This window comes from Cryptomeria japonica, chromosome 10 (genome assembly GCF_030272615.1).
Source record: "Cryptomeria japonica chromosome 10, Sugi_1.0, whole genome shotgun sequence".
Classification (NCBI taxonomy): domain Eukaryota; kingdom Viridiplantae; phylum Streptophyta; class Pinopsida; order Cupressales; family Cupressaceae; genus Cryptomeria; species Cryptomeria japonica.
Window position 1 is genome coordinate 369,131,131 of NC_081414.1, and position 144,179 is coordinate 369,275,309.

The following is a 144,179-nucleotide window of genomic DNA, read 5'->3' on the forward strand; positions in this document are numbered from 1 at the left end:
TTGTCAAACTTTGGAGCTAGAAAAGTTCGTGGAGGCAAGGAGGACAAGGAAGAGCTACTTGCAATGGGAGATTCATGAGTATATTTATGTTTTATTTTGTTTTAATGATGCTCTTGTTCAAATCTTTCTTGATATCTCATTTAAATGGTTTTTGTGTTTATTGAATACTAATCATGCACTAACCATCTTATTGTGAGACAAAACTTATGTCCAAAAATATCAAAAATTACTAAACACCTTTAAGTAGTAGCCCACCTATTCTATTGATTGAGGATATTTGTGAGAAGTTCAATGCAAGAGCATAGATGGTTTTGCTCCCAAGATACTCACCATACATATTTCCTAGAGTAGAAACATAGCTTTTTGAAAGGTTACTTGTAGCCCGATAAAAGTGGTGACTCCCCCATCATAGGGATCATCTATTTGTTATGCTCGAGCAAGACTTAGTATATCACATCCTTACCTGCCACAACGGGATTCATAAGGTATGTAGTACCAAAGTCAAAGAAATATCAAGATGTGGGCTGAAATTATCGCAACTGGCCATTTGACCTTAGGGATAAAAAAGTGTTTGAAGTGTTTTCATTTTTGAGTCAAGACCAGTGCAAATTGAGCCAACTTCAGGCTTTGGAAACACCTAAAATACATTTGAAGGAAAGGGTCATAAAAAGTTCAAGGGATTGGGTTGATCTAGACCCACACCTATTTGTGCCTTTTGAGGCAACATTCTTGTGTTTGTGTGCTTGCTTTGTTTTCTTGTCAAAGAAACATCATAAACCCAAATCAAAACAAGTATTCATCCAACACAAACATTTTCAAAAATCAAAAATCAAAAACAAAGAGCAACAATCAAAAGAATCAAACTATATGACCATTCTTCACATCTTGAGAAAGAAGAATCTTCATCAACACATCAACTTGAAGAAAAGACCATTAAGCTCAAAGGTTTTTATCAAAAGGAGGAAATTCTTCTATCTTAATAGACAAATCTTTGTCTCTCATAGAACCTTCTTGCATCACATGTGTCTTTACCTTCAAGGGAAATCAAACGAGTTTGATCAAGAGCCATTAAACCGCAGAGCTTTTATACAATATCAAGCTTTGAGTTATCACAAGAACAAAGGAGGCAAAATCAATCCTGTCTTCTTTCCAGATATTTGTATCACATATAACTCAGCTAGGGAAGAACCACCAACCCCTGAACAAGAAGAGGAAGAGTTTGTTCCTTTTGTAACACAAAGTTTCTATTGAAGTTAACATTTCATCCATTTCCCCACATTCACATCTCATCAAATCCATTCCAACTCTCAAAACATCAAGAGGTTTTTGCCCTAAGTTCTATTTCGATATTGCTTGAATCAAACACAAAACACATCACTTTTTAGAGTGTCTCTACATCTAGGATAAACTCATCCTAAGAGACATTTCTACGTAGGTTAAAACTAGTCTATGAATGAATCCTCTCATTATTAGGTAGTTGAGTCTGCAACACATCTCAAATCTCTCTAAACCTTATCACATCAAACATTGTCAATCAAACACAACAAGTAATTCAAGAAAGAACTTTGGTAACATCTACCTTTAGTGCTAGGGATCTATATGAAAAGCACTTCACCAAATATCAATCTTTCATTTCATCACCAACTCGTCATCATTTTCATCAAACTTCAACAAAAACTTGTAAACAAAATGGCTCATACCAGATCCAAGTCTAGACAACAAGAAATTGAAGAGGAAGAGGAGGAAAATCTTAATGAATTCCAAGAAGCCCTTGGAGGAAATGCAAATGATGAAAATCCAAGTACTCCTACTCCTATAGCAATAGAAAGGGCACAACACAACCCTCTCTTTAATAGAATTTTTTATGAAATACTCAGGAGCAATGTTGATGCTCACTTTTTAAGACTTGCTCAAGAGGGGGCTAAACTACCCTCTAACTTTGATGTTGCACAACTAAGACAAGCATCAGAACGCCAAAGTCGTAATGAGGATGAAAGAGGTCGAGATCACATCAGATACAACTTTCATCAAGGTAATCCCCCACCTCCTCCTCCTCCAAATGAAATAGACATGTTGCGTCAACAAGTCAAAAATATCGCCCAACAACTTCATAGTGGTGTAAAAACCAATCAATTTTCACTCAATGACATTTGTCCCTATCCCTTTGATAGGAATCTTCATATGCCACCTTTTCCACGAGGGTTTGAAACACCCAAGTTCGAAAAGTATAGAGGAAAAGGAGATCCTCATGATCATGTTAGAGAATTCCATTCAACTTGCTTCGAAGTGGCATACGAGGACACATACCTAATGCGACTTTTTTCCCAAAGCTTGGGAGGAACAACCACATCATAGTTTTCCCGATTACCCGGTGGCATTAGGACATTTGAAGAACTCATCCAAAATTTCCTGGCACATTACTCACACAACATTGAACGTGATATCACCATGGTTGATCTATGTAACACTAAGCAAAAACCAGGTGAGCTATTTTCAGTCTTTCTGCAACGATGGCGTCAAATGTCTAGCAGACGTTCTCTTCAGTTACCTGAACAAGAACTAGTGGAAATATTTATTTCCAACTTAAATGACGAAATGGAATTTCACCTCGACGTAAAAGACACACTCTTTCAATGACATGATCACAAAAGGCTTAAAATGTGAGCGGGCTCTCATCAAAAAAGGGCTTATCAATATATATAATGAGCCAAAGGATAGCCCTCACCCATGCTTCAATAGTGACAAACCTAACTTCTAGAACAAAAACAAAAACGTCGTCAACGATGGGGTTGTGGATGCAAGAACTATCAAAAGTGCACAACCTGTGGTTCGATTTGCGGGATAGAACCCCCCACCCAATAATAACATAGTTGCTCCTCCAAATCAAGGACGCAATACATCTCAAGAGGAACCCAGACAATGTCAACAAAATTTTAAACCAAAATGAACATACACTCCCTAAGGGGAACCCATTGAAATAGTGTTACGTCAGTTGGTTTCTGAAAATCTAGTTACCTAACCCAAAACATCAAATTATGAACCTCAAGTCAAACCTTCATGGTGGAGGGATATTGAACATTGTGATTTCCATCAAGTGAAAGGGCATAAGACAAGCAATTGTCACAGATTGAAAGATCTTATTCAGAATCTTGTTGACCGAGGTGAAATCAAAATCGAAGGACATGACCCAAAGACAACAAACAATGATCATCTCATGTTTAAAAATCCACTTCCATCACACGATCAAAGTGGTCCTTCCACTTCAGGGAGAAACACAGATACCACTGATTATACACAAGCCACGTATAATTACATTGTGAATCACCTATATGATGCCAATGAACAGATTGCAACTATTACCATCAAAAATCCCAGCTCCACTTGCAATGTTGTTACACGTCGCGGCAAGATTACCATAAAAGCAGCTCCACAAGGCACCCCATCTATCCCAAAGCAGTATAACCTTGTGGAACAGTTAGACAAAATGCCCGCACTGATATCTATCTCAGAGCTATTGCACCTATCTCCATCTCATAAAACAATCTTGGATCAAGCTCTCCAAGAGGCGTCAGTCCCTGCAAACCTAAATACAGATCAGTTCCAAGCTATGGTTGGAAATCTAAGGTCCTCACCTTGTCTCACTTTCTCTGAAAGTGACAACTCATCCTTCCAGCAACCTCATAATGCCTCACTCCACATTGAAGGGTTCATCAACCAACATAGGATCAAGAGAGTCTTGATCGACAATGGAGCAGGCTTGAATATCTGTACACTATAATTGGTCACAACATTGGGATATGCAATTGAATCAGTGGATCCCCATAAGAAGATCACAATCAAAGCCTATGATGATGCAGAGCGTTCATCCAAAGGAGTTGTGGTGCTACCAATCCAAGTGGGCCCTGTGGTGAAACACATCATCTGTCAAGTTCTGGACCTTCCTCTGCCATAGAATTTATTATTAGGAAGACCTTGGATACACGCCATGCAAGTTGTTCCATCCACCTACCACATCAGTGTATCAAGTTCCCACATAATGGTGTAGAAATCACAATCCTGGGAGATGCAAACCCCTTTGCATATTCTCATAATATAAGTCATCAACCAGAGATTACCATTCCCAATAATAGAGAAGCCATCTCATCCACATCATACGTAAGTCTAGCCTCTCTTTCCAGTTCAAACACCACTATACCCAAGCAAGACAAGCTCAAGATGAAAATAGCAGAGGAAGGTCCTGGGGAATACAATCTTATCCAACTCTTTTGTGTTGGACAAATGCCCACTTCTCCTAGAACACATGGAAAACCTCAACGGTTACTTCAAACGCCACTGGTCAAGCCAACATGTGCTTTAACACCTTTCATTCTTGGAAAGAGTTAAGAAGAAGAGACCAGAGATGAGGACTTAGCAGAATGGATCTATAAAGATCCCATCGCCACCGACATTCTACAAGCTAAGATTCCCATAGATCAGTATGGCAAAGGTCTTCTCATTATGCAAAGAATGGGTTATGATGGTCAGAGTGCTTTGGGATCTTGCAAGCAAGGACGACATGAACCGCTGCAATCAGAATTAAAGCCCAAAGATAACACTGACCTAGGCTTTCAAAAGGAAATCCTTCCTAAGCTCAGATTCAAAGGGAAACCCAGCAAACCACTATATCAGCCTATTACAAAGAGGTCACCTTTGATTATAAAAGCAGCATCAAACACCACAACAACAGCCCCATTGAGGCTAAAAATCCCAGCAAAACCATCCACAACACCCATCATCCCACCAATCAAATCAGTGATCCCATCAATGGCAGCAATAACATCAATAGCACCGTTAGCAGCAGCAACGGTATCAGAACCCATAGCAATATCGACAACACCGGAAATTCCAGCAGAAGCAGTAGATTCAACACTCCCAATACTCCCCGTATCGGATTCATTGATCCCCATAATCCTTCCAACAGCACCAATCATTTCATCTACAAAACCGATCACACCTGCAGTGTTTAACTCAAAGGACATCCCAGTATGGTATACTAATTGGATACTGGAAAGTGACTCAGAGATTGACTCACATGAATCAGAATTTGATTCCATCCAGGTTAATACTTCACATAAGGAAGACACATCACTACCTCCACCCCACAAAGACATCCTTGTTTATGGAGAAGCACAGATAAAGACCTCTTGGGTTCCTGAGCTGGAAACTTCTTCCACAGACCCTATGTCACATCCTACTCTTGATTCTGACGAGGAGAGTACCATCAACGACCTTCACCACAACATCTTAACCCTCACTGACACATCTAATGAACTTAACCTAATCAATGAGGTAATGCCCATTATCCATCTTAAACTCATCGAATGGAACCAACCTAATCCCCCATGTCTTGACCATTTCCAAAACGATGAGGCAATCATTGAATTTTTGGAACTACGGGATAACATACCAAGCGGGGATCACAAAGATGGTTTCGCCATAGAACTTAATAGCACAACATACTTTGGGGTGGATGCCAAACCTTTCAGCTGCAAAAATATAACAATAAAACATGGATCCTCCAGTGAAAACCACGTTGTGGCACTGTTTGATCCCACAAAAGTAAAAAGAAAGAGTGTATCCAATGGTGAAAACCTCTCTGAGGCGCCAGAGGATGAAAGGTTTGACATTCTCCCTTCTAGTACACAGTAGGAACGATCAACAATTCTCATTGAGGAAACAAAAGAATACAATGTGGGGACTCCTAAAACTCCTCACCACATACATCCGGCATCTCTTTTAACTCTAGAGGAACAGCCTAAGTTTGTAGAATTCTTCCAAAAGTGCCAGATTAACTTTGCATGGTCATATGCAGACATGTCTGGGCTTGATCCTGATTTAGTCATGCATCACCTCATCGTAGCAGAAGGAGCCAAACCTGTCAAGTAGAAGCTTCGCAAGATGCATCCTCAGATTGCGGTGCTAGTCAAAGCAGAACTTAAGAAACTCCTGGATGTTGGTTTTATTAGACCAACTGATTATGCAGATTGGATATCCAATATTGTGCCTATCGGCAAACCAAATGGGGGCATTTGTATCTGTACTGACTTCAGAGATCTGAACAAAGCATGTCCTAAAGATGACTTCCCCCTACCAAACATCGACATAATAGTGGACCTAACAATAGGACATGTCATGCTTTCACTCATGGATGGCTTTTCAGGGTACAATCAGATAAAGATCGCACCAGAAGATCAACATAAGATGGCCTTCACATGTCCATGGGGAACATACTGCTAGAATGTAATGCCTTTTGGTTTAAAGAATGCAGGAATGACCTATCAAAGAGAAATGACCACCATCTTTCATGACATGATGCATACCATAATGGAAGATTATGTTGATGACTTATTGGCGAAATCACTAACAAGAGAAGGCCATCTAGAAATATTAGAGAAAATATTTGATAGAATTGAACAATATCATGTTCGACTCAACCCAAAGAAATGTGTCTTTGGAGTAACCTCTGGGAAGCTTCTAGGATACATTGTCTCAAGCAAAGGTATTGAGGTCGATCCTGCAAAAGCCAAAGAAATCATGGACATGCCACCTTTGAAGAACATCAATCAACTAAAGACATTACAAAGGCGGCTCCAATCAATTTGGAGATTCATTGCACAACTAGTAGATAAGTGTCACCCCTTTACCCACTTATTACACAAGAACATCCACTTTCAATGGGATACCAAATGCCAACAAGCATTCCATATGCTTAAAGACTATCTCATAAATACACCATTGTTGATCCCACCAGATCCGAGTAGACCTCTATTGCTCTATATTTCAACAACAAATACAGCATTGGGTGTACTATTGGCACAACACAATGCAGAAGGGAAAGAGTGTGTTGTTTACTACATCTCTCGCACACTGGTTGGCTATGAACTCAATTACACCCCTATTGAGCGAGCTTGCCTATCAATAATCTTGGCAGCTACTAAACTAAGGCACTATCTGTTGACACATAAAGTACAGCTAATTGCAAAAATTGATCCACTCAAATACTTACTCAGCAAAGCAACATTGATAGGTCGCTTAGCCAAATGGGTGATGATTCTAAGTGAATTTAACATCGAGTATGTGGATCGTAAGGCTATCAAGGGTCAAGTTATTGCATATCAGTTGGTCAATACACCACTCATAAGCGATCATCCTCTCATTTCCAATTTTCCTGATGAAGAGATATTCATGATCACAGTAGCACAACCATGGAAACTATACTTTGATGGTTCATACACTAGGCATGGCTCAGGGGCAGGCATTTTTTTATCACACCTCAAGGTGACAGCATCCCGAAGTCTTACAGGCTCACATTTCCATGCACAAACAACATAGCTGAATATGAGGCCTTAATCACAGGACTTGGGCTAGCTGTACAATGGAAGTTACAAGAACTACAAGTATATGGCGACTCCCAACTGGTCATTCGACAAGCAACAGATGAATATCAAACCAAGGATGATAAATTCATGTCGTACAAACAAATGGTGGACAAATTAAAAGCATCATTTACTACTATCACCTTTAAACAGATACCTAGATATCAGAATCAAGTTGTTGACGCTATGGCTACCATTGCATCTCTCCTAGATCTTCCACGGAATTCAACACGCTACGAGTTCTTGGTAGAACAGCTTTGGATTCCCGCTTATGATATCCCTGAATCCGAGATGATATGTCACCTTGTCGGTTCTGAATCCCCATGGTATGGTGAGTTCTATACCTACCTCCGTGATCACACCCTTCCTCCTAACCAATCGAATAACCAATGTAAAACCTTCATTCGCCAAACCGCTCGATATACCATTATTGTTGAAACCCTATATCGACGCAGTCTTGATGGTACTCTCCTTTGATGTCTAGAGTAGGATGAGATAACAAAGGCCTTGCAAGAGGTACATGAAGGAATTTGTGGAACTCATGCAAGCGGTCCGTCACTAGCAAAGAAACTCATGCACACTGGATACTATTGGCCATCCATGGAAAAAGACTCCTACTATTTTGTCAGAAAATGCAAGAAATGCCAAGTTCATGGAGATCTTATACATGCACCAGCACAGGAATTGCAACCAATCACAACACCATGGCCTTTTTTCAATGGGGACTTGATCTTGTGGGTAAAATCCATCCATCTTCATCCAACGGCCACAAATTCATTATTACCGCCACCAAATACTTCACAAAGTGGATCGAAGTTATTCCACTTACCCAAGTCACTAGCAAGCAGATCGCCTCATTCATCCTTAATTACATCATCTTCCGGTATGGTGTACCCATGTCCATCATCACAGATAATGGTCTTCCTTTCAAAAATCAAGATGTCCATGAGCTCTGTGAGCAGTTTCATATCCAACACCGCTTTTCCACTCCATGTTACCCACAAGGAAATGGTCAGGCTGAAGCATCAAACAAGAACATATTGAGAATCCTCAAGAAGACAGTCAATGATGTCAGTTGTGATTGACATGTTCAATTGAATCCAACACTATGGGCATACCGAACTAGCATTCGAACCCCTACAGGCGCAACTCCCTACTCATTGGTCTATGGAGCAGAGGCTATTTTACCTATTAAGGTCGATATACCATCGCTACGGGTTTCCTTGCATAATCTTATAGATGACAAAGCCTACAGAGTATCACGTCTTTAGGACTTAGAGCTACTTGATGAGAAATGACAAGCTACATACAATCACCTCAAAGCTTATCAGCAGCGCATGAGTAGAAGCTATAATCATCGAGTTAGACCTCGTACATTTGAGGTAGGTGATCTTGTCCTTTGAGAGAATCCTCGTAACCAACCAAACAGAGAACATCAAGGAAATTTTGCATCAAAATGGTTGGGTCCATATGTTATCACTGTTGTATTTGGGTCCGGGGCATATCAATTGGCTACTTTAGAAGGAGAACCGCTAGCAAATCCAATCAACAGCATGCACCTCAAAAGGTTTTATACATAAGCTGCACAGAGCATCAGACTCCCCTACATACCAGAAAAACACCAAAAACATTCAGATAAATGTCCTGAAGAAAATGCAAAAACATCAAAAGAGTAAAGAAAAATCATGCATCCAAACGTTGAACAACCACTCTGGTGGCACCTTGGGTAAGTACAATAGTGAAAACCTGGCAAACAGGCACCACTCGTAAAGGCTATGGCTCCATTGTCTTTCAGACTTGTTGTGATCACATTCATTTCATCCATTCATCCATCGGTCCAAACCATGGCTTGTTATTGATTTGCAATCCAGGATAGTACTTCACGCATCTTGCATCCCGCTTTTTCATAGTCATGTCTAAACTGGGGGTAATGCCCTTAATCTAGTTTGATGGAAGTGGATACTACATTGTTTTGTGATTCACAGAGTTCTTAATTCAAAACTATCACACAAAATACCAAAAACATTCAAAACAATCATCAAAATACCAAAAACATTGGAAAACTATCTCACAAAAACTCAAAAAAAAAAAAACATTTCAAAAATATCAAAATCCATCAAAACCATGGCAACGCTTTGTACATACGAATTCAAGCAGATACCAAGCAAACATTGTGAAATACTCAAACGATGACCACTTATCTGATCAACCAAACAATCAACATCGACACACCAACTATCTTAACAAGGATGCATCCTTCCTTACCAAAACAAAGACAAGATGATTAGAGTGGTCGGGATGGTTCCTAAGCTATCAAGTACTTGGTTAGATTTGTGAGTTATTTATTCATTTATATCAGGTTCCTACGCTACTCCGGGATATCCACAAGTGATTAGAGTGGTCGGGATGGTTCCTAAGCATTGTTTGTATGTCTTCTGCGAATTATTCCGATGAAGTTCTGGGGCATGTACTAATGGTGTCTACGTGGAAAGTTCACTAAGCTACGTGATCATAGGCAAAATACAGTCATAGATCACTACGGCTTGCAGACTACAACGTATACCTCGATCATATGAGCATGAACCATTATCGAGGGTCCATATTCTTTATTCTTTATATATGTTGTTTGCTTACAGGTACAATGTTCCATCTTTGGTTCCTACTGCCTCATCCAAACTCGATAATGGTTTATCTCTTACTACGGTATGAACTTGTCTCAGGATATGATCGGCAAAAGATCAAGGAGGACGTTCCAAGTCATGCATGAAAGGAGATAATCCTTGTCTGTTCTACAAGCACTACTCAGGTCAACTTGATCCATTATATCAAGTTGCTTGTATTAACTTGCTATATCAAAATCCATGTAAAGAATACTCAGGTCATCTTGGATCATTATGTCAAGTTGCTTGTATTTTCTTACAACATTTTAAAGCTCAATGGTGAAAATAAAGCAACTATGGATCGTCATTTCACCTCATCTGTATATATTGCATTTTGTTGCATTCCATACATCCATACATTCATAAATAGCTACATATCATTCATACATAGTAATGGCAATGGGTGCATACTCTATTTTCCTCTTCTTCCATAGGAATGAGTCATAGGTCCTCCATTTCTTCTATCTAACATCGAATCCCCCTCACCCTCCCCATCTCGATAAACATCATCATAATCCCTTCATCGTTTCCCATCAACTCAATCAAGCTACGTCCATCACCATCCATCTTTAACATGAGGGGTTGCGCTTCCCATCCTCAGTCATACACACAATCAAGCCAGTTACTCTATCTGCATAGGCACATTGACTCCCACACACCTAGACTCTAAACAGATACTCTGATCAAGTCTCTTCGGGTCTCAACTGGTAATCGATCATGGCAAACCTAGACTACAACAGGCATTTATCATAATGACCTAGTCTCAATGGGGTTGCCATGATTCCCCACAACCATCCATCACACGCACACACTATCAATTGATCAACCAATCCAACACAATCCAACGGACAATTACATCAATTGTCTAAAGTCTCAACGAGTACTTTTTCATATACCTTGACTTCAACGGACAATTACATCAATTGTCTAAGTCACATCAGGTCACTTTGATTCACTTACTCAGACTTTATCTTGTCCAAGCGACCAACTGACATCAACTGTCATGCTTTGACTCGATCGGGGCAATTAAACCAATTGCACCAGATTGTTCAACCAATTTTGATCAATTATATAGCATCACTTGAAAGCACAACCACCACATTTTCACTGTATCTCCTGCATGACCTAAGGGTACTCACTGGCTTGATGTTTCTCTATTTTAACTCCGATTTCTTCTATTTTTCACCAATATTGCTAACTTCTTCTCTTCTACCACCCTACCAATTTTCATTCATTTTGAAGAGACCGCCCAATTTTTTAAAAAAATTTGGCCCATATCTCGAGGGGGCATACCACCCACTAAATTAAAATTTTATGGGGCATATTTCTTCACACTTATTTCTCTTTCTTTGAAACGACACGATAAACCGCACCGTTTCAAAGAGGGGCAAATGTAGTCACATAAATCTGTCCATTTTAATTAAATGAATATTTTCTATTTATTTAATCAAAAATCCACTAGCCATCAGTTAATTAAATTAATATTTAATTAATTCATCTTCAAACATTCTCCTATTAATTAAATAAATTATTCAATTTATTTTAATTTATTTATTAAACCAAATTCACAATCAATTAAATGAATAAATTTTATTTATTTAATTTAATCCCCTTTCCTCTTTTAAATAAATAATTAAGAACATTTATTTTAATCATTCCCCCCCCCCAACTTGCATTTTCCTACAAATGCAAGTTGCAACCACAAATTGAAATAAATTAATTTTATTTTAATTAAAATCCTATTTTCTCTCACCCACCAAACCCACTTGCAATCCTAACCCCCTTCTAGATTCTTCTAAACCCTTCCTAATTAACCTAATCCATCCCCTAATTATTGTCACATTCTTAAGCAACTTGGAGTCGCTTCTCAAAGACTTCAAAGTCTTTGAAAAGCATTTAATGCTTTGTGTGTTCAGCAATTTAACCTCTAAAGTCTTCCAAACCACTTATGGCTCTTACATGACCATTTATGGTTAACCCCTAACTCAACCCTCATGTGACTCATGTGTCTCCTCAAGCATTTATTGTTTTGACCATGGTTATCCCTTTAACCTTTGCACAAGAGTTTATCCATTGGATAAAAGCATTATTTTTTGAATAATGAATTTATTCACTCAACCCAACCTTAACCTTAACTTCCAAGTTAACTCTCAGGTTATGTCAAGCATTTAATGCTTCTTCCCTCTCCTCTCAACCCCTCTCATGTTGACACTTATCATCCTGGGATTGGGTTGAAAGTCCTCATATGGATTGAATATCATTCAATCCTGGCCCTTGTTGAGATTACTCGATCTCAACCATCCATTGCTCTATTTTTCCTATAAATAGAGCTCATTTCTTCATAATCCAGATCCTAAAAACTTGTATGCATTTAATCTATAGTCAATTTTAGAGAGCATTTTAGCATAAAATCACTAATATATTGTCATTTTGGACTAAAATAAATCTTAGTTCATTTCATAGCATCTCATATTTAGCTTATTTTACACTTGCATAGCATAAGTTTATAAGCATTTTCAATCTTGAATCTCCATAAGACATCCATAGTGTAAAAAGATATTAAGAGCTACACTAATTTGGAACTTAGAGAGGAGAGGAACAAGGGAAAAGGAGCTAAGAGCATGGTAGAAGGCATTTGGAGATGCCTTGTTGCATTTATATTCATAGTTAAATGCTTTACTTTATTTTTAGTGTCTCTTTTGGTATGCTTGCTTAGACTTGTTTTTGGTTGATTAACACTAATGTTTGTCTTGGTTTCTTGTGTTTTTGTGTGTTATACGACCACAGGCTTTTGTCTAACGTTGTCCATTTTGCAGAGCATCAGTAACTACTGTTGTTCAAGGCCAAGGAACTTCTTCCCAAACATTGGCTACAGGTACTGATGATGATTCCATTCTACCACCTTGGTTGCTTTCTAACACTCCCAAGAGGAAGAAGCAAGCTATATCTCTTGATGATTTTGATTTCGGTCAACTAGTGCCTGTCAAGCCAAAGACTGTAAAGAAAGACAAGACCATATCAAGGGTTAAGGTAGATAGTGCCAAGAACAAGTATGCAAAAGTTTTAGAGCCTCTTCCTAATAAAAATATAAGTGAAGTCCAAGTAGAGGACTATGTGATAAGAAGGGTTGAGCTTGGGAAGAAAACCCATGAAGGTATAGTGGAATATGCTCAATCAACTTTTGATGCTCTTGTGGCAAGATATAATGAAGAAAAGGTCAAGAAAGATAAGCTTAAGGCACAAGTGGAGTAACTCACCACTGTGTTAATTAATATCACAAATTCTTCAGAGTTGATTAAGCTAGTGACTTCATTGATTGATGAACAAATTATTAAGCAAGTTGAGTGGTTTACCTCATGAGGAAGAGCAACAGGGGATTGGATGGACAGGATGTTCAATCAAGGAACCTACCTTTTGAGTTCCGCCACCAAATTGATCAACAATATGCAGAGTGTTCAATTGGAATTGGAATTGACACTAAAAGCTTTCTTGGAGTGAATGACTACCTGTGAGAATGATTTTGATGCTTGGACAAAGCTCAAGGACTTCTCCCAAGATCTTTTGGTTGATCACAATATAATTCCTTCCAAGAAAATGTATGTCTAGTACAAAATGTTGCTAAAACATCGTAGGGAATTTCTAGAGCAGCTCACTGAAGATCTAGAGGAGGCAAAGGGTTTGGGTGAGAAGACAGTGAAAAGGATCACTGATAAAATTGATAAGCTTCCTTGTAACTTAATTAATCAAGATCATAAGTTATTGCCCCTTGATTCAAGTATACATGAGTTCAGTTTGCTTGTTCAAGCTGGAGCCGGGAGAGTTGATTTCACTCTCTCATCAATTTATATATTAATAGAAATCCAAGTTATCTTGGATAGTCTAGGAACTATCTTGAAGAAATCCAAAGAGAACTATTCTAGCTTGACGGACTCAATTGCATGAGCTCAAGTCATTTCAATTCATGTTGATGAACTAGAAGATTCAAAAGTACAAACTTCTCTTTAGAAGTTTGAGGATTCCTTGAAGAAAAATGGAGATGATGATGCTCAAGATGGAGATCAAGACACTTAGTCATTTTTCATGCTTTCTAGCTATAGGTGGATTTTTGTAATTCCAATTGACACTTCAAGTGTCATTTTGTATACACAATTTTGCATGTAGAGTGCACAAGTCCTAAGCCAAATTGAACTCTACTTTTGACTTAGTCATAGTTAGTTGAATTTTTCCTATTTTTTCTCATAGCCTCTCTCTCTCTCTCTCTCTCTCTCTCTCTCTCTCTCTCTCTCTCTCTCTCTCTCTATCTCTCTCTCTATATATATATATATATGAGGGTGCTCATTGTAATGATCTATATTTTATCTATATGCAACTAGACTCTATCGAAGTGAAGAGCAAAGTGAAACTTTGAGTTCATTTATGATTTTGCTAATTCAATCAATAAAGAAAGCATCTTTGGCACTCAAACTTTGTGTTTAGTTCATTGTGTTCTATGGTGAGAGTTTTCTTATGGCATTCTTGTTATGGTAATTGAATCGATTGAGTAAAAGCAGTTTATAGGGATATTGTGAAAGAGTAGAATAAATTTGGTTGTGTAGACTTTGTGCTACATTTCGAAATTGAGAGAGGAGAACTTATTGGAGGATAATATCATAAAGACTTTGAGATTTATCTTGTGATCTTGTAGTAAGTATATCTTGTGATTTTGTATAAAAATACCGTCATAAAGACTTTCGTCTTTATTTTGATATTTAAAGAAAGTTGCTTTGGGTTATAGAAGCTATTATAAAACGGTAGATAGGATAATAGTGAGTTGAAGACTTGGAGCTTCACCATTATTTTCTCATCCCGGGAAGCAATGAAAAAATTCATGCTTTTATAGAAACTTTTATTTTTACTTGTAAATCTCTTATTTATGCTCCTAAGTTGTTTCTTAGGAATTTTAAAGTTGTTTAAATAAATATTGCTCTAAATTGTAATATCCTTTTTAAAAAGAGAGAAAACGATAAGCATCTATTCTAAAGAAAGAGAATGAGATGGTGTAACACCCAAGATTAGAATAGGTTTAGTAGTTAGAATAATAAGTAAAGGCGGAGCCTTCCCTTATAATTAGGAGAGAGTTTAATCTCACACTATAGCTGAAACCACAATTTTGTGAACTTTCCCGATTTACAAAATTTTCAACCAAGATATTTAAATAGAGAGTTATTTAATTAATAGAAAGCTTATGAAAATATAATTAATAGGATAGGACAATTTTAGGTGTCTACAATATCCCTACACAATTTCATTTGCACCTAGGCCTCACTTTTGCATTCCAACCTCTTGTGGCCCGATTTTGATTTGACTCTACTCACACCTACCTAAACCATGCATCCTTTATACCTATATGGGACCCTATTCAAATTTGAGTCTTGATTGGCAAGACTAAGGCGCCCTAGGAACCATGGTCCCAAGACCATGACGCCCTAAGTGCCATGGTCCTCCCAATAGGGGCCAAAATTTGGATCCCATAACCTTCACATTTTGGAGGTGGGAAAAAAAATTGTGTTGCCCTGCCTTAGAATTTTAAACATATTAGGTGTAGTTGGGTATAAAATCAAGCCTAGACCCTTCATTTGCGATCTCTTTACAAGTTTTTTATTGCACTTTTTCAAAATTAAGTGGGCAATTAATCAAAAATCTTCAAGGTAGTTAAGGAGAGGTCAAAGTTCAGATTTCAAGCATTCATGATGGCATCCATGATCAACACTTTATAAAGACATCCTACATGGCATTATCAACCTTGGCATGAAGACTTCAATGCAATATTAATCAAGGTATCAAGTTCCAATTCAAGCATTTCAAATTTAGATCTAGCCTTTCCCTTAAAAGGAAAGTTTGTCAATTTAGTAAATTTTAATTTCAATTCAATTTAAGGGATACTTGAAATTTGACCTAAGGCAAACCCCCATCAACAACACCATTTCCTTATTTCTATGTGCAAGTGACAAATCTAGGAGCCACATGCGAAGATTCTATCAGAGGAGATGACGACAATCAGTTTTGACTTTTACAGAGACAAAAAGTAGAGGACCAGGTTACTAATTGCCAGACGGCCCTGAGAATTCTTGATGATCTTCTATGAATAGATTTTGAGAGACATGTAGATTCAGAAGATTCTTGTTTATTTACATTTAATATCAGGGACCAAGTCGCTAATTACTACATGGTCCTGCACTTTTAGGCCATGCTTACTATCACAAGTTTCTTCTTCTTAGAATTAGCTTTGTGTTTGTATTTCGTGTGTGTAACTTTTTCTTCTTGTTGTTTTATGTCAATTCTCTATCATTTACCCTAGATATAGCTTCCAAATTACACTCTCTCAATTACATCTTCAACTAAACAAAAATGAAATAGAAAATCTACATTCAACCCTCTTATCAACATAATTGAGGTTGGATATATTGAGTTCAATCTCCTTTCAATGTTTTGTATGTAAATAAGTGGGTTTCCTAGTTTACATTTGCTTAGCTTGTGAATGCCCATACTCCATTTCCATACATTATATTTTGGTGATACCAATGTTGTGCTTGCATTAATTTTTATTTTTATTTTTTGTTCTGATTTGTATGCATTTAATCAAAACATATTTGCACTCATATAATGTATGCACTTAACTTACATAAATTTAGAGGTTCAATTCACAAAAACCCTAATTTATTGCTGAAAATAGTGTAAAGGTTCTTCACATCCTCCCTGATATACTCTTGAGTTATTTCTTCAATGTAAGACGTATCCTCCAAGTCATCCACGGGGATTCTCACAATTTGACTAGCATCAGTAAATGATATTTCTTATTTCTGAGAGTCTACAATCCTATTTGCATTTACAAACCACCTAAGCCCAAGTAGAGTTTGAAATGTATTGAAAGGTTCCTTCATATGGACTACTTCAAATTCAACATATTGTTTGATCCCCTTTACATTAACTTTTGAGTTTTTCCAACTACCCAAGGTATTCATTTCAGACCTATCTGCTAGACATATGTTCATAGGGGGTCTTCACTAACTAAGATCTACCCAATTTCTCCCATGTGGTAGATGGTATGATGTTAAAGTCTACCCTTAAATCCACCATTACATAATTTACTTTATGTTTGTTTAATTGAACATCAATAAGTAATGGTCCATTCTTCTAGTTCCGATGTTTGGATAGATGGTTCAATTGAGGCCTCGTATTCCAGTATTTCCATAGTTGTTTTAATTTTACCACTAAATCATTGTTTCTCAATGTTGTTATTAATTTTTTTAAGGTTCATATTGATAATATGATGAAACTATAAAGATCTGGTCAACTACTGAGAGGGGGGGTGAATCAGTAGATAGAAAATAAACTAAACTTTCACCAAACAAAATTTCAAGTCTGAATCAACTCAAAAAGTATACTGGTTTAAACACTCAGACAAATCTGCAACAGCACTGTTAAACTTTACCAGTTGTCCTAATACTCAGTGACATAATGCAACAGATCTTGAAACTTAAATACCATTTGACAAAACCATAAACCACTTCACTCATACCAGTAATAACACATTTCAAATCATTTCCAGTCATTCAAATATATCTATGCAGATTTACCAGTCATTCAAATCAACCATATCAAAAACACATCCACAAAATCATTCACCACTTGACACAATGATTTTTCACGTGGAAACCCAAATGGGAAAAACCACGGTGGGGATGAATACCCACAAGTATTTTGAACTCTTCTGAAGTTCGCCCTATTAGGAGCCAAGCCTTGTTAGAAGTTTTAACAATAATGTCATGTTAGGAACAGATCCGGTTAAGGACCACCCAGTTAAGGGATTGACTACAAATACCCTCTTAAAGGCAATACCCTGTTAAAGGTAAACTCAGTGGAGGATTTCAAATCTAAGCTAATGGATCACCTGGTTAGAGGATTTCAACAATAAGCTTGTTAAAGCTTACCCGGTTAAGGGATTTAACTATTGTAATGGTTAGAGAACAACAAGTTCTTGACTGATCTGGAAATAGCACTTCCTTGTTGAAACATATCCTTTATCACTCATATCTGCCTTCACAACATTCTGCAAACACACCTCCTGGTTCGGCAACAATCACTTCCACACCTAACCAAATTGCCAACACTTCATTGAAACAAATCATCGACCTTATAAGCAAATACATTAGGTCGGTAACACAACACAAACCCTACAAATCTCATAGAGATTACAAACATATCAGTTCAATCTTGACCGTTAGATTACATGCAACAACATTACATTCTTCTAGGCATCTACAACCATTCCTGGATCACCGCACTTTGAATCTGTAACTCATCACGTGTTTGTCACTTCATACTATGCATTTGTTCATTCCCAAGATAAACGGTTCTCTCTTACGCGCCAAATCCATTTCAAAACTCATCACGTGCAACATGCTTACGTGGCATCTTCATCACCGATCATCATTCGGTCATAGATCATCACAATCGTTCTCCAAACTTCATCGGTTAGGTTTTTGTATCTCAATTGGTTAGGGTTACCGGTCGAGGGTTAGCGGTTGATCTTCACTGCATCAACAGCAATTGCTTTACTGCATCATTACCAATAGCAATACTTGATTCATTACCGGTTGCAATTGACATCAATGACAACACTGTACTTCTCCAATGCAATCTTCATGCAATGCCAACACATACATCCTATTCAGTTAAATAGGCCACTTCCTCTTGTAATTGTTGTTTAATTCTCTTGCTTGCCTCTTTTATCAAGATGTTGTATTATCCTTTATCTAGTTTAAAAAGGGCAAGTTCTTCCTCTTCTCCTTCGTGTGCCAAGCTATAACATTCCTCCAAGCCTTCTTCTACCATTGAGCTACTATCTCTCTCAGTGCTTGTCCCTTGTCTAGTTACTATGTTTGCTTTCTTCTCATTTACATTTGTCTTCTTTCTTATCACCAATTCTCTGAAATTGTCTTCCTATGAGGTATAGGAGGTTCACACGTCCATCCTGTGGTAGTTTCGAATTCCTTGAGGTGGTACTCTCCAAATTACATTGGCTCCCTTTTGAAATTCATCACTCTGGTAAGGCTTCTCTACATCTCTATAGAATTCCTTATATTTTTCAAAGTTGAACATAGTGTGGTTTTCACCTCCACAAAAAGTACATTTAAGCCTTTTCTCAGCCCAACATACTACAACATAGTATCCTATTTTCCCACAATTGAAACATGTGCCATCACTTCTTTTGTTTCCTCGACCTCATCTATAATTAGAATTTTTGTCATCCTGGTAACCTCAATTGCCTTGTGTTACGTATATATCATAGTTATCATGTCATGCAAGGATTCGGTAGCTAACATCGTCCATGTCTTCCTAACTACACTCCAGTTTGAACAGCATCTAGTTCCTCCATTCAAAGTTGCAAGTCTATATCTTGGTCTATATGTTAGAGGTTCCTTCAATTATCTAGATACCTCAGTGAACCTCCTATCATATTCTTTGATAGGTGATGACCCTTGTGTTAAGCTCCTCAATCTCATGACACTTTGGTGTCCCAAAGTTTATTAGAAACTATGATTTCTCTTTGTCCCATGTTCTAGAATGTTTTGGGTAGTTCTTTACATACAATTAAAGTTCATAATCCCTTACTGATCCAACAAAGTCCAGTAGTCTATCTTTATCTAGGAATTTCCCAATCTTTTCCCAAATTGATTATAAAATAAAGCAATATTGCTCAACATGAGTGGTATCTACTTCGAACATTAGGATCTTGAATTTAGTATTCATATTGATAGGGTTTGTCTCGAGATTGTTTGACAACTACAAATGAACTACTGGATTCCTTGTTGGTTTCTTCTTTGGTGTTTATTACCCCTTCTTGGTCTAATTACTCCAAGGCTTGTTTCTCTGTCCTTGTCTCTCTAAATGTCATGGTATCCTTCTCCTGGGATCTCATTCCAATGTAACTCTTGCTCACTATCCACTTTTGCTTCCTGCTGCTCCTCTTCTCTCTTTTCTTGTTTTGGTGTTTCCTCTAACTCAATTCTCCGACTTTTATGCTAGCTAGGGATAGGTTTTAGTTTGGGGTAATGTCGCCTCAAGGCTTCTCTTTATTCTTGTATTTGTAAAAGACATTCCTTCTGGTTGCGCCTCTTCATTAACTCCTTGATTATTTACACATTTATCTTGCTTATCTTCTCTTAATATCCTCATGCTTAGATTAACTAGTCGTTCTAAATTTTCATCAATCCAGACTGGGGCTCTTCCTGGAATTTGTAACAGCACCTTAAACTTGTCATCTAGTCGGATTGTGATATCACAAATCTTTTAAGGAGTTTGGCATGGTAGGAGCCATGTTGCTACTACTAGATCCAGTTAACATCTTTTTATCAAATCCTTCGATTGTTTTTTTCATCACGATCGCCATTTATTGCATTTCATCAAATTATGAATCCAAATCTTTTGGAATCCTTTCTTCCGATCTTTGTCTATTTTCCCTCTTTCTTCGTATTTCAATTACATCCACCTAAAGGCGCCCAGCAACACCCTTATTGGTGTGCTCCTCTCTTTTCTTCTATCTCTATTCTCTTTCCACTATTTGTTGGCCATGATGTCTACTCTATTTCTCTTTGTTTGCTCCTTGATTTCTCTTGAATTCTTAGTGTCTCTTTTTGTCGTGAGAGTTCATGATTTGGTCTTCCATTATGCATATATTACATCCCATGGTGGTTATTCAATTGGTTTTCCTAAATAGTCACGCCCCTTCATTCAATTTCAAAATCTTTCCCACTTTCCATCCCCCATCCCCCATCCCCTTGGCACCTAAACACCTCTCACAGGGTAGATGTCAAGGATAGAGTTTTATTAGTTTATTACATTCTTTGTTCTTTTCCAGGTGTTGACTGAATAAAAAATTTGTTCCTGGCAATAATCCCAACATAACCTAACCAAGGTCCCGACAACGGAACCAATGTAAGCAATAAATTTGAAGGAGACAGACCGGAGTTCTATTTCCATGGGATTTTTGCTAGTTGTTGTCTTTAACCTCAAAGGTGGTCCTATTGAGGTGATCAATTAAATGAATTCCAGATCTAGTTTAACTACTTAATCTAAAAGAAATAGCATACACAATACTAGAGCAAAAATATCTCAATATGCAATGTACATTCCTTATATCCCCTTTATCAAGTATACCTTTCTACCTATTGCCTTTGTCTTATAGCCTTCTTAATCCTAGTCACCTTAGTGACCATCTATCTCTACTTATATCTCCCTTTAGGGTTGCATCCCTTTGCTAATAGCTTCCTAACTAATCTCATTCCCAATATGTTTATTCTGGAACCATATTTACTGAATTACCTTGTGGCATTTTCAGACCGGTGTCTATAGCCTATTTTCTGGTTAACATGAATTAACCAAAGGGATACATTGCACCCATTCAAGAGGAAAAAGTGTGTAGACATGTGAAACCTCTCTACAATCTAAAACAAAGTCCCAAAGCCTAGTGTGTCAAGATTGATGAGCATGTCCTAAGTCATGCATTCACCTAGAATCCATTTGATCCCAACATCCACCTCAAATAGCAAGGAGGAAGATTGTGATTTTGATTTTTACATCAACAATATAGTCATTAATCAAAGTTCTCTAAGGGTGCTTGAAGCAACAATTATCTAAAACAATCATTTGACATAACTAATCTCAAGCTTTTACATTACTATTTTGAACTATAAGTGTGGCAAAAGATATATCAAATATTTGTAACTCAAATGAAGTATGCCAAGATAGCACTTGAGAAATTCAAAATGATAGACTACAAACAAATGTTGAATTGAATGAAATCAAATTTCAAACTATCAAAACATAATTTAGATGGTATTCGTTTCCCACAATCCATGAATTCAATTCCAAGTTTTTTGGATTAAACTGTGTATATTTTTCAAACTCGATGTTTCGAAGCACTCTCTATGATTCATCATCAAGGAAGAACAAAGCATTAATGGATTGCAAAAGAGGCCTTATAAAGGGAAAGGGGAGAAAAAAAGGTAATAAATATTAATAATAAAGAGTGAAAAAAGAAGTAAAAACAAACAAAAGAAAATAATAATAATAAAAGAGGAAAGAAAAAAAATTATTTTGTTTGTTTTTACTTTTTTCTTTCCTTTTTTTTAGTATTATTTTTATTACATTTTTCTCTCCTCTTTTGCTCTACAAGGCCTCTTATGCAATTCATTAATACTTTGTCCCTCTTCATGCTGAATCACAAGGAATGATCCGAAACGTAAAATTTGAAAAATATACACAGTTTAATCCAAAAAACTTGCATTTGAAGACATGATATGTCAAGTTAGGTGAATGTAACTCCATATTGTTAATTGATTATCTTATTTACCTAACCCTGCTCGAGGTCAACTATTAGCTAGTTGTCAATTATCTTTTGAGATTCAAGAAGGAACCAAAGGTATGTTACTAGAAAGCAACAAAATGAGTGTCGAAAGTGGCATATGGGAACATGGCTTAAAATATAAATAGAATGAACAATTTGTCTTGATCAAATACATGGGCACAAGCTATGCATGATCTTTGGATAAAAAAAACGCTTCGAAATTTTTATTCTTTTGGAATCTAGATTGATATTGTGGGGGAATATAAAATAAACCATTATTGCTTGCTCTTTCAAAAAAGTAGCCTATTTGCAAGTGGAGTATTGACAAAATTAGTTTTACCTTAAAAAGCAACTCAAAATTATATTTTTCAATAATCATGATGTTATAACTAGTTTACAATCCAATGTTTCATGAGTACACAAAATACATTGATGGTCAATGCAACTACATTCAGGAAAATGCTCAACAACAACTCCAATCTTGTTCAAGTCAAAATCAATGTACTTAATTTTTTACCGTATCACTGAGAGCGATGAAATTCAAAACTTTTTGATACTTCTTGGCTTGTGCTGTTGAGAAAATTATGTGATAAATGCAGAATTCATGAGTAATATTTACATCATAGGGATATAAGATATTATCAAAAAATAATATGTTACTATTGTTAAGTAGACTAGTTGATTATATGCTCGGAAAATTTTTTAACTGACAACCTTTTGTAATAACCGATATTCCTTGTATATTTATGACCTACAAGCATTAATAAATAATGCTCTTTATGCTCTAACATCTGCGATAATTTTTCCTAAAGAAAGCCTCTTACCATAACTTTATTAGTTTGTAATAATTTTGGACTTGTGCCATTATTATTGTGAATCTGTATTGTTCTTCTAGGGCAAATATACAGATAGACCACTGTTAGTTCAATTTCCATATATAACTCCAAGCATGATTCCAAATACACAAAGTTATTGTGAACTTTCCTTCACAAACGTAAATTCTTTTAAAGCAATTTAATTTCAAGAAACAGATGAGAACTAATTTTTTTATGTTTTTGGTATGCTGTACCAAGGTTCTTGAAACAGAAGGATTTGAATCGCTCATTGTTGAGCACAAGTTTCACCTGGTCAGCATAAAGTAATAACAGATTTAAATCCTCCTGTTTCAAGAATAATGGATATCAAAAGAGCCTTGAAAAGGTGAAGACTAATAAAAGAAAAAATAAGAGATTCACTAATTTTATTTTATTTTTAAAGCCTTTGCTTTCAGGCATCTCCCCTGGGAAGGGTATAGTTCAAAATCAGGATATGATAATCACAATTAGATCAATGGACCAAAAAAAATTCTACCGACCAATAATTACAACACCTGTTTACTGAAACTAGTCCATATTGATTGTGCATAATATAAAAATAGTACCTCATAGATTGAAGGAATTAGAGACTGCAGCACTCATCTCTGTTCAAAAATATACCCATCAACTCTGACCTTTCTGAGTTGCGGAAAAGTAGTCCACACTAGTCAATTATCTGGTCCTGTTCATCAAGAAATCTGAACATTTTACCGCTTAATGCCTTCTACATGCATGGTGCCAGGGATGCGATCTTGGAGCACTCTTACTTTAGATGAAGAAGATCTTAATATCAATAAGAAATATTACATTCATCTTATTGACTTGTAGAAGATGCCAAAGCTATCTAGAAGTCCAGTAACAAATTATTTGACACAAGTGACTAAGGGACCATCCTTCCTTTCATCTGTCATGGCTTTCTGACCCCTGCAGTTAGTCTTTGACTCATGCAGACATGTTTTCCAATATGGTCAATGTGAAACTGTAAACATGATTCTCCAGAACATATTCGATCATTTATACAGGAACCTGAAAGCTCAAAATATCTAAACGTTAAGCCTTCAAGTCACGAGGCAGTAACTATGAGATTATATTTTATATTTTCTTGGGGCTTTGCAAAGCTAGTATTATGTAAACATTTCTGTATCTCATAAATATAAGGGACCGGGCATTTTCAACCAATCGCTGTAAAGCAAAGCTGAGCCCCTCACTACAAATAAATTGCTTGAAGCTGTACTGCGATGTTACTACACAAATTAAGTCAGTGATAAATCATAATAGTGAGATAAAGTACGAATGTTATACTACTTGAGGTGTCCAAAGTATCAGGAAGTTGATGGGAAAAAAAATCTCTCGAAATTTTTTATTTTGTTTTCTGAAACAGGAAACTTCAACAGCTTGATCTCGATTGAGAGACACCTTGGTGTTCTGATTCTAACAGCCCAGTTTGAAGAAAAGACTGACAGAAAAAGCTTAAGGCTGTGAACAGTACTCTCACCAGAGAGTACAAATATATTGCATGCAGCGAAGTTGGGATTGTTTCTCTGTGATAAGTAACTCACTGGCTTCAAGATGCTATTTAAAATGGAGAGGCATCATCAAAAGTGTAAACAGGAATTTGCCACTCCTTCATATTCTTTTTTGGATCATCTGTGAGACTTAGGTCTGTGGGCTCTTCTTTAAATGTCTTGATTAATGTCCTGGCACCAACCAAGACTAAACGTTCCAGCATGAAAAGGTGATAGTTATTTTGCACAACAGGCTCCAAAATATTAGTAAAATTTGAAGAATATGCAAGTCTGTACCTGAAACAAGAAAGAAAATAAGAGACCTTCAGTTCGGTTTCACTTCATATGCCTGGCGAGAGAACTGAACTCATCAAATAAATACAGTAGCCTACAGATCAAGCATTTAGTGCATGCTGGCTTTAGATAACCTACTTCACGGAAAGTGATGAGAAAAACCCAGGGGTTCTCTCATTTGATGCAATAAAAATAGTACGCCCTTCAGGAATCCATTTTTCAATTCGACGAAGGATTGCTTCTGGATGAGTATCCCTGTCAAGATGAGGATGAAGTGTCCTATTCACACCAAGCCTGTCTTTCCTAATTTTAATCTTATCACCTCTCCGTACATGCATGGCATCATAATCTCCAAGGATATTTCTTATCTGCAATCATAAACACAGCTTTGATAATCCAGATAATCACATGATAGACTCAGTCATCTATGTCTGGGCTGTGAAGGTAGTGAGCCTAAATCTGGTCAGTATCTCATTGACATATATATATTTGGTGCAAATTTTTTTGAGGAAATTCTTTGAAATCTCATTATATGCACAAACTAACGAAAGAGAAATAATATTGGAAGAAGCCATCTCCTGCAAAACCATCCAATTTGAAGAACCCAATGATAAAACCCAATCTGCATTTGCAATAAGATGAATATGTAACAATTAAAACTGTAACATTAATGATTTTATTATTGAATATATTTTATAAATTAATTTTCTTCAACATCATTGTAAAGGTTCCAAAACAACATCACTATGTATATTCAATATAAATAAAAATATATTTGAACAAAAATCAATTCTCAATTTTTTAACCGAGTTCTACAATATCTGTTGGTGCAAGTATTGTTTAAGTGTAAACTGAAAGATTCCCAAATAGAGATAATAGTGTTGTGACATTTTCACACATCGCCCCAATTGCAAATGGGGACCCCCTCTTTTCGCTGAATAAACCAAGTCTTTTGCAGTCTGTGTCATCTCCCGACCATAAGGAATGAGTTGTAAGGTCTTGTCAGTCTAGTTTTGATCTTTGAAAATAATGAAATGACTAAGTAGGGAATGAATTCTTGAGGAATATATAGCCTAGACAGGATATAGTCTTAATATTGTCATCAAATTAAGAATTAGGGTTTTGATGTATTGAGAAATGCATTGTGCTTATTGCTCTATCCTTCAAACTTTGCATTTTGCTAACTATGAACTTGATTGATACTTGTAATTCACACAACGTTTTCTTGTCCTTTTTAGGTACATTGCCAGGAGCAAGACTTTGGATGCTGAGAAGAGGACATCGTTGAGTGGATGATATCATTGTCCAAGGAAGAGATTGCAATGATAAAACAAAGAATGCACAGGCAGAGGAATGGAATGATGGATATTTGGCTAAGTGTCCAGATAACCCTGAGAGCTGATATGAATAAATGAACGAGAAATAGCCAAAATTTGGCTAATTCTAGAAAAGTTCCTCCCTGGGGGTGAAAATGAGCTCCAGATCAAGGAATTTGGTGTTTGATGATATAATGACTTGGAATGATGAAAAATGATAAAAGGGGAGCATGGACAAAGTCTATCCAAAGGGAGTCAGCATGGAAGACTTCAGTGTCGCAACGAAAAATATTTCCAAGTCAGAAATTGCTAGTGGCAAAGGATAAATCAAAATGAAAAGGCAAATTTTGGCAAAGGCAAGGAAAATTCCTCCTTACCCATTAATTTGCACTCAAGAGTAGGAATCCCTCACCATGGAGGATTTGCGCCATCACCATGAAATTCCTCCACCCCTAACTTGCGCCCAAGGAGGCAATTCAATACATCAACACGATTTTGTCCCCAAGGACAAAATTCTCCTGAGGGTCTTGTTGTGACCTAATCACACATCACCCCATCCCAGATAGGGACCCCCCACCTTTTAGGCCCTTTTGGTCGTTTGGTCTTGGTTTTTGGTGGGTTTTGTTGGCAGTCTCATCAGTCTCTCGGTTTTGTGAGTGTTTGGGGATCATTTTGATTTTGTCTGCTTTTCATTTGAGCAAATTTGGTTAAGTCTAGGACTCGTTTCGTCAATTTTAGGGTTTCTACCTTTAGTCCTAGATTTTAGGGGTTTATGTTAGGGTTTTGAAGAAACTAAACATACAACTGGAATCAAGACCCTTCAAGGAACCTCCAAGTAAAATTTGAGCCAAAACAGAGCAACTTTCTATTTTTATAAAGTTCCTATTTTTTAGGGATTTTACTAAGTCCCGGAATGTCGTCATTTTGCCAAAAATCAAACTTTCTATTTTTAGTAAGTTTCTATTTATAGTAAGTCATTCATGTGTCCTATCTAGGGATCTAACGTTGACGTTTTAAAGGTTTCTATTTTTGGAAAGTTTGTTCTAACAAGACCGTTCAAGCAAGGTGACAAAGATCAAGCATTCGCGACTACTTCTAATTCTGGAAAGTCAGAAAGCAGACAAGGAGTCAGAAAATGGTTAAGTGCTGGAAGCCCATTCCTGAAGTGGAAAGCTCAAGAAATTCATCTAAGTCTGGGAAATCACCCCAAATTCTTATATGGTGGCTTGATCCGGAGGAGGCTCAAAATCCATCCAAGTCCGGAAGAAGCATGAAATGTTGGATTCCTCCTTCACAGTAAAATCCACCCCAAGCCAAGGACTGGCGCCAAAATGAAGCATGCAAGGAGAGATTGAAAATTGCAAGAATCCATACCCAGGGTGAAATAGCGCCATGAAATGGAATTGGGTGCTAAAGTCGATATGCCTTGGAATTCACAAAAACTCATAAATTCCTCCTCTAAGGAGGAATTCTGCCCAAACACTCAGTCGGGCGCCAAAATGGAAATGTCATGGAGGAAGGATAAAATTAGAAATTCCTCCTTCGATGCAAATTAGTGCCCAAGATGAATAGAAGGTGCCAAATTGGAGGGTGCTTGGAAGGAAAGAAAAAATGTTGAATTCCATGACTTAGGTGAGATTGCGCCCTAGGAGAAAAGAGGGCGCTAAAGGGAGGTGATGAAGGAAAGCTAGAGAAGTGCATGAATCCTCCACCAATGCCAAACACTGCCCAGCACTTAGGTAGGGCACTAAAAGTGAAGTATCATGGATAAGGGAGAAAGTTGTGAATTCCCTCTCCTAGGTGAAATAGTGCCCAAGATGAATGGAAGGTGCCAAAATGAAATGTGCAAGGAGAATTGAAAAATTTGTGAACTCCTTGCCTTAGGTAAAAAAGCGCCTAAGGCATGAAGAAGGCGCCAGGCTTAGGTAGTCATGGAAAATGTGAAACGCATGAAATTTTCTTCCCAAGTGGAATCCACGCCTATGCACAGAGATGTGCTCCTAAATGATTAAGACATGGAAAATGATCAAATTCCAAGACATAGAGAATTCCATGTTTAAAGATTGAAAGTCTAGGGTTCAAGGAGGAATGAAAAGTTAAAAATCCCCTCGGGGAATTTTTTGAATTTTCTATTTTTAGACACTGAATCTTATCAAAATGTGGAAAATTTTATAGATTCGGAATTTCTCTATCCAATGAACCTGGCTCCTAAGTTTTAGGAGGATCCCTAAAAAATAGGGGATGTTGAGAAGGGCGTGAAAATTCCTTCAAAAGCAAAAGACGACAAGTTAGAATGAAAATCAAGCGAATCTTAAAGAATCTTTCAATTTCCCTCCGAAATTTGAAAGAGTGGAAGTTAATGAGTTGGCGAAGGGAATCTTCCAAGTATGACGCATAACTTAGTGCATTAAATGAAACTTCTAAATTCGACCTCACTCACAAGGGAAGTTTCTTTTGCATGGCGTAGTGATTGGGAAAGTATGACGCATCATAAATTCAATTGCTAAATTGATGCCTCCTAACTTAGTAGTATGATTTGAAGGATTCTATATAAGCATGGAGAGGCATTTCATTTCTCACGTGCAGGATTCAAGAGAAGTGAAGAGAGATCATACTTGGTCTTTTTTTCATCATTTCCAGGGTGCTTTTCAGGATGGCGGAATCAAGCAAGGCAGCTACCCTCTCCGGGCAAGTATTGATCAAGGCAAAGATGAAAGGTTTCCTTCCTCGTTCCCAGATGAATTCCAGATGGGAGGAAATCAGCGATACAAATTTGGGCAGATTCAATCTGGCTGCATTCAAGATCAGAATGTTCGGGACAACAGGGCATAGTCCATCACCAACAGCTGTCAAAATTGTCAAGAGCGGAATTGTTGTGGCAGCTAGTTTTCCTCCTACTATTCAGTGTCCAGACTTGATTCTGTAGTGTGTAGAGCATTATAATCCGGAGCGGAAGACAATTTCAACATCAGATGGCAAGCTACTGGCGACATTGACCCCAGAGTCAATTGGTGAGGCTTTCGGAATTCTTTCACACTATTCCATGACGTACAGGACCAGCAACGGAGCTAAAGCAATATATGAAGCAAGTCCTGCCAGGTGTGCTGACTTGATTAATAAACAGTGGTTGTTGAAGCCTAGGATGCATGCCTCCAAGATGCCAAAGACTCTATCTTTAAGTTCAAGCAGGAGTATGTGGACCTGATAAAGATGCTGAGCAGAGTAATGGGGTGTTCACATTCTGTGAACTTTGAAACATGGATGTTCTTCTACATAGACAAGATCATGAATGCAAGTGGGTTAGTTGACTGGGCCAGATTGATTAGTCATTACTTGCACGAACAGCTGAAAAACTTAAAAGAAAGAAAGTCTCAGTCCTTCTTCATGAGCTCCTATCTAATCTATATGCTTGCACGAAGGGGAGGATTTGATGGTCTGCCAGCAAGTGGAATCATGGGTTGCGGACCAGCATAGCTGAAAGTGCATGAGTGTTATCCCCAGCTGCATCTTCACAATGTTAGTTCTTACAGGTTGGCGAATGACACCTTCACTATGTACTTGACACGGCTTATGCAGAAGAAGTTGCACGTAAGGGTGTCTCCGCAAGCAAGTGCCTTGGTCCAAAAGTATGGAGCCACATTCTTACAATTTCCTAAATTCACCTATATCAGGACGCAAGGATTTTCATTCCAATCATACAAGTTGCCGAGGTATCCATCAGACAAGCTCAAATTGTTGGAGCTCATGAGAGAGTTAACAGCTTACGATCAATTACAGAAGAAGAAGATGCAATCAATTGAGTTCTCAATTGTCCTAGGTGACTTCATGGAAATATGCCCAGGTTTGGAGTCCACTGAGAGTGCAGCAGGGGAGTTGGCATTCTATCACCTACCATTTTATACATCCAGGGCCCAGTATGATCCTTACCGCCAAATCAAGAAGGTTGCTGGCGTGAAATTCATACACAAATTTCACTTAGAAGATTATTGGGCAGGTGTCGAGGATGACCTTGAGGTCCGGAAGAAATGCATTCCAAATTGCCCCTTGACACCATTGGGATAAGTGAAATTTACCAGGTGTCGGATCAGGTGAAGGAGGATGCAGATTTAGTGCAACTTGAATTTGAGAAAGTAAAAGATCAGCCCATTCAGTTGCCAGATTGGGCAAAGCTCGAAATTGATGATTTGAATGTCCTGGCTAGACCAGTGCTGAAATTCACTAGGCACTAGATTGACCGGCAGATAAGGAAGTTGGCGGAAGGAAATGTTCATTTGGCATATCAGCTAATGGGAAGTCTAGATTCCCACAGTGAAACAGCCGAAGGCTCTTCACAGGCCCAGGCAGGAGGGGAAGTCTAGATTGATAAAGGGAAAAATGCCCCGAAGAGACCAAGGACGACAAGGAAGAAGGATATTCACCAGGAAGTTCCACAGGAGGTTCAACAAAAAGTCCAACAGGAAGAACCTCCACAAAAGAGAGCAAGGATAGAGAGGAAGCATTCATCGACGAGTTCCTCAAGTGTACAGGAAGTTGAGATGTTTGCACATCCAGCAAGTCCACCTCCAGAAAACACTTCGGCACCAGATATACTCAACATTAACGCTTCGCATGGACACAATCAGCCAAGAAGTCGGAGACAAGAAAGTCCCCCACACCAAGAAGAGACTCGTCACGATAGCTTCATGGAAGTCATCCTTGGCGAAATGGAAGAAGAATCACAGGAGCAGGAACACGTGGAAGTTCATAGTCACTTCATTCCCGCTCCAAATTGGTTGATAGGAAAACTGAGGAGGGAACCAGAAAAAGAAATTGATCCAGCCCAAGAATTAGAAGAATTGTTGAAAAAGATGGAGCAGCCAGCAGAAAGGAAGGCTCCTCGGAAATTTTCCAATGTTGTTAGGGATGAGTCTGGATCCTGGACCCTGCACATTGCTGAACCTGCAGTGGATAAAGACAGGAACGAAATCAAGCAAGAAGATTATGTTATCAAACCGACTGATCTTGGTCATGCTTCCACAAGTCAAGTAATGGGAGACTTTGAAGAATCCTCCTTAGCCGTAAAGGAAAAGATGTTGAAATCAAAGGCAAAGTGTAAGAGGCTAAGGTTAGATAATAGAGCCCTATGCGAGTACATTAGAAGTTTTAAAAGGCCAAACGGGGAGGTAGGGCCTTCATCCATTCCTCCTTCCCTTCCTAAGGAAGTTGTTGATGATACGGAAGTAATTAGAGCAATGGCACAAAATTCAAGGGAATGGATAGAAGATGTTTACAAGCTTCATTCAAAGTTTGTGGCCCTTCTGAGCAGATTGGAGATAGCAGAAGGATTGTGGGAAGATGTGCATGTATACCAGGACTTAATCATTCTGTGGCTCTGACAAAGATTCCAAGGCAAATTCTAATTGATGGGAAAGTAATTCAGGAGAATGAAGCTTATGACTTTCCCCAATGGTTCTACGTCGTTTGCTCAGGAAAGAACACCTTCGATAAATTCAGCATAGAGTCCTTAACTTTGAAAGATTCAATCAGAGGGGTGCAGGAGGAAATCATCGGTGCAATTGAGGCACTATCTGTAAGGAAACTCAATGACAGTGGAATAACAGTGAACTCCCTGAAATCTCAGTTGCACAAGTTCTTTTTCATGGGTTCATTCCCCAAGGAAAATTTTGCAAATGTTTCTTCATTTTCCAGTATAATGAAGAAGACACAGGAAATCATGATGGAATGGGAAAGCTTCTTTCCCAAGAGCAAGGAAGAAATTGCCTTGATGGAGTTCGATATTGAAAATGTGCCAAGTGTCTTCATCGGAGAGCTAGAAGCAGTCGTCAACAAATTCATTGCATATGCCACAAATGAACGAGATAATGGTCGTCCATTCTTGGACAGGAATCTTTTAGTTGAATAGTGGTGGCATGTTTATTGCTGGGGTATTTTTTTGACTAAGTGGTGGTCCGGTCAATGCATGTTGAATCCATGAAGAGTCTTCTTGCATGCGGCTGCCTTATTTATGATTCTATGATAGATTCTTCGTGCATGCCGTCGTCGCATGAAGAATGATGGGCATTTATTTCTTGCATGGGGATGTTTTGGGCATGTTCAATGTAATGGGGTCCATTTAATGCACTAGTGGGCGCCATTTTGGGCTCGTGGAATAATTGTATATGGGCTTTATGGAGTATTTATTGCCAATTCCCACCTTATTGCATCTTGAGTGGGGAATCTTCTAGGGTGAAACCCTAATTAGGGTTTGCATGGCCTGAGGCCTATATAAAGGGGTGACCCCCCTCATTTGCAAAGAGAGGAGAGATTGTTATCTGAGATTGTTGCATCAGGATTGTTGAAGTAGCCAACTTAATACATTGTTTGATTTTGATGGTGTATTCTTGTTCTATTTTAGCAATCTGCATGGTCTTGCTCTCTTCATAGATTAGATTTGCTTACATGTTAGGAGAACAGGATTTGATAGGATTACTTGTTGCAGAATCCGAGCTCATACTTTTGGTGTGCAGTTGATTGTTGCATACTATGCAAAGTTAGCTTGAGCCTTTTGTTATGTGTGTACGCTTAACTTCGATTATCAATGAAGATTGTTCGATTCGATGGTCCACATTGGTGATTTGAAAAACCTCTACACACCCTTTGATTTTGCATGAGTGATCTCATCTCTTGTTCTTAGGATTAGATTAGCTTTAGCATAGTTCTCTCTACCCTACTCTCATTTACTTTCAGCATATTTCGAAAAATCCAAAAAATACAAAATTAGGGCTTTCATTGCAAATCATTCATATAGAAATCCTTGAACTTGCATGAGTTTATTATCCTCTTCAATTGAACATACGTAAGGCCCCTTGGGTTAACAGAAAACCCATCAATCAACTGAGTCATGTCCACGCACTGGAGGAACCTTGGAGTTAGCCATTTGAACTTTTTGTGCAATCTTAGCATACGGACTAATTTTGATCAAGAGAGAGTAAGGTGACCGTTGGTAACTTTATTCTGTGTTCGACATTGTCATAAAAAACATGTCAACGGGTCTTATTTGCACTCAAGGAGGCAGTTTGTGGCAGTGTCAAGTTTCTCTCCCAGTGACAACATTCTTCCCCAGCCTCTAATTTGCACTCTGAAAGTCAGTACAAGGTAGGAAGCAAGAATTTCTTCCAAGGCGAGGAAATCTTTTAAGGGGCCTACTAGTGAAGTTTGAGTGTTTTTTCATGAACCTACTATTTTTAGTAAGTTTCATTGTGGCCCCGATTGGCCTAATCTTGAGTTTGAAAAAACTTACTATTTTTAGCAATGTCTATTTTTAGTTTCACTATGTCCTCGTTTGCCCTAATTTTGTATTTGGAAGAACTTACTATTTTCAGTAAGTCTATTTTCAAGTCTATCCTTGGCGATAGGTAAGCACTGACTGTAGAAAGATCTAGAGCATTCCAAATGTGAAAAGTGAATGAAGCAACCTGATGGTCGAATTTTGGCTAAGTAAAAGAATTCTCCTTCAAAATCAAAATCACCAAGGAACTATTCTTGGGCGCAAATCCCAAGAGGAGGATTAATCCTTTTATCCAAAAATCCTCCTCTGGGTCTCAAATGTGCCAGGAATCTATCCCTAGGCACAAATCACATGAAGAGGAGGAATTGTCCTTTAATCCAAAAATCCTCCTTCAGATCTCAAATGCGCCAGGAATGACTCCTTGGGTGCAAATCACATGAAGAGGAATTGTCCTTTTACCCAAAAATCCTCCTCCAGATCTCAAATGCACCAAGAATGACTCCTTGGGTGCAAATCACATGAAGAGGAGGAATTGTCCTTTTATCCAAAAACCCTCCTCCAGGTCTAAAATGCGCTCAAGTCTTAGCAGGGCATGAAAAATGGTTGAGTATTAAAAAATAACCCTTTCCCCCTCCAAGTGCGCTCAACCATCTGGAAAGGCATGAAAACCTCAAAATTTGGCTAAGGCATTAAAAATTCCTTCCCCAAGCTCCAAATGCGCCCATCTCCGGAAAGGGAGGAAATGATGAAATTTGATCAAGTGTTGGAAAATTCCTCCTCTCCCTCTAGAATGCGCCCACCTCTCAAAGGACATGGAATGTTGGAAATTTGGCTAAGGCATACAAAAATCCTTCCACCTATCTCATATGCACCCAAGGTGGAGAAATGACATGAAGCATGGAATTTAATCTAGGTTTTTGGTTCAAGTTTGGGCACCAGTTCTGGTTCGAAGAACCGGTACGTCCAGTACGGCAAAATTTTAAAAAGGGGTTTGGGTTCGTTAGTACAAAAACATATATATATATATATATGCAGCTTATAAGCATGAATTAAGATTAGATGTCAGAAAGCATCATATAAACAACAAAACCAACATAAACTTGTAATCATAGCATCATGATCAACCATAATAGCATCATATACATCAAGTTTAGTATCAAAATGACAAAATATATAAGTATCATTGTTTCAACTTTCAACAATTTAAAGTTTAATCATCAAATGGATTCTCTAATTCATCATCCTCATTCTCCTCCTCATCATTGACATTGACATTAGATGAACCAATGCCACTTGCACTTGCGAGTACTCGCACTATAAGTTTGCTCGCTATCCGAGTCATCAAATGCAACAAGCTAAGAAACGGAAGCATCCAAATCAGTATGCTCTAGCTCTGTATCCCACATCTTTATTTCCCCTTGCTTGTAGTCATGTTGCTTGTGTGAAAGAAGACGTAGGTTGGAATGCACATATACTACATTCTCCGCTCTTTTTGATAGCAACCTATTGTGCTTTACTGAGTGGATGAAAGAGTATGCGCTCCAATTTCTTTCTGAAGCAGATGAACTAGCAACCTATGAAGGCAAAGTAAACAATTAAAGTTACACATTTATAAAAATTAAAATTAAAAATTACTAGCAACCTATGAAGACAAAGTAAAGTATAAATAAACTTGTGATAAATTTTAATTAATTAAACTTGTGATAAAACTTTGACAGCGAGGGGTTGTAGGTTTTGGAAGCATGTGCCATGGAAGTACCACCAACTATGAGCATCCTTTTTGGATCTATGACGAAGAGCATCAACACTTAGACCATTTCCATTTGCAAATTCTATGAACTCATTTGTAACAATATCTTGCAAATCATCATCAAGATAGAGTCTAAGGAATGTTGCTAGTTCTAGATCTCTCCATGGTGGAATCCTTCCTGGTTTATCAAGAAATTGATTGCTATAGGTACTTTGGTGTCAAGGCATAGGCAAGAAGATGCAAAGGAGTGGTCATCTTATTCCACCTTTCTACAACAATTGCTTCCACTTGTTTGAAGAATTTCTCCTCGAGGTCATTCTCTCTTGCATTTATAATGCACTTCATTTTTTCAAACATTGAGTCAATGCCATCATAAATCTCACCAATGCAAGGCCTATCCATGTCGGTATAGCGAATCATGCTCATAACGGGCTCAATGAAACTAAGGAGATATGTCACAAGATCCCACCATGACTCATTCAATATCCATTCCCTAATTTTTGCTGCCCTCTAACTGCTACTCTACTTCCATATAGTCTAATTTGTGTTGATTACCATATTGCAAAGTGCCACTTTCACAAGTCGTCTCAAGACGATTGTGTTTGATGCCAAACAGGTCTCAACAACCTATAACACAAATTAATGCCAAAATGATTAAAACATAAAGCCAAACTTTAAAGAAGAATACACAATATAGCTTACACAATGATATTATGAACATTGAAAATTAAAAAAATCAGAAAATGTAAAATTAAATTACTATTTCACTTACCTTCAATAGCTCCAAATTCGAAAAGGATCTAAAAATCCCTTGAGACATGTGGTGGTTTGTGATGAACATCTGGATGTCCTCAGCCTCTGCATACACATCTTTGATCCATTTATTTTTATTCCCAATCTTTTGTAGCATAAGATTGAGTGAATGGACCACACAAGGTGTCCAAAAGATGTGATCATAGCGTTCCTCAACCAACAAACCAGCAGCTCTACAATTTTTTGTGTTGTCTGTTATGACTTGGACAACATTGTGGGGTCCCAATAACTCCATGGCGGAGATGAGAATATCTGCTATAAATTGGCCATCTTTTACTTGGCCCTCACAATCCACAACTTTCAAAAACATTGCCCCTTTAGGGGACACCGCTATGGCATTGATCAAAGGACGATTTTTAGAACCTTTCCACCCTTCTGAACAATTGATACACTTGTCTCAGCCCATGAATCCCTTATAGGTTTCAATGCATCTTCAACCCCCTTCACCTCTTTTTCCAATAAGGTTCCACGTACCTTCTCATAACCTAGGCCCTTATACCCTCTTGGAGCTTCATTAACACTTCTCAACATTTGCTTCCAATATGATAAGCGAACAACATTGAAAGCCAACCCATTTGCATATATGCACCTTGCTACATCTTGGTTGGCAATGTCTCGACACTCATTTTGAAATGTGGTTTCTAAAGGCCCCTTTATTCTTTCGCGTGTCAAGGATGCCTCACTTTGAGGTTTAGCTGTGGAAAAGAAGGGGTGGTTTTCTACTACAACATTGGGATTAGATGGGGGTTGCATTACCCCCCTTTTTTGGGGGTGTGGTTTGATTCAATCTGCGGGCTTCCCTCTCTTTTGCTGCCTCATGCACCCTAATATATTTCATCACAATCTCATTTGGTATAGGTTTACCCTCTTTTCCAAGGCATTTTTTGATGCCTCTTCCTAGTATTCCACACAAATGGCCTGCCACCCGAAAATATGAACTATTACGTTCAACACCACATCCTTGGCATCTCCAATGGAATCCCCCACCTCCTAGAAGCGGTTTATAATGTCAACATACTTCCATAGGGGAGAATTTGGATCATTTCTTTGTTTTGAGATTGATTGTTCATTTGTGCCAATGGAGGAAGAGGTAGATGCCATTCTAGTTCCTATGGCAAGAAATAATATGAACAAATTCAAAACAAAAACAAAATAATGAAAAACAATTAATGTTTCATGTTTGACAATTTGTGAAACAAAAATAGTTGAAAAAATTGTTCAAAAACCTACCTCTTTCGGCCAATGGGAGCTTGCAAATGTGTGGAAATGATGCTGCAACACTTGTTGAAGTTTCAAAAATCATTCTTCAACTCCTATTTGGTTTTGGAAGCAAAACTTTGTTCACCCTTTCTTCAACCTACTAGCAAAAACTTTTGTTTGCAACACAAATGAGGAGAAATGAGCAAAGATTATATTTTAAAACTCACTTTTAGGGTTTTATTTTCATTTTTTAAGTGGCACAATTAAACAAATAAATAAATTTTGCAAATAAAATGGCATTTTTTGGCCGAGGCCGCCCAGGTTTGACCTAGGTCCGCCCAAATCTGTCCTGGCATGAACCACGCCTGTGGAACACGAACCCTATCCGGACCAAGATCAGGGGGCCAGGAGGGCGAACCCGATAACTTAGAATTTAATGCTTAAGATAATGTCTTTGATAAAGTATGCCATTTGGCAAGTCAAAGGGTGAAAAGGGAACATCAAAGATTCATCTCCCCAATTCAAGGGCATCATTACAAGGAAGTTTGAAAAGCATAAAGGAATTCCAATTCCAAAGAATGCCAATTCAAAGACCTCAAGATTCAAGCAAGTACAGATGAGAAGAATTTAAAACCATCTTGAATTTCCTTCAAAAGTCCAAGATCCTAGTCAGGAAAGAACAAGGAGGAAGAATTCTAGTTCTCGACGTTCAAGGAAGACATTCAAAGTTACTGAGATCCAATTCAAGTATGAAAGACTTCAAGAATGACAGAGTCGTCAACAAGGAAAGATATTCCAAGAAGGTGAATTCCCAAGCAAGTACAAGAAAGGAAGAAAATGATCAAGGAAGGATAATTTCAAAAGAGTTGATCAAAGTTCGAACCTTGGTCTAGATGATGCAATTTGGGAATATACTCCATCACAATTATTCAAAATGAAATATTCTTCACAATGAGTTATCGGATCCATATGGCGTCCAACATATTGAGGTGGCACTCGTCACCTTCTCTAGCCAATCAAATGTCTCCCAACCGTCACGACCAGATTCATTACATTTTCCACCAAGGAAAGGGATGGTGGGCACCCTATTTTGGGCAATGGGCTATTAAATGCTTAGTGGGCATGCTATTAATTGCCAAACCCACTACCTTGCACCAAAAAGGTTATTTTTGGTCAAACCCTAATTAGAGTTTGCATGGTGTAATCTTGGCCCTTGATTTCAAATCAATCTTAGCCATTCATTTGTGGGAGGAGCTCTATAAAAGGCCCTAACTTCTCATTTGTAACTCATTAGAAGCAGAGAGCTCTTGCTCCTTAGAGTAGAAGAAGAAGACAGTGTTCTAAGACTTGGACAAATAAAATTTGATTTCATTGAAGATATGGTGGATCCATGTTTATTTCAACTTGTTGCATGGTGTTCTTCCAATTTCTCAATTGTTAGATTAAGTACTTTGGCTTTAATGGAGAATGTGATGGTGTTTGATAAATTTTCATGGCTCATACTTTTTGCATCTTATTGATTATAAGTTCCAGTGTAAAGTTAGTCTACGCCTTTTAAGTTTTATATGGATGCTTAACTTCAATCATTGAATGTGCATTGTTCATTATGATGGTGTTCATTATGATGGTGTTCATTATTTGCATAACCCTTGGAAGATTGCACCTGTTCTTGAGGAGTTGTAGTTGATCTTGGTGAAGCATAACTTGGTTTATTTGGAATTCGTCCATTAGAGCACTATCCATTGATATCATTGTCCTTAGGAGTAGAATAGATTCTCTAAACCTTTCCCCTTTTTACTTTCAGTATGTTTCTAGTTCATTCGAACAGAGAGGCATCACGAAATTGCAATATCTGATGATCAAGTTCCAGCCACAACAAAGAAGTGAAAGAATGATCCAAACGTAAGTCCCTTTGTGTTACTAGCATATTACATCACGCCAAACGAGCTCATATCCAACATAATGTCATATGTTCGCATTAGGAACCTTGGAGTCGCCTCTATGATCTTCGTAATCTTAGCATATGAGGGGTCGTTGCTCAAGAGAGGATAGAGTGTCCTTTGGAAACATTATTTTGTGTTGGTGTGGCCACAAAACACCCATCAACAAATAGGAAAAACAATAATATCTCCCCAATTACTCCTTTTGAATTTCACATTTGACAACATTCAATTCCTAATTATTTGAAAATCCCATACCACTGCTATGCATATACAAATAAACCGAGAATTAATATATACTAAAAATTACTTTAGAACAATATGCATTCGCCCTCTTATTTATCAACAATAATACACATGCACGAATGATAATAGATATATGCGATAAAGATAGTATTAATGTTCAACATTTGTAATTTAGCTAACATTAATATATTCATCATCCAATTACTATACCCAAACTTGTTCAATCAGCTTTATGAGAGATTAGGAAAAATGAATGGTACCACTCCAGAAGATGATGGCACTTCACCAACCCCAAACACTATTCAAGAAACACCCACGAAACTCAAAACTGAACGGCAGCCACAACAATCTTCCAATCCCCTGGCTTTGTAATGATCTCCTTAACATTAATCCAGCCTGTCTCCTGTATATTGATTTGCCAATGTAAACCAAGCTCCCGTCACACAAGCCTTTTCTTATGACTTACAATAATATTTGCAATATTAATCAAAGACATCACATATGGTATCGATGTGTGCCAATCTTTATATAGTTTCGGCCCCAAATAGGGATTCACCGTGATCTCAAACTTTAGGAATAATACCCTTCCTCAAACATTATCGAGCCCGCAGTATCAACCAAGGTATTGACCATAGTAATAATCACCAATTGAAGACTTTATTATACCCAAAGGGACCCACCAATATTATACCGCTGTGGTATAGTTCTAAGAATTAAGCCTTCTTTATGTAAATCGGCTATATTCACTAATCTCCGCATTACTCATCAAGTCACAGGCTTAGAATATCAAGCCGCCACTATTTTACAACAACAATTGCAATGCTCAGAATGTAATGTCTTTATTTTCAGATTGATATAGATTACCTCAAGTCACACACCTTTAGTGATGATTGAAAATATAATCACCTTCCTTTCATATATTTCTGCAAATAACAACCAAACTCTATATCTACAAATATCCTTATTACTATAACTTATCTAGAAATTTGTCTCTAACAGAGACTTCACAAATTTGCCCAACTGTGAAATCTGTCATGAATCCACCTCTCAGAAGAACCACGTTTTCATCCAGCCCTTCTCTCGAACTCCTGAAGGTTTTCGTCTCCAAAAATCACAAGTCGTTTATCAAATTCAAGCATGCTTTCCTTCCTTCATCCATCCTCCTTATAAAGAACTTGTTGACGTGTCTAAAGTTGCATTGCGGCAAACTCTATCCTCTCTTGAAATAAGGAAATCCCTAATGTTGATTCTCACGTTTGATCAAAGGGGACAACCTCAAGGTTTTGTTTGTCAAGTCTTGACTGCGGGATTACCCAGTGGTTTGATGTGTTTTGCTGGAAACACAAGGGGACTTACGGTGATATGAATAATTGTTGGATGAGTTCCCTAGGACTTTAATAGTCTTGCTTATCGAATGGTTTAAGTTGGGTTGATACTGTTTTCAGCAAGACTGCGGATTCTCTTGGTAAAAAAAAGGAAAAAGAGGGATAGAGAGAGAGAGGTATAGAAAATATAAAGTTTAACTAAGATAGCAGATTCAATAAACAGACAAACACCTCCAAATAACTAGATTAAGCATTACCAACCATTTAAGCACAATATTTGCATCAATCTAGTGCGATCTTCAAGGGAAAATTGAATTTTCATGCTATTAAATACAACATCAGAACTTTGACATTCATTCAATGAGCATTCAATAACCGAACTAAGCATATGAAAGGTTCAGATTAACCATGTAGAAGGAAAGACAATCAGCCATTCCCTAACGGTATGAACAGCAAAGACTCTATCAGATGTTTACTTAGAAAATGCTATACAAAGGAAAGAAACATAACTGAAAATTCTAAATTAATGAAGAAGGAGACCATGCACTCACAGGGAAACTTGAAACAGTCTTAACTTTGCATTAAATCCTGTAAATTTCGCCAGAGCTTCAACAACAATCCATGAACTTCTTACAAAATGAGGGAAAACCAGTCCCTTAAATAGGCTTCAAAAATGGATGAATAGCCAAGATCTAATCTAAACAAGAGGCCCAGATTCATCCTTACAAAAGAGTACCCATACCCATAAATGGAAGGTAAATATCAGCAACTACCCCAAAGGGAGTAATAACTACCCAAAAAGGTAATTAAAACTTATCCAAAATAAATCAAAAAGGCACATACATAAAGTTTACATTTAGTTGACTTGGAAGTCAAATATGACCCTTTGGCCAAAAAGTGCACTTATCAAAATAAAAAGGAAAAAAGCACTTTAGGAGAGCACTTTTTCCTTTTCAGCTTCACATCCTTTTTCCAGGAATTCATCCTCGCCGTGCAAATATTCTTGCCAAAGGTCCCAACCTGCGGTACATTCCTCACGAACATATTCCTGGAACCTGAGGCACAATTGGAATAACAAACTGAATGGAGGCATAGGAGGATGACGAATTTTATACTGCATGCCTTCAAGGTATTGGTCTACGTGCTTCAAACCATCTTTCCAGCTAGAACGATTACGCTCGAAGCACAACATGTCTGAATGGAATTGACCAACAAAACTCAAGTCCCTAGCGGAATAGGTGATCCAATCCGTCCCTAGTCTTTCCTCCCAGTCCGGCTGTATCACTTCATCGGACAGGTCATTTTACCATCCCGAGACCATTGATTGGAGGATCGTCTTGCCGAGTTCTTGCATGGTGTTCAGAATTGTCTCACATGCATCGTGTTCTTTATCAATGATTTCTCTTGTGTCATTCTTCATGGTGATAGTCTAGTACCATTCTTTGAAAATGTCGATATCATGGGGGTGCAGGATGTCGGAGAGTGTGGGGATCTGTGCCTAGGTCCAAAAGAGAGCTCGTACGAGGGGAAGAGTTGTGGCAGCCACTTCATGAATTCTGAGGGATTCCCTTTTTACCTCCAATAGTCTGACCAGGGTGGTCTCTCGATGGTGGGCCATTTCTTTTACTTCTTCAAGGATTCGTTCTCCCCTCCCTTTGATGCCTTGTATCCATTCTCTGACGGCCCTTGCAGTATCTTGTACTCCTTCAAATTCTGTCATGGTCCTCTGTGACAGTGTCGTGGGGGGAATGTGGGATTCGAAAGCATTGTGTAATGGTCTCAGGAGTTGATCGATGTATCCCTTGGCCTGCTCAGCATGAGCTCGATACATGTTCTTTTCAGTTGTTATTTCTTCAAGTTGCTTGAGTATGTTCTGCACTGAATCTTTGAATTCCTCCTTTTCCTGCTCCTTAGTGGCTCGTCCGATGGGGACAGTCGTGATGATGTAATCTACCAGTGTAATTTGATATGTTGGCTTGTCTATAGGCGGGGTGGCAATGTGAAGAGTACGGTTCCTTTGCTCATCTTTGGTTATTCTGGAATATGCCTTGGGCTTTTTCTTCCCCTTGGCTTTAACTTGATCTATACGTGAGAAGATGTCCTCCAAATCAATGGGTGGCTTTGTGGCGGCCTTGCGCTGGGCTCGGGCAATTAACCATTCTTGAGGTACAGTCTGGGTTGATGCTATGGTTGAGTTTGCACTCTGTTCTTTGATGTTTTCTGTCGTCTCACCACAAATTTGCAACTGCTTCGTTATAGGAGGAGTAGAGGAGGTGCCGAGTTCTTTGCTTGCAGCCGAGTTTTCCCCCACTTCACTGAACAATTGCCCGGTGCCTTTGTGTGATGGTTGCTCTTCAGTATTTTCGAGCTCGCGGGTCTCCTCTGCCTTTTGCTCTCCTTCAACAATGGAGTCATCCTTGGTAGTGTTATGGAGCAGCAATTCATGGCGGCTCTGTTGGGTGGGTTCATGTACTTCGATCCCCTGATTGGATGGAATCTCTCCTTCCTCAATTTGGTTACCCGGCTCGGCTGACTCAATTACTCTTAGCTCAGCGTCCAGCATGTCGGGTGCGGGAGGACCATCAGCTCCAAATGCACGATGTCACTCTGGGAAGGCGGAGCAGGTATATAATCCAATTCTACTACATCATCGGACGAACTAGGGTCCTTTGATGATGAAGTGACCTCTGGTCTCCTAATGGGAATCTTTTCCCTTCTTGTTCTTTTAGATGTCCGAGTTCCTCTGCTAGCCTTAGCCTTCTTTCTTTTCTCAGGTTTTTCAATTTCTTCCTTAGGTGCACTGGAAGTTCCCTCATCTCCGGAGGACTGAGAATCAAGGTTACCCATTAAGTGGTAGGTGAACTAGACTCCTTCATGAATTAGCCGCTCAATCTACTAATGCAACCATTGGTCAGTATATCTTCCTGGGGCTGCCATGACTGCCTCAAAATCAGTGATCGGGTCCTGTGACCAATCAACGCCTGGCAAAAGATGCCTTACTGCCTCAAATTCTCGAACTTGCAGGCAATTTGCTGAATCTGTGAGTTGATCTGGGACCCGGTGATATTCATAGAGTCGTATTTGCTACACACTCAGCCTTGAATATTCACACCTTCGGACCTCATAGTCATCAGAGCAGTTTTTCCAATAATCTTCAACTGATTCTTTTGCTCTGTACCGCCTGCCATAGGCTCTCTTCGCCAGATTGTCGTGATCGAAGCATTTCCTTGGAAAATGCTCCTATAGGCCATAGGAGGCTAGCTCCGCAAAGGATTCCTCTGCCTGAGATGGGGTCTTTAGATGGACATCCTGGTTGCCTATAATCATGGGGAATGCAAATCCAGCTAGATTCTTGTCCCTGAGTAAGCTGCCTGCCGGACCTAACTGCCTTGCGACCTCCATGAGAACTATCTTGTCGGTTGGGTACCGTGGAAGCCGGAGAAGGGCACCGTCAAAGCCAGCTATCCGGATGTAGGAGAACCTTGGGAACTGGACGAACCAGGCCCTGTATCTCTGTACTAGAGTAGTAGCTTGCTCTAAGAGCCTTATGTATAATCCTCCCTACATTAGCCTGACCAGGCGCATTGTGAAGGCGTCATTGACACGCTCATATTGACCAACTGCATAGGTTGGGCTGTTCTTTTCTCTTTGGGCTATATCCTGATAATGCAGCTATGGGTAACAATCATACACTTTTACCTGACCAGGCCCATTCCCAATTTCACCTTCATTATTAAACCTGGCAGTGGCTAGTTCTTGGCGAACATGTAGACCAAATAGGAGGTCATAGTGAAGTATTTCTTTGTCTCAAGTTCTATCAGCTGAGTGTGGATGTTGTCGCTTATGATCTGGGCCTAGTCAAACTTGGATTTCCCAGCGAAGACCTGCTCTGCGAAGTAAAACATCCATTCTTCAAAGTAATTGGATTGGGGAAGTCCCATGATCCTACTGAGCAATGTGACCATGTCCCCATGCTCATTGTGAAAGTCGCTTCTAGGGGTCTTTTTCCCAATCCTGACGCTGGGGGATCTCCTTTCCTTGTACCACTCTTCATTCATTAGTGTTTTGCACTGGCGGGATTCATATCATACACCCCCTGTGCTTCGTCCATAGTTGTTGCTATAGGGTTGTTTGGGAAGGGAATGTCAAATGCGTCGCCAATGGCCTCAGGAGTGAAGTTAGCGAGGGTCATGTTCTCGAGGAGCACCAATCTGGAACCTGGCTGGTAATGTCGGGCAGCTTCTACTACTAACTCATAGTTTTGCACTGCTAGAGGAAATCCCGCCGCTTGGGCGATGCCACTTTCCATCATCTGTCTACGTCTGTCATAGGCATTAGGGGAGAAGACTCGATTTCTGAAATCTTGGATATCAATATGGCCCAGGTCAGTATCACCGACACTGCTCCAGACACTCTGAACTTTTGACTCCCTCAGTCCCCCCCTTTGATACTAATACTTCATCCTTTCGACTTTGCAATGGATATCTAATTTGGATGCTCACGATGTCTCGGCTGTAGCAGGCGTCTTTGATGATTCTACCGCCAATTTAGGCATTTATCCTGCATAGCCGGACGCAGATTACGAGGCGATAAAAAGGAAGTAGAGCAGGTTAGATAAAGGATATGCCAGCATTCAAGGATCAATTCAGAAATCGAATTGAAAGAACAGCATGATTTTGTTAGCTAAAAGCTTGATTGATTTAAACATAAGTATTTATGAAGCTTTTCGATTGCGAATTTATACTTAGGCATTAATTTCAAAATGGACAAAGCCTGAGAAATTTTCCTAAGTCTGAAAATGCATTTTCTGGTTAATTCCGAGACTCTGTTTTCAGTTGCCTTGCATGACGTCTTACAAACGGAAAAAGATGCGATTTGAAGACTTTAAGCATTTTAATCAATTTTTGCACAGACATCCATCCAATTTGAAAATATTTCAGACGATTGAGAGAGGTAAAGCACACTTACCTGGTGAAAATGAATGGCGAGAAATTGCACGATTTGCCTTGCAAGAACGAATTCCCAATTTTGAATGGGAGAGTCTGCAATTTTTGAATTTTAACGGTTAACTTCTTTATTCAATTTTTTTTTTTTTTTTTGCGCCTATGGTTTGAAAAGGACCTGCAGTTTTACTTTTTGAATTTGAATTTGAGACTTAGCGATTTTAATTACCTTGGCAATATGAGCGAATTGCTTTGGCGACTCTTTACTACTCTCTACAAAGTATAAGAACCTCTTGACTTTCAATGCTTCAAAGAAGAGTTACGGTAGCACCTTTAAATGGCGAATTTGGGAGAATGAAGCGCCTTTGCAAGTTTATAATCTCTAGAAATTGCAGTCTCAACCCCACGCAAGGCTTCGGCGATGGAGAATGGGGTCGGCGGCACACACTTACTGCGCGACAGGCTTATTAGCGCGGACCTTGGCAAACTTCGGGGTTTTCTTTTACCTTCAAGCTTTGCCCTTCATGTGATTTACCACGCACTTCGCGATTTTCGACGGTCGAAGCAGCTCTGCAAGGGTTTTGCGAGCCCCTTCTTCACGCGATTTACCACGCACTTACCCTCGAATGGCGAATTTCAGAATTTAGAAGGGTTTTGAAAACTTCATTATCCGCATTTTCTCCTTTGACGTGATTTTCGGAGGAATGGGGATTTTTAGAATTTTAAACACTTCACATTTTACCCTTAGTCATGCGAAGTTTGGCGCTTAGGTGTGGTTTGCTAAACTTCGGCATTTTCTTTTATAACGCAATGGGAATTTTGAAAACTGCGGCACTTTGACCCCCTTTGTCAACTTCGCAACCTCTGAAGAAATCGCGATTTTCGGGAGTTGGGCGTGGTTTGCTAAACTTTGGACCTTTCGACAATTTTGTCAACTTCAGTGACTTCTAGTGTTTTGCCAATTTTCGAACCTTTTTATCGTTTTGCCAACTTTCAAATTTTTCTGGCATTTTGGCTTTAAGGTCCGAAATTCACCCCTTTTGGGCATTTTGGCAACTTTTTAATTTTCTGGCATTTTGGCCCAAAGGTCCGAAATTTGCCCCTTTTGGGCATTTTGAAAATTTTCTAATTTTTAACACTTCGGCTTGAAGGTCCGAATTTCGCCCCTCTTGGGCATTTTGGCAAGTTTGGCACCTTGAGGCACTTTAAAGATTTCACCCTTCTTTTGCCTTTCAGCTGGCAAGAATCGCCATTCATACAAATCTCGCAAACTTGTAAAACCAAACGTCATGTAATCTCTCTCATTATTCTTATGCTAAAATCGGCGACTTTGGGTCCTCATGCGACCTTCAAACGCGCTGTCCCTTGCTTGGCGAGCTTCGCCAGCCTCTATCATCACACGCCCATTCAAGGCGATTTTACAAGCTTGAACAATCTCTTGGAATTCGTGCCCGAGGGCTTGACTAAGCTAATGGAATCGCCAGCTCCTTCATCCAACATCATCATCTCACGAACTGATCGCGGGCTCACTCGAAAGGACGCGAGACACTCTGCGCGGAACTCAACAGGGCGAAGACGAAAAAGGGCCCTCAAAGAAGGGGGATCCTGTCAGCGACAAGTAGCATGTACAACGCACAACAGAACTCCAAGAAGCTTTTAGAACATTAAGCCAACTTGGCCGACTAAAATATTAATCATATTTTGGAGAACTTTATTTAATTAAATTAATTAATATTAAGTCAACATTGGATATTTTATTTATTTATTGACAACCTAATAAAAATCAATTTAATTTATTGTCACCTTTCAAATTGGGGACATGACATAAACTTGGTTTATCATGCCCCATTGAAATGCCAGTTTTTTGTAATCCATGGGAAAATTGCTTCTGAACCCAATGAGTTACTCTGTTGTGGTATCCATCGGATCCATGTTAATATATAGGCCCATGTTGAGGTGCCATTGGTATATGAGATTTGAGACCAACCTCTACTTTTGTTTGAGGCCAGCAAATATCATCTATATGCCCTGAGAGGTATAGCCCTCATTTTATATAAAATTTGTAATACAGATTTGACTCGTTATTTTCATCCTTATGGGAGGTAGTTTTGGTACCATACATATTGTGTGTTATATTGTGTCCTGTTGCTTGAATCTTCTTTAGCTTATTCAATCCTACACTATAATTCTACATGGTATCATACCCTGGGACAGATACCTAAGATATTGATACTTGTTCTTGCAAGGTGCATGGTGGTTTGGTGATCACTTTAAAGTTGTCTCAGATATGTTGCCTCTAAGTCTATGTTGTAACTTTTATTTCTTGCTTGGGCTTGCATCTGGGCTTTTGAAGGAGTTCAGGGGGAATCCAATTTTCTTCCCCTTTTGAAATCAGCCAGTATGTTTGAAGCTGGTTATTGAAGCTTATGTGAAGACCTTAAGATGCTAACAACAAACCTCAACTCTTTAATTTGAGATACAACCAAATTAAATCCTTTCAACAGAACCATCAGATTTTGAACATATGGCAAACCTCTTTTGACTTTATTTTACTTCTTGTTCCCTCAAAAACACTGGTTAGGATATATTTTTAACAACTTGAAAAATTCTTCCTGTTGGCCTCAAAAGATCCATCAAAGTTTTCTCTCTTTTCTGAATTTAGAATTTCAGCTTTGGAGGGAATACATGTCTGGGAAATCTCTCCGGCAAAGCAGGACCAGTGTGACAGTAGTAGAGTGCCACTAGCGCAGGAGCAACAGAGTACAGTAAGTGGAATGGCACCAACACACATGTAATGCTGCTAGAATAAGCAATGCTCTGATGGTGGATCAGTGGCAGCAGGCCATTTAACACAGATGTGGACCACCTTGGTGGTATTTCTGCCAATAGTGCAATGGTTGGATGTAGGCAATTTAAAACAATAGTTAGGATCTATTTTTAACAACTTGAAAAATTCTTCCCTTTGGCCCCAAAAGTCTCTTTTCTGAATTTAGAATTTCAACTTTGGAGAGAGTACATGTCATAGGAAATCTCTGTGGTAGAGCAGGAACAGTTTGACAGTAGTAGAGTGCCACTAGCACAGTAAGTGGAATGGCACCAACCTACATGTAATGCTGCTGGAATAAGCAATACTCTAATGGTGGATCAGTGGCAACAGGCCATTCAACAGAGTTGTGCACCACTTTGATGGTATTGCTGCCAGTAGTGCAATGGTTGGATGCTTGTCTTAAAGTGGGAGGCTTCTGCCTCATTTTCATATGGAGAACCCACTCTACTTTGTGACATTGGCACTGAGGTGGCATTTGGCCAGTGTATGGCAGATTTGTGTGCCGTAAGGTTGATTTGCAACTGGTACATGGCAGAATCTGTTTGGCCTAAAAACGTTAAACAATTTTTGCAATAGGGCGATGTGTGAACACCTCACAACAGGTCCATTGCAGATTATGGCAGATTTGTGTGCAGTAAGGTTGATTTGCAAACGGTACATGGCAGAATCTGTTTGGCCTAAAAACTTTAAATTTTTCGCTTTCTAGGATTAGCCCTTTTTGCTCAGTTCTAGGTTGTCTTAGAATCCTTGCTATTAATCTTTGCATTGAAAGGATAAAATTTCTTTAGTAGCCAGAGAATTCATCAATTCAGGTGGAAAGGGATTGAATGAGGAGTCTTCCCTAGGGTCATGTCCCTTGCTGGAGCAAACTTGCCTTAAACACGTCCTTGGCCTCAAGATTAGAGCGAATTCCGTCCTTGAGCCTTCTTGAAGGGTAAAAGTTAACATGTTTCGTGAAGATATGTGATCATGATCTAGTTGAGTGAAGGGAAGTGAAGGATTGAGTATGAGGTTGTTTGAGATAATGTACCTTTCTAAGGACTTGGGGCAAAATTTTACATTTAGCTCCCATACCTTGCCAAGGGTCGGGAGCTAATTTGGAGAGTCTTGTCCTTCCTAAGGGTCAAGAGCGAACTTGTTTCATGTCCCCATCAGGGTCCTAGAGCGAGACTTTGTCTTAGGTCTCGTCCTTCCGAAGGTCATAGAGCGAATTTCCTCTATAGATGTTCTTAAGGGCCGAATTGATGATGCTTTCATATGGAGAGGTTTGATAACTTAAGATGAGGTCAAAGGGAGTGATGAGTTTCATGTCCTTGTAAAAGTCATAAGGTGAACCGCCAAATCTTGTCATATAGGTCATGTCCTTAGGAAGGTCATAGAGCGGATTTTACCTATTTTGAACTTGTCCTTCCAAAGGACGATGAGCAAGTTTCTCTTGATCTTGTCCTTACCAAGGACAGAGAGCGAAATTCCATCAAGGGCATTGAGCAAGCTTCTTCACTTAATCATGTATCTTCCATCAGCTTAGACCTTGTCTTTGGAGAGATCATGAAGCGAGATTTGATAGGGCCTGTCCTCCTTAAGGTCATAGAGCAAATTTTCAATTATAGGGCATGTCCTTCCAAGGGATAGAGCGAATTCCATATTTGAAGCTTGTCCTTAGGGAGGTCTTAGAGTGAAAATGTCATATAGGTCTTGTCCTTCCAAAGGACATGGAGCGATTTGCATGTCTTGTCCTTGCTGATGGTTGAGCAAACTAAAATATGTCTTAATCCGAGCTTTGTTAGAATCAACTGCTTACTTGTTGATGGTAGAGCGAACTTGAATATGAAGAGCGAACTTTATTTAGAATCATGCCTTGTCCTTAGAAGGGTCAGAGAGCGAACTTCATTTGAAGCTTGTCCTTAGGGAGGTCTTATAGCGAAATTTACAATTTAGGTCTTGTCCTCACCAAGGACACAGAGCGAACTGCATTGAAAGTCTTGTCCTTAGGCCGGTCATAGAGCGAATTTGATCATTATAGGGCTTGTCCCTAGCAAGGACATGGAGCGAAACTACTTATCTTGACCTTGACCGCCGAAAAGACATGAAGCAAATTGATGAGAACATACCTTGCAAAGGTCAGCCAACGAATTTTGATATAGGTCTTGTCCTTGGGAATGACAGAGAGCGAACTGCATCATAGGTCATGTCCCTCCCAAGGACAAAGGGTGAATTTCATCTTATGAGTCTTGTCCTCTCAAAGGACGATGAGCGAGTTTCATTTAGGTCCTATTCTTGGGAAGGACAGAGAGCAAACTTGATCATTATAGGTCCTGTTCCTAGCAAGGACATAGAGTGAAGTCACTACATCAAGCGAATTACATGTACCTTGCACGAAGCAAAAATTCCACAAGGCAAACATTTTAGTGCCCAAAACAAATTCAAAATCAATCTAGAGGTAAGTCGGCCAAGGTAAGTTTTCATTTAATCTAATTTATGACAAGTCGGCCTCATCCTAAAAGGAAACATCTCCTCATTAAGACACCTATATAAGGGGACTTGAAGCAATCATTTAGTCACCGATTCAAAGCGATCCTTTTTCTTAGAGTGAACTTGATCAGCAGATCAGGAGTCCCCATCATCTCTACTAGCTAATTCAATCAGCAGGGCAAGGAATCCAATCAATATCAACAACAGATCTGATTCAGGAAACATATCATCAGCGAATTTGATTACATCCACAGTGAGTTCAATAAGCATCAACATCAAATCTGATTCACAAGCAGCAACTCCAATCATTGGTGACAGCAAAAGTCACAAAAGAAGAAGCGAATTCGTCAAGAAGACAACAAATTTGCTTCAATCAAGGAGTGACCCCTTCTATAGATGCTCTTGTTAAACCTGCAAATTACATCAAACTAGGAGGTTATAATATAAGGGATATCATATGTATTTGATGCTTGCTTATTTGTTTTGCAGGAAATGAAGAAACAAATCAAGGAGATCGTATTGGAGGAAGATAGGAGTAAAGACCTCAAGGAGAAAGTTTCAACATCAAGAACAAGATACAAGGAAGATGCCTTCAAGAAGCTTCATCGGCAAATACAAAGACATCAAGGAGGAGAAGATCTCAAGATATTCAAAGATTCCTACCACACCCTGGAGGCATGAAGAGATCAGAGGAGTGTTAAGGAGAAGTCATACAATCACTCCAAGGTAAGCAAGCAAAGGTGGAAGGACTCAGCTACATCAATAATTCCCATCACCACTACTTTGAGCGAGCTAGAGAATGTTGAAGAGATCAATCAAATCAAGACTATGAAGTGCAAGTTAAAGGTAGCGTCCTAGTCATCATCCCAGTCACCATGTGCCAATCAGAGAAATCCACATCGGCATGTCTTGATTCAGCGAACCTGACTCCCCCATGATGGCACAAACTTCGAGACACCTACCCTTGACATCTATTGGTCCACGCTCATTGAATGTAATTTTCTCATTGGCTAAGAAAAGTTTGTTGTAACAAACCCTAATTACGGTTTCCATTGTAAAATCTTGGTCATTGATGGAGAATCAATCCTGGCCATTCATTGTAAATGAGCTCTCTATATAAAGCTCAAGCTCTTCATTTGTAAAGGTTAATAGCGAGTAGAATAGCTAATAGTCAATAGATAGTCTTAAGAGAATAGAATAGTGAGTAGAGTATGAGGAGAAGACAGAAATTGTTGCCTAAGTTGTACATGAACTCCATTTTCATTGAAGTTATGGTGAAGTGTGTTGTTTCTTTATAACGTGCATGGTTTCTTGTTGGATCTTCATGTTAGATGATAAATAATTAGATTGAATGGAAGAATTTGGTGAATGCATTTGTGTGGAATCCGCCCAGTCCATACCACTAACCTCTTACTAATTGTAAGTGCGCCTTGTGTGGTCAACTGGAATGAAATGAGCTTGACTTTGAATCGTTCTACACTCATTGCTTATGCATTAACTTGAATGGTGATCAATGTTTGATGGTATTGATTCGAACATCTTTGAAACGTCCTTAGAAGATTGCACTGAGCTTGTGTCAAATTGTTCAAGTTGATGGTGAGACCTCGCTCGGTAGGGTTCCATATAGTCATTCATCTATGTTCTTACCTTCTAGGTCTTAGAATAGGCTTCTCAACCCTTTACCTTTTGCCATTTTTTTAAAATCAAGCTAGTTTAGGACAAAGAGCATCACCAAATTGTAACATCAGATGATATAAGTTCCAGCAAATCAAGCATTCAGGCATTCGAATGTAAGTCCCCTTGTGATTCCAGCATAATCACATCAAACCAATGAGCTTATCCACACGTCGTGACCCGACATTCATGAACCTTGGAGTCTTCTCGAGTGATCCTTAAGCTAATCTTCAGCATCCAAGAGATTTTGTTCAAGAGAGGATAAGATACTTATGGTATTTTATTCTGTATTCGCATGTGCCTTAAAAAAAATTCTTTTGTCCTGGAGGGGAAAAAAAATATTTTGTACACCTGATCTGATCCCATTTTTTATATTTGAAACAGTGGAAATGTCTCTTCAAGCTTGCATATTCTTCAAGATTTCTCAATGGACCTAGTCAAGATTTCTGTAAGAGATTTTGCTTTATTATTTCTTGTTTTCAGCACATCTTTCAAGATGTCTCTTCAAACTTGCATAGTGCAGCATGGACATCTTGCAAAGGTATGCTCAAAACAAGAAATAGCCAAGCAAAACTTGCCAAAACAAGAAAACAGAAAAGAGTCGAATGAGAAACCAACAAATCCTCCCCAAAAAGAATCAAGCACAAATGCCATAACTTCAAAACCATATCAAAATCTACAGAAACATACAGAGAAAGCCGAAGAGCAATAGAAAATCGACATTAGGAAGAACAGAAAAATGTCTTCTCAAGCAACTCAGGCAACAACTTCTAATCTTTTTGAAATTCTTATGGACAAGGAAGAACACAAGGAAAAAAATTAAGGTAATGGAAGAAGCACAGAAAGAGAGCTCAAACACTATAGTTACTTTCTGAGCACAAGCATCAACCTCACAGTCCAAACCATAGGACCACAAACAACCCATACATCAAAAGAGAAAAGATTGGCAATGACACCATAGGACCCTCATAGCATGGAAAAAAGGTTATAAATATCAACAAACAGAAGAACCATGATCTAGACATGACAAAACAATAACTGGAAAACAGTAGATTTGGACACATCAATCTCAGGAAGAGTTGAGAAATAAGGAGCAGCTTAAAAGAGAGAACATCTAATAATGCACTAACTCTCTTGAAATATAAGGGGGATCGGAGCTCCCACTAAACCCCAACTGCGCAGAAACCTTTTCATCTCAAATAATATTGATCTATACTGCTGTAAGAATCAACAAGAGCCCGAAATAATAGACAGGCTAAAATTTGTAGGAATATCAGGCAGCAAGCAAGCCCACTTTTGTGCCCACAAAAAGGTGTCAATACACTGAATAACCGACTAAGGTATATACCTATGTACCTATTTCCTTTCTATCATATGAACTTGGCCACCATTCAATAATAGTCAATATATGCTTTCCCCCAGAGGAATCTTAAGAATGCCATATAAAAAATTGTAAAAGATTGGGTCTTTGCTCCACCAAGCAAACATCTCATTTTCATGAGAGATTTCCAACAAAATAGGTCAGACGACAAAAAGAAAGGAAGGAAAGGCCTCAGAATAAGAACAGTTGAAGCACTAATGAAAATTCTCACAGCAGCTATCACGATTGACATCGATTGTATAGATGGACTATATACCTGCACCACTAGAAGTAAAGGCAGCAGCTTCAGAGTTGAAAAGCTGAATTGAATCCTCATCTTTGAGATGGATATGGCCCAAACTAGATTTACAGACAAAGGTCTTTACAACCAATCCCTCAGACCACTTGTTCATTTTCTCTCTATACAGTTAAAGCATCAAGCCTTCAAATCAACCTTTAGATTCCGAAGAATGTGGCTCACAGGCCTGTCCTTCCATAGCCCTGTTGAAAGATGGTGTTCAGTCTCAATCATCATGGGACACGTAATGTACAAATTTGCCTAAGTTGAAAAATATTCAGGAGTGGAGCAAGAAAGAATTTGGAAACATCTTCGAGAAGTCCAAAATTGCACAAGATACAAGAACAGATTTTATAAAGAAGTTTCATTGAGGTGCTGTTAAAAGATGAACAAGAAGCTAAATTTGCAGTTAGCAGTAGCCAGAAACAGGTAAAGTCATTTTGGAGGCAAAGAGAAAATACTCCATGATCATAAAAGGAGACTCAAATACGGATTTTCTTCAACAAATCAGTCATGAAAAGAAACAGTAAATCATATGTTTTGGACATGTCCAACAAAGAGAAGTTTCTTGGGATGGCTGCAGGATGAGTTTAATTTCCTTCCTATTACTCCTCTCTCTTGGAAAAGACCACTTTTAGGGGATTCTTGGATGATCCCGGACAGCTGCAAGGTTTATAGCATACAACTCAGTTGGCAGCAATCAGTTTTATTTAGAGGTCAAGCTGCCATGTCATCTTTCAGGAGGATACCTCCACTCTCAGTATGGAGAAGTTCGGGCTTTTCGGACAAAGGTTGACTTTGATTGTACAAGCTAAGTTTGAGTGGTTTCCAAGAGAGATGAACTCTTTGCCCTTTAGGGTGCAGGCTCAAGTGCTTTCCTTCCTTGCCCATATAAGGAGAGAATCTCCTCTTGTTAAGCATTATGCTCAGATGATGTAACTTTCTATTCCACGGAAGTTTTATGTGAAGCACTTTTTTCAAACAAAACAGAAATTAATCATGAATAACAACATATCAATGTTAAGTAGAGATGGTGCTAGGAGATGAAAGAAAAGTAACTCACGGGAAATAACCAACATATAATGAAATATTTCAAATTCAAACTCTTGGCAGATGATGATCATGAGGAGGAAACAAAAACCCAAGAAAATTCCCTAAAAGTTAAAACTCTATTTTCCACACAGTCTTGAGATGAGGGGATAGGGAGACGCAGAGAATGGGTTTCAAGGATGGGGGAGTAAAAGGCCCTATATTGGAGAGGGCAGGTAAGAGGGCAGCAGGGTGGTGGTGGGATGGTGATAAGTGGAATTTTGGGGATGGAGCTACCAGCAAGGTGAAGGAGCAGCACTCCTTGTGGGGTCCAAGGGCAGCACAAAATAAAGCCTTCAAAACCACACAAACCTTCATGGTGCATGCCATTTTCACAATTTTATCGATTTGTTTTTTTCCTATACCAAGTCCTTGCTATTTCTGAAACTAGAGGCAGATTTCGAATGAGGTTTAGATACCTATTCATAACTTTTTTGTGAGCACTTAGAGTTTGGGTGCTGCCCATAGAACATATGGTTAGGTTTTGTGGCACACAGATCAATAACACTTTAAGGCCAACCAAGGAATAACAAATGAAAAGTTACATCCCTTGCAAGTATAGAGTTGTGACTCCATGGGAGGATATATATAGCAGGGCAACTCATTCAATCGAGAGGCAGAGGAGAAAAACTAAAAGCAGAAAATAGGGTATCACAAAGCAGAATTCTGAGTATAAACAGCAGATGCATAAATATATTATAAGCAGATTTGGGAAGAGGAGTATATGCAGAAACTGTGAAGAACAATGTATGTATGAGCAGATTATTGAATAAGATCAGAAGTTCATAAATATATATAATCTGTATGTAGCAATAAAGAAACCCAGCAAGTGGATCAAATAACAAGGAATCGGCATCGAACCAGAATTACATCTGTAGCAAGAAAATCAATTCAATTAGCATTGGTGCTCTTAACGAGCAGATCAGTTCATAACATACCAGCAATCAGGGACTTAGATCAGATCAAAAATTACTATTAATTGCAGGCAATAGCATTCTTGTTCATTTGTGGTATGCATGAGACATATGCTTAGTGTATGCATGATGAAGATATTATCTAACATATAATCTCTTATGTGAAATGCTAATCATTCTAGACTCTTAATTTATTTATTTATTCCCCCAAGGAAACAATCATGTGTGGGTGAGGAAGTGTAATGTCCCCTACTGAGACTCAACCCCATCTGCCCTAAAATTCTTCAAATGCTTGGAAATGGAAATTGTTATCTCAGTATCTTGAGATAGGGCCTGCATGAGATATGCTAGCATCTGAAATTCGATTAATAACAGATTTTCCAAGAAAACACGCCTTTGAATGCAATGAAAACTCAGAACTATAATCCGTGACTCAGAGCAGTCAAAACACTTCCCATAATGGGTTTATGTATTAAATCAGAATATATAATAGCAGTTATATGACAACTGTGATCACCACTACATTCAGAAAACAATATCCATAGTTCCAGGTATTACAGACAGAATATTATTATCTGACATTATTTGACACAGGAAAGAAGACTCTGAATAGCAGATTGAATGAAGTACCCATTTGACTTGCACTCTCAACAAAACTGAGTATGGAGGCAGTGATCCTTATTTTGGTTCCTTATTGGCAGGTGTCGACAGACACACTGTCAATAAGAACAATCCTTATTGTGCCTGCCTGTGCGCAGAACGCTACCTACTGGGCAGCTCAAGTTACAGAAGGGAGACACTTGGCAATGTTGTCAAGGAAGTCACCACAGCTCTGACCAGACCTCTTTGAATTCACTCCAGCCTTTTAAGAGATACCACAGGCTGTCCACATGTCTACTCTGTCCTACCTTTAGTCCTTCACGAAGTGCTGCTCCCTGTATACATGCGTGGGTCCACAAATCAGCAATGGTAGGCGCCCTTGCAGTGGCACCCAATTCGTTTCACACCCACACAGCTTTGAAGACGGACGTCTATGGCTGATTTTCCCTGCAATGGATATTGAAACAGAGTTAATACTGTAAGCTTGAAGCTAAAGTCAACTCTGTCAGGGTAGGGGTATCGTCCTGCCTCATTGGCTTGCTGGAGTTTTCGTTCCAGACCTGCCTACGTGCACAAAGGCTTCAGTCAACTAAATTAGCATGACTCGACTAGGCAAAGCACTCCCTAATATAGGAAGGCTGTGCAGTTATGAGACCACCGACCCAAGGTCAGCCCAAAAACATTTATTTAAAAACTACTAATTTAAACAAAACAAAAGCACCTACGTCAACCCAACCGAAATAGGAAATTTAAACGCTTTCAGTTGTTTAAAATTTACAATTTATTAAAAGCAAATAAAGTCAAAAGAATGGAATAGGGTGTTGTAAAACACCACTGGGGTCCCATAGGCCACCCCTCAAATTGGGGTCATCACAGCCCTCCCATTATCTAATTGCTTGACCTCAAGCAATTTCTGACTGGGATGATCAAAAATTTCTATCCCTTTCCAAGTCGCATCTTCTGGTGGCAATCCCTTCCATTTCACCAAATACTCTGGAATCAATTTATTTCTCAACCTCTTCTCTCTTACATTCAACACTGTCTCAGGTTCCAGAATTAATTTTCCCTCATAATCAAGTGGTGGTAATTCCATTGAGGGAACAATATGCTGCCCAAGGGCCTTCTTGAGGCATGACACATGGAAAGTATTGTGAATTCTGCTACTGGGAGGTAATTCCAGCTCATATGCTACCTGCCCCGCCTTCCTTATGACTTTGTAAGGACCATAAAAGCAAGGTTTCAATTTTCTTGCTCCACTCCCTTTGATTGAATATTTTCAATAGGGCTGCAATCTTAAAAACACCATGTCCCCAACCTCAAATGTACATTCAGTTCGATGCTTATCAGCATAAAGTTTTTGCTGATTCTTAAGCTTGTTGGAGGCTTTTCTTGAGGGCTTCCATAATGTGCTTACTCTGTCGGACCATATATTTAGCACTGGGAACTCTACTATCAGTCAAGATCAGATCCACAAAGGAAACAGCATCATAACCATAGGGTACCTTGAATGGGGACATACCAATTGACATATGATAAGTGGTGTTGTAGCAATACTCCCCCAAATGCAACCCCACTTGATCCAAGCTGTTTGCTGTCCTATCACATAATTTCTCAAGTAGTCCTCAATCTATTTATTCACTATTTCAGTCTACCCATCTGTTTATGGGTGATAGCTAGTAATAAGTGTTAATTCTGCCCCTGTCAATGGAAACAACTCCTACCAAAACATACTAAGGAACCTGTTGTCCCCATCACTTAGGATTGTTCTTAGCAAACCATGAAGCCTTAAAATCTCTCTAAAAAACAGATTTGCACCTTGTGGAGCTTTGAAATCTGATGATATAGCATGGAAATGAACAAACTTTGTAAGTCTATCTACCACCACATACAAACAATCCTTACCTTGTACCTTTGGTAACCCCATGATAAAATCCATTGAAATGCTTTCCCATTTCTAATGTGGAATGGGCAAAGGTTGCAATAACCCTTCTGGAAACACATGCTCTACCTTGTTTTGTTGACATTCCTTACACTCGCACACATATTGTATCACATCCTTTTACAATCCCTTCCATGAGAAACGTTCCCTCACTTGTATGTCTTGTAGAACCCTAGGTGACCAGCAAGTGGTGAGTTATGGTAGGCTTGTAAAATTCTTCCTTTCATCTTAGATTCAGGTGTAACACACTCACACCCCTTGTAGAAGATTAATTCATTAATCACCTTAAACCTGTCATCCTGCACTTTATCTTCTAATACATCATTTGTAAATGAATTCTTAACATATTCAGCTGTGATCAAAGACCTCCAATCAGCAAATAAATCAGTAATAGAATGCAGATGAGGCTTCCTAGATTATGCATCAGCCACCACATTGTTATTTCCTTTAACATATTAAATGTCAAAATCATACGCCTGAATTTTGCTCACCCATTTCTGTTGTCTATCATTTGGTTCCCTTTGGTTAAGGAAGTATCTCAGACTGTTATGATCAGTCTTAACCACAAACTTGTTACAGACCAAATATTGCCTAAATTTAGTCAAAGCATGCATAATAGCCAGCATTTATTTATCATAGATTGAGAACTTATGCTCAGCAGCTTTTAACTTTCCTACTTTCAAATGCTATGGGATGTCTGTTTTGCATCAAGACAGCCCCTATACCTTCACAAGGATCACATTCCAGCACAAAAGGCAGTGAGAAATCTAGGGTTGCTAAAGACCGAGCAAGAACTCATTACCTTTTTGAGTTTGTCAAAAGCTTGCTGATCTGTACGATTCCATGTAAAGACTCCTTTCTTTGTTAGATTAGTTAAGGGGGCAGCAAGTTGTGGAAACCTTTAATAAATCTTCTATAGTAGCTACATAGCCCAAAAAACCCTCTTAGCTGTGTTAGATTGCTTGGTCTGGCCACTCTTGAATAGCTTCAATCTTCTCCTCATCTACACTAACTCCGTGCTCACTGATTTAAATCCCAAATACAAAATTTCTTGCATTCCAAACTCACATTTAGAGGCTTTGGCATAAAAATATTGCTGCTCTAGAATTTTCAGAACCTCATCCAAATGATTCAAATGATCCTCCCAAGTTTTTCTATAAACCAAGATATCATCAAAGAAGACAAAAACAAACTTCCTTAACGAGAGAATAAATACCTGGTTCATACATGATTTGAAAGTTGCTGGCGCATTCGTTAGTCCAAAGGGCATTACCAAAAATTCATAGTGCCCATAGTGACACCTAAAAGTTGTTTTGTGCACATCCTCATCTCTAACCTTGATTTGATAGTACTCCGGACACAAATCAATCTTGGAGTACTTTGCCCCATGTAGCTCATCAATTCATGGGATTGGATACTGATTCTTTATAGTTCTCTTATTGAGAGCACGGTAGTCAATGCAGATCCTCATTGTCCCATCCTTTTTCTTGACTAATACTACCAATGATGCAAAAGGGCTGGAAATAGGCCTTATATGCCCCATATCCAGCAATTCTTTGATTGCCTTCTCAATCTCCTCCTTGTACACCTTGGGATGGCAATAGGGTGTGATCATTACGGGTTTTGCTCCCTCTTCAAGTTCAATGATATGCTGGAAACCTTTATTAGGGGGCAGTCCAGGAGGAATATCTTTAAACACCTTACCATGTTTATCCAAAATAGACTGAATTTGCACATTATTGACTCCTCTTTTAGAGTGTGTATCAGTGATGAGACATTCAGCTAGTCTCATACTTATCAATTGCATACAGCCATTGGCACCCTAACATAACCTCCATATCCATGCTGATCACATAAAAGTCATCCTTCAGTTTGTATTCCCCCATTGCCAGCTCCATTTGTGGTACCTTTCTAGTGCAGGAGAGGATTGTTCCACTCACTACCTTCACATCAAACCCTTCAATTGGTTGCATGTTTAACCCAAGCCTTTACACCACTTCTTCATCAATGTAATTGTAGGTAGCTCCACTATCAAATAATATGGTTACCTTTTGCCCTTTCAGAACTTCTCTTAAACAGAAGGCATTATAACGTGGTTCTACCGTGAGTGCTGCAGGAGTACCTCCTGAGGGTCCTTCTCCTTCATATGGTGGTTCTATCTCCTTATCAGATACAATGTTTTCACTTTCTGGATCTTCATCTGAGATTACCTTAATGTAATGAATATGCCCTTTCCTTAAACAGCAGTGTCCAAGCTTCCAAGGCTCTTGGCATTGAAAACATAGCTTCTTCCTCTGAAGCTCATTTTGTGTGGCATCAATTTGCTTGGTCCTAACCATAGGTATTGTGTTCCTTAGGAAAGGCTTTTTGGTTTTCATAGGGGGAGCTATTCTCTTATTGCTGAAACTATCCTTTGCAACTGAGTCTTCTAAGTTGAGCGTTGTTGTGATGGCCTCTTGGAATGTTGTAGGCTTTAGAGCCTTGATTAATCCTCTTATGGGCTCAACTAATCCTTCAATGAAAAGCACTATGAATCTCCTATCCATCACGTCAAACACCATGACAGCAAGTTTTTGAAACTCAGCTACATAATCCTCCACCTTGCCTTCTTTGCTTCAATTGTGCTAGATTTCTGAAATGAACTTTTGGGTCGGTCCTATCAAATCTCTTGATCAATCTATGGCTGAATTCTTCAATGGAGGAAATTGCATCATGCCCTTGAGTCACTAACCCATGGTACCACCATTTGTTGGCAAACTTGATGACCTCTTCCTTCGTCATTGGATTCAATGAATAATAGGTATCAAGTTTTTGTAACTGTGATCTTGTTGTTGTACTACTTGTCCCATCAAAATTGGCAATTGTAATCTTTCCCAAACGATGCTAGAATCCTTCCTTTCCTCATACCCTTTCCTCCTATGCCCATTTTTTATTTTAATCTACAATATTCTAAGTAGGTCAACTTATTCTTGACTGCTTCACTCAAGTGTTGTACTCAACTAGGAGGTGATCCATTTCATTGGCCTGATCTGGTTGAGCTTCATTAACTTCTTCATTTGTCAAGAATTTGGCCTTGAATGATTTGTTATTAACAGACACTCTTTCTTCCTCATCATTGGACTTCTTTTTGCCAAAGCTGCTATGTTCGCCTTTTTCGTTAGCAAACCTATCAGTGTTATGGCCCTGATTGAGGCCCCTCAATAGTTGCACCATTTCCCTCGTGGTTTCTGAGATGCTGACATGAAATTCTTCTGTTCTTTTGAAGAAAGCTTCTGTAGCATCATCTTTATCTCCCATGGGGACCCCTTTCTTTCTCTCGTGTTGCTGGTACCGGATCTCCCTCACTCATTCACTTTCCACAGGCTGGCGGGATCACAGGCTTTGATACCACTAAGACATGCTAGCGTCTGAAATTCAATTAATAACAGATTTTCCAAGAAAGAACGCCTTTCAATGCAATGAAAACTCAGAACTATAATTGGTAACTTGGAGCAGTCAAAACACTTCCCAGAATGGGTTTATGTATTAAACCAAATATATGATAGCAGTTATATGACAATTGTAATCACCACTACATTCAGAAAACCATATCCATAGTTCCAGGTATTACAGACAGAATAATATTATCTCACTTTATTTGACAGAGGAAATAAGACTGAGTAGCAGAGGTACCTGTTAGACTTGCATTCTCAACGAAACTGAGTATGGAGGTCGCGATCCTTATTTCAGTTCCTTATTGATAGGTGTCGACAGACACACTATCAATAAGAACAATCATTATTGTGCATGCCTGTGTGCAGAAAGCTACCTACTGGGCAGCTCATGTTATAGAAAGGAGACACTAGGCAATGTCGTCAAGGAAGTCGCCACAGCTCTACCCAGACCTCTTTGAATTCGCTCCAACCTATTAAAAGATACCACGAGCTGTCCACCTGTCTACTCCGTCCCACCTTTTGTAATTCACAAAGTGCTGCTCCCTGTATACATGCGTGGGTGCACAAATCAGCAATGGTAGGCGCCCTTGCAGTGGCGTCCAATTCATTCCATGCCCACATAGCTTTGAAGACGGACGTCTATGGCTGATTTGCCCTGCAACGAATATTGAAACAGAGTTAATATTGTAAGCTTAAAGCTAAAGTTGACTGTGTAAGGGTAGGGGTATCGTCCTACCTCACTGGCTTGCTGGAGTTTTCGTTCCAGACCTGCCTGCGTGCACAAAGGCTTCAATCGACTAAATTAGCAGGACTCAACTAGGCAAAGCACTCCCTAATATAGGAAGCATGTGTCGCGGTATGAGACCACCGACCCAAGGTCAGCCCAAAAGCATTTATTTAAAAACTATTAATTTGAACAAAACAAAAGCACCTACGTCGGCCCAACTGAAATAGGAAATTTAAACGCTCAGAGTTATTTAAAACTTCAAATTTATTAAAAGCAAATAAAGTCAAAAGAAATCGGGGGTTGTGAAACACCACTGGGGCCCAATAGGCCACCCCTCAAATCGGGATCATCACATGCAACTAGGTTAGTATCACAAGATAAATAAATATAAACCAATATTAAACAAATAGATTTTAGATTTACTATTATAACATCCAAGATGTACATATGGAATTCCCTTTGAAGTTCTATCCAACCAACTCATCATCACTAGGGAGCACCAGTTGGGAGACCATATAAGGCGCCTCGAGCCGTTCCACCCAGCCCTGGAGCACGGAATGACAACCTCCATTCTTGTCTCCCAGCCCCACTAGGGGTGTCTCTACTGGCATGGCTTACTAGCTACTTGCAATCCTTCATATGTACCATGTCTCCCCTCCAAAGTGGGATGATTAATTGGACGAGAAATTTAAGGGAATCTTAATAACCATTCTATTATGCAGAATCATAGCAAAAACAATAATATACTAGAAATATTAATATGTTATTTAATTTTATGGATTATTCTACATCTTATCAAAAGAAAGATCAATAATATATCAGCCATATCATTATGCATTATACTTCATACCACACTGTTAGATAATTATAAATGATGTTGGTTAATATATGTTTTCTGAGTTCTGCAAACTGTTCTCAGATCGAATGCTTGATGATTGCTTCTTCCATGCCTTTCTCCAAATGAGAGTCTCCCTTATATTGCCCTCGAGAGGGGACAAATAGTCACAACCTTTGCCAGGGATAACCCTTCTCAAAAGAGACGTCTCCTCTACAGAACTTTTGCCTCTTCAACCACTGATGTTGACTAAACAAAATAATTATATTTATATTCCAATTGATATTGTAATGCTAATCGGTATCAATTAATTATCCTTGTTTAGGAATAACCACCCACTAGTCTTTTGTTAATATTGATAGATCCTTTTAATGGATCGCTGGCCTTTTATTTCCTTCGTCCAAGATAATGGGCAGCCATTCAGTTTAGTATTCTGATTTGCTGAAGACTGCAATTACATATGAGGCATGACATACAGCTTTTCTCCAGGCAACTTGTGCATGAGTCCCTTCTTACTATTCTTATTGTGGCCTTCTGGCAGGATTTGATCATCTTCCTCGAGTATTTTAATTCTTGTTTGATATGCAGGTTCAATAAATGTTTCTCACAAAATTGTTATGCCATTATTCAAGGCTTGCTGACTAAACCGCACATGTTACCTTAAATGAGATTACTCCTTGACACCCATACTCTTCAGTCTTCACTAACAATTGGCTGTTGTTTTGGGTGTAATCGCACCTTAACATTAGTTAATAATATACGCTTCCATTCCTCTTATTGCTATATTCAGTAAGTTGATGCCTCGATGTAAAATGCTAGCCCCTGGAGTCATTGTCTTTCCATGGTTGTTTATGTATAAAATCATCAAATCTTATGAATAAGACGATTTTCTTAGTGATGAAGTTCTCTTTCCATTACCAGGCATGACAGAAAGAAGATACATTTGGGAGAACTGATATAGGGTCCCCTCTAAGTACACCACCCCAAAGGATGGAATTGTCTTAGTTGAATGTTCCTGCCACTTGTGGTCCAACGGGTCGAGTTGTCTTGGTTGCATGCTCCACACCCTTGGGCTTGTTATGGATGGCCTCGAGCACCTTTGCATTATCCTCCCTAATCCCCATTATGGTTGGTCGTGGGAAGTGAAATATTTAGATTTCCTAGTCTATTCATCAAATTGCTACAATCAATCATGAGGAGGTTAGTGAGGGAATACACAAAGGGAGAAACAGTGAGGTCCTCTTCTAAGTACACCACCTCATGGTGGATGGCTAGCGACCTACCACATGAGGCCAAGGGGGGCAAGGTGTATCTTGCCCTTGGGCTTAGATGGGAAGGACACTCCAAACACCCTATTGTGAATTCCCCACCAACCTCCACAATGATTGATTATTGGAATAGATTCAAAGGAGTCTCAATCATAGGAGGGTGAATAAGGTGGCATGAATAGGGAGGGCAGGTACAAGCTTCCTCACTAGATACACCACCTCATGAAGGATGGATGGCAAAAGGCAACATGAGGCCAAGAGGGATGGTATATCCGCTTTTGGGCCTAGCGTGAGGATCCCTTCGGGCACCCTATTATGTCCCCTTATCCAAACCTGTTACAGTTGAACCCCAAATAATGAATTATAGATATTGTACGATTAAGATGATTGTGAATATAGGTTCTTTAACCCTAGTAGTAATTAATTTTATGAATTGTATCTTCAATAATTATCTAACATGATTGCAGGGTCTCAACCATTATCTATCTTACTTTTACATTTTTTGGATAAAATTATATTTCAACAATATTATGTTACTTGTCTTTATTAAACTCGTGATTCTAGGGCATAATTTACAATCATCCCAAAGGGAGACATTACAATCATTTCAACCCTTACGCACCTGTGCGCCCGAAAAGGATTTCATCCTTCTAATTTGTAAATACTACCTAGAATTCAAAATCGATATCTTGATATATTTGCTAGACTATTGCTGATTAATATTTCTTGATGGATTGAGAATGTGAATCCTGAATAGTACTTGAATGCTTGATAAATGATTGCTTCTTGGATTGATTTTCTGAATTAAATTTATTGCTGAGTGTGTATTTCTGAATTTCTGCTCTGAATTTATATTCTAGATTGTTTGTGAATTGATATTCTAATTTTTTTCTCCAAATGAAATATTCTTCCCTCTTATATCTTTACATTTGAGGGAGACACAACTCTTCAACATTGCTGTCCTTTGCAAGAGTTGCACCTTTTCCTAATTGATTGCTGCATTAACTTTTGATTAATTTTATTTGTACGCTATTTGGGAATCGCTGCCACCAAAGACTTCTAAAATGTTTTTAATCGGCACCTTATTAAATCACTGCCTTGTTCAATTTCCTTTGCCTAGGTTATATGCAGTGATCATAAGGCTATGATCTTTCTAACACAGTGGAGGCATGACATCCCAGAGTCCCCAAGCCATCCCCAAATTACGGGGACATATAGAAACATCCTTGGGTTAGCGATAGAGGTGATGAGACAACAGGAAGACATTTCCCCCAAGTACCCACATCCCAAAAAATAGAGATTATGGGTTGGATGCATCCCAATTGAACATTGTTAAAACTTCTACCCAACACCATAAACCAAAAAGATAATGATCATCTAATGGAACTCCTATTCGAGAAAAACTCAAAGCAATTATCTTCTCCTTTGCCCTGAATAAAGCTTCTAGGCATCATGGTATTTTAGCTAGGTTCTACCAAACATTTTGGACCTCATAAAATTGATATCAATCAAGGAAACTAACGTTGACCCAAACAGATATTGACACATATCAAGGCAACTAATTTTATTGTTAATCCCAAACATAGCAAAGGTTTCAAAGTTAGAAGTTAGAACATTATAGACCAACAATACCATGCAACATGATCTACAAAATCATCTCCAAGCTAATTGCCTCAAGACTTGAGCTACAACTACATAAATCATATCACAAGTACAGTCAACCTTTGTACCAATAAAACAAATTACAGATTAGGTCATTGCCATCCAAGAGCTAATACACTTACCAAAACAACTTGCCCAATGCCTCCCTGAAATTGGATACAAGACCCTTGATTTATACATAAAAATCTAAGGAAGGTGACACAACAACAAGAGGCATTACTACTGAAGTTGCAAGCTCAAACACACCCCAGGAACCAACAGTACAAAACTGCCTATTCCGTCATGGAGTTTCGAAACTACCAATTCTCTTAAGTAATTACAAAACCACAATTTTGTTATAAGGGGTGGTTTCATCTCACCAAATAGAATCAATAATATGAAGCAAATAGTTCAACATTTGATCTTCTAATTTCAATAATAGAGTCTTCCTATGCACAAGGAGGATCCACAAAAATTGATTTCAGAAAATTAAGAGGTCAAATTGAATCATCAAAGACATTCCATAAAGTGTGTATCTTCTCAATGGAGGCATGCAAAAGTAAGAATGCACACAGAGTGAGAGTGCAGCCCAAATGAAAAGGATTCCAGGCAGATTTTACAGCTCGTGTGGCTAGAGTTATTTGAATGCTACAGAGCACCAAGAAGATAGGAAATGCATGAAGTGAGTCTTTCATACTCAGAATTGTTTCAAGCTTACAAGGAATCTTGGAAGATGTGCAATTGCCACCTCTAACTAGCTTTCCTAGCCTTAATATTCCTAGGATAAATCTGTCTCTCTATTGTCTGATTTATTTATGCTCATGCTTGATAAATCACTTATTACACAAGGACACATCCCCACCCCTTGTGATGTGCCCTTGGTGTCTCCAGGATTGTTGAGAGACAAGGGACCTCCTCTATCTATCCCCTATCTCTAGGCAAAGCAAGGATGCATTCTCAGACTATTGTCCACAGGGGTGGACAATCCTCAACCAGCCCAAGGATGACCAGATGACCCCAATATTAATAATCGCCTCCTCCCTCCGCCCTCTCCCTAAAAAAAAAGAATATTTTTTAAGAAAAAATAAATTACACGGGTATGGAGAGTCCACAAGCCCTTACACCTCTTTTACAAGCTAAAGCAAATAAACAACTAAAACAACTGCCTTAAAACATATCTTGCTACCGAATTTCTATTTTTGCAGCTGAGAACAAGAAGAAAAGAGGAAAGGAGGAAGGAAGATCAAAAGAAGATTTACAGTCACTTTTCAGCATTTGGGATTCATTGAAAAGTAAGCCACACTCACACTTTTTAGTTTGTTTTCAAATAAATTTGGTTCTGTCAAACATCTTAGGAATTTTTTTATGTTGTTTTTTCCAATATGCTGTCATAAATTTCACTTTTTCTTGAAGTTTAAACAAAATAAGTAGAAATGATGAGCATGAAATGGGGAGTGAGGAAATAAATCACGATGTGAATGAAAATGAACCAAGTGCTGGAGATTCTTCAAAAAATGCAAGCACTGTTGCACCAAATCCTTCTTCATGCCCTTCAGCAACTGTGAGTATATATGCAAAAAGCCATTTCAATCCATTGAAACCCTTGCTAATATAAGTCTCTGTTTTGGAATTAAGTAAATCCGAAAATTCATGGGAGAGTAAACATTGACTATCATATATGCAAAACAGATTTACAGGGAGTTATAACAAGGTTGGGCTCCATTTATTAGGTGAGCTTAAAAATGGGGTCAGGAATTTAAAGACATGATTTTGGAAAAGCGGGTAGAAATGGCTAGATTGGTTAGGAAGAGTTTGGTAAAATCAAAAGGTGTACCTAGTTGCACCTATAGAATATGTTCTAAAGTATGCCAATGTATCATCTATTGCTAGTAGGGATTGCAAGAAAGGATTCTAATAGAGAGGACAAGAAGGCCACCACTACTAATGGACTAAATACAATGGCAAGGTTATTGAGTTTGTATGCATGAGAGAATGTCAGCAATTTTGTAACCAAATTACTACTACTAATGAACTAAATACAAAGACAAAGTAGAGAAACAATGCAATTGAATCCTCTTATGCCCCCAAGTGAACATAGATTGTGTACCTCAATTAACAATATTCCTAGATGAACTTATTGATAGAGGACATGAGACAAACATGGATTAAAACAAGTGTCTCCATTGTCAAGGATTGGTGGATTGTTATTCAAAATCAGCCATTCATTACTATTGTTGTTACAAATTCAATTAACTCCTACTTTCTTAAGGATGGAGATTTCTAGTTTCAGATCTTTAAGGAGACCACTAAGGAGGTTGGACCTTCTAGTACTATGCAACTTATGACTAATTCAATTTTCATTAGATCAATGAAGAGGAAGATGTAAAATGTTGTAATTATGCAATTTATGAATTATAATGATGATTTTCAAAGGTAACCATCCTAAATTTATAATAGTTTCCAGATAACTATTGTATGAAGATTTTCCATGATGATGTGATTTTGTACTTGTTGACGTGTATTTTGTACACAATCATACACAGAATAAACTACCCAAGGTTACCTTATCCTCTCTTGAATAAAGTCTCTGATTGTTGAAGATGTCGCAAAAAAGGATCAATCAGGGTGACTCCAATGTTCTTTTATGTAGGGTCTCTACGTGTGGATAAGCACCAGTGGTCGTTGTGATTGCTGTTTCATCAAGGGGCCTTACATATCCGAATTGCAGGAACAAGATTTCCTAATACTAATGAATTCCAAAAAAAAGATCAAAAGAGTAAGGCTTGCAAGAGATAAATTCTAATCTAATCCTAAGAATGACCCAACGTGGGCTAAACTTGGCAAGATTCTACCAACTTCAGTATCGCCAAGGAATTACAACTTTACTGAAACTGATGCGATCTTCTAAGGTGAATAATGATTTCTCAAATCATCAAGAATCATAGGTACTACCATGAAGATACATATCAATGACTCAATAATGAATGAAGGTTTATGCAATCCCAATATTTCCAGTCGACCACACAAGGCGTCCTTACAATCAATAAGAAGCTAGTGGTTTGGAGTATGAATCTCACCAAAGATCTAGCCCAACACTCGGTCCTTCAAATTTAAATACTACTTTGACTGAGAATGATTCAAGAAAGTAAACAACCATGAAGATAACCACAAGAATTGCAATAAAACATCATAACTTCAATATTTTATTGATCTCAAAGCCATCATAAACAACAATTGTTTGAAATTCCTTCTTCAAAGCTCAATCTTGCTACAAAATAACTTGCTTCTCAAAAAACTCTAACTATTTCTTATTGCTCTCTCTTAACTCTATCTCTATATCTATCTATATATATATCAAAATGAAAATGAATGAGGGTATAAATAGCATCCTCAATTACAATGAACGATCCAGATCAAAAGAAGATCAATGGCCAAGATTATGACACCTAAACCCTAATTAGGGTTTATTACAAATAGCCCCCTTTTTATTGAACAATATTAAATGCATAGCCAAATATTAAATTTGGCACAAAAACCTAGGAGACATAGACCAATGAAAATTAAGGTGCCACATCATCTATAACAACTTTTCTTCTAGAATCTTATTCCCTTTCCAATGCTCTTTCTTAGCATATGCAATGAATCTAGACACGATTCCTTCGATCTCAGCAATTGGAATCTCGGGAAGATTCCTCATTCGTTCCTCCAAGTGGATGACCTGATCGAAAGCCTTGAGAAGAGCAGTGTCCCATCCAGGTTCAAGTTCTTTGATTTTCTCAATTAGGAGCATGGTACCAAACATCTGATCCCGTTGCTCATCTATAATAACATTCTCATCTTTGCAAAAGATGACCTTGACTCTATCTTCTAATTCTTGCAAATCCACATCTATCTCAACTGCAATCCTCCTGCCAAGAATAGTACATAATACTTCAAACACTTTGTCCTGGATCGGATGGATAATCTCTTCAACTTGATTGCATTTGTTACTGATGTCCTCAAAAAGAACTTCCTTCATCTGGAGTAAAGTTGACCATTGAAGTAAACTATGAGGTCCTCCATCCATTATCTTTTCTTGTGCTAGGACCTTCCTTGATGTTTGCCTGATTATTTGCAGGACAGGAATGATAACATCCTTAGTATGAGCAAAAGCAGCTACAGTTATCACAAGGTTGTGGATGATCTCAAGAACCTGAATAGCCCAATGAATAGTCTGCATCATTCTTGTTGCAAATTCAATAGCAACTGTATGGGATTTGTCAATCCAAGAGCTCATAAGCTGGACCAAACTCCTGACTCTCTCTGCCTCACCAACTGATTCAAAGGGAAGTGCTTGCGCAGGAGATACTGTTGGATCCTGACGCCTCAAAGGCTGATTGAGATGGCTAAAGTAGCCTCTCCAAGCACTGACCTCTCGCTCAAGCTTTCTATTCTTTTCCATTTCTTCTCTAAGCTTGTCCTTAAGTGCCTCAAATGAATCAGTGGCATCATCCAACGTCTGCTCGGCTGTGAGTGGACCAAGCTCAAATGTCTCTACATCATATTCCTCTGCAAGGATCTCACCTTCATACTTGTCCACTGCTGGTGTAGCTATCTGCAATTTCCTGGATCCTGTCTCATCTCTGATCATCTTGGACATCTTAGTAGCTTTCCTCTTTTCTGTCACTTCCTGAGAATTTCCAACAAGGCTCTCTAAATCAATCACATTATCTTCATCCTCGATTACAATCACCCTTGTTAGTCTCTCCTTTAACCAATCTGGAATGGCAGATCTTGTTTCTCTAACCTGTATCTCCTTAGGCAATGTTTCTTCTTCTCTAAGAGGAGATGTCACTTCGTCATTATTCTTGTCTTCATGTAGCTCATTGACTTGGAGAGATCGGCTTGATGAACGTTGAGGTGCCTGTCCTTCTTCATGTTTATCATTCTATACCATTGATTCCATAGATTCCTCCATTTCAAGTGTCCTCTTCTCTTGTCGAGAAGATGTGCCGGATGAACGATCTCTATTGGCCTCTTGCTTCTTCTTGGAGGATTCTCTTTTTTCAGGTCTCTCTTTCCTCTTTGAACCTCTAGGATGGGGAGTACCTTCACTTGCGCTTCGAAGATTGCCCTCACTTGTGTTTCTGGGATTAGGATTACCTTCACTTACACTTGCTCCTCCTTCGCCTGGCCTTTCTTCTAAAGTAAAAGTCATAGATATGCCCTGCTCTCTCAACTTTTGATGTTGCACATCAACCCATCTGCGAGTACAAGACAAAACTGGAGCCATCAAGGCATCTAGATCCAAAATTTCAGGTTCATTCCAATCTAGCCTTACTGTTTTGCTTTCTCGGTCATAAGATGATTGGAGATGTTTGCCACTGTCCTGAGCTTGATCGGCCACTCTGTAAATTTTGCATTTCCTGATGAAGTCTAAAGGCAATCTGGAATGTATCTTTCTTTTCACTTCAAGATCATCTGAGAGATTCATCACAAAGTCCTCTATCTGAGGTTCATGTCTGTATTTCCTTCCGACTGTCTCTTCTATATACCCATAAGGATCAAAACTCTCTCTCAAGGCAAAGAATGAAAATGAATATAAAGCTAACTCCTTTTCTGCATCATCCATGGCTAGAGCATTAGGACATACCTCAACTGAATTTCCTAGTATGATAGGAACAAGAACTCCATTTCCATGCCTGTGTCTGAATGCCTTCGCATAAGCTGCCAACTGTCTAGTTACCTCAAGTAACACTATTCTGTCTGTCGGATATCTCGGCAACATATAGGGAGGTGAAGGACATCCATGAACTCTAATATATGTAAACTTCTGAAATTGGATGAACCAAGCACCGTACCTCTTTACAAGCTCTTGTGCATCTTGAGATAGCCGATTGTGAATCCCGCCTTGCAATGTCCTGGTGATGTTCATCGTGAAGGTATCATTGACTAACTTGTAGTTGCTTCCTGGAGGATGATGCAAATGAACATAGGAATCACAAACTCTGACTTCTCCGGGCCCTCTTCCGATCACTCCTCTGTGAGGTAATCCTGCATATTCAAAACTCCTGATCAAGGCATACATGATGTATGAACTCATGTGGAAGGACTTGGTAGCCTTCAGTCTTCTTAACTGCACGTCCAAGCAATGGCTAATCATTCTAGCCCAATGAATTGTTCCTTTTTCTTGAACTATCACTTGGATGAAGTAGAACATCCACTTCTCAAAATAGAAGGCTTGAGGAGCTCCTGTGACTCGGTTGAGTAATGTTATCAAATCTCTGTACTCCCCCTGGAAGTCGATCCTATGTGGTGTGTTCGGAATCTTGCTCAGGCGAGGACGACTCTTGAGTAACCAATTCTTGTTGATGATGCTCAAGCAAGTGTCTGGATCATCTTCGTACATGGACCTGGCTCCTTCTAAGCTTTTTATAAATCATATCTTTGTGCTCCGGAAGATGGAAAGCCTCACTTATAGCCTCTTCTGAAAGGTAAGCCAAAGTGTTTCCTTCCTTGGACACGATCGATCTGGACTGTGGATCATAATGGCGAGCACACTCGATCATCAACTCATGGCACTGGATTGCTGGAGGGAAGCCGGCTGCCTTGATAATGCCACTTTCAATTATTCTCCTTGCGACAGGTGATGGCTTGCCAATGTAAGGGACCTCTCGAAACTTCTTCACACTGAAGTTTCCCAAGTTGGTATCTCCAATGTTGCTCCACTTAGACACGATCTTGGTCTCCAATTCTTCGTTCTTTTGATCTTCCTTCATGAGGGCTGGACGACTGGTAGATGCTCCCGCCTTCGGGGTCGCCATCGTGACACCTACACAACATTTCATAATAAGTAATGGATTTTGCAATATAGAAATATAGATTAGATTAAAGATTGATTTTTAGAAAACTTCATGATAAATCCTTGAATTATCATTTCCTAAATATAACGACGCAATTTTGGAATTCAAGATTCAAATTCAAAATTCAAGATTGAGGCTAGGACGATTCAAAATTCAAAATTTGGACGAGGGAGATCTTGCCATACCTTTCTTGAGAACTAACTCTAAAAAGATGCAAAATTAGGAAGTTCGCCTAGGCAAAATGGAGATTGGAGTCTTCAACGTGAGCTTCTCCTAGCAAATGCGCCTCCTTTATCAACTTCACCACCTTTGGGGTCTTCAACGTCTTGAAGAGAAAATTCGCTCCAACTCTAACCACAAACAAAGTTCGCACTCCACCTTGGATGGAAATTTCGCTCCTTTCCTTGGATCAAAATTCGCTCCCTCTATTACTCTTCCAAATTCGCATGCAACAATGATTGAATGATGGTTTAAAATGCTTGAAAGTACCCCTCTTATATAGGCGCTCACCTCCTTAATTGCACATAGGCCGACTTTTTGGAAATAAGGCAAATAATAAATAAAATTTAAATAAAATGGAGGCCGACTTTTATAAAAATATGGAAATATAACCCCAAGCGCTCTCCCTTTTATTTAATTTTAAAAATTAATTAATTTAAATGCCTTTGTAATTAATAATTTCGATTTTTTAAAAAGGCCAAATTAATTATTAAATGCCCTATGCGCTATTTTAAATGCCAATTTAATTAAATAATTCAAAGTTTATCGAATTTTAGCATTTAATGTATTTCAAAATTTATTGGCGCCAAAACATGAGAGATATAAGGGATACTAACCACATCGCTCTGGTCCTTGGGAGAGGGACAGGAGCGCCTTAGCCAACTTGGATTGATTTTCATGTTCAAAGTCGCTTCCTTTACGTCCAAACTGGGATCTTCATTCGTAACTTGGAGTTTGATCTATTCAATTTTTGAAATGAATGCCTCTTAGACCATTTTCGCCCTAGTCCCTTGGTGAGGGACAAGAGCGATTTTTGCTTTTACTCCATGGTCCTTGTCTTTTGAATCGCCAAATCAACTTGCGAGATAGGCAATGATCATCCTTGTTTGTTCTACGCATGCCAATCTTGTCCTTTGCAAAGCAAACTTGATTTTTGGAGATTTTTGCCCTGGTCCCTGACTGAGGGACAGGAGCGAACTTTACATTTTAGTCAAAATTTGCCGAGCCTTGGGGTCAATTCCTTGTTTATCATCTTCGAAAGGCACTCCTTACTTTGCACAATTCTTGCCTTGGCGTGATTCTGGAGGGAGATGTTTGATTTGATAGAAATCGCTCTGGTCCTTGACTGAAGGACAAGAGCGCCATTTTGTTCTTTGTGCGAACCCTTGATCATATCAACTTCAAATTGTCTTCAAAGCGAAAAACGTTGTTTCTTATTCCTTCTTAAGTCTTGCAAACGATAGTAGTACTCCAAAATTAGGCACACTTGAAGAGTTCGCTCTGGTCCCTTGGAGAGGGACAGGAGCGCCTTAGGCAATTTGAGCAAGTTTTGTGGTCCTTTGCAACTTCGTTCCTCTTAGAGACATCCCAAACATCATTTTAACTTTGTATCTTGGCTTGGACTCAACCAAATTCGGAAGGGAATGCTAGATAATGCATATTTCGCCCTGGTCCCTTGGAGAGGGACAGGAGCAAACTTTCATTTGTAAGCTCATTTGTGTTTTGCCAACCTTCAAGATTATCTTCAACGGATTGGTTGGGTCGCCTTTCCTTCATCTCAAACTTGAAATTCGCTTTTCCTTGGTCCAAAACTTGTCCTTTCAGAAAATCGCTCTAGTCCCTTGGAGAGGGACAGGAGCTATCTTTAAAATTCGCCTTGGTCCCTGACAGAGGGACAGGAGCGAACTTGACTTCTTGGGTAGATTTTCTCTTTCGGGGTCCATTCAAGTTATATTCAATAGGCAAAACGTACCTTCCTTGCTCTCTTCCAAATCGCGAAATCATTTAATCCTGCAAGAATAAGGCAAACTTGGTGTTCAAGCTCCGGTCCTTCAGTGAGGGACAGGAGCGATTTTGTCATTTTAGCATATTTCCTTGCTTGCAAATTACTTCAAATTATATTCAATAGACAAAACGTGCCCTCCTTGATCTCTTCTAGTCAAAAAATTGTCTTGGCTCTGCAAGGATAGTGCAACTTTGAGAAACAAGCTCCGGTCCTTCAGTGAGGGACAGGAGCGATTTTTGTCCTTGAGGTCAAAACTCAACTTTTCATTGCAAACGACTAAGTCTTGGTGCTCCACCATGTTGATTTCATCCCTTATTGCGTCCTTGACACTTCAATTTGATCAAGTAAGGCCAAAAAATGCCCCAAGTAAACCATTTCGCCCTGGTCCCTGGGAGAGGGACAGGAGCGATTTGCTTCTATAGGCCATAATATCAAGAATTTAGGCTTTCAGTCACTTCACAAGGCATTATTAGGTCATCTCCAAGGCCAGGGGTCAATTATCAAACTTTCCAAAATTTGGTCAAAATTCACCCAGACAAAATTGCACAATTCCATCATTAACACTTAGGGAAAATTTGAACTTGCTTTCAAAATCTTGACTGGACCTAGACAGACACACCTGACATCCTGACAGACTCGTCCTATTTCAAAATTGCAATTCACCCGAGGATGCTCAATAATCTTTCAAAAATTGACTGGACTTTGGCTTGAAAATATCAAAAAGGAAACCCTAAGGCTTAGCCCTAGTCCAGACGACTCACTCACTTACCCAAAACCCTAAAAGCAGAGAGAGAAACAGGCAAAACCGAGCAAAAAAGAGGGGGTCCCCATTTCAATGGGGCGATGTGTGAAATGGTCACAACAGTACTCAATTTGTATTCAAATAAATCAAATTTAAGAAAACACTTCTTTACTCATTTATGGACTCATTGAATACATTTTGACATTTGTCATTGAATTTTGTGAAAAAATGTGTTTTCAAAGAAATTTAAGCAATTTTTAAGTTGCCAAGTTTTTTATTAAGTTTTTGTCGAACCTTTGCCAAGTCAAAATTTTGGGTCTAATGAATTTTCGCTGAATGAAAGTCTACCAACTATGCCAGATATAATGCATTTTTAGTTTGCACTTTGGTGGCTACTAAGACTTCATTACTTCACCCTTCCATATCAATCATGTTAATAGTTGCCTTTTGTTTAGGGCAAACAGCATCTTCATGGTCTCCTAGTCCACACCATTTGCAAAGAAGTACAATCTTGTTTTGGTTACCTAGAGAATCCCAGGCAAAATGCCCCCACTTGTTGCATTGTTTGCATTGTATGATTGGATGCCCTTTGGAGTCATATTGTGTTATATATTTCCTTCCACTTTTGTTGTTATTCAACCTATTAATGTTAGATTTTCTATTTTGATATCCACCCGAGGTGTAATGTCCCCTTTTGGAATTAGTTAATTTTGTCCAAAAATAATAATTTCAACAAATGCAATTCATCTACAAATAGAATTTCTATAATAAAATTGCATAATTGTAATGACAGTTTAGAGAAAATCCTAATTTAGGTCTTATAAACAATATTAACTAACACCAAAGCATTTATATCAAGAACTATGTATACAAATAATCTCTATTAAAATCAAGTATCCTAAAATCATTCATATCTGTTTCAAATCTTATAGTCCATAGCCAACCATATTAAGAAACTAATGGGAAAGCTTGATAGGACGCTGGGAGACTGTCTTCCTTAACAAAGCCTAAAGGCACAGAATGAGCCTCCAAGTCATTCAGCCCCTTGGCCCACAAGTATGGCAGGACATTCAATCCGTCCATCTCGGGGTGGCATGCTTGATGAGGGAAGACTGGTATTGCTGGGTCTTCCTATAAAACATTTCACATTGATTCCACACATGATTTCTGATGGAAATCGAGTAATTAATTATTTATCCTATATTTCCTGATGGATTGGCAATTTATTCATATTTCCATTAATATTATAGACTGCTGTTCTTAAATTCTAACTCAGGTTTATTCCTGATTTCTTTTCCAATTCATACTTTATTATTCCATTCTGCTGAATTCATTCATTCCTTGATGTTCAGATTTCTTATTCTCCATTTCCACTTCATGGATCCTTGTCCAATCGATTTGTCCTTCCTCTTATCTCTTTAAGTGAGAAGAAGTCACACCCTTTTAAGTCTATTGCCCTTGCAAAGGATACACCCCCTTTATAATTAATCAGTAATCACTGCCCTGCTGTATTGCAATCCATTGATTAATTGTCTTTTGCTTATTTTATGGAACCACTACCTAAAACATCCCTTAAATAATCTTAATCGACCCTCTTGAGAATTGCTACACTTTTTGTCAAGGATAGAGGCAGCAACTATAGTTGAATATGCTATAATTATTCCTATCATGGCGAGGGCATGACACAAGGACGGATTAGTGTTTTGTGGTTTCAATGGCATACTTGGTGGGGTAGATTCTTCTCCCTATGTGAAGAGTACTTGTGTACTCCTGGATTTTAAATCGTGCGGGCACTCTTTAATGGAGTGCTCCATGACCTGATAGATGTCACAAAGTAACTTCTTTGAGCCATTAGTTTTAGCATATCCTTCACACTTACACTCTATGCATCAGAGTTCTTTGCTCTCCTTATTGCTCTCTTTTTTGCCTTCAACTCTTTCATCATTTGTCGCATGTCTTTGCGGAGTGCTTGTACTGTCCCAGATTCACTCTTGCCACTATCATCCAAACTATCATCATTTTCCATTTTTCTTTTTCTACATGACATTTGGCCTCACTCTCTATGTCAATCGCTCCATTATATGCTTCAATATAAGAAGATGGAGGCACTACTTTCATTTTCTTTAGGCAGTCTATTGGCTCCTCATCTAGTTTCCCCAATAATTCTTTAAGTCTTTGATCGTAAGCCCTTACGTTCTCAAACTTACCCTGCTTTGTATTGTAGATCTCTGCTACAATCTCATTGTCATCTCCAAGCAAATTAAATTCTTCCTCAAAGATTTTCTTTAATCCCTCCCAAGTCATTTTGGATGTTGGGTCCACTTTTGTGTACCAATTGATGGCAATTACTCTTAAAGTTGTTGGAAAGGATCATAGCAAATAAGTTCTATCTTCCTAGCCATTCACTGTTCAAATTGTTTCTGTTAATGCATGATAGCTTCGGTAAGATAAATGATTGAATGAGAGATAAATGAAGTCTCGCATTCAAACATTTATCATATCGATTATTCAATTGATAAACATTCCCTTTATACTAATCATAGTATCCAAATCTGATAATCTATTCATATTCACTGATTGACAAATCAGGTTAATTCTTGCAAATAAGACTTAACGATTATCGGTTAAACTATCGTTTAGATTAGTCTATGTTCACACCGATTATATCGGATGTTAAGGATACACCGCTTGGCATACACCGATTATATCGGGTGTAAAAGATAATGCCAACATTACCATGCGCCACCGATAATTATATCGGGTGTTAATATAAACCATGCTCCACCGATAATTATATCGGGTGGTAAGATAACTATACACCACCGATAATTATTGGGTGTCTTAATATATGCACCGGTTGGTACGTAATATGCCTTGCATTATTATTGTGAGGGGGCACGATCAAGTGATGTCTTGATCAGCCATGTCCAAAAGACATGGCCGGTCAAGGCATCGCTTGACCGTACCCAGCCCACTGCATATACCAAATGAAATGTGTGAGAATGTACATTGAAATTAATAAATGCTCCTCTTCTCCTGCAACATAAAAGAAGACAATCAGATTTATACAACAATTCAGTGATAGATAATACATAGAACAAGATAAATTTTAATTCTGATCCATAAATTTAACAGTTTCATAGGTCCTACAATCTTAATTCATTGCCTGTAAATTGAGGCAACTTTGCCTTTCAATGCTCGGACTTGATGGAGGAGTCACCATCATTTTTTGATGCAATATCAATGCTTGGAACCTACTTATCAAAGGGTTTTGATTTACACACTCCAATGTTTCACTTGCACTCTCAACCACATATTCTCAACTCCTCCTACCTAAGTGTTTTGTATAGTGTTGCCTTCAATTTTGTATGTTTTTGGTCCAAGAGTTTTAGGGTGACACCTTTCCACTACCTTTTCTTCAATCAAAGCTTGTTCATTGCTTAGATGTTATTCTCGGGTGCAAAGTTATTAGATTCTACATCACATTCATCTTCATTTGTTGGGTAGATGTCTTGCTATCTCTTGCCACTTCTTATTCATATGGTTTCTTATAGAAGAACTTTTCTTTATTTTTTGAGTTGTGGTTTCAATTTCAGCTTTCACTTTGACTTTAGCTTATGCTCTAACTCCAACTTTGTTCTTAAGGAGGACTTGACTTGGGAATCATAAGGTAGTGCTTTCCTTGAGTGCTTCTCGTAGTTTTCTCCTCCATTATCTTGTTCTAAGATCCTTTGGGATCATTTTATATGTTGTTTTGTTTGACCCCTTTTTGATAACTTACAATTTGTGTTTAGGTATAAAGGCATTAATTTCTAGGGATTTGGCATCGCTCTATGTTCCTCTCTTCTTCTCTTTTGTTTCTGTACACAAAGTTGCCTCATCTGCTGTCTTTGAATTTCACAATCACATTCCTCCAAAAGGTCTTGAAGAATTATCTAGTGTCTTCAAGAAATCGTGGCATATGGCAAAGAAAAATATCAACCTGCTTGCTTACCTTGAGGTTATCACAAATGACCTCTTGTGGGATTTGCCTTCACTCAACTTATGCTCGTACATGCTCTTTAAAGTGCCAAATGTTTACTTGTCTTGTGCTAAAGCAATTAACAATGTACAATAAACAGATTTATTCATGAATTGATCTAGAACAACATATGAATTGAGAGAGCCAACAAGTATATTTTATTCATCAATACACTCCATACGAAACTTGGGATCAAGAACTCTTCTCACAATGTCATCCCTTGTCCCGATTACAAGGAGATATTTAAACTTGCCTATGGTTGCTAAGGACTTTCCAACTATCGGCAACTACCCAACAAACACATCTTAACTAGTCTCGTCAAGTGTACAACATAACAAAAGTAACTAATATCTAAGGGTTTGCAATGAGTGTGTCCAACAAATCCCCCAAATAATACACACACACACATGCCTATCAGAACCCCCTACATACACATACAGGGGGTGCTGACAATTGTGAACTTGAATGTAATGCATTAATTTATACATACATGCGTGTGTGTGTGTGTGTGTGTATCACAAATTAATGAGTAAATGCAATACAATTCATAAGGCATCAAATGCAAAAGAAATTGCTTTCATAAAACTGAGGATTCTGGAGTCAAACCTGCTTAGCAGCATTTCGTAGAGGTTTTGAAGCCATTGAAGGCAAAAACGAGTATGGCAATGTTACTGCACTATGGTTGTTGCGATCCTTACACTCTACAAACCTAACCAAATATGTCATAATAACAAACGTCAGTACATTTGAAAATTGGCATGATAAACAAAAAATTATACAGCTGAAAATTTTAATAAAATGGAACAATAACAAATCCGTATATGTTCAAAATAAAATAAATGGAATTCAGACTAAAACTGAAACCTTGGTCAGCTTATTGAGTACACTAGTTTGTACCATGAAAGGGGGCTTGCAGTCCGATTGATGATTAAAGCATCTCTGTAGAAACTGCTATCTCTGACTTGGCTACGGTCAATGCCCTGCACATGAACCAATCCTGCATCTCCTGATTTACTAGCAAGAGAAATTGCCTGATTCCATTCTTTTGAATTGTCAAGAATGGTGGGAACTGTCTTGGATATCAAATCAAGATCATACAATGAATCCATTGCACAGGAGTTGGAGGCCCATCTAGAAACCAATATATATGAGTTCAGTTATGAAATGCAAAGAAAAATGACTTCATAGCATACTTTTTTAATTGAAACATTCTTAATGTTTTACAAGGACAGAATGCATGAATTAAAATCAAACAACACCAAAACCAGCAAGGGTTAACTAATCCTAAAATAAGCACATCTTTATTTCCTATGAATTTAGAAGATGACAGTTAAATATATTAACCTTGAGATAAAAATTCAGAGACTTCACTCTACCATTTGAGTTTCTTTACAAACCTTTCTTCAATGCTCACATTTGTGTGGTGAAGAATCCCTTTGTCATTGTGTATGCGATTAATACACATTCTAGAGGGCATCACAAAGGTCCTGAAAAATAAAAAACCATAAATTGAAATTTATAAAGTCCATAAAAGAAACAAATAGAAGAGATGATACTTCTTATTGGATAAAGAACAATTCATTCTAAAGTATAAATCACAGGCCCTTGCCACAACTCTCACATGTCATTAAACCTCACATCACCAGAATATTTGAAGACATTGTAAAAATCCTATCATCAAAACAACATCATCACTCCGACCTACCATATATTCACAAAGGACAATCTCTTTTGCCAAGCGCATAGATTAGACCTTTGGTTTTTACTGTTTGCAGCACTGTGATGGCTGCCCCTACAATTAATTGTAATCCCCACGTTGCTAGTATTATTGAATCCTAAGGACAAACACCTGCTCCCTGCTGCAGTATTTCAAAATGGTGTAGCTTTGAACTCAAGTGTTGACCTAAAAAAGTATGAATTGCTGCTTCATCCCAAAGCCTCAACAGCAATTGAAATTCACAGAGGATGATAAAACTTTGACTAACAGAAATAGTGAGTGACTTGCCAATTGAGATCTATAACGTAACCTTACTGTTTCCCACCAAACCATGCAACCCTAAAACAACACTTGAGAAACTATAAAATCCTATCCAGGCAAAGAAGTTGAAATATTGTTAAGGAATTTAGATCAGAGATAGAGAATACAATAGTCTGGTAATATGTAGTGAGGATAGACTTTAATAAGATCACTGCAATGAATATGTTTTACCTCCAATGTGTATATATATATATAACTCTAACTATTAATCTTCTATGATAATATCGACAGCTTGCTGGTTCGTGAAACTGCCACAGTTGTTGGTTTCAGTTCACAGCAAGTGTCGATGCCTATAAATAAAAGGATGAAGAGTCATGTCCACATAGGGGCATGACTTCTACATGGCTTATGGCACATAGAGTCATGACCCGACAGGGACATGACCCTTCATTCAATGTTGTTATATATTACTTGCTTCAATCCGAATGAAGCTATATCATTAACACTCCCTCTTAGCAAAAGAGGATTGAATTTCATAATTAAGTTTTAAGGAACAACATTCTAGATCTACACATTTATTTGACATGATCATTCACTTAGTAACACTTACTAGTGAAATACTTCATATCTCAGAGAGATATGGATTATCTGATATCCAGCACTCTAGGACAACAACTACTTGAAGTCTTATCAGATTACAACCTTGATTCTAGTGACAACTGTAACATTGTCATTATCACAGATGAAATAATTTTAGTATCATGATATCCGGCACATTCTGGGACAGCAAATTAATGTAGTCAATCATGATATGATTGTTATCATTATTTCCGACATATTTCGGAACAATCATTTAATGATAACAATTCAATAACTCATCATAGCAAATTTAGTATCAAGATTTCCGGGACAGCAACTTAATGTAGTCAATCTTGATAATAGATCAGGCTATTGTGAAAGTCATCACCTTACAATAGCGATCTTGCACTTACATCACATGAAAGATCGTCACCTTCCATGAAATAACACATACATGCAATATTGCATTCAAGATATTCATGAATATATCAATTACATATGATTAAGATTAATATCAGAAATTTCCATTATAATTTAGTCATACCAAGTTTACCTCTAAAGTACTCCACTTTCAACTTTGCAAGAGGTTTGGTGAATATGTCGGCACTTTGCTCTTTAGTGCTGATGTAGGTCAATTTGATGACATCTCTGTCTACCATATCTCTTACGTAATGGTATGGGATTTCTATATGCTTGGATCGAGTATGAAAAACTGGATTTGCAGACAGTTTGATGCAGCTTTGATTATCACAGTGAATCACAGTGGGGTTTAGGGGCTTCCCAAATAGTCCAACTAGCAATTTCCTTAACCATACTGCCTCACGTGCTCCCGTGGAGGCAGCCATATATTCGACTTCAATGGAACTCTGAGCAACTGCTGACTGTTTTCTGTTAAACTAGGATATCATAGTTGATCCAAGACTAAAGCAACACCCCGTTGTACTTTTACGATCAATGGAACTTCCTGCCTAGTCAGAATCAGAATACCCTTGGAGTTGTATCTCAACATTTTTATACTTCAAGCCAAGTCCAATAGTGCCACGCAAGTATCTCAGAATATGCTTAGCAGCCATTAGGTGAATCTTCTTAGGTTCGCACATGAAATGACTTAACACATTGGTAGCGTAACAAATATCAGGGCGAGTGTTTACCAGGTACATAAGAGATCCAATAATTTGTCTGTGGTATGTAGGATCTGTAGGTTCTGAATCTACTGCTTCACTTTTGAGCTTATGAAGATTTGTTTCCATTGGAATGGATAGAGGCTTACAATCTATCATACCAAATCTGGTCAGGATATCAGTGGTGTATTTTCCTTGATTTAGGAAAATATAATTCTCTTTTTGCCATACTTCTAAGCCCAGAAAATAGTGTAGTAGACCTAGATCCTTCATATCGAATTCAGCCACAAGATCTTGTTTGCATTTTGCAATGAGGTGATCTTCTCCTGTTATCAACAAGTCATCAACATAGAGAACAAGTATTAACATGTCACCATCCGATATTTTGAAGTATATGTTAGAGTCTGCTTCATTTTTGGAATATCCTAGTTTGGAGAGATAATTATCTATCCTTCCGTACCATGCCCTGGGAGCTTGCTTAAGGCCGTAGAGAGCTTTTTTTAGTCTACACACATAGAGATTTCTATCATGTGTAGCAAAGCCTTTAGGTTGTTCTATATATACTTCTTCCTCAATAACACCATTCAAAAATGCGGTCTTCACGTCCATTTGGTGTATCTTCCACCCTTTGGAAGTTGCAATGGCAATGATGGTTCTTACAGAAGTATATCGGGCAACTGGAGCAAACGTCTCTTCGTAATCAATTCCAGCCTTTTGAGAGAACCCCCTAGCAATGAATCTGGCTTTGTGTTTTTCAATACTACCATCTGGTGCATATTTGATTTTGAATAACCACTTTGATGAGACAACTGATTTGTCTTTTGGTCTAGGTACAATGTCCCAAACATCATTTTTTAAGATAGATTGGTATTCCTCAATCATTGCATCTTTCCAAGCTTGACATGTTGAAGCCTCTTCAACATTTGATGGTTCAGATTTTGTAAGTTCGGTCATGAGGGCAACATAGCATGATTGACTTCTTGTTTTCTTATTCTCTTTGAAGATTTCATCGGGTTCCACATTATTTTCTTCAATCATCTTTCTTGCCCACAGTGGTCTTTTCTTGTTGTTAGGATTTTCAGCATTCTCGAAATTAGGTGATTGAAGTTCATGATTTTCTATGCTATTCTCCCTCTGATTTTCAATTGTAGGATTTTCATCTGATCCTGCAGTTAGATCATCTTCTGCACTTAGAAATAGTTTATAAGCAGCATCTTCTTCAAATTTGACATCTCTACTGATTTCAATGGATCTTTGTCCTGGAATATAGACTTTGTATCCTTTAGTGGTTTCACTGTAGCCAACAAATATGCCTTTCTTCCCAAAGGGTTCTAGTTTGGTTCTCTTTTCTTTAGGAACGTGAATATACACGTGGCAACCAAAGATTCTTAGATGGCTTAAATCTGGTTTATTTCCTGTAAAGGCTTCTTCAGGTGTTATATTCTCTAGGATTGAATGAGGGCATCTGTTTTGAATGTACACAGTTGTATTTGAGGCTTCAGCCCAAAATGAGATATGTAGATTTTGATCATGCATCATGGCTTTAGCAGCTTCGATGATGGTTCTGTTTTTTCTTTCTGCAACTCCATTTTGTTGAGGATTATAAGGTATAGTACACTCCCTCTTAATCCCAACAGAAATGTAGAATTCTTTAAAATTTTCAGAGATATATTCACCCCCATTATCTGATCTTAGAGTCTTTATTTTCTTCCCAGTTTGATTTTCCACTAGACCTTAAATTCTTTAAATTTCAGTAACACTTCATTTGATTCTTTGAGTTTTATGAAATAGATCCAAGTTTTCATAAAGTAATCATCAACAAATATCACGTAATACAAGAATCCCCCTAGTGATGGTAATGACATTGGACCACACAAATCAATGTGTACAAGTTCTAGTACAACTTTTGATTTGTGTTCACTTGAGGGAAAGGACCCTTTTGAGTTCTTCCCTAGAGCACATCCTTTACAAGTTCCAACATGATCAGATTTTAGATTGGGTAATCCTGTGGTAATTTTTCCTATAGAAGGTAGGGCACTAAATCGAAGATGTCCTAATCTTCTATGCCAAATTTCATTAGAGTTTGATACCTCATGATTTAGTGCTTGTTTTTGAGTATTACATAATTTGTATAAACTACCATCTCTAGATCCTATAGGAATAGCATTCTTTATGTTAGAGTTTTTAGGCCAGAGTAGACCTTTATCTTCATGGAAGGTGACACGATATCCTTGATCAACTAGTCCTGAAATAGAGACCAAATTCCTTTTGATACCTGGTACAAAGAGAACATCTTTCAATTGTAATGTAACTCCTATTCTTAATTGAATTGAGCAGGTCCCAATTCCTTTCATTGGATAGGTAGAATTGTCTCCTATTGTAACTTCTTCAATTGAGTGACCTTCAAAGGTTTTGAATTGATCTCTAAAACCGGTTATGTGTCGAGATGCTCCACTGTCGATTATCCACATATGTTTGTTTGAGTTTAGTCCACTTGATAAGGCTAAGAAAAATAGAGGATTCTCTACTTCCTTGACTTCAGCTATGGTTGCTTGAGCTTTCTTTCTTTCTAGGTAGAACCTGTGAGTGTGTCCAAATTTATCACACTTGTAGCATTGAATCTTGGAGAAGTCTTTGCTTTTCTGATTATTTCCTCTCTTCCGTTTGAACTTCCTTTTCTTCCCTTTGTTGCTTGTGTTAGCATGTAGTGCTTGGTTTTCTCCCCCTTTGTTTGGACCCAATTCTCTTGTGATTAGTCAAGATTTTTATTGAGTACAATCATTCTTGAGTTGATCGAATTTTGGTAGTGTCGAACGAGCACTAATGCTTTGAATAAAGGATTCCCAACTGGATGGTAATCCCTTAAGTGCTATTAGAGATAGCTCCATATCATCTATATTATTCCCAATAGTTGACAATTGGTCTTTTAATTCTGAAATCCTCATGAAATAGGATGTGATTGTTTCTCCTTTGTTCATGTAGATATGCATTAATTGCTGCTTTAAAGTGAGCAATCTGCTTGCATTATTTATTTCATATGAGTTTTGAATGGTCTTGAACATATCATAAGCTGTAGTTAGTTTTGAGATGGTTGGGAGAATGTGATCTTTAACAGCATCAATTATGATTTTCTTAGCCTTGTTGTTGTGTCTTTTCCAGGTTGTTTTCTCTGGCTCATCTTCGGGCATTTTAGTATCTTCTTCTATGTATGCATCTAGTTCGAGTTCTTGAAGAATTGTTGTTATTCGAATTCTCCATGAGACAAAGTTGGATGCGCCTTCGAGTCTATCCTCCACTCTAACATTGTTCACCATGATTGATTTTCCTTTGATTCTGAGTGCAAGTCTGAATTTCTTTTAGAAAAGAGGTGTCACTATTATTATTTCTCTACCAACGTGGCTCTGATACCATGTTAAGGAATTTAGATCAAAGATAGAGAATACAATAGTCTGGTGATATGTAGTGAGGATAGACTTTAATAAGATCACTGCAATGAATATGTTTTACCTCCGATGTGTATATATATATATATAACTCTAACTATTAATCTTCTATGATAATATCGACAGCTTGCTGGTTTGTGAAACTGCCACAGTTGTTGGTTTCAGTTCACAGCAAGTGTCGATGCCTATAAATAAAAGGATGAAGAGTCATGTCCACGTAGGGGCATGACTTCTATGTGGCATAAGCCACGTAGAGTCATGACCCTACGGGGACATGACCCTTCATTCAATGTTGTTATATATTACTTGCTTCAATCCGAATGAAGCTATATCCTTAACAAATATTACAAGAAAAACACACAAACATGATGCCAGACTCCATGCTAGAAAATGGGATGTAATGAATTTTTCACTGCATTCAGATTAATTATTAAAATTCATTCGAGTACATAACATGTTAAGATTATTATTTGTAGTGATCTCTATTAAATTTCACGTAATACTTCCCCGCCACACTTCTCCCTTCCGCCCCACTCCCCATATGAGGTGTGAGGTAAGTAATTTAACGAGGCCTATTTTTGGTTAGCATGCTCTTTACTGTTTCCATCAAATTTCCCTATTGGATCAAAGGTTAAGATTGCCTCTCTCCTTTTACCAATCCATATAATTAAGATTTTCCTTTTTTATAATAATCTTTGGGTTTGTCACCAGTCTTGCTGTTTAGTTTATGATAGCTGCCTGCTTATGGCCCTCAAGCGAAAGTGGGTTGAACCAGCTTCAACAGAAATCATTATATTTAAGATACTAGATGGTTGAGTGTTGAGATGCAATTGGTCTGTTCTTTTGGTGCATAGCCTCCTTTTATTTGTGTTTTTCTACAACCCTTTTCCTCTTTCTATCCCTTTCCCTGCAATTTTTTAGCTTAGATAGGAACCGGCCTTCTCTAGAGGTTGTCCACAAAATTGAGGTATGCATGTGGCCATTCGACGCTGTTGCCAGAATTGGCATATCCAAACCCCACTTGCCTCTGTCATTTTTGAGCACAACATGATCTAATCATTTGAATTGAATATAATAGAGTTGACAGTAACCATTCACTGAGGCAACTACTTCAAACCGTAGTTTTATAAGAATCTTTATACAGAGATCTTAAATCTTTAGTTTTTGGAATGCTTCTTAATCATAGTAGCTACATTTCTTTGCCTTTCGGTGGTTAGCCATAGATGGTGAAAGACATTGTTAATAGTAGAGACCACGGGAAGTTGAAAACTTAAGCTATCAGTTCCAGCAGCCTTTTTTCGGCGGAGGTGAGTGTGGGGGGAGGGTATTCAAAGATCAGTAGGTTTCCCTTTTGAGCTACCTGACTCTCTCTTGTTTTGAAAGCCAGTGGATCGGCTAGATTGATCCTTACTACTATTATTAGGTCTTACGTTATCGACAAGAATCATACAATGTAGCAACCACTGCCAATAATTGAAACAGCAAATTGAGGCACAGAGACAGTAATCAGAAACTAACATTGTCTTGAAAGACTAATGCAATTCTACCTGATGGACTAGCAGGGTCTAAACGGACAACAAAGTAAAAACTCAAAAAGGTAAAAACAATTACAGTAAAACAGAATAGCAAATACGTTTACCTTTTCAATAACATTGCTTCTTCGAGAGCACACCTAAGGCTTGATTCCTGATGACCCAGCCCCTCGCAAGCTTCACAGTGCTTTCCTGGGCAATCTATCTTGTCTCCCCAGTATAAATACCTAGAGGGTCTATTGCTCGCTATTAACCCACTTGAACTAACATGTAGAATTTCGGATCTCGTGTCTCCGGCCGAGGACCCGAATCCCGTAATTGAAGTTGAGATAGCGAGAGCAATAATGCCAATGGAAAGGAATGCTGTCAATAATAGCAAGTGCGAATACATTTGTCCAGGAGAGGAAGCTGTAGACCGATTCTGTGATGTTGAATCATCCTTTACATCAGATACAGTGTCCAGCGCCTTAGAGGTCCTGTGCAATGCCATTGGACTGAAAGATCTCCTGGAGGGTTGAATCTAGAAAAATGATGCTTTCATTCGTTTTGATTGAAGCTTGAATTTTAATGCAAGTGTCCCAGATGCATTTTTATAAGATATCTACCACCGAAAGAAGTAAGGGGCTGCTCCAAACTACTAGAATATCAAGCGTAACTAGGAGATTTTTTTCCAATAAACACCGATTTGTTCTTAAGATTGGCATAGAGGTCTGTGTACACTGACACATATGAACGCGTTTAATTAACACCGAGTTCCTCTTACAATTGGAAGAAAGATCTGTTACGAGCTGCCGACCATACTAGACTTAATTCCTGGTGCTATGTTCTTAATGATTAAATTTTAGGTTATTGTTTTCATATTAACTTCATTTCCTCCATTCTATTTGTAGGGATAATATTTAGCTGATAGGTTATTTGTGCGGGCTTTAGTCCATCAAAATATCAGTCTTCTAGTAATCGTTGGATTGTCGGCAACATTCCTGTCAGCCTTTGTTTTCGTGGTGATGACGTGTTCGATGCGTTGGACTGTGTCGAGGCGATGAAAAGACAGGTTGAAGCACATCCTCTACTAATGCATTGGAATGTGGCGTGGCGGTGAAGTGACATACCACTAAGCACATCCTCTACGGATGACTTGGGAAATGACATGAAGAGCTTGCATTTAATGAGCTAAAGATTTGGTTGATCTTAAGCGTGTTTGATGTCCTTGGCCAATGTGTCTGTCACTTCTATCATCGCAAACGAAATTCACAATTAATTTTGAGTTTTCATTCTCTACATTTTCCGTTGTGCCTCTCGTCGGAAACAAAGTTCACAATTAATTTTGGGTTTTCATTGTTTGCATATCCATTGTGGTTCTCAACTTCTTCTCTAGGTTTTCATTGTCTACATATCCATTGTGGTTCTCGGCTTCTTCTCTACATTTCGTTTAAGAGGTGTTACTGGTGAAGCAAGGTAATTGTATCTTTTGTGTTTCAGTTGGACAACCGAAGTAATTTTAACTTTGATTTATCTTATTCGTTCTTGATTAGAAGTTCGCTATGTGGGTTTTCATTGTCTGTTTGTGTTTTGATTTTGTTGTGGTTGTACAAACTCTGCAAGATTTTTGGGTTTATAGTTAATGTACTGAGGGTTCTACAAGTGATACAATTCTAAAAATCATGGTGATAAAAAATGATAAAATTTATTTATTGGGTTTGATTGTTTGTGTTTTACTTGTGTCTCTCGGTTACTTTGCCATTTAATAGATTTAGGGTTTTCATTGTCTACGTTTTTATTCTTTGTGTCTATTGCATTTTCATTGTCTCTGTTTTCATTGTGTGTCTTGATTACTTTGTCACTCAATTAATTCAGGATTTTCATTGTCTACACTCTTTGTGTTTTAGTTATGTGTCTCAGTTACTCTACCACTTAATAAATTTAGGGTTTTCATTGTGGTTTCCTGCCTCTATAAGATTTTTGGGTTTATAGTTGATGTATTGAGGGTTTTGCAAGCGATACAATTCTAAAAATTGTGATGATAAAAAATGATAAAATTTATTTTTGGGGTTTGATTTTCTGTGTTTTACTTGTGTCTCTCGATTACTTTGCCACTTAATAAATTTAGGGTTTTCATTGTCTTTATTTTCATTGTGTGTCTCGATTACTCTGTCACTCAATCAATCTAGGATTATCATTGTCTGCATTCATTGCATTTTAGTTGTGTGTCTCAGTTACTCCACCACTTAATAAAATTAGGGTTTTCATTGTCTATGTTTCCATTCTCTATGTTCGCTACTATGTCACTTAATTACACTTGCCTCCTACACAAGATGATAAATTTGAAAATATTAGCCCTATAAAAGGCCTTAACCCTTACCAAAATAAGTGGACAATTAAAGGGTGTGTCACAAACAAACAAACAAAAATGCATCAGTTTAGTACACAAAGGGCTAATGGGTAGCTATTTAGCTTTGGCATGATTGAAACTGAAGGTATAGAAGTTAGAATCACTTATTTTAATGACATTACAGAGTTGCATTATGATAGAGTTGAAGTAGGGGCATCTTATTGTGTGTTTAAAGGCTCAAATAAAGAGGCCAACACAAATTTTAATAAGTTGAACATCCATTTGACGATAACTTTGGACCAGACTTCAATACTAAAGCATTGTAATGAGCCCATCTATGCCTCTATAAAAGTTTCCAACTTCACACCAATTAATGAAATTGTAAATTACAACAACTATACTTTAGTTAACATTATTGGAGTTGTAGTTGGTGTTGGTGATACTTCAATAGTGTAAAGGAAAGATGGAACTGAAGTTACGAGAACTCTAAAGATAAATGAAATTTGAACTTTACTATTGATGTGAATTTGTGGGGTGATACATGGAAAACAATAGGTGACAAATTGAAAAATAGGCATGCTTCTAAAAAGTTGGTTGTAGTTTATGTCATAAACGTTCATGTAGGTTACTTCAATGGGAAGGTTATTAATACCACTACTACAACAATATTAAATGTAAACCCTTCCATCCCTGAAATGGAGGCCCTTAAGACCAGAGGAGAGTTGCCAGCTGATGTAATGTCGTTACCATCAACTCCTAGGCAACTTAATCCACCATACAACAGAATGACAATTGCATGTGTTTTGGAGCAGTCCAATGTTGTGATAGAAGCTATGATAACCACTATTAGAGCCACTGTGAATTTTATTAAATCTAATGCATTTTGCTACCCAACTTTTCCATTGCAAGTGAATGGAAAAGAATGCAAGAAAAGTGTGTGCAAGAAAATGACAATGCATGGTTCTGTCCTAGGTGTAAAGTACAAATACCAAAGTGCAATTATCGATACTTGTTATAGGTGAAGCTTCAGGATCATACTGACAGTGTGTGGGTTTTGGCTTTTGATGAGGTTGCAACAAAAATATTGCAGATGCCTGTCAAAGAGCTTTACATGCTTTGATATGACATCGAGGCTAAAACACCTTAGGCTCTGATCAATGTTGTCCAATGCACTTGCTTTGTCTTTACCTTTCTCATAAAAATTGAAATGTGCAACTCAAAGAGCAAGCTAAAAACAACAATCAGTAGAGGTGCAAAGGTTGATTTCCAGGCTGAGTTGCACCTGTTACTTTCAGAGATTTCTCATATGGTTGATTCTACATAGTGGTGTTTTAACTTGAACACTTTCCTTTTCGATTTGTTTTTTAAGATATTTTCACAAATGACTTGCTCCCTACATTTCTTATTCTTATTGAACAAAACTTGGTTATCAATTTCCACAATTGCTTTACTTTTTAATATGGATTTATATTCAACAAAACTTTGTTGGAAGTGTTATGAAGCCGACAAATTATAATTTGCATCATACTTGGTATATTTTTTTTTTGTTAAATGTTTTAATTGCGTTGTGACTACAAGTCCTCTTTTTTGTGAATATGTGCATGCCTTCCTATGTTGCAAAAAACCTATGTTTGTTTCTAACTACGGTTCGTGACAATTGAATATATGGATGCTTTCACACAATTACATTCCAATTTTTTTTTAAACTTTCTAATTGTTTCATCATACAAATTTAGCATCTCTTCTTTATATTAAATATTTTAATGCTATGGTATAATTATGTTATGTGTCCTGACAAATTTTGGCTACATCATGCAAATCATAATATTAGATTCAAAATAGGCAATATGGATTGGCATTCAATAGTCATCACTACTTCAATAACTTGCCATTTCCACCTTTTGATGTTGCGTTTTCCCTTTAAGATTTTAGTTATCTTTTACCTACAAATTGTGTATTCTCCATACTATTTGTGGTTGTGCATGTTTCATGGAATTACATTGTCCTTGCAAGTCTATTTTTGAAAATTGAATATATATAGGTTGTTCCTTATAATTATATTTGAATATTCACTAAACTTTTCTTCATTGTGTCATACAAACAATGAAAATACAGACAATATGAGCCCAAAAAATAGTTGTGTAGTTCCTTTATAGGTTTATGTGAAACCATACATATGTTTTTTGTTTTTTTTTAAAGTAAAAAATAATGTATGGGCCCTTCATGTGTATATAGCTATATGTCTAAATATAGATATACATATGTATATGTATATAGAGATATGTATTTTCATAAGTATATGCATTTGTGCATATATAGGTATGTGTGCTTTAATGTATATATATGTATTTGTGCATATATATGTATGTGTGCAGGAGATTATGCGCATATATATTTGTGGAAAAATGTACATGTACTCATAAATATGTATATGTGTGTTTAAATGTATAGAGTTTGTATACCTTACAAAGAACATGTAGATAGAAAATCACTAAACACCATGAAAATTCACGATAGCTATATGTCTGGATTTACATCTACAGATAATATATGTATGAATAGATATATATCTCCTTATAGATAGGTAAAATGAAAATCCAGACAATGAAAACCCAAAATTATAATATGCATGGGCCCTTCGTGCGTATACAACTATATGTCTAAATATACATATACATATGCATACAGAGATATGCATTTCCATAACTATGTACATAGGTACATCTATTCTTGTATGTTCATAGATGCATGGTTTAATGTATATATATGTATTTGTGCATTTATATGACCGGGTATGGGAAATTATGTGGATATATATTTGTGGAAATATGTACATGTGCTCATAGATGTGTATATATGTGTTTATATATATAATATTTATATATCATGCAAAGAGCATGCACACAGAAAATTAAAAGACACCATGCAAATTCACGACAACTATATGTCTGGATATACATCTACACACACACGCACACATACACATATACATTTGTGTATCTATCTATCTATCTATATGTATATATGTATGTATGTATGTATACATATACATACATACATGTACACACACATATAACATGCATACATGTGTGTGTGTGTGTAATTTCCATATCCCTTTCTTCTAATTAATTAATTCCTAATTAATTAATCTTCCAACCCTACTCTTCTAATAAATTAATCCAATTAATTAATTCCCCAACCTGTTTCCTCCTAATTAATTAATTATCCTTGTTGTCCATCCCTTTTGATTAATTAATTTAATTAATTAAATATCCCCTTGCCAAGCCCATGGATTAATTAATTTGGCTCAAATTCCTATTTGAGCACGTGGCTCCTAACTTTTCTCCCTAACCTCCTTCCAATCTTATCCTAACCAACCCTATCCTTCCAATCCTATTCCCTAGCCTAGTCATCCCTCCAACTAACCTTATCCTATCCCTTCTAACCTCCCACACATGTGTGCACATCCTAACCAATTCCTAATTTTGGGGAAAATATCCTATTTTGGGTGGCATTTTCCAAAATGGACTAAGGACACATGTGACTCTTCCTATTTTTGAGTGGCTTTGCCCAAAATAGACATGTGTCCATGAGGACACATGTCATTCCTTTTCCATCTAGTTGAGCCACTTGCCCTTTTTTGGAGGACAAGTGTCTCCTCATCACCTCCCCTTCCCTTCCTCATCTTGCCTACTTAATCCCTCATTTTTAGACCAAATCCTCTCTGAATCCACTTTCACTCAACCGTATCGTCACTCTACCAAAATTATCACTCAACTCACACTTCATCTTTTATCACTCATCATTCATCATTTTGCATCAACATCATGTCGAGCATCTAAACCTATGTCATGAGCACACATCCAATCGCAGAATAATCAAATTAAAGTGAGAATTATGGTTTGCATTTGTTTATCATTTTGTTCTCCACTTTAGTTTTACCATTCTAACCTTGAGGTCTATTATGTATTGTGTTTGCTTGATTAATTAACTTTCTTTTTAGTCCTTAGTATTCGCACACACATTTTTGATCACACAATATACATACATACATACATACATGCATGCATACCTATGTACATATGTATGTATGTATGTATACACACACATATACATACATACATACATACATACATACATATTTATGTATATAATGTTGGAATCAGGGATCACTAAGAGGGGGGGGTGAATCATTGATCTACCGGTTGATATATTTTCTAACTTAACCTTAAACCACCAAAAGCATAAACATGAAACTAAAATCCAGAAACACAAAGTAACCAACCACAAGATCATAACACCAGAATTTTCACATGGAAACCCAAATAGGAAAAACCATGGTGGGATTTGAACCCACGATATTATTCCACTATGGCCAGTAGCAAAACAATATTATAAAATGGGGAATGCACTTGCATTTAGGCACACTAGCTAGAGCTTACAACTCATTTACAATAGAGGCTACAATCCCAGAAGGCTCACTGCCTTACAGATCAATTACAGAGATGGATTATAATGGATGAACTCCAAAATAGCATCTACAATGCCTGGATGAGTTCTAGTTAAGTGCCAAATACATTGACTATATCACCTCTACTGTTCTACCATGTTCTTTGTCTCTGTCAGCTACTAGATCAAGAATACACATGTGAAATTGCACTACAAAGGATTCTCAATCACCACTCGCTTGCATACAATCATACCATGTATCAAAAAGATCTTTTGCACCGGTTTTATATATCTGCAATTATGAAATAAATCATTCATCAAGTTGGCCTGCTAATGTAACGTGTAGTCATATGTCGGCTTGATTGGATCACCAAAGATAAATGTGGATCATCAAAATGATGATAAAATGATGTCTCTATGTCAGCCCAATCATCCTATACACGATTCTCACCACCGCAATCATCGGAAAGCTTCCAGACGAAGACTGCTTTGTTCAACCTAAAATACCAGTTAACTAGCTATCAGTTGACGTCCGCTTCCGGATATCAAGTTTCATGATTACCGGATGGGAATCTCATGAAGATTTTCCATCAATGACAACCCTAAACCATTAATCAAGCATCAGAATCCATTGGATGAGTGTCAATTGCCAACAATCTCCCCTTTGGAATTGATGGCAACATTTGTGAAAAATAGCTAAGTGTTGAAAACTTGTACACCGGATCAAAATAATTTCTAAGGCTCCCCCTTAGACAAAGAATTATGAAACCTGTAATTACACTCTTCTACTATACATTTTTCACCTTACTCTCTCCCTTTCACAACAATGCCAAAGATGGGGTGCTATCCAAAACTTATATACAAAGATATTTACCGAAGACTTTACAAGTACTTGAAGATGTCAACAAAAATGTTCTTCAAAAATCCTAAGTGAGTGTCCCACCCACTCTTTAGGTTATCCAAGACTGTGATGAATGCACTGAATGCATAGGCATGAATTTCTACATCCTTTAGTTCAAATGGAACTGGTTTTCCCATAGCATTCAAATAGTCTATCTTATTGCTCAACATGGTGTCCAACCAAGGGGCAATCAAATTCTAGAGTTCACCACATCTCCTCAAAACTTTCTCCTTATTTGCATTGAGGCTCAAGATCTTATCATTTAAAGCCAATATTCGTCCTTCTACATTGCTGGTAAGGGATACATTAGGATCAAAAGACTGTGAAATACCAGGAAGTTTACCCTGACAAACACTTAGTTGCTTGTCTATGTCTACTATGAACTTTGGCAAAATTAGACAAGACTTAAATATTTTACCACCTTCAAAAAATGCATCTGAAAGAGTTTGCAAACCTTTATTCAATCTTACTCTATCATCTTGAATCATTTTCTGAAAGGTCTGCATTCTTACCTCCTTAAATCTATCCAAAACTTGTTTAGTAGTAGCCTTCTCCAAAGATTCAAAATTTGTATTTACATTATTAATCAATTGAAGTAATTTACCAGAGGGGCTAGAATTAGGATCTAATTGTACACCCGGAGCCACCTTCTGTAACACATCAATAGACATCAAAATGAGTTTTTTGTCTTCAGATTCTGATTTAACTAGATCCTAACTAGCCTGAGCTTGTACAAGAGCTGCAAGCATCAACTTCTTTGTTGGAGACATTTGTCCAAGATTCAAAGGACCATCAAGATTGATAGAGATTTGGGGTGGGGTCCTTATGATTGGAGGAGTGTCAATTATCAGATCAACAACTCATTTTCCTTTGTCTTCCTCAACACCCCACACCTCTGTTTTCTCAAGCTCCTTTTCCTCTACTCCATCCCCTTTATCTTGTGCACTGGTGTTGCCACTTGGTGCAGTGTCATCCTTCTGAATCTCAAGGACCTTATAACTATCTACCACCAAAGGATTCAGTCGGGTCTCAACATCAATGGTTTCATTTCCTTGGTCTTCTGGATGCCCCTTGGTATGAGTTTCATCATTTTTATCACCAGAGACACCTTCCTTTACTTCTCGCTGAGAGGTCTTGACTGCATCTCTGTACAAAGGATCATTCTTCATGATTCTTCTCCAAATATCTTCAGTCTCCTTTTTCACCTCTTCCACCTTGCCAATCATCAACCTGTTCACCCTATTTTTGCTTATGAATTCATTCTTATTATCTTCCTCAATGAGTCTTTTGGATTCATCTTGGGAGACACAAGCACAAACATTAATCAACTATCTCTCCTTCATTTCCTTGTCAATATTACTAGTTGTTAGCCTCCTCGCATCAATAATGTTATATAAATCCTTAGGGATACTACACTCCAATTCAATCAAAGCTTTGCTAAAGTTATGTAAATACAAAACAACAACTTATTCAACTTTTCTTTGATCCGCCTCATCCAAATTTTCATAATATACTCCAATATTTTTCAAATTACCATAAACAATTATCTCATCAATTAATTGATATGTTGTTAATGGAGGAACAAATGTATATTTACCTTGCTGATCACCTGACTCAAGATCTTTGTCAAGTTGAGTTCTAACGTTTCTTCCTCTCTTGGGTCTTTTGCTAGGGGCAGGCTCAGATTTGGCTTTCTTGCTTTGTTGGGCTCCACTAGATTGCAGCTTCCTCACCACCCTTACAAATTCACCTTTCTTATTAGCCTTATCTGCCTCTTCATCAGATTTTGTCTTAGAGGCCACCAAAGATACAACAACATAAGTTCACTTAGGCTTCTTCTTTTACTTCAAAATTCCTTTTCTGGATGAGCCCTGTCGTGTAGATGGTGCTACCGGAATAGGGAAAACTTGGTCTCTTTTGGTTTAGCTTTAGAGGGAACAAGTTCAGCCTTAGGCTTTTTGGTTTCCTCTTTAGCCTCCATGTGTGCATGTTTCTCTCTAGCCTACTTCACCTCCTCTCGAGTGAATCCCATCTAAACAACTACTTCCTCAGCCATCTTGGAAACTTTCCTCTTCCTTGCACGAGTTGTGAACTGTTTGTGCAACTCTAGGTCCTTCTCCTTAAATGTGTCAAACCTTCCTTCTTTTTCATCAACCGGTTGACTCAATATATGTTGAGCATAGGCATCTAGGGTAGCAGCATCAACTTCATATCCAGAGGAAGAATCCACATAGTCCTTGGTTTGACGGCTTCCATAAGGCATTGGTCCTTATCAACCATGAAGCAAATTGTTTCCTCATATTTCTCCACTATCTCTTTCGAGAATCATTCTCTGCTCTTCATTGTGGCTTGAAAAGTTTTGAACTAACCCCATAGAGTAGATATCCTCATTGTAGCATCACCAATCCCCATAATCCCTTCCTGGATTTGCATAGCAACCGGCTTGTCATAGGCCCATTGGACCTTTCCTTGAACACTGGGGATTTCGTTCATGAAATATAGTACCAAATAGATGATAAGAGTGACAAACTTAAAGGTTTGTTTCTTGACTTGTTTGACTTTCTTCAAATTGCTTACAAACTCATTCAAGAGAACTGTACACAAATCATACCTATTGTCTTCCTTCAACATCAGATAGGCAGAGTATATAGCTATACCGGAGACAGAGTTTTGTCTGCTTGACTGGTATACTTTATATCCAACCACCATTGATGCAAACTTGACATCATGCTCCAGAATGTCATTGAATGTCATAGCTCTGTTGTCAAATTGGGAACCAGTGGCAACAATCACAATGTTGTTTGATATTTTCCTCAAGCTAGGAACTTCACCAGATGCGCTTAAACAAGTCACGGCCTGGATTGCTTTATTAGTAATCTTGTGAGGCTTATCCAACCACATAAATTCATCATGAATTCTATAGAGTACGAACCGGATCCATTCTTTCTCATCAAATAACAAAAAATGTATGAACTGAGAGAAACACTTGGCCTGCAAGTGTTGATATTCCGACTTGAGATTTCCCAAGTTGTCCATCAAATGCTTATTGTACAAGGTCAACATGTCAGCACTCCTGAGTTCATCAAGAACATAGTGGATATATGCCCTTATGTCCTTATTGTGAAGAACGTCGTAGGGTACAAAGGAAAACGCTCCTTCGGGATCATCCTTGATAGATTTGAAAGGATGTTTCTTGAAAACGGGTAGCAATTCCAGATGCAGAAACCATTTCGAACTTAGGGTTTTAAAAAATCGATAGCTTGAAATAGATAATTACCTCAATTAGCAACTGGGAACATATATTCACTTTGGGATCACTGAAATCACTGTCCAGATCACCAAATTACTTTGCTCTTCTGCTCTCCACTTATCTCTTGATCGCATTGTGAAAAATAAAGCTTTCCAATGTCTTTTTATCCTTTGAAAACCTAGTTCTCCATTGTAATAAATGTTGCAACCGGTTACCTTGATTTTCATGGAGTCGCTTATCGAAGCATCAAATCTTCACTAAAGCTTTTGGATAACATCTACATATAAGATTTAAGCCTTCTCCAACCTTCTGAAATCGATTGCAGATCATCAAAGAGGGGGTTCTTAGAATTTGCATGAAAAGTTCCCCCTAAGGCAAAAAGCCCTAGTTACCGGATGAAGATCCTACATCGGATTCAGGTGTAGATCCATTGTCTGTTTTAGATTCATCCTTTCTGACCCACATCTTCACATGCTTGTCTTTGATCTCATCTACCTTTGTCTTGCCTTTCTCATTTGATTTGTTCTTGTCTACCGGAGGCTTCTGCAACATTTTGCAATCTAACTGGTTTTATTGCATGCACGACAAACAACATTCTGCATCGGTTTGAAGTACATTTGATTTGGTCTCATCCTACATTGGTTAGAGATATGTCCAAACATCCCACAAGCATAACATCTCTTGTTTTGAAAGTTATTCATTACTGCTCTGGACATGTTTGACTTGTGACCAAAATTATTGCATATGAAACACTTATCGGTAAAGGTAGGACCATTGTTCATATTATTCATTCCATTATTCATCCTACTTCTGCATTGATTCTCCATATGACCAAATTTATTGCAAGTAAAGCATCTACCATTGAATTTATGAGCATTAGGTTGTCTTATCGGAGGATTCTTGTTCTTCTTCTAATTCAGTTTTGCATTGCTTTGTCCAGATTTGGAGGATTCACCTTTCTCAAATCCAAGTCCTCACATGTCCTTTCCATGTCTCTGACTTTCCAGTTGCAGAAACCTAAAATTAGTTAAATCAATATCTAATGAATTTAAGCCCGTCAACATAGTTAATTGATTTAATTGTGTTATCCTTATTCTTCTCAGTGTTAATTAAATCTAATTTAATTAATCATGTCACTATAATCCAATAATTAATTTATCAAATAAATTAATTATTTTCCTATTCTTTTAAAGTCCCTCAACCCTTATTTCCTATAAACCCACTCAGTTAATTAATTTTAATTAATTAACCTAATTAAAGTGATTCCTACAAATCACTTTTTCCTAATCCCCATTCAACCTAATTAATTCTTCTAGAATCTCTCATATCCCACTTATCATTATTCCCCAATTTTAAATTCTCCCACTCATGTCACATCAATCTTGAACCTCTCAAAACAAATCAAATTTCTTTGAATCCCCCTATGCATCCTCACTTTGAAATTCAAATTTATTTTCCCTCCTCTTCCCAAGGAATTTTATATTCCTTTTTATTTCTCCAATGCATCCTTGATCCATGTCCACTATCTTGAATCAATCTTATCCCTTCATAAGCAAATCAATCTTGGCCTTCCATTGGCCTCCTCCAGTATATAAATTGGAGCATCTTTCCTTCTCAAAGGGAGTCTTTCATTCTTCTATCCTTATGCTGCTAATTTCTCCTCCTATCAAATTTCCTCATAATCCTCTATCAAATCCTTCTATCCATCATCCAAATCCCAATCCTTAATCCATCGATCTTGTTGAGTACTTGAGAGCAATCCACATCCACAACAAGCAAAGAGCAAATCAAGTGGAGCATCAAAGGGGCGCCTTCACTTCATCAAGCTCAATCTGAGGAACAAGTGGAGATCTATGGAGGTATAATGGTTTTTATTAAGTTTTTTTGAGTGTTTCGTGTTTATTTATGCTTAAACTAACCATTTATCTTTCTAATAATCTTTCCCTTGGTTCATTTTGGCACGCCTGGTGGGACCCACGTCCCTAATTTAACGATTTTGTGAAGTTTTTGCAAGTCTTTAGTCATAGGTATCAGAATAGCGCGAACTCCTACACTTTAGCATGAGCGACACGGGTTTAGTGTGGATGACATGGTCTTCGGCACATGCACACATGCTTCAGCACACTCGATTTAAATTTAAATCTGCCTAACCCGCCTATTCTGCAGGTCTGCCAATCAGCGTGAGCGCTGCAAGAACAACGCGTCCGCCTACAACATTTCTTCATTCACCTTCCTGTCTTTATTCCTATTCATTATGCTTTCTATTTTTTTTAACCAGTCATCTAAAAACACATAAAAAGGAAAAAACCTAAAAAATCAAAGAAATTAGTTAAATTCCTTATCTAGCCTTTTTATTTTTCTAAACGCGTTGCTTTAGCACAAGTGCTTAAAAACACATCCCACTCATTTTCAAAAATTTGAATTTTCACATTTATGTCTAACTACTAACTTGCTTCTTTGTTTTGGCATGATCGCACGCGCTTCAGCGTGACCACCACACGAGCAACGCGACTGACTGCAGGTATAATCTGTGCTTTTTAGGAATTTTTCTCATTCTCTGTATTTCCAATTTTTGGCTTTTTGACCTCACTGCAACACATACGCAGGCATTTCAGCGCCTACGTATGTGTGCGTCTGTCTACAGAACGACGTGAGCACTGCTTTTGCAAAATTTTATCTATTAGCCATATTTTTTTAGTTTTGCAGGTCCTATCCGAGCGGTCTGAGACATATTTTGAGACTACTAATCCACCATTTTTGCAGGTTGCCTAAGGAGATACAACAAAACATCGTGTCTTTTTAATTGTTTTTTTAGGCACTTCAATATCATTAGGTAAAAGAACTACTTGTTTTATGTGTTTGAGAAAAACGTAGAGGTAGGAGAGTATGCTCTTGTCTATATAGACAATCATAAATCCAGACCCTTGAAACTTTTCTAGTTTGCTTGCATGCTCTTTACCCTTAGCGGGTCTGCCCTCCCAATTTGGTGAGAGGGGAATGACCCAAGTGAGTACGACTAAAACCCAAGCATTCCAACTCACTCTAATAAATAGGCCTCTTGGGATGAAAATCTCAGAGGATGGAGCTATTTGAGTTTATACTCATATCGAGCACTTTGTAGGGCCCTTGAGGTCTAAATCACACTTGTGTGACTACCATTTTGCTTGGTACTTTGTAGGGCTAGAGGCCTCAATCGCGCTTGCATGACTACAAAGGGTAGTCTTCAAATGGAAATCATCACTAAGAGCCCTAGGAATAGAAACCACATGGTTCACCTCCAAAAGGTGGATAATCTTTGTGCAAGGGAGATAGTAACTCCCCTAAGAGACTTGTCGTTTTGTGCCCCCATTAGCGTTTGGAGTCGGTTAATGTGGCATTTATAATCCATTGCATGAGACTCAGCAGTCACATTCTGATTAGCTATTGTGTACTTGGGCCAGCAAGCAAAGGTTTCCCTCGTCAGCCAACTTCTTAGGATAGTGTGCTTTGTGGCCAACGTGTATTCATTGCTTGATATCTCTTGCCAAGTCCATCCTCCCTCGAACCAATCAATCCTCCCTCTTTCCAAATTCCATCTTGTCATCATCAAATCCCCAATCCACTTTCATCCATCCAAATAATCATCCTTCCTCAACCAACATTTATGTCCAAATCATTCATCTGACTTTGGGTAGCCTTCCCCTTTCTTCTTCCTATTATCTATCCATTCTTCCATAATCATTCTCCTTCTAATCCAATCAAATCTCCAAAATTCCAATCAATCCATCTTTTTAATCCGGTAATCCAATCAATCATCAATCAATCATCCAATCCTTTAATCCAATCATCCCCCAATAAATCATCAACCCTAATCCAAGGTCAATACTTTATGAGAGTTTTATTTAGACTTTAATTTTAAATCAAATCAATCTTTTTGGCAAGTGTGCTTAGGAAATCATCTCCCCCAAGCATATTTGCTCAATCCTTTTGTGGTCGATCTAGACCACTATCATTTTATCTCCTCTTTGCTTAGGGTCACAAGTCTATCCTTAGTAGAGGGAGATTTGATCAATCTTCCTAAGGTCTAAATTTTACCCTACCTTGGTCATCATCTAGGTTTGTGGTCTCTATCATCAATCCTCCACCCGAAATCCTAATCTAAGGGCTAGGGTGCAATCTTCATCAATCCTTGATCAAGCCATCAACCAATCCAATCCAATCAAATCAAATCCAATCTAATCCAATCCAATCCAATTCAATCCAATCAAATCAAGTCCAATTTGATCAAATCAAATTCAATCAATCCTCAATCCAATCTGAATTTGCTAAGTCCTAGTCCTCATCTTCATCCAACATCATCACCTTTCTCACATCTCTACCCAAATTTCACATCCAAACTTCATGGCTTGGTATGAGCAGATGCTCATGGAAGTTCATGAATCACCTCAACCTGCCTACCAAGTCAATCCCATAACCTCTCATCCATCTATCATATCCCCATCTATTTCATCTCAACACACTATATCTAATCCCAATCTATATTATATCTCTTATCCTTCCTCTACCTTTGACAAGGGAAATCCATCTTATTCCCCATATATACCTCCATCTACCCTCCCATCCACATCCCAATCCCCATCCTTTTACAACACCTTCATTACCTCTACTCCCCATCCAGATCCTTTACTCCATAGTCCTCCAAGCTTTAATCCTAATTCCCCAATCTATTATTCCAATCGTCCATCCAATCCTTATCCTCCATCTAATCCTAATCCTCCAAAATCCATATTATCCACATCATCCAAGTCCTTAATCCATAATCTTACCCAAGGCATGATATCAAAGGAGACAAAATGCCCACCTCGAAGCAAAGTTGCCAAATCTCCTCAAGTCCTTCACCCACCTCCATCACCTCCAAATCAACACCAACCTCAATTCCCCGGGCTCCATGATAACACCATTCCTCCATCTACTCAAGTCAAATCTTTTGTATCCTCCTACATCACACAACCCTCACAACTCCAAACATGCCAAGAGCTTGTTCCAAAGCATGCTATCATAGATTCCTCTTCACCTCAAGATCAAAGAGGCTGTACATCTCATGATACCTCTCCATCTCAAAATCCATGTCTACCCTCCACTTTCCCTCATGATCACATAATCCCTTCATCCAATACTCTCCTTCCATCTCAAGATCCAATCACCCCTCCCACTCCATCTCATGATACCCTCCCTAGTCAAGATCAAAGTATCCTTTCATCTCCATGTCATGATCCCAATCCATCTAAAGATCCTAATCCTCCTTCCACCTCCCATCCCTCTCAAAATGGACTCGCATCTTGTTCCCAAAATAATAAGGGTCCTCAAGCTAATGCTCAAGATTTTGGTACATCTCTTATTCCTCCTCAATCCAAAAGTCCTTCATGCAAATCAAAATCCTGCCATCCCTCATCTTCCACATCCATCTTAGGACCCTATGTTCCAAAGCTAAATCCTCCATTCCTTCCATCCATTTTGGGTCCTTACATCCCTCCATCCATCACCCCATCGCCTCAAATAATACCTAAGCAAGATCAACAAAGGCATACATCCTTGAATCCGTCCCAACACTTTCCCTCCACCATCCCATCCATAAAGTCCATCAAACCTTCATCCTCATGCACCCACCCTATTGATATTAGAAGCAATTTGGATGGCCAATCTAAAAATCATAAAGAAAAATATAATCGGAAATAAAGGACAATCCAAAAGGCCGCAAAGGCCCCAAAAGAAAAAATCAATTTTTTTGTAGATTCCTAAGATACTTCTAGAAGCAGGACAATCAAAATTGGCATCCAAACTTGCTAATCCAAAAGCTCCATCCATTCATAAGTCCTCCAGTCCTCCATCCAACACTTCTCCATCTTCAAAATCTATTTTGGGTCCTTATGTCCCAAAATCCACCATCCCAACTCCATCATCCCCTTCTTCTATTTTGGGTCTTCATGGCCAAAATTTCACACTTTATCCTCCATCCAATTCAAAATCCTCTCCTCCAATACTCCACCACCCTTCAAGGTGTGTGCTAATGTTGATCTTCCATAATTTTTTCAAAACCCCATCCATTATCCACCATCCATTTTTCATAATCCAATTCTGTTAGTCCAATCCTTTGCAAATCGTTATCTTCCATCCCCTATCCATTTCATCTCTATAATTCTTTTTATCAACATCTATGAGCATACCTCTAGTTCAAATAAATACTAAGGGATGCCATCCATGGAACTAGATTCTTGAGTCCTCCCTTCCTCCTTCACACATCCACTATCTTCCATATCCACTTATCCTCATCTTTATCAATCCAAAAAATAAAATTAAAAATAAAATAAAAATCATAAAAGGTAAAGAAAAATCATTTCATCCAATGGTGAAAACCACTTCTTGTGGCACCTTGGGTAAGTACCATGATGAAAAATTGGAAAACAAGCGTCATGTGTAATCCCCGCATCCTCTTGCACTCTACACTTGGGAGCAAGCTTCATCCATGAAATCCTACCATCCACATTTCTTATCTTCTATCTGCATCCTATAACTAAGTCCATCCTCCTTTCCTATCTTTGATCTCGACTATCCTATCCATATCCTCCATCTCATATCCCTCATCCAATCCAAATGCAATCCTCCATTCTTATCTTTGGTTTTGATCACGTTAGAGGCAAAATAATATGTATGCATGCTTTGGAACACACAAGCCTTAATTCCTCTACCATCCATATCTATTGCACATTATCTTCCCACCTCATACATTATTATCCACCATGTTTCCTATCCTTCATTCCAACACCCTTAGTGGGGCATTTTCCTCCTTTGCAACATAGTTTCTGGATCCCCCCTTTCACCCATTCTTCAACCCTTTAGTCTTCCTTATCTTATCCCCATCCATTCACTTAAGTAATTTCCCCATCCATCCATTCTCTTACCAAACCTTGGTTCTCCATTGTCATGATCAAATTCAATCATACTCCTCATCTCATTCAATCCAATTCAATCATATTCCTCATCTCATCCAATCCAATTCAATCATGTCCTCATCTCATCCAATCCAAATCCAATCTCATCCAATCATATTCAATCATTAATCTCTTCCCCAATCCAATCCTACTCAATCATCCATCCCCCTTTTTCATCCTATCTAATCATTTATCCTTCTTCCATCCTATCCAATCCATCAAACTGATCTTTTCCCATCTACCTAATCTTGCACTGACTTCTGCCTAATCCAAACACCAATCGATAATGTGCTAATCAAATCCAAGCAACAATCCTCTCATCTACAGACCTTTCACATCTAACTTGCCTTTTGCCAATCACCAACCTGTATCCAAATCCATCACCTACCCATCGGGATGCATCCTTCCCTAGTTTGATAGTTTATCCAAATCCATGTCCTACTCTTGGAAAGAGATGTCAATTGGTCTTGTGCATGTTGTTGCATGATGGAGATTTTCACTCTAATTTTTATCTTGTGTCCTAGGACTATACTTGTTCAGAACTGCTTTGATCATCTTATATCTTGGTATGTCTTGGCTGGTGTATAATGGGGCATAGTTGTTATGGTATGGTGTGTTTGAAGGTTTTCCTTATACGAACCGACAACCTTGTATTAGTGTTTCTCAATGCTTACATGGTTGTGTGCAAGAGATTCTTGTTTGTCTGAGCGTCAGTCCACACCTCAAATCTTCATATCATCCTGGATCTTATAATCAGTGGTGTAGACTATCCATGGCAATATCAAACCTAGGTTTGCTCTTTATATTTGCTCAACAAGAAATCTTATCCATTTATCATTTCTTTATCTCATTTCATTCGTAAGACTCCAATCCATCCCCTTTCCCTCTTCATCACTCTCATTCTTTTATCACCTTGTATTCTCATCTATTTTGAGAGCACACCCATGTTCTTCAAACCCGCATGTCCTCTCGAGGGGGCATACAACTACTTCCTCCTCATCCTTCCTCCTCATCATTATTCCTTATCTTATGACTGGGGCATCATGCTACTAGTCCTTATCCTTTTCTTCCACTATATTTTATTCTTCTTTGATATAACATCACTTCATGATGCTATATCAAAGAGGGGCAAAATGTAGACACCTAAAATTAGTTAAATCAATATTTAATTAATTTAAGCCTGTCAACATAGTTAATTTACTTAATTATGTTATCCTTATTCTTCTCACTGATAATTAAATCTAATTTAATTAATCCTTTCACTATAGTCCAATAATTAATTTATCAAATAAATTAATTATTTCCCTACTCTTCTAAAGTCCCTCAACCATTATTTCATCTAAACCCACTCAGTTAATTAATTTTAATTAATTAACCTAATTAAAGTGATTCCTACAAATCACTTTTTCGTAATCCCCATTCAACCTAATTAATTCTTCTAGAATCTCTCATAATCCCACTTATCATTATTCCCCAATTTTAAATTCCCCCACCCATGTCACATCAATCTTGAACCTCTCAAAGAAATTCAAATTTCTTTGAACCCCCCTATGCATCCTCACTTTGAAATTCAAATTTCTTTTCCCCCCTCTTCCCAAGAAATTTTATATTCCTTTTTATTTCTCCAATGCATCCTTGATCCATGTCCACTATCTTGAATCAATCTTAGCCCTTCATAAGCAAATCAATCATGGCCCTCCATTGGCCTCCTCCAATCTATAAATTGGAGCATCTATCATTCTCAAAGGGAGTCTTCCATTCTTCTATCCTTATGCTGCTAATTTCTCCTCTCATCTCCTTCTATCACATTCTTATCACTTTCTCATAATCCTCTATCAAATCTTTATTATCCATATCCATCTATCCATCTATCCAAATCCAAAATCCTCAATCCATCTATCTTGTTGAGCATTTGAGAGCAATCCACATCTACAAAAAACAAAAGAGCAAATCAAGTGGAGCAATCAAAGGGATGCCTTCACTTCATCAAGCTCAATTCGAGGAACAAGTGGAGATCTATGGAGGTATAATCATTTTTTTAAAGTTTGTTTGAGTATTTCATGATTATTTATGCTTAAACTAACCATTTATCTTTCTAATAATCTTTCCCTTGGTTCACTAGCATCTAATCAAGCCTTGTCGAGCTAGCATTGAATTTGTCTTTATATTCATTTGTAGTATCAAGTTTATCTCTTAGGACAATAATTTGTCTTTCAAGTTCTTGACCATTATTCCTTGATTGTGTCAACTCAAGCTTCAATTGATCATTCTCATAGGTAAGCCTAAAACATTCATCTACATTGTCCTTTAACGATTGAGTCAAATTCTCTTCATTCTTCTTCCGGTACTCAATCTCCTTAGTCAGCCTCATCATAATGGATTGCATCTCATTCTTCAATGCAACATTATCTCTCTCAAGCTTGTCAACTTTATCATCTTTACCCTGATTTCTCATGATTTGATCTTCTTTGTCCTTTAGCTTGTCCAAAAATTCCTTCCTCTTGTCTCTTGAAGTGTTCATTTGATCCTTCAACTCATTAATGGAATCATTAGCAGCATTCGGGTTTCTCTTCAAGGAATTGATCTCATTTCTTGCTACATGAAGATCCTCAAGTGCCACACTGAGCTATCTCTGAAAATCGGAATCCATTGATTCAATCTCCCGGACCTTCCTCAAACATTTAGGCTTCCTCAGAGGAACTAGGCCCTGATACCAATTGTTGGAATCATGGATCACTGAGAGGGGGGTGAATCAGTGATCCATTGGTTGATACATTTTCTGACTTAACTTTAAACCACCAAAAGCATAAACATGAAACTGTAATGTAGAAACACAAAGTAACCAACCGTAAGATCATAACACCAGAATCCTTACGTGGAAACCCAAATGGGAAAAAACATGGTGGGATTTGAACCCACAATATTATTCCACTATGGCTAGTAGCAAAATAATATTACAAAATGGGGAATGCACTTGCATTTAGACATACTTCCTATAGCTTACAACTCATTTACAATAGGGGATACAACCTCGGAAGGCTCGTTACCTTACAAATCAATTACAAAGATGGATTACAATGGATGAACTCCAAAATAGCATCTACAATGTCTGGATGAGTTCTGATTAAGTGCCAAAAAACACTGACTGTATCACCTTTGTTTCTGCTTTGTTCTGCCCTGTTCTCTATCTCAGTCAGCTATCGGATCAAGAATGCACACGTGAAATTGTGCTACAAAGGATTCTTGATCACCACTAGCCCGCATACAATCATACCATGTATCAAAAAGATCTACTGCACCAGTCTTCTATATCCACAATCACAAAATAGATCATTCATCAAGTCGGCCTGCTAATGTAATGTGTAGTCATATGTTAGCTTGAGCGGATCACCGAAGATAAATGAGGATCACCAAAATGATGATAAAATGATGTCTCTATGTCAGCCCAATCATCCTATACATGATTCTCACCACCACAATCGTCGTAAAGCTTCTGGACCAAAACTGTTCTGTTCAACCTGAAATACTGGTTAATTGGCTACCGGTTGACGTTTGCTTACGGATATCAAGATCCGTGATTACCGGATGGGAATCTCATGAAGAGTTTCCATCAATGACAACTCTAAACCATTAATCAAGCATCAAAAGCCACCAGATGACTGTCAATTGCCAACAAACACACACACACACACACACACACACACACACACACACACACACACACACACACATATACATACATATACATACATATACATACATACATATATATAAATACATACATACATACATATGTATTGGAAAAGATGGTTTATTGTAGGATGCGCTTGTAGAAAACAATGGATGTTTAGAGATAGCCAACATGCCCTGCACATGCTTCTCACTCTTGTCTCTACCCAAAAAGGTTTGCAATCCTAATCTCCTTTCTTACAAACACATAAATAAATGCCCACTCATATTTGGATCAAACATCTTGACCTATAGCTTTTCTTTTTGTCTAAAGTGGCTTTTATATTTAAAATTTGTATTCTTTACATTGCCATTTTATGCCTTGCACCCTCCTTTGCATTTCAATTTGCCATAGCACCTTGCAGGTTCTACTTTGGTTTTCTCTAAATTAGGGCATTGACATTTCTCTGCAACGATCACATGGTGCCAATTTGCCAAAGATAAAAGAACAAGTAAATATGTCATTGGCCCCGTGTTGAGCATGCCGTTATAATTGATCCATGAAACATGGGAACATTGCGTCTTTTGTCAAACTTATGCTTGAAGTCCATAAGACCAAATTTGTAAAATCTACACTTCCACTTCTACTTCTCCTCTTATGGAACTCATTTAGGTCACTTCTAGCTTCATGGTATAACTCCTTGACTTTTTTTATGCAAATAATTTTGTCTTCCTTTGCGCCCCTTTAGCCAATCTAAATAACAATCATGTGATATTGCAAGTCTAGTTGCTTGGTAGAGACAACAAACTTGAATTTCACCATAGTTGGGATCAATTTTGTAAATAACCACAACTTATAACATATAGATTTTCTTCTGTTCAAATATATACAACACTCCTACTTCAAGGTTATCATATTCACCAGAACTAGTTTTGAGAATTCCTTGCTATTGATTATGTCCAAAATTGATCCACTGTAAAATGTAGATTGATTCAAACAGTCATGCCTAAAATTATCAATGATTTGGTTTCTAATGATGAGAATAATAACAAATTTGAGGTGCCAAGCAAAAAAACAAAACACATGCAACCATCTTAAAATCGTGGTTAGTACAATTTTCTCTCTTGCGTTTTCGAAAATAGAGGCCCTCTTTGTAACTTGCATATTTAATTTTCCTATTACTTTCCACAGTGCACCTTACTCATTATTTTGAATTATGTATCCATGAACTCAACACATAGAATCCACATTGCTGAAAACATTCTACCTGAAGGTGCATCTCTCTTCACATTAGACATACCTTTTTGTACAGTGGTTATAAAATGATGGAGTGTTGATGGCCCATTACTCATGGTAAAGCCAAAATCCTTTCTTTATGTTCAATATACATATGGTTTTACATTTATACATATATTTGAATGTTGTGAAATGTAATTTACAAATCCGCTTTCTTTGATTCAATCGCTCCATTCTTTACATTCAATAACATTGATTTTGATGCCATTGCCAAATGTAGAAATTCCCAAAACAATCAACATCTACACTATGGCTACCTCTCCAACAAACTAAGCTAACCCTATACATTGCCAATGGTCATTCACGGGATGTGAGGTACATAATTGATAACAACACAATTATCTTCTCTGTTTGGAGGAGGCAATTTGTAACAACTTAACTAAGAATGATGTTTGCATCTTTGAGCAACATAATAAAACTACTTTTCAAGTTCATATCTTCCATGTCCAAAACAAAGGTACATCAAACATACTAATTTAGGTTGCTTCTTAATACATTAATGCATTTACAATTTATTCAAACTCCCACATATATTCAAAATATAACCACCCCAACGTTTCCATATGCTTGCAGGGTAGTCCACATGGTGATGTTATGAGGTTGAGTAGCCTTTGCTACTTTTCTATACTTAAGACATTTGTTGCTCTATAACTTTCAAGTTCTTTTCTTCTTTGATATTATAGGCTCTCACAAACTTGACTATACAATTACTATTATTATCTATAATGTCTATTAAATACGGTTACCAAACAACAACAAAAAACATATTTACTTCTTGTTTCCATCTTCATTGTACCTCTTTCTTTTAATAATCTTTTTAGAACAAAAAAATTTAAATGATTATAGTTGTCACTCCTTACACTATCTTGATGATGAATTGTAGTGCTTGTTGTGTTATAACCAAATAAATTTATACACTTTTATTACAATTCATGTATGTTGCTTCTTTATGGATGCGTGTTTCTATAGACTTAATATATTAAGTTGGTACTGACTATATTTGTATTGGTCACAACAAATCGATGAATTCACAACTTGTCACACTGAACACACATGAACATTCCTTTGAAAGGTTTTCCTTGGTTCTACCTCTACCCAAAGTTTGGTTGGCTACATTGATATTGCATTTGGATTTGCTCCCATGGCTGCAGATACTGCTCTCCTATTATATTCAGTCAAAAAAATAGTTTGTAAGTTAATTTTTTGTTGGTCCCTTTTGCCCATTCCAAGTCTATGTTAAGTAAATTTGCAAGTCATTATTGCTTCCTACAAAGAAAAATATCTCCAATGTTCTAATACCCACCTTTGACAGGTTGCAAGTATAACCTTCCTGCTAACTTTCATCCATTTCATGCTTCACATGATCCTTGTTATTGAACTTTTTTAATAAAAAATAATATTTGTACTCCTCTTCTTCCTTTGTTGATTCCACGACATATAAATGGTGACTAGCATTATAGATCATTGCTCCTTCTTTCAAAAAAATTATGTATCACTGCCTGCAGGTAAGCTCAAAGTTTAACTTCGATTCTCTACAATTCTCCATTCAAAAGTTCTACCTAGGTTTCCTCATTGTTCTTATTCTATTGCTTGAAATTATTTTCCCTACACCATCCACCTTTTTTATACACAATGTTTTTGCTTCTCATTCTATTTCACCTTGTTTGTGCTATACAACCATACCTTTGCTTACATTTTGCCCATTGAATACAACTACCAACCCATCAATACATTTAACAACTTGCAGTGATTCAAAATAGAGGGCCCAAGTATCATTTGTCGCATCCACAAGTTGCATGCTTGCGCATTACATACACTGCTTCTTTTGTTTTTGTATTGCAATAGTCCTTTCACTTTTGCAAGTTTGTTTCCAAGCACTTTCTTATAGTGCTCATATGTTGGCTTCTTTCAATGTTATGCATCAACTGGTTAATGGTCCTCCACTTGTACCCCAAGTAGACTTGCTTCGCATGATTGTTTTATGCAAGTACATAGGATGCTCACATTTATTCATATTTTTGCATGACACAAAGTAAAGCTACATCCAATTTGCTTCTACACATTGACATTATATATATATTTGTTCATACATGATGCTTGAAACAATGTTGCAGGTCTATATTGCCATATCTTTGCATACATATACTCCACCAAATATAGCTAACAAGTCATCAAAAGAATTAACAACTTGTTTCTATCCAAATCAAAGACCCCAACCATCATTTCCTACATCCATAGGTGAAATGCTTGTGATTTACATAAGGTTTATTATTTTTACACGTGTTGGAACATTTATTTTAATTTGACAAGTTTATTCATTCATAGGCATTATCTCAGACTGCTCAAACACTTAATTCTTTGGAATTTATGCATGGACCCTTAATGGTATGCAACATGTATCCTAGGTAGAAGACTACCCCATCATTAAACTATGAAAATGCAAAAGTTGCACTCATATTTATGCATTTTTTTCATAGAACAGACTTAACCTATAGCTAATTTGCTTATACATAGTTATTTTTGTTATATGTTTTTCCATCCAAAAAAGTGTGAAATAATCCTATAGCTCCTTTATTCACTATTGCATAACCAACAATCCAAAAAATTGAGCAACCATTCTATGTAATTGTTGTCATGGGGCTTTGCACTCGATGCAAATGTGAAATATTTGCAATCCTGTGAAACATGTGACTGCTCTCAGGCTGTGGGTATCCTATGATGAGAGTAGGCCTCCATATCATGGGCTGGCTCCCTTTAGAATACCTAAAACTAATTGATTTACTGAGAAAAGGGATAGAAGGAGATGCATAAAATTGATAAGAACTACTGCTTAAGGTGATGCACCAATGGATAAAAGACCTGCAAACTGCTTGGAAACTCACAAGAAATTCAGATAATGAAGCTATTTTGACTCACAACTCAAACACATGTTTGCAAAATTGATTCTCATGAAAGGCCAGCTTTCTGATATTCACAAAAAGGAGAACAAAGATGTTCTCACAATTTTGATGCAATAAAATCACATACACAATTAGAGACCTGCACTATAACATGTACTTTTGTACTAAGCATCTGAAGAAACTAAGACAAAATGAAGGATTCTAAAAAGAATCATAGAACTTTAATCATAATGCTTACAAACATAATACTTAGACCAAAGTATTAAGAAGGAACTCAACTTTTTTCACTGAAAATAAGGAGTTTTCTGCATTACAAATCTGAAAAAAATCACAAGAAATGAGTTATAAGTGCATGAATATATGTTGCTACACAAGTACAAACTCCGAACTTTTTTAATACTAAGTGAAAAATAGTGACTTATACAAAAAGCCTCCAAAATTCAAAATTTGAATTTTGGCTCTTAAAAAAGATGAGTTGTCACTTCTCCTCAAAATCAGGCATGGAACTAAAAGTAAAACTCCTCAAAACTGCACAAGGAGTTCTAAAATAACAAATCATTCCAAGAGGTCGGATATAACTGAAAATCCCTTAAAAAAAGGGCATAATTGAAAGCAACAAGGAGTCAAACCCCTAAAAACCCTCCCTAACTCAACCTTAATCTATTTGGACTTCTTAACTAAAGTGAAACTTACAATCAAGTGATTTAATCACCTACTTTTGCTCCTAATCTTGGCCAAATCACCTCAGTTACTTCCTAGACTCATACAAACTTAAAAGGTGACTAACTCTTTCCTTTGACTTATGCTTTGGAAAATCCCAACAAAACTCCATTTTGTATTTAAAAAATATATTTTATCTTCAGTGATTCATAATTATCACTTTCTTTTAGACAAAGACTTACAAGTTTAAAAAAAAAACAATGCAAATACAATGAGTTTTAAAAGAACCCTAGAGGAAGTCTATTTAACCTATTTTCTTTTATAAATGTTCAACAAACACTTAAAAGAATTATAAAATAAAAGAAGGAGCCACAAATTTAATACGAGAATAAGGATTTTTTGATTTTTTTTCTTTTCTTTTATCAGGTTACATTAGGGTTTCAGCCCTAAAACAAAAGATGAGACAAAACTTTGACATCTTTTTCATGTTTTCTTCACTATTGGAGGGAGCCGCCATGGGGGTGCTAGGGTTTCAACTCAGATGCATAGTATCTATTGTTATTGTTGATCATTTGTAGGAGTTTTGATAGGGGATGTGAGGTAATACCACCGTGCTTATGATTTGCTTCTTCTGTTGATCATTCCTCATTCTGTGAATGGTGTTGTAGATGGTTTTGCATTCGCTGAATGGATTTTATTCTCTATGTTTTTAAAACTCAGGAGTACTCTTTATTGTATTTTTCATTGGGATTGTATACACAATAGTTTTCACCATGACTTTTCATTTAGCAGGTGTATTTCTTTATTGAAAGTTGCCCTCTTGCTATAACTGGAAACCATCTTCTGGGTTTTTGAGTAAAATGTTCGAGTTCAACATAGAATGAATCTTTTTTGAGAAAATAATCTTTATTTTTCTATGTTTTAATCTCTTCATGATGGCATTTTACTGTACCTGCCATAGTGAATTTAGTTCAGCTATCTCATTGTTTTGATACTTGTGGTAATAGTTGCAATTTGACCATAAAAGAGTTTCTTCCTCTATGGTAACTATGTTTTGAATGAAACCCTCATTGAGTATGTATCCTTTGGCATTTGTGTCTTGTTTACTTTTGACTGTGACAATGCTGCCATAAACTTATTTGAGAAAGCATGTGACTACATTTAATAATGACCTGTGAATTTGGATGGACTGAATCTGTCACTTGTCACCTTGAGTTTGTTATATTACCGAGTCTGGATATTATAGCCGCATTCCTAGCTTTGTGCACCGTTATAACTGTTCATAGTCCTTTGTTTGGAAACAAGATTTCCCACTATATATGTGACCTTTGATTGTTAATCATTGTGATTGGGTTTTTGACCATATGTCATTCAGGTGTCATTTTGGTTGTGATGATAGTCAAAAAGCTTCGAGGACTACTAAAGAGACCTCGTGTGTAGACTCTATGACCCTCTTTGTCCATGGTGGCTGTGTATAACTATTCCCTATATTGCAAATCAAATCTATCATGATATTTCATTTATTCCCATACTTAGAGGCTGAGTAAGAGCATTGTATTTTGCATCCCCGTAGGGTTTTGGACTGCTTGTTTGATGTTAAAATCAACAAAACCTACCACCTTGGATCTAGAAGCTCCATCCTAGACCTGTCCTCATACATTGATCTACCTTCTCTAACAAACAGATGGATAGAACTTGTTGCAAGAGTGCCTTTCATCACAGAGAATTAGCTTTTGATGACTACCATTCTTTACTGTTTATGCTTTATTGTTCCTCTGGTAACTATCTTCATGGTCTTTTGGAACATGTGATTGTGCTTTTATGGCCTATGAAAATGATTGCTTTATTCACTGTAGGCTATTGAGGCAGTGCTAATGCATCTTTGTCATTTTTAGTTGCCTTGGTGGATAATTTTACTATTTTAACAGTGAAGGATATTGCCTTGGCACTGTCAATTATAATTTGTATCCCCGCTTTAGAGTGAAATGAATCACTGTTGGTCTTATGAGTTCATGAGAATGCACTCATCTAAAAAATGTTGGGACTGTTGATATACCTTATTGTCCCATATTTCATGGTTGCTTTCACAAATTTCCTGTTCTTGGAGGCTACTACCTAGGGAATGATTAGCTCGAATGGTTGGTTATTCTTGATAGTTGGTATCACTATATCAATGTGGTTTCCCTTGAGTCTCTATGATGTGATCGTCATAGAGTAATCTCTGGAACCATTTACATTTCTCTTTAGACTTTATTGTCCTCTCCTTTGACTGCAATTGAATAGTGTGATCCTTGTTGTTCTGATTTAGACTATCACCTATGAGTATCGTGATTGATCTAAAATAAAAGATCATTCATAATTGGTATGATCTTTATAACCTGTATCTACGGTTACAACTGTATTATTGATATTTAGGCCTGCATTGGTATGACCATTCACTTGGTTCGTCATCAACAAGCTTTTCTATTGTATATCTACTGCACATAGGGGTTGTGTGTCAAAATATCTTTATGAAGTCACTAAGATAGTGCTCTCTCCATCTCTTCTCTATGGCATTCGATGTCCTTTACCAATGTCATCACCATGATTGAGAGCTTTTGTATTTGGATGCATTCATTGTCATCTTCCCTGTATTGTGAGTCTTATGGTTGTACTTCACTACTAAGACAATGATATCCTTCTTTGTAAATTGTCCTAGCATGACTATATGCTATCTCTTTGTATACATCTTTATCACTTGAATGCTCTAACTAGTTGTCTATGATGCTTACTTGATCCTTCTGTGGAGAATGGCTTCATGCTCTTTGGTTGTAATATGCAATATGACTATACTTGGGCACTCTATTACTCATTTTTTACTTTGCAATCTCTACAATGAGTGTATCATTGTCAAATAAAGACTTCTCTTTTGAGAAAACTCATTATTCTATACAGTCCTTGAAAGTTGTTTGTAATGAAATAAGAGTTTGTGGGGTGACCATGATTGCCTTTAATTTCTTGGATCATCATTCCTTGTCACTGTATTTACCGTTTTAGATAGTGTTTTTGCTCATGAGGGTTTACTCTAGGCTATCACAAACCTTACTGTTAGGTTATGAGACCTCTCTCTTAGGATGATGATGATGAAGATATCATTGTTGTATAGAAACATTATGTGTCCTAAGACAAATATTTTATTTCTCTTGCTTTACAATGTTGTTCTTATGGCTATTATGGGTCTCTATGCTCTATCTTTCTTCAATGGCTGTCAAAAATCTATCACTTGACTGCTCAAATAAGGTCATTGTTTTGTTCATTGAGTGACTGATATTCGATCATGGCTAGCTGACCACTGTTGCCTTGGGTATTTGATCTGTATTTATAAATATCTATGAGTATTTCAACAATGATTCATTTCAAAAATCTCTTTGATTCTTGCCCTTGATATATTGAGAGTGCTATATCCTATCATCATGCCACTATCTTATAGGCTTAATAGCTATATGTGGATTATTTTCTTTGATATATGCCATGATGAATATTGTCATACTTGTGGCTACCTTTTGACTATGATTCAAAGCTTTGATACCTCTGTCACTGCATCTAAGCTTGAACTTGTACTTACTTAGCAACATGCTGGGCTCAACCCTTGTGGAAGCCACATTTTACTCCACATGCTATAATTTGATGAATCATTACTTTTCCTATATCTGCACATGAAGTAAACAAGATAGACAAAAAAACTGCATATCTGATTTCTCCCTGATGATTTGATTTGATATTTGTTTCCTGGACCTATATGACATACTAGCAGTTATGATGCACATGAGTGATAGATTATGTGTTTGTAGGTACATGTGCATATATGGAATGATGACCCTTCATTTCTATAACACATTGTCTTTCTCAAATGCAGGTACTCAAGGGGAGCGAGGAGGCAACAAACTGGATGCAAGTTGGGGGAAAGGCTACAAATGACACAAGGCGACACAGAGAGGACTCATCATTCAGGCAATGAGGAGTCACCCTTCCTTATCTGCATTCACTTTTACTTTGCATCTGCAAATATATAGTATGTTCTTCATTTTCACCCTACCAGTTAGTCTCACAACTTGTGTGAGACATTGTACATTCATATTAATAAAGATTACTTTCTCCAAAAAAATATGTACTCTCTTATGCATCTAAATCTGTAAATGTGATAGTAATCTTTTGTCTTTCTTTTATGCACATGAATGTAATACAACAGAATAAAAATGCACCTTTTTTTTATAAAATAAAAAAGCTCTTCTTGATTGAGCTTGTTAACATCTAGTATATGTTTGCCTGCTAAACATCTTGACCAGTTGCCTAAGCTTATCCATTTGGCATAAAGTCATTGTAGTTTGTCAAAACTCAAAATCACATCTCAAAACAATGCAAAAACTCTTTTCTCTCAAAAACTGTCTTAATCTGTTGAGTATAGGAAATGAGCTCAATACCTTACTGTCATAAATTATACATGTATAATTGATAGATTAGGACAGGGTAACAACAAAACACCTTTAATAACTACATAGTGTTATAATTAATTATAGCTATAAGAAGAAGATATTTGTTGTGTGATACAGAATATCCAACCTCTCTGTTTCATATAATAGATACCTTCCTTCTATAACTATAATGGATTACATTAGTATGATCCTTATTTCTTCTTCAAGAGTGCGCACGAAAACTACAACTAAAAACCTATCCTACATTAACAACAAGACAAAATTTAGCTAAACAAAACTATTTACATGATGACTGAAATAGATGCCTTTTCTTCTCAATTTGCAATAAATTGCATACTTAAGGAAAACTAAGGAGAAATGATACACAAAAAGATGTTCAACAAGATGAAGTACTATCTCCTGAGAGAGGTGAACAAGTCCACATACCTGATCAAACTGATCATATGAATTATTTCTCCAAAGAGGATAAGAGATTTGAAAAAACTCTCGTCGATCTGTAAATGCATCCTTGATACCATCTCCAACTAAAGCTTCATGTGTGGGTTCTTTATTGGACTCCATTTGGGCTGAGTACCTAATAGGACAACCTCTTGTAAGGACAAAGCTCAAGATTTCCTTACTGATCTCTTGCTCATGGACTACCATCTTATCATCTTGCTGGTTGGAATGGTCTATCTTTTGTGACTAATTTGGTGAAAAAATGGCAACCTCCTCAGTATGATCATGTTGTTCATGGGTAACCTCACTTAGAGGTGTTGTTTGGCATCCCAACTAGTATAGAAAGTCTCTATGTCATTCCAAAACATATCCTCCTCAATGTCTTATTCACTTCTTTGAGCAGGAGGATTGACTTTAGGCTTAATGTAGCTCTCATCAGCCTCTGATAAAACATCAACAATGTTCTCTTCAAGTATAGGCTCTGATTTGAGAACTTGTTCAACTTGAACAACAACCTCTTGCACAAGATCATCATCTTCTTTCTTTGCACTGCCAAATCCTCCATCTTGATCATAAAAATAAGGAAGTTCATCAGCTATGAAGTTGAAAACTTCAACATCATTACCTTCATTTTGATGCCCTGGTTGGTTTATTGGCACCCTAATAGGTCTTTGGCACCCTAATAGGTCTTTTACACTGGTGTAAAAATTAGCTTAATTGGTGTCACCCTAATAGGTCTTTTATACTTGAGAACTAGCATTCTCCGTGGTTTTTCCCCTCATGGATTTTCCACGTCAAATCTGGTGTTTTGTGTGTATGTTTAATGTGTGTTTACTCTCGTGCTTATATCTATTTACATTTAAGAAATCATTAATTATTTTATTGGATCTGTTTCTATGGAATAAGTAAAATATTTTAATTGACAGTTGATTCACCCCCCCCACCTCAGTTACCCAGGATATTCAACAATTGGTATCAGAGCTTTGTTTCCTAGAAAGTGAGACTAACCACACGAGGAGATCTGATGGCACATAAATTGACTATTGCTACTTTTGAAGGATCCGACTATAGTTTCTAGAGAGTGAAGATGAGAGGATATTTGATTTCTTTGAGTTACAAGACTTGGAAAGCTATGGAGACTAAGTATGTGAAGTTGACAAATTGACCTACTACCCTAGAAGAGATTGAAGCCTATGAAAAAAATGAACAAGCAAGGTATGATATTAGTGCCCTATATAGAACCTAATTGGTTAAGGTTGTTGCATTAGATACTACTTATGAAGTCTAGGAAATATTGAAAAACATCTATGAAGGAAATGATAGAGTTAAACTAGCTAAGATGCAGAGTGCTTAAGGATGGAAGAAGGTGAAGACATAACAAGTTATTTTTAGAAGGTTGACAATGCAGTGAATGAGATCAGATATCTTAGAGACGCCTTGGATGATAAGGATGTGATATAAAATATTATGAGGACTTTACCAGAGTGTTATAGTGACAAGATTTCAGCTATTGAAGAAACTTATGATACGTCCAAGTTCACTAGGGAACAATTGTATGGCACCTTGACTACATTCAAGATGAGGAAGTTTGAAAAAGACAAAGCAAGATCCGAGACAACCTTTAAAGCCACAAAAGCTATAGATGAAGATTTAGATGATGAGAGCCTAGATGAAATTGAAGCAAACTTTGTAAGAAAGCTAAAGAGATGAATCAACAAGTATAAAGGTATGTTATCACTTAAATGTTTTAAAAGTGAAAAGATTGGTCACTATACGTCTAGATGTCCTGAGAGAGGAACAAAACAAAAGTTTAAAGAAAACAAAGGAAAGTTCAATAAAAAAGCCTACTATGTTAAAGATGATGTTGGTATTTCAGATGATGAATTAGATTATGAAGATGATGATTGTTTATTCCTGGTAGAAAATGATGAACCTAAACCTAGCAATAATAAAGAGTGTAATGGTGGTGAAATGTGAATGAGAGATCAAGAGGAAAACTACCCTTTCCCTCCAAAGAGAGATGAGAGTTTCACTATGGGTTTCCGTTCAAACACTTTTCACCTAGTTACATTGGAAGAGGAGAGGAGAATTCACTAGATTCAACCTTCAAAGATGAAGATTGAATTCTGAATGAAATGGGAATGATAAGTTGATCCCTTCTTCCTTATTTGTAATGCAAAAGTGACAAAGAACTGATTATAACTTAAGATTGAAACATGGGATGAAGTTGTGCACCTGTATCTAGTAGTAATATGTCGAGACAAAGTTGCTCTACAAATTTGAGGAAAAGTTGCTCGGATCGTGGTGGGAATGTACACGGTCCTCCAAAAAATCCTTGAAATGAAAAGGGTTTTTCCGCCTCTGCAAATGGAGCCTGAATCCGAAAGTACAACTGCGTACCTACAACCTACACACAAAAAATAGAGGAAAATTAACCAAGTAATGAAAGGAAGTACTTGCAAGTAGATGTAAATGAAAGACTGAATTGTAAATCACCTCAAGGGAGGTTGCGATAGCAATGTTGATAGAAGTGCTTGTGTGGAATTGAATGTTGGAATCAATCTCCTCTTCAATGGTTGAATCCTTGACTTGAATGCAACACCTAGCCTTGAAGGGAGACTTGAGAATGCTGAATGCTGGAAAAGAATGCTGGAATGCTTGAATGCTCTTGAATGCTTGATCGCTTATGCAACTTGACAAACTCCAATCTTATCCAACTTCAACTTATTGAACTTATGCAAATGAGAGGACAAATTCCCCTATAATACATGTTAGTGGATTTGATTTTTGTCACAGGCCAACATTGGGGGAGTTTCCCACCCAATGCATAACCCACAATGCATGGTCTAGGAAGGTCCTACCCCAAAATAGGACAGGGACAGGGGCACCATGCCCCTATCCTAGGAGGACAAGGGTTCCATGCCCCTATCCAAGGGGGGACAGTGGCACCACACCCCTATCCTACCCCTTTCTCTAGAGCAGAGTGCATACAGGGTCGTGCAGAGGCCAAGAAAGAAGCTTTTTCTGATGGTTGAGTAGTCTCCGGTCTCCGATTAGCCTAGAGGATTCGATCTCGCGTGCGTGAGGACCCTAATGTAGTCAAAAATTGCTAGGGTTGCAATTTTATGACACTACAAAGAGATCTCTCTGAAAGGTAATGTTGGAAAATTTTATGCCAACCTTAGTAGAGCTCAGATCCAAGATTTTAGTGTGGCTAACATTTCATGTTAGTCAATACCGATAACATGTTGTGTTAACAATCTCAGCAAAGTTAGCTGCTTCTTCATTATTTTTGCAGAGAGTCATATAACACGAGGGTTATATGATGTGTCAAGAACATGAGTATTATTGACCCTCGTGCCTCATATGTTACGTCAATAACTCATGTCAATAACATGTCGTGTTATTGACCGAGTCATGTTATTGACCGCCTCAGTTTGCAACATGTTATTTGGCACCGAGGTGGGTCACAATTGGCATCAAAGAGAAACATGTACATAGGGATGTCTTGCGGGATAAGAGAACAAAGATAAAGCTTGTACTGCTTATGCCACGGAGATAAATGGAGATAGTTGAGCCTACGGGAGATAAGAAAAGTAACAAAGAAAAGGGCAAAGCGGGCCCCAGTCGGCTAAGTTTTTGGCAGGAAAAGAAAAAAGGTCTCACGGGATAAGGTCACCCGGGCTAAGTGAACAAAGCAAAAATACACAAACCTTATCTTGTGAAGTTGGATGAAGACCCAAATGGCGCCACAAGATAAGAAAAACAATTCAAGGAATGTGTTTCCTCGAAGCAAAATAGATGCACCAAGGATGTCGCGGGATAAGCTTGTCGGGGGCAAGATTGGGCTTTTCCCTTATCCCATGAGGTTAAAGATGATACAATGTGATGCTGCAGGGCAAGGAGGTCAAAGCAGGTGGTCTTTTTCCTTATCCCACAGGGTGCAAAGAACAACAAGGGAAGATCACGAGATAAGACTCAAGTAGGAGGAGGATCAGCCTCTCTTATCCCGCGAGGTAAAACAAAGACATAGAAGGGCTCGCGGGATGAGGAAACAAAGTGAAAATAGAACAAAGGCTTATCTTGCGGGGTAAGTAAAAACACAAAAGGGACTTGTGGGATAAGAAGAAAGAGAAAATACGAAGGGGATAGTTGTTCCCCCTTATCCCGCGTGGTATACAGGACTGCTTAGTGGTCAAACATAGTGAATGAGTCATGGACCCAGGGTTCTACGTCGAACATCTGCGACTGTCAGATCTTCATAAAAGCTTGATCCGATGACCATGTTTTAATCTGCTGTTGGGATTTTGAGCGCGCTCACATGGCGAGATATCGCGCATCCATCTTCACACAAGATCTCTTGATCAATAACTAAAATTTAATTTTCTCGATGGTTGTTGGAATTTGAATGCTCTTTGTTGGAGGTGGTTGTCAACCCGGTGGTCGAGGTCCTCATTTTTCTCAGTCGGTGTTTGATTTTGGACCCGATTTCAGTGCAAACACTTGATTTGCTCGCCATTACTCCAAACATGATGCCTGCAACTGATTTTTGATGCCACTCATGCCTCTTCAATGCAGTTTAGAGACTTTTGGCTCTGTAGGTACCTATAGAGATGCCATCTAGTGCATCTGTGCAGAGATTTTCCTCCTTCTGCGCATGGATTTTATTTCTCCAGAGGTAGAGGATGCTCCCAGAGCCAGATGCAACATGCCATCAGATCTGTCAATCTGATCTCCTCGTCTCTTAGACGTTTTGTAACCTAACCCATGTGGGATTAGGGTTTTCTTAGTTGTAATCATCTGAGTTATGCCTGATCTATAAAGGCAACTTTGTAACCCGTTTTCAGGATCTTCTCTCTTTTTCTTCTATAGAAGGCTTATGTCTCTGCACTTGTAAAATTTGCCTTGCCTCATTAATGAAATTTACTTGTTTTTGGTTGATTTCAGTTCTTACAACCTGTGTTATATTTTACATCTTTATATGAATGTTTTCTACTTGGTTTTCCTTAGTTGTAAGTGTCTGTGTTGATCCCTTTATGGATGTCGACTATGAACTAAGCTCAATTCCCTTCTTCATTTCATAAATTCTAACCTTCACCTGCACTTAGGTGGCTAATTAGGGTAAAAATATGTGCATGTCTTGGGTGGTTTCATTGGTGTTTTGTGTAGTCATAGGCAAGGGAGATCATCATTTCAATCTAGGTGCAAACCCTATTTCCCTTCTTTCATGCAACCCTTCCCTCTCTCCCCTTTTCCCTATCAGATCAATAGATTATATTTACCAAGTGTTGGGTTGGTCCAACACTTTGCATTTTAGATTGAAGAGGAATCCAAGCTTCTCCGAAGACTCAACCTCAGATAGCGCAAGGTCCCACACTTGAGAGGTTGTTTCCATGTTTCACAAGGTTGATGACCAAGGTTTCTTGGGTCATCAAGGATGCAAACTTTTGTGACAATAGGTACTACTAAGATTGTAGAAATTGTTGCTTCAATATTACATGTTAGAAGAGATAGAGCTGAATGGTTGATTGATAGTGGATGCTCAAATCATATGATAGGCGACAAAAGTAATTTTTTAAAACTTGAAAAGTATTATGGTGGTTCTATTAGATTTGGAGATGATCAGATTGCACAAATTGCTAGAATAGGTTTTATTACTTTTGATGAAAAATATAACACTAAAAAATGTACTATGTGAAAGGATTACATCATAATCTCTTTAGTGTTGGACAAATGTGTGAAAATGGTTACAATGTTGTCTTTCAGGATGATGGTTGTGAGATCCAGAAGAGGTTCAAAACTGTTATTGTTGCAGGAAAAAGGAAAGGAGGAAACATGTATCAATTGGAGGTTGCTACATGGCATTGCTTGTTATCTCAGATCAATGAAAGTTGGCGATGGTACCAGAGGATGTGTCACATTAATTTTGATAATTTGGTGAAGATTAGTTTGATAAGAGCTATGATAGATTTACCAAGCTTGACTAAATTGAATAACATTGTTTGCAGAGAATGTCAAGTGGGAAAATAGACAAAGGGAATGTTTAGAGGAAAGGAACAATATTCTACTAGACTGTTAGATTTGGTGCACATAGACTTATGCGGTCCTACCAGAACAAGGAGTTTACAAGGTGAGAGGTATTTCATGCTCTTAATTGATTATCATTCTAGAATGACTTGGGTTGCATTTTTAAGAGAGAATTCAGAGGCATTAGAAAGTTTAAGATATTCAAAGGTAGAGAAAATGAAGTTGATAGAAGAACTAAATGCTTAAGATCGGACAAAGGAGAAGAGTTTGTTTCTGACGAATTTGACACTTTTGTGAGAAATATGGGATCAAGAGACATTTGTTTTCTCCTAGGACACCACAACAAAATGGTGTAGTGGAACAAATGAACAAGACTATACAAGAGGCAAGAAGAACTACACTCAAAGAAGCAAACCTACCGAAAGTTTACTAGAAAGAGGCAATACATATTGTAGTATACACTCTCAATAGAGTTATATTTCAGAAGAAATATGGGAAGACATCATATGAGTTATGGAATGGAAGGATTCCATCAGTGAAGTACTTCAAAATATTTGGAAGTAAATGCTACATCCAGAGAGATGAAGGAAATCTTGGAAAGTTTGACAATAGAGTAGATGAAGGTAAATTCCTAGGATATTCTGCAAAGAGCAAGGCTTACCGATATCATAACAAGAGATTGAATAAAATTGTTGAAATTGTAAATATGAAGGTTGATGAAATCATTTCCAAAGACTCTAGTATACAAGCAGGATATGAATTTGATGAGCTTGTAAGTAGAGAAGGAGAGGAGAAGAATAAAGAAGAAGATAAGCATAAATAAACTTAGTCTGCTCCAACAATTGTATCAAAAACTCTGAGGTATATACAAAAGAATAACTCTGAGAACCAAATTATAGGAGACAAAACAAAGGTGTTATTACAAGAATTAGACCGCCTAAAGAACAAGTTCCTCTATGTTTACTTTCCAAAATTGAACCTAAGATAGTTGAAGAAGCTTATAGAGATTAGAATTGGATGAAGGCTATGAAGGAAGAGTTTGATCAGATTGAGAAAAATCAAACTTGGGTACTAGTTGTAGACACCTAAAAATGTCTCATTGATCATGTACTAATTCTTCGTCCAATTAGTTAAATAATTCTTTAATTATTTAACTAAATTAATTAATCTTATTCTTCTAAATTCATATTTCTTCATCATTTTACGAATTATTCTATTTCTAATTCTAATCATTTAATCATTAACCCTTTTCTAAATATTAATTAAATCTTAATTATTTAATTAATTATGATTTTAATCCTTTAATTTAAATAATATTTATTATTTAATTAAATTCAATTTCTAAATAATTAAATAGTTTCTTTAAATTATTTAATTAACTAATTAATTCTTCTAATTCCATTTCCAAATCCCCAAATTGTAATTTCGTTTAATTTCATATTCCTCTAATTCAAATTCTAATTCTAATTTCATTAATTCTTCTAATTTCATCTAATTTCATTAATTCCCCAAATTCAAATTCATATTTCTTCCAATTTCTTCCAATTTCAAATACATGTGCATGATTTCAAAAATCAAAGTCAAGTTCTAAATATATTCAAATAAGAAATTGAATTTAAAATAAATTCAATATTTGAATTAAATCTCATGAAAAGAATAAATTGAAAATCAAAGTCAAAGTTCAAGCACATGCTAAATTAAATAATTTAATTAATTAATAAATCATTATCTTTTCAATCTCTATTTCTATCTTCCACTTTGTTTTTTTCCAAAAAGCTTTCAATCAGTTAACTATTCAATCTATTTTAAATGATTATTTTAATTAATTGATTAATTGCATCATTCTTCATTTATCCTCCAATCATTCTTTTTCATCTTTCAATCAACTTTTTTCTCAATCAAAACTCAATTATCTATTCAATCTATTCAGTTCCACTTCCAAATCAACAGTTCAACTATCAATTAGCTTTTGAGCTCACTTGAGTTCCACCTCTTAATCAATCTGACTCGAAAATCTATAAATTCAACATTCAATCTCCATTTTCAACAATCATGAACAATCATGAATTTCAAATCTTTGTGTCATTTTTAGGTTGCCAATGTAATATTTGAGAGCCATCATACCATGAAGAAGAGAAGAACAATGGAAGCCATATGCAGTCATGGAATATGGAGTCTTAATTGAATATTTTATATTCCTATTACTTTGTTTTGCATTATTTCATTGGTTTATTTAGGATTCTTTGGTTAGATAGGGATTCATGATTTCCCATTATTTCTAATTGAATAATGATGGTGTGGTAGACGCTCATACAGTGAACAAAGCTCAACCAATTGTATCTTTACAAGGACCAATTCAATCATCTAGTCAGAATAAAATTCCACATACAAAAAATAATAGTGTCAACAAACGTAAATGCTGCACAAGCTACAAACACAAGGTTCCCAAGGATGAATGCTCCAAGAAGGAACTACACACCACTGGATGAGCCTATTGAATCAGCATTAAAGGAATTAATACAAACAAATATGATAACTTTGCCAGAGGTTAGAGTATATGAATTGGGTCTTTTCAAACCTACATGGTGGAATGATAATGATTTGTGTGACTATCATCGTACAAAAGGTTATAAGACTGCAAGTTGCTATAAGTTGAAGAACTTAATTTAGGACCTGATAGATCAAGGTGACATCACAGTTGATACCAACAAAACTTCAGCAAAGACAAATCACACCATCTTTAAGGATCCTTTTGTCAAACATGACAAAGGTAAGGCATCAACATCAGGAACACAAGACAACACCGCCAACTACACAAAAGTCTCATATGACTATACCATTCATGCTATTAGTTTAGGGGATGTAGTAAATGTTGATTCGCAAGAATAACTTGTTGATGATGAGCAAAATCAAGGGACTGATAACTATGATAACCAAGTTTGCATGATGTCAGAAGCACCAAAATATGGTAAAGATGAGAATCTCTGTCTTATGGACTGGGAGCAGGAAGAACCACCTTATTTAGGATGGTTTGAAGATGAAATTATAGCACAAACCATGAATGTATGACTTTCACATGATGACTATAGGATGGGATATGAAATAAACCTTGATATTACAACATATGTTGTAGAAATGTCCCTCACAAGAGATAATACAGTGGCTACTATCACAATAAATCCAAGAGACAGAGACTGTGTAGTAGTTACCCGCAGATCAAAAGCAACTTTGCAAGGAGTACCCTGAAATCAGTCACCAACAATAGGGAACTATAATGTGGTTGAGCAATTGAAGAAAATCCTAGCACAAATATCACTCTTTGAGTTGTTGCGTATATCACCAAATCACAGAGCTATCCTAGATAAAGCACTTCAAGATTCAGTAGTCGACAGAGATATAGATGAAAATGCTTTCCAATCCATGGTAGGGAATCTGGCTGATGTTACTTGTATTGATTTCACGAAACAGGATGTTCCTAATGATAGAATTTTTCATAATGATCCACTACATATAGAAGCTTACATACATAAGAAGAAAGTCAGAAGAGTACGTATAGATGGAGGAGCCGATCTTAACATCTATACACTAAAGCTGGTCAAGGCATTGGGTTATTTTGAACTTCACATTGATCCTTCAAAGAGAATAAATATCAAAGCATATGATGATGAAGAACACCCTTCAAAAGGTGTAGTCACACTACCAATACAAATAGGACCTATCACAACATAGGTTACCTTTCAAGTGTTGGATAGAGAACTAGGGTATAACACCCTCTTAGGCCACCCATGGATTCATGCCATGCAAGTCATACCTTCAACATTCCACCAATTTGTTAAGTTTCCATACAATGGCATTAAAATCACCATTCATGGCGATCAAAACCCATTTCAACATTGTAATCACTTAAAGGCAAGTGTGGATAACCAGGTACCCATTAATCAAACAACACTACTCGCTACCCAAATGGATTCATTGACAATCACAAAAATATAGAAAAATACACCTACAACATCTTCTTTACAAATTAAGGATGTCGGTTGTGGGGAATACTCCATTTCAAGTACCTCAAATGTGAGACAATTATCTCTTTCTCCTATGTCTTTTGGGAAACCTTAGAAAACTGTGATGAAACAAGATAAAGTAAAAGAGATAGTAAAGTACTTAGATTCATGCTCATTCGTTAGATGGGGAGACTTATAGGAAGAATACTTAAATGAAGATATCAATCAATGGACATATAAAGAAGAAGATGACATGATGATACCCAGATTACCTTTAGATCAATATGGTAACGGTTTCAAGATGCTACAAAAACATGGGTATGATGGTACCACAAACTTGGGACTACAGAAGCAAGGAAAATTGGAACCTGTTTTACCTCAAGAAACCCCAAAGAATCAAGGGTTAGGATATAAACATGTACCAAAGATAACAAAGGCAAGACAACGTACACTAGATATATTGAACAAATTTAGGCTACCATCAGAGTACATACCTCAGAATCCGTTATCAACATGGGTATTTCCCTCTTCATCTCAAAGAAAAAATAAAAGAACCAACATATCCTAGTATGGAGTCAGATGGTGAAGATATGAGGTGTCTTCTACAAGAAACTAATACAGAATCATCTAACAATATAGTACCTGAAATATCTGCATAAGCAAATGTGGTAACAGAAACGGGCTTAGCACCGACAAATGAGCCTAACCCTTGGATTTTGTCAATACTTTTGCCAAGGGAAACAACACAAGCTCTACCAAACAAGTCGGATGAAGAAAGACTACAACGACTTACTCCAGGCTTGAGAAGGGAATCCACCACACAAAGGAGGTCCACAAATCAAGAACAAATTTGTTGGTATTTTGATGATGTTTAGTTGTAATTGTTATTGATTGACACACACTTATTTTATGTATGAGTTATTCTCTGCTGGTAATATGTGTTGTATTCTTCACACCGATATTATTGTTGGCATATGCACACTCCAATGAGACATTGTACGTGATTGAAGGTTTTGTCATTGATGGCAACCTTACAATCCTATTACACTGGCAAGGCATTACTCGACAAGATAGTTCACTGACATCAACAGATCACACTCTACACCGACACTCAGACCACCAGCACCGACACAGAGAAAAAAAGCATATCGGCACAGAGGCAGACAAGATTTTTGTTATATTATATTTTGTGTATTATTGTAAAAACTTTGTAAGCCGACTTAGGAAGTTGTAAGATGACTCTTATATATAAGGGAGATCATTGTAGACATTTTGTAAGTAATGGAAGCGAAGAAGAAAGAAGATATTAGGTAGACCTATTATGCGAAATATAGGTTAAAGGTTTTATGTAAAGAATAGAGCAGAAACTGGTACTAGATCAGGCATTATAGATGCTATTGTAAAGCAGTACAAGATATTGGATTTGTATAATCCACATTGTAAGTCAGTGAGACTTCCCATTGAGCAGTGAGCTCTAGGCAATTGGCCTTCCTGCATGTGCAGGCCCCCTTTTGTAAGTAATATTCTCTTATTGGCCAGTAAGTGGATATTGTGGGTCACAAATCGCACCGAGGTTTTTCCCACACCGGGTTTCCTCGTTAAATCCTTGTGTCGTGTGCTTTTCATGTGGATGTTTTTAATTCTGTTTATTACATTATTTCTTGCATACCGGTACACTGTTATAATATGTTCTGCATGTTTTAAGTTGAGAAATTCTAATAATTGGTTAGATACTGATTCACCCCCCCCCCCCCGCTCTCAGCATTTGTGGGATTCCTAACAATTGGTATTAGAGCTTGGTCCTCTATTTTCAGAAGCCTAACAACTTGAGGAAGATCTTGACACCGGTAGATATAGAAAATCTGATGAAGCAACTTGAAGGAGCTCTCTCAGACTATGATACAGAAAAATTGAAAAATATCAAACTAAAAGATGATCTAAAAGCAGCTCAGGATATCATTCAAGCACTTCAAGAGAATCTTACTATTGCAAGAAACAAGAGAAGGGAACTTTGTGAAAAGATGCAAAATGAGAATGATGAAAATGAATCACTTAATGATATGTTAAGTAAGCTAAAACTGGAGAACATAACTACAAAGAATGAGATGCAGGATATGACTATGAGATTTTGTAAAGAGATTGAAGATAGGAAGAAGAATGAAGAAGAATTGACCAGAAGACTAATTGATGTAGCAAATGAGAACACAAGACTTAGCTATGAAAATGATTTATTAAAGACAAATCTGATGCACACTCAGAATGACTCCAATGAACCTAATGAGACAGAAAGAAGTCTTAGAAAGAGAACTAGAAATTGCAAATCAACATAAAGAAAAAATCCAAAAAAGCTCAGAGGAACTTGGTAACTTGTTGAAGAATTAAAAACCTAGAGGTGACACTTTTGGAATTGGCTTTGAAGTTGGTGAAAGCTCTGGTACTGCAAACACACATGATCACAACAAACTGGTAAGGCAACCTAATGCTTATAAATTCAATGGAAAATGTTTTAACTGTAATAAGTATGGTCATAGTGAAAATGAATGTAGATCTAGAAATTATCAGAATATCAACACACCCATCGGTCAATGTTCAAAATGCAACAAAGTTGGTCACAATTCTGAAAATTGCAGAATGAATGTGAGATGTTATGTTTGTGGAATATTTAGACATTTATCTAATCAATGCAGAACACAAACCAACATAGGTTATGGGAAAGCTATTCAAAAGAATAATGTGACTTGTTATGCATGTAACAAGATTGGGCATATTGCAAAATTCTGTAGAAGTAAAGGATCACCGACAGACAACAAAAGTTCTAGCTTGAAAGGTAAAGAAAAAGTTGAAGAGGTTAAGCAAGAATTCTCAAAACAATGGATTAGAAAAGCTGATCTAATTGTTGGAAATACTCCTCCATTGGTAGAACCAATCAATGCTTCACCGACAGGACAAAGTGATGCTTCACCGACAGGACAGAGCGATGCTCCACCGGCAGGAAGTTCTTCATCAAATTGAAGAAAGTTTCCTTGAGGGTTTGGCAATCTAATGACACATGTGCTATTATTCCCTCGGTTAGAGATGAGAAGTTGGAAATTATTTCATTACCGACAAACAATGTTAAGTGAATACTTAACCGACATGCATTAAATATGGTAGATGGCAAATAAACACTATAAATTTGTGGTTTTGGCTCCATTTCATTTCACCGTGATTTCAAACATTCATAGAGTGCAAAATCTGCAGAGCTAAGGAATTTCAAGCAAAGAGGTGAAGCACTTCAAGCAATCAATCCATCGAAGACAGAAAAAAGGTATTTATCATCATGGCATCCACCTCTGCACTTGAATATATAACAAACCCTACTGTAGTCGAGATCATAAAATGCCCTAGGCCCATATTTCAACTAGTTCCCGAAGTAGCAAAGAAAGATGACAATATAGGTGCTTTCTCACAAATACCAAAAGGAGTTGTTTATGCTGAAGACCCCAAAATTTACATTCACTGCAACATAGAGGAATTGGGAGATGAAGAGATCAAAACTATGTATAAAACTGTCATGTGTGATAATTCTGGAAATGTGAAACCGGAACATAAAATCATTGAAACCCTAGAATTTACTGAAATCCTCTCATTCCTGAATTTCCCAAGGATGTGATTAGGATAGTCTTAAGTAGGGTACATGGTGAATTTGTCTGGTTAGACGCAATTCAAAAAATCACCAAGGAAGCTGTGAAAGCTGTCATAGGGTTACCGAGCACCAGTAAAAGGCCAGATAAAACCAAGAAGGTCTCAAATGACCTAGTTACTAAGCTAACTGGTGCTACATCTGATAAAAGGTCCTTAAGAGTCAATGATGTGTAGGTCCCGGGGACAACTGAGAGGGGGAGGGGGGGTGAATCAGTTGTCCAATAAATACAAACTAAAATCTTATTAACCAACTTATTGCTTAATACTGGTAAGACAATTAATTGTGCCGGTAAACAATGTTAACAGGAAATGTTGTACCGGTAAGAATTAATGCATGAAACATAAGCACAAAGTCAACCACAACACATGACACAAATATTTGTACGTGGAAACCCTGTAAGGGGAAAAACCACGATGGGAAACCTTACCCACAATCAGATGATACTACTACAGATAGTAAGTGTACAAGAGGGGTCTACACATGCAGAAAGGCCAACAGCCTAGAGCTCACTGCTCAAACACAAATGGGAGTCACACTGACTACAGTTGGATGGTTAAATCCAATGAGAATGTACTACACAAAATAGCATCTTCATATGCTGGATTCAGTACAGGTGTAATGTTGATATGCTTCTACAAAAACCTAGCTTCACCTTCAAATGATGTCTTCGTGTATACCTCTGCTTAATCTCTCATATACCTTCTTACAATTCTTTTTCACATTCCACATCTGATCTTACAAATAAGATCTTACATTTATACCATACCCTAAGACCAATTTTAGTAGGTTGGCTCTACAAGATATTACAATAAAACATTTTACAAATAATACAATATCTGATTCAATAACCGATTGAACATGTCGGCTTAATGCATTTACAACAATAATAAATCATCTCCATAGTGTGCCATGCTGATCTGAAAAAGATAAACCTGTCGGTGTAACCCTAGATAACCTGGACCTATTTGCCGGTAAAAGCAAATATGCAAATAAGAATATACCAATAATATTACTTCAAGGAAAAGTACCAATAATATTACTTCAAGGAAAAGTGTCCACATGATGTCTTCGACATTACCAAGTGTCTTCCATGTCATTGTATGTATCGGTGTACATTATATCCTGCTGGTTAACCATATACCGGTGATTGTTGAACAGTTTACTGATTGCCGGTGAATGTTGCTGGATCTCCAAAGTAGGTGTATTTAGCAGGTGTTGACATCAATGACAAAACCATACCAAAATACCAACATGATGTAACCGACACCAATGTAAGGTTTATCAATATGATATTAGGGTATAAGGCAACTCATGCAAATAGACTCAATTCAGTTTCAAGTTTATGCATTAAAAGTGCTTATGACATGATCACAAATAATGTAAAGATTGATATATGTGAGTGGTTGAAGGATGAGTTAATTGACAACCTAGGCAAGATTAAGAAGGATAAGAAAGGAACTTTTAGGTTTGGAAATCTGCTAGTATGTTTGATGCTACACAAAACCAAACAAGTTCCCCGTATAGGCTACAAAGAACTTGGATTTGATATACCAGTAGGTAAATAGCTAACAAAACTATTCAACAATATGGGAGAAGATAAGGAAAACAATATCCATGATTACTTTCAAGCACTTAAGACCAAAATGAAGAAGAGAATCAGATTATCACAAAATGTTGTTGACAAATATAAGGATGAAATATGTTTTGTAATAAAAAAGGATGAGATCTGGATGGAAGCAGTCATCCCAAGAACAATCTGGGTAACAGAGATGGGCTATGAGACAGATGATCATATAATAGAGACTTATGCTAAAGCATTTCTGGAAGCTCCAAATGAACCAAAGGAAGAAGTATTTGGTAGTGCTGAGACTATAGAAAAACAAATACAATCTAAGAAGAGAGTGAAAAAGGTTGAGGTAGTTGTGAGAATAGGCTCTAGAAAGGCAAAGGCTATTAAAGAAGATGTGTTGAAGCAAACCGGTATCACTGAGGATGAGCTAGGAACTCTACAGCCTGAGACTCATCTATCACTGGTAGGCACTTCTTCAGAAAGAGACATGCCTACAACTTTCAAAAGAGTTGTAAGGAAAAGAGATCCCTCACCGGCAACCACACCCTCACCTAGGAGGACAAGACAGAAACAACAAGCAGTGAGATCTTCAGTTAAGAAGACTACACCCAAGAATAAACTGACATCCAAGAAGAAAAAGAGAAAAAAACAAAACCTGGCTCCTCTTGACATACTATTGAATGAAATTACAGAGGAAGGGAAACTGAAGAATATAGAGAAATTGTATGACACTCTGACTGCAGATGAAAAAGAACAAGTAGAAAACAGTGTTATATTTCATATGGATATGTATAAGAAATTTTTGATGGAAGTTGTAGATGAAGTACTAGATGAACTGTTCAAAAGACTAGAAGCAAGGAGACAAGCAGTAATAGAACTTGACAAGAAAATAAAGATAGAAAAGCTACTTGCTGTGTACCCAGTGAACTCACCTAAAGAAATTGATGATTTAATTGCTGAAGCAAACCGGTCAGTATTCTCTACTGCACACCGACACATTGCATTAATGGTTCGAAGAGTCAATGAGGTGACTGAAGAAACAGAAAATGGATGGGATATATTCCTAGTTGAAAAAGAAAAACAGGAAGAATACAAGAACCCCAAACCAATAAAGGTATATTAGAAAGAAAGAGACAAAGGAAAAGGAAAGGTTGGTGGACCTCCAAGTAACAAAGTAAAATACAACTTACCCCCACCTCCTTTTACATCACCGGTAACAACAACTATAGAAGATCAACCGATAGTTGAAAGTATGGATGTAGAGGATGTCAATCCTAATCCTGAAGTCTTATACACAGTAGATGTTGATACACAAAAGATCAACATTGTGGTAGACAAAGATACAACTAGTAAGACTGAAATGGCTAGTGAGCCACTGGTAGCTGAACAAACTGATAAAACACAAGAGAAACTGACAGATGACAAAGAACAACAGATTGAGACAATGCAACAAGAAGAGCAACAACAAGAGGAACAGGCTCCAGAACAGGTTCATGAGGAGATAGTGCAACCGACAACTAGAGAAGTACACAAACCATTGCTTAAAGAAATGCAAACACAAACAGACCTACCAGAGGTCACAACAAGCTTGGTTACTTCCTCCACCGATGGAATTCAGAATGTTGGTTCCTCCTCAGCAGGCCACAAATCAACAAATGTAATTGAAGTACTTTTGGATTCAATCAAAAGGATAACAGATTGTAGTTCATAGGATTATAAATCTATAGATGACACAATCCCAATTTTGAAGGTAATTGCTCCTAACTGTAATATAGACAATAAATATTCTTTAGGACAACTTGATACTTTGTGTAAATACATCACTAAGAAAATTGAGAAAATAAAGGAAGAGACATTGAAGGACAAGGTAGAAATTGAAAAGCAAAAATTCTTTAAAGATCAAATAAAGAAGTGTACTAGGGAATTTGACACACTTCTACTGGAACTGTGCAACTTATTAAAGGAATACAAAACTCTATACAAAGACACCTACAAGACAAACTTTTTGATAGTAGACATAGATAAGAAAATAAGCAAGGTATAGGATGAAATCAATAAACTTGCTGATAATTTTGTTAACTCACCTGATACATTATCAATTTTTGAGCAAAGGATAACAAATTTTGAGGAAGAGTTACTTAAAATAGAAAGAGAAAAGGAGAGAATAGTGAATAAGGCAAAGCATTTGAGATTAAAACTAAGTCCAACATTGGACTATCTAGCATCATTGCGGAAGGAAATATTTGAGGCACTGATACAGGGACAGAAAACACCGGCAGAACATATGCAGCACCTCATCGGTATAGTTAAAGAACAGAGACAACAATAAGAGATAGTAAAAAGTTTATGGAGAGTATAAACTTGATTTTGGCGGATCTATTTCAAATTGTGACTACCCAGTTACAAGGTTGAAACTACAAACTCTACTAACATCTTGACAACCTTTGTCATTGATGCCAAAGGGGGAGTAGTGGTATGAGAAAATTCAATATCACATGAATCATATGCTCAGGGGGAGCACACATTTTTGGTAACATTTTTTACTTCACATTTTTGGATACACTTTTAAAATTTCTCATGAGTGTTGCCATCAATGCCAAAGGGGGAGATTGTTGGCATATGCACACTCCAATGAGACATTGTATGTGATTGAAGGTTTTGTCATTGATGGCAACCTTACAATCCTATTACACTGACAAGGCATTACAACGACAAGATAGTTCACCGAAATCAATAGATCACACTCTACACCGGCACTCAAACCACCGACACTAGCACAGAGAAAAGAAGCATACCGGCACAGAGGCCGACAGGATTTTTGTTATATTATATTTTTGTGTATTATTGTAAAAAATTTGTAAGCCGACTTGGCAAGTTGTAAGATGACTCTTATATATAAGAGAGATCATTGTAGACATTTTGTAAGTAATGGAAGTGAAGAAGAAAGAAGATATTAGGCAGACCTATTATGCAAAATATAGGTTAAAGGTTTTATGTAAAGAACAGAGCAGAAACTGGTACTGGATCAGGCATTATAGATGCTATTGTAAAGCAGTACAAGATATTGGATTTGTATAATCCACATTGTAAGTCAGTGAGACTTCCCATTGAGCAGTGAGATCTAGGCAATTGGCCTTCCTGCATGTGCAGGCCCCCTTTTGTAAGTAATATTCTCTTATTGGCCAGTAAGTGGATATTGTGGGTCACAAATCCCACCGAGGTTTTTCCCACACCGGGTTTCCTCGTTAAATCCTTGTGTCATGGTGTGCATTTCATGTGGATATTTTTAATTATGTTTATTACATTATTTCTTGCATACCACTACACTGTTATAATATGTTCTGCATGTTTTAAGTTGAGAAATTCTAATAACCGGTTAGATACTGATTCAACCCCCCCCTCAGTATCTATGGGATTCCTAACAATTATATGTCATTGAATGAATAGTCTTTGTTTGTAGAAGACTATCGGTGTTTTGCAGAAAATGCTTACCGGTCAAAGCATATCCGAAGATCTCAAGCGGTATGAAGACCTCAAGTGGAATGAGGACCCCTAGCAGTAGTCAATCTTTTGATTGAAACACTATGTTCCAGCTTACTAGTCTTTGTTTATCGGTAAATTGTGCTTAACCGGTAAAATTGTAGAGTGTGATGAGTTATCATCCACCGACACTTTGGCCGTGCTTCTGTGTCGTGTTACCAAATGTGTCTAGATGCTTTGAACCTAGGAAATTGTAATCCAATCTCATTGGACCAACATGAAATCAACTTCCTATTTAAGAACATCATGTCTAGGGTTTACAAAAAAAATGAATGTATATGTGTATGTATGTTGAAGGAGTAAAGTTGATATAGAAGCATCGTGTGACAGAGATAAAACATGAAAAGGATAGAAGACTGAAGTAATGTTGCAATGCATTAACAGAGAGTTGTCAAGGATCTAATCAAGCATTTTGTGCTATTGTCTAGATCATTCTCTTGTTGATTACTAATCTCTTCGACAAGTCTGAAACCCTTAATCGGGTAGGCCCAGTCAAGCCTTTTGTAAATCCTCTAACAAGGTGGTTCACAGTTGTGGATCTGAAAGCCTTTAACAGGACTGATATCCTAACAAAGATCTAGATTCCTAACAGGATCTGTTCTAGTGAAGAACATTGTAAGGCCTTAACTGGTCTGACCTAAACCGATCTGGTTACTATTCTGCAAATAGTTGACTTGTGAGTTTTACTCACCGTGGTTTTTCCCATTTGGGTTTCCACGTCAAAATATCTTGTGTTATGGTGATTGTGCTTCTGTGGGTGAATGCTTTATTTGCTATTTGGCTTGTTTGTGTTTTAACCGGTTTGTTGTTTAAACTACTATACCGGTCTATAGTAAAATTGCTTAAGAGTTTGGTTAAGTTTTTGGGCATACTAATTCACCCCCCCTCTTAGTATTCATCAATTGGTATCAGAGCCAACCTTTCTCTAAGTCTGACCACTTGAAAGGATATATGGGGGAGTATAGCATGAGGGAACTCACTCACCGTTTGGCTGAATCTGAAAGAGCCTATGATGAACCAAAGATCAAATATAAAGCCTCTTTAGCCAAAAGAAGAGAGCTTGTTGAGCAAATGATGAAAATCATTGAAAAAAACTCTTTTGATGAGGTAGACATGGATGCCCTAGTCCAAGAAGTGGAGAAACTGAATAAGTCCAAAAATAACCTAAGGAGGGAGCTAGAAGGACTGACTATCAGAATGAGTCAAGAGCTAGAAAATAGACGAAAAGCTAAAGATCTAGTGAAGGACAAGGAGCGTGAGATCTTTAAGTTAAACCAAGAAATTGGTACCATTACCGCTTATCTGCAAGAGGGTAAGGAAGAGAAAGAAAAAATGCAAGCAGACCTCAATGCAACCATTTCTCAGAATGAAACCTTGATGAAGATCAATGATTCTCTTTCCAAGGAACTTGCTGAGACAAAGGAGATACTTGCAAAGTTCAATCGGAGTGCTGCAAAGTTGGACCAAAAGCTAGAAACAATGAAGCCATCAAAGGATACCTTTGGGCTTGGTTTCTCTACATATGAGGAAGGTGAAACCTCTGGAACCAAGACTAGTGCACCAAAGGAGCAATTGACACCTAAGATCAACCGAAGCAAAGGTAAGCAAAAGTTCAAACCCGTATGCTTTAATTGTCTTAAGGAAGGACATAGTGCCAATGTATGTAGGAGCAAGGCTTATAACAATTTCCCTTACATGTAAAATAATGTGCATAACCACAAGTCTAGAACTGGTAGATTTAATGGTCATTGTTATGCATGCAACAAGTTTGGGCATAGATCTTTTGAGTGCAAGATGGTTATGAATAACCCTGTAGTCTATGCATCGAGACCAAGAGGGATTGTCCAAGAACCTCCTATGAACTGAAACTCGAACCGGTATAGAACCTATGACCACCGATCAAATGGTTATGAAGCGTCAACCAGTTAGAGAGCAATCTATTTGATATGCCGTGGTAGTGGTCACACTACTGCAACATGCAGGAGGAAGAATGGAAATGTGAACATCGGACCATGGAGAGCACCTGGTATGTTATGCTATCATTGTCACAAACTGCGATATATTGCCAGAATGTGCAGACTAAAAAAGAATCCATCGGGAGACATACCGGTCGACCCAGAAGGAAAGATCGATGTTGAAACCGTTTAGGTCGATATGGATAAAATTTGGAAGAATAAATTTGAAGAGGAGCCACAAGATGTACCAGTTTCTTCATCCAGTGTAGAGACCCCTAAACCGACAAACTGAGCTTTGAAAATCTTAAGGGGGAACATATCGGTAATAATGTTTCAGACCCCCAGTGTGTATCGGTAAAATGTTTTATCGGTATCGGTTACCTATCAATCGATAGAAGAAATGAAGTGGTAAAGTTAGGGTTTGTACCCTATCAATGATGCATTTATTGTGGTAGGTAGGATCATGCTTAAAAGTGAATTTTGTCATCATTTTTACTTACCTATTTTCAAAGAAGAATTTTTCTAGCTTGAGGAGCACAACAAAGAGCGATTCATCTTGCGTTCGAAAGAATCAAGAAAGAAATCTTGTGCAAGATCTAGTAGACATTTCAAGCTATCCAAAGTGGAGGGTAGAGTGGTAAAATAAGCTTTTGAAGAAGTGTATTATGTTCGACATCGGTGAACCCTAGTTTGAATTCGACATCAACGAACCCTAATTCAGAGTGAAAAGGTATTCTTCGTCGAAACACTCTTGACATTCAAAATTATTTAGTCATGGCCTCTACATCCAAAATCCCTTCTAGTTCTACCAAACCTGAGGAGTCATTGGAGTTTCTTAGGAAGAAGGTGAAATACAATGCCCTATCTCAAATTCCTGTCAGAGTCATTGTCATAGGGGATGTTTTAGGATACATTGATTGCAAACTAGAAGACCTAGGGTCTCTAGTGATTCACTCCCAGTTGAGTTTGTTATGTGGAGATGATAAGAAGATTAAACTAGAGTACAACGTGATCGAGAAGAAGAAATTCCACAATGCAGTATATTTTCTCAAGGAATCCACAGAAGATCACTTAAGGATCATTCTAAGTAGGATTCATGGTGACAAGATGTATCTTGAGCGAACCCAAGATATTACACCGGAAGCAATCCATGCCGTAACTGGTTTCCGCAATGTTGGAGAAGTCCCTGTTCTTTGCAAGATAACCAAAACCAAAGTGACAAAGCTCACCGGTTCTGTGAGCGACCAATGAGCAATGACTATAAACATCATAAAAGATGACTTGGTGAAGTATGCATGCATGGTGATCGGGTATAGAGTATTCTATGCTAGTAGAATGAATTATGTTCCTACAGCTGTAGTGCATGCCGCTTATAGGATGATCAAGGAAGATGCAGAATATGAATTATGTACCTGCATGCAAAAACAACTCATGGAGAATCTGAAGTCCATCAAAGAGGACAAGCCACTGAGGTTTGAGTTCGGTCAACTACTTGTCGATTTGTTTTTCTATTTTCAAGGGTATTTTCCAGGAGTTGGTGATGTTTAATGGCCAACTGACCTACCGGTTTCAAGACAAATAAAGGAGAGTGTGCAAGCAATGGGTTATTCTTATCCGTAGACTCTGAACAAGTATTTTGATGAGTTCAGACTGAAGATGAACCAGAGAATGAGAATATCAAGTGATTTGATTAAAAAGTATGAAGAGGATATATGTTTCACAATCAAAGTGGATCACTGCATAATGGAAGCCGTTGAGCCCAAAGAAGATGAAGTTGAGCCTATGAGCTATGAAGTGGTAAATGATATACTCACAGGGTATGCCTCTACCCTACTTACTTTACCATTGGATCCAAAGAAGAAGAGGACCGATACTTACTCAGAGAGGATCAAATCTATTGAAGTACCAAAGCAGAAGAAGAGGAAAGTTGTGCCATCGACATTGGCACCAATTACATCTGCTGCTAGTCCCAAAGTGACCAAGATGTCACCAGCCAAAAAGAAACTAGAGGCCATTCCGCCAAAGGTATTTGAAAGGAAGAGAAAAACCAGGAATAACACATCGGATTCAGAAGACATTGAACCAGAGGTAGAAATGAAGAAGACAAGACAATCAAGTAAGAAGATGAAGACAACCGGTAATGTACCTGCAACCTCTACACCGGTAAATATACATGTTGCTTTTTACCAGCCTATGACACATTTTCAAAGAATTATGAAGAATGTTAAAAGGAAAGTTCTTGACGATCTACAAGATTATTTTGATGACCTTAGCGATAGTGAAAAGGAAGAAGTAGAGCTAGAGGTCATTAAATATTTGTGTGATAATGATCGATCTCCAATTGACATTAAACTTGTTGTTTCTAATTCTTTGTATAATTATTTGGATAATAAATGGCGCATCGTCATTGAAAAGGAGCAAGAAATTAGGGAAGAAATTTTTGCCCAATATTTCCCTGATACCTCTAATTCAGAATTGTTTGAGATTCTTAGTCAGTACAAAGGCATCTTTTTCATGCAAAAAAGAAGACTTCAGCTACTCAGAGGCAAAACCTCTGAAGTGGAAAGAGACACCCATCTGCAAGTTAAAGTAGCTATCAAAATGCAGAAGGTATCTGAAGCTAATTGACAGGCTGAGCAAGAGCCTGACCTATCTACATCCAAACCAGACGAAACCTTCGATAATCAGGGTGAGAGAGTAACTGAACAAAATGACCCCATTGATGTTGATGCTCTAGATGTTGAGGACACCACTCTAGAAGAAGAGAAAGCTAAAGGAAGAGAGTGGAGAAAGAAAAAGATGAGAAAGTGA

General features: G+C 37.6%; 1 protein-coding gene across 3 annotated transcripts; it reads right to left on the minus strand.

Annotated features, from left to right (window-relative positions):
* Nucleotides 1–23,674: 23,674 nt before the first annotated feature.
* LOC131079962 (uncharacterized) lies at nucleotides 23,675–90,173 on the minus strand. 3 transcript variants are annotated; one of them, XM_058017998.2, is made up of 6 exons: nucleotides 89,365–90,165; nucleotides 82,002–82,091; nucleotides 81,502–81,735; nucleotides 81,211–81,313; nucleotides 25,255–25,484; nucleotides 23,675–25,119 (listed from the first exon to the last, which is right to left on the minus strand). In XM_058017998.2, exons 1-6 carry the CDS (start codon nucleotides 89,745–89,747, stop codon nucleotides 24,894–24,896), a joined length of 1,266 nt encoding a protein of 421 aa, XP_057873981.2. In that variant the 5' UTR covers nucleotides 89,748–90,165; the 3' UTR covers nucleotides 23,675–24,893. The 3 variants fall into 3 exon arrangements, with proteins under 3 accessions (XP_057873981.2, XP_057873982.2, XP_057873983.2); XM_058017999.2 differs by lacking the exon at nucleotides 82,002–82,091 and having other exon boundaries at nucleotides 89,365–90,167; XM_058018000.2 differs by lacking the exons at nucleotides 23,675–25,119; nucleotides 25,255–25,484 and adding an exon at nucleotides 34,910–35,273 and having other exon boundaries at nucleotides 89,365–90,173.
* Nucleotides 90,174–144,179: the final 54,006 nt, after the last annotated feature.

Excerpts from the sequence above, each read along its gene's own strand:
- LOC131079962 (XM_058017998.2), bottom strand. The coding sequence starts at position 89,747 with ATGGCATTGCACAGGACCTCTAAGGCGCTGGACACTGTATCTGATGTA. Across the intron at positions 81,736-82,001 it reads AATGTGAGCATTGAAGAAAG|ATGGGCCTCCAACTCCTGTG; the intron begins GTTTGTAAAGAA and ends ATTGGTTTCTAG. Across the intron at positions 25,485-81,210 it reads TACGAAATGCTGCTAAGCAG|ATAAGAAATATCCTTGGAGA; the intron begins GTTTGACTCCAG and ends TTATGATTGCAG.